The sequence below is a fragment of the Takifugu flavidus genome, chromosome 4 (assembly GCF_003711565.1).
Source record: "Takifugu flavidus isolate HTHZ2018 chromosome 4, ASM371156v2, whole genome shotgun sequence".
Lineage (NCBI taxonomy): Eukaryota > Metazoa > Chordata > Actinopteri > Tetraodontiformes > Tetraodontidae > Takifugu > Takifugu flavidus.
The window spans coordinates 11,692,345-11,827,406 of record NC_079523.1 but is presented as its reverse complement, the minus strand read 5'-3'; the positions used below and the strand labels follow the sequence as shown (position 1 = coordinate 11,827,406).

At 43.0% G+C, this 135,062-nt stretch overlaps 18 protein-coding genes and 1 long non-coding RNA gene across 33 annotated transcripts; 12 read left to right on the top strand and 7 right to left on the bottom strand.

Moving 5' to 3' along the window:
• The first annotated feature begins 1,234 nt into the window (after positions 1-1,234).
• On the top strand, positions 1,235-2,989 carry LOC130524967 (elastase-1-like). The gene is made up of 8 exons (XM_057031573.1): positions 1,235-1,351; positions 1,449-1,546; positions 1,656-1,756; positions 1,875-2,000; positions 2,087-2,223; positions 2,312-2,454; positions 2,586-2,735; positions 2,896-2,989. Exons 1-8 carry the CDS (start codon positions 1,312-1,314, stop codon positions 2,905-2,907), a joined length of 807 nt encoding a protein of 268 aa, XP_056887553.1. The 5' UTR covers positions 1,235-1,311; the 3' UTR covers positions 2,908-2,989.
• Positions 2,990-6,454: 3,465 nt separating this feature from the next.
• On the top strand, positions 6,455-8,176 carry LOC130524963 (elastase-1-like). The gene is made up of 8 exons (XM_057031569.1): positions 6,455-6,591; positions 6,689-6,786; positions 6,896-6,996; positions 7,115-7,240; positions 7,326-7,462; positions 7,551-7,693; positions 7,830-7,979; positions 8,092-8,176. Exons 1-8 carry the CDS (start codon positions 6,552-6,554, stop codon positions 8,104-8,106), a joined length of 810 nt encoding a protein of 269 aa, XP_056887549.1. The 5' UTR covers positions 6,455-6,551; the 3' UTR covers positions 8,107-8,176.
• A 506-nt stretch (positions 8,177-8,682) lies between these two features.
• Positions 8,683-11,204, top strand: LOC130524962 (elastase-1-like). Its single transcript, XM_057031568.1, has 8 exons — positions 8,683-8,789; positions 8,905-9,008; positions 9,832-9,932; positions 10,009-10,134; positions 10,259-10,395; positions 10,483-10,625; positions 10,913-11,062; positions 11,141-11,204. Exons 1-8 carry the CDS (start codon positions 8,750-8,752, stop codon positions 11,156-11,158), a joined length of 819 nt encoding a protein of 272 aa, XP_056887548.1. The 5' UTR covers positions 8,683-8,749; the 3' UTR covers positions 11,159-11,204.
• Positions 11,205-18,635: 7,431 nt separating this feature from the next.
• On the bottom strand, positions 18,636-21,594 carry rdh5 (retinol dehydrogenase 5 (11-cis/9-cis)). The gene is made up of 6 exons (XM_057031565.1): positions 21,261-21,594; positions 20,640-20,710; positions 20,235-20,557; positions 19,894-20,152; positions 19,427-19,590; positions 18,636-19,341 (listed from the first exon to the last, which is right to left on the bottom strand). Exons 2-6 carry the CDS (start codon positions 20,669-20,671, stop codon positions 19,121-19,123), a joined length of 999 nt encoding a protein of 332 aa, XP_056887545.1. The 5' UTR covers positions 20,672-20,710; positions 21,261-21,594; the 3' UTR covers positions 18,636-19,120.
• A 197-nt stretch (positions 21,595-21,791) lies between these two features.
• Positions 21,792-23,582, bottom strand: bloc1s1 (biogenesis of lysosomal organelles complex-1, subunit 1). Its single transcript, XM_057031572.1, has 4 exons — positions 23,362-23,582; positions 23,208-23,280; positions 22,419-22,551; positions 21,792-22,147 (listed from the first exon to the last, which is right to left on the bottom strand). Exons 1-4 carry the CDS (start codon positions 23,420-23,422, stop codon positions 22,037-22,039), a joined length of 378 nt encoding a protein of 125 aa, XP_056887552.1. The 5' UTR covers positions 23,423-23,582; the 3' UTR covers positions 21,792-22,036.
• A 358-nt stretch (positions 23,583-23,940) lies between these two features.
• LOC130524956 (E3 ubiquitin-protein ligase Itchy-like) lies at positions 23,941-34,895 on the top strand. The gene is made up of 24 exons (XM_057031560.1): positions 23,941-24,135; positions 24,823-24,892; positions 24,984-25,125; positions 26,547-26,671; positions 27,271-27,399; positions 27,607-27,655; positions 27,749-27,924; positions 28,033-28,267; positions 28,336-28,431; positions 28,700-28,874; positions 29,038-29,107; positions 29,257-29,341; positions 30,250-30,378; positions 30,458-30,530; positions 30,629-30,700; positions 30,800-30,888; positions 30,998-31,157; positions 31,265-31,398; positions 31,672-31,812; positions 31,936-32,056; positions 32,175-32,279; positions 32,421-32,517; positions 32,599-32,671; positions 32,989-34,895. Exons 2-24 carry the CDS (start codon positions 24,868-24,870, stop codon positions 33,086-33,088), a joined length of 2,601 nt encoding a protein of 866 aa, XP_056887540.1. The 5' UTR covers positions 23,941-24,135; positions 24,823-24,867; the 3' UTR covers positions 33,089-34,895.
• A 418-nt stretch (positions 34,896-35,313) lies between these two features.
• On the top strand, positions 35,314-36,899 carry pxmp4 (peroxisomal membrane protein 4). Its single transcript, XM_057031570.1, has 4 exons — positions 35,314-35,481; positions 35,579-35,641; positions 35,718-35,916; positions 36,147-36,899. The coding sequence occupies exons 1-4, from the start codon at positions 35,324-35,326 to the stop codon at positions 36,405-36,407; spliced, it is 681 nt and encodes a 226-aa protein (XP_056887550.1). The 5' UTR covers positions 35,314-35,323; the 3' UTR covers positions 36,408-36,899.
• A 14,322-nt stretch (positions 36,900-51,221) lies between these two features.
• On the bottom strand, positions 51,222-66,984 carry gdf11 (growth differentiation factor 11). Of its 2 annotated transcripts, none has more exons than XM_057031563.1 (3): positions 66,493-66,984; positions 56,782-57,155; positions 51,222-54,308 (listed from the first exon to the last, which is right to left on the bottom strand). In XM_057031563.1, the coding sequence occupies exons 1-3, from the start codon at positions 66,905-66,907 to the stop codon at positions 53,928-53,930; spliced, it is 1,170 nt and encodes a 389-aa protein (XP_056887543.1). In that variant the 5' UTR covers positions 66,908-66,984; the 3' UTR covers positions 51,222-53,927. The 2 variants fall into 2 exon arrangements, with proteins under 2 accessions (XP_056887543.1, XP_056887544.1); XM_057031564.1 differs by having other exon boundaries at positions 51,222-54,305.
• On the top strand, positions 66,748-69,041 carry LOC130524966 (uncharacterized). The gene is made up of 2 exons (XR_008950296.1): positions 66,748-66,885; positions 66,978-69,041. It is a non-coding gene; the product is annotated as an uncharacterized LOC130524966 (long non-coding RNA).
• A 94-nt stretch (positions 69,042-69,135) lies between these two features.
• On the top strand, positions 69,136-73,538 carry si:ch1073-456m8.1 (uncharacterized). 2 transcript variants are annotated; one of them, XM_057031567.1, is made up of 6 exons: positions 69,136-69,346; positions 69,577-69,651; positions 70,715-70,750; positions 70,995-71,156; positions 71,286-71,369; positions 71,675-73,538. In XM_057031567.1, the coding sequence occupies exons 1-6, from the start codon at positions 69,248-69,250 to the stop codon at positions 72,092-72,094; spliced, it is 876 nt and encodes a 291-aa protein (XP_056887547.1). In that variant the 5' UTR covers positions 69,136-69,247; the 3' UTR covers positions 72,095-73,538. The 2 variants fall into 2 exon arrangements, with proteins under 2 accessions (XP_056887547.1, XP_056887546.1); XM_057031566.1 differs by having other exon boundaries at positions 70,712-70,750.
• A 330-nt stretch (positions 73,539-73,868) lies between these two features.
• Positions 73,869-78,873, bottom strand: avil (advillin). Of its 2 annotated transcripts, none has more exons than XM_057031561.1 (19): positions 78,683-78,873; positions 78,490-78,564; positions 78,207-78,403; positions 78,035-78,143; positions 77,851-77,961; positions 77,328-77,533; positions 77,164-77,242; positions 76,973-77,071; positions 76,664-76,817; positions 76,473-76,573; positions 76,163-76,300; positions 75,924-76,082; positions 75,649-75,831; positions 75,435-75,583; positions 75,214-75,358; positions 74,854-75,042; positions 74,716-74,784; positions 74,532-74,642; positions 73,869-74,355 (listed from the first exon to the last, which is right to left on the bottom strand). In XM_057031561.1, the coding sequence occupies exons 1-19, from the start codon at positions 78,776-78,778 to the stop codon at positions 74,242-74,244; spliced, it is 2,484 nt and encodes an 827-aa protein (XP_056887541.1). In that variant the 5' UTR covers positions 78,779-78,873; the 3' UTR covers positions 73,869-74,241. The 2 variants fall into 2 exon arrangements, with proteins under 2 accessions (XP_056887541.1, XP_056887542.1); XM_057031562.1 differs by having other exon boundaries at positions 74,532-74,639.
• A 458-nt stretch (positions 78,874-79,331) lies between these two features.
• olfml3b (olfactomedin-like 3b) lies at positions 79,332-81,685 on the top strand. Its single transcript, XM_057030587.1, has 3 exons — positions 79,332-79,520; positions 80,171-80,456; positions 80,545-81,685. The coding sequence occupies exons 1-3, from the start codon at positions 79,422-79,424 to the stop codon at positions 81,327-81,329; spliced, it is 1,170 nt and encodes a 389-aa protein (XP_056886567.1). The 5' UTR covers positions 79,332-79,421; the 3' UTR covers positions 81,330-81,685.
• Positions 81,686-82,366: 681 nt separating this feature from the next.
• On the bottom strand, positions 82,367-85,154 carry cdk2 (cyclin dependent kinase 2). Its single transcript, XM_057030588.1, has 7 exons — positions 84,698-85,154; positions 84,248-84,325; positions 84,047-84,167; positions 83,777-83,947; positions 83,556-83,657; positions 83,275-83,478; positions 82,367-83,173 (listed from the first exon to the last, which is right to left on the bottom strand). Exons 1-7 carry the CDS (start codon positions 84,811-84,813, stop codon positions 83,069-83,071), a joined length of 897 nt encoding a protein of 298 aa, XP_056886568.1. The 5' UTR covers positions 84,814-85,154; the 3' UTR covers positions 82,367-83,068.
• Positions 85,155-87,672: 2,518 nt separating this feature from the next.
• Positions 87,673-92,739, top strand: pmela (premelanosome protein a). Of its 7 annotated transcripts, none has more exons than XM_057030585.1 (14): positions 87,673-87,862; positions 88,615-88,710; positions 88,834-88,980; positions 89,157-89,291; positions 89,407-89,568; positions 89,652-89,936; positions 90,017-90,292; positions 90,329-90,559; positions 90,674-90,919; positions 91,007-91,180; positions 91,268-91,370; positions 91,534-91,739; positions 91,829-91,919; positions 92,173-92,739. In XM_057030585.1, exons 1-14 carry the CDS (start codon positions 87,805-87,807, stop codon positions 92,324-92,326), a joined length of 2,364 nt encoding a protein of 787 aa, XP_056886565.1. In that variant the 5' UTR covers positions 87,673-87,804; the 3' UTR covers positions 92,327-92,739. The 7 variants fall into 7 exon arrangements, with proteins under 7 accessions (XP_056886565.1, XP_056886564.1, XP_056886566.1 ...); XM_057030584.1 differs by having other exon boundaries at positions 90,650-90,919; XM_057030586.1 differs by lacking the exon at positions 90,329-90,559 and having other exon boundaries at positions 90,812-90,919.
• A 3,719-nt stretch (positions 92,740-96,458) lies between these two features.
• On the top strand, positions 96,459-101,107 carry prph (peripherin). The gene is made up of 9 exons (XM_057030753.1): positions 96,459-97,093; positions 98,413-98,473; positions 98,789-98,884; positions 99,174-99,338; positions 99,431-99,556; positions 99,640-99,860; positions 100,117-100,169; positions 100,351-100,424; positions 100,503-101,107. Exons 1-9 carry the CDS (start codon positions 96,555-96,557, stop codon positions 100,572-100,574), a joined length of 1,407 nt encoding a protein of 468 aa, XP_056886733.1. The 5' UTR covers positions 96,459-96,554; the 3' UTR covers positions 100,575-101,107.
• Positions 101,108-101,766: 659 nt separating this feature from the next.
• On the top strand, positions 101,767-111,161 carry timeless (timeless circadian clock). The gene is made up of 30 exons (XM_057030752.1): positions 101,767-101,827; positions 102,185-102,315; positions 102,433-102,586; positions 102,753-102,867; positions 102,973-103,035; positions 103,134-103,235; positions 103,416-103,571; positions 103,658-103,791; positions 103,868-103,955; positions 104,046-104,222; positions 104,292-104,509; positions 104,601-104,704; positions 104,829-104,998; positions 105,220-105,345; positions 105,475-105,626; positions 105,707-105,804; positions 105,884-105,998; positions 106,085-106,286; positions 106,419-106,558; positions 106,639-106,718; positions 106,805-106,928; positions 107,008-107,090; positions 107,195-107,349; positions 109,178-109,406; positions 109,541-109,609; positions 109,728-109,846; positions 109,957-110,197; positions 110,345-110,390; positions 110,476-110,549; positions 110,675-111,161. Exons 2-30 carry the CDS (start codon positions 102,234-102,236, stop codon positions 110,800-110,802), a joined length of 3,744 nt encoding a protein of 1,247 aa, XP_056886732.1. The 5' UTR covers positions 101,767-101,827; positions 102,185-102,233; the 3' UTR covers positions 110,803-111,161.
• A 1,642-nt stretch (positions 111,162-112,803) lies between these two features.
• LOC130524425 (transmembrane protein 198-like) lies at positions 112,804-121,458 on the top strand. 6 transcript variants are annotated; one of them, XM_057030547.1, is made up of 5 exons: positions 112,804-113,088; positions 119,355-119,595; positions 119,676-120,251; positions 120,333-120,481; positions 120,607-121,458. In XM_057030547.1, the coding sequence occupies exons 2-5, from the start codon at positions 119,442-119,444 to the stop codon at positions 120,754-120,756; spliced, it is 1,029 nt and encodes a 342-aa protein (XP_056886527.1). In that variant the 5' UTR covers positions 112,804-113,088; positions 119,355-119,441; the 3' UTR covers positions 120,757-121,458. The 6 variants fall into 6 exon arrangements, with proteins under 6 accessions (XP_056886527.1, XP_056886530.1, XP_056886531.1 ...); XM_057030550.1 differs by having other exon boundaries at positions 112,805-113,425; positions 120,333-120,422; XM_057030551.1 differs by having other exon boundaries at positions 112,806-113,425; positions 120,333-120,410.
• Positions 121,459-122,287: 829 nt separating this feature from the next.
• On the bottom strand, positions 122,288-125,550 carry mmp19 (matrix metallopeptidase 19). Its single transcript, XM_057030882.1, has 9 exons — positions 125,044-125,550; positions 124,886-124,971; positions 124,648-124,778; positions 124,348-124,560; positions 124,014-124,259; positions 123,745-123,867; positions 123,465-123,629; positions 123,173-123,300; positions 122,288-123,101 (listed from the first exon to the last, which is right to left on the bottom strand). The coding sequence occupies exons 1-9, from the start codon at positions 125,131-125,133 to the stop codon at positions 122,871-122,873; spliced, it is 1,413 nt and encodes a 470-aa protein (XP_056886862.1). The 5' UTR covers positions 125,134-125,550; the 3' UTR covers positions 122,288-122,870.
• Positions 125,551-126,521: 971 nt separating this feature from the next.
• Positions 126,522-134,721, bottom strand: suox (sulfite oxidase). The gene is made up of 5 exons (XM_057030880.1): positions 134,565-134,721; positions 131,891-131,961; positions 131,547-131,718; positions 130,707-130,967; positions 126,522-128,716 (listed from the first exon to the last, which is right to left on the bottom strand). Exons 2-5 carry the CDS (start codon positions 131,947-131,949, stop codon positions 127,505-127,507), a joined length of 1,704 nt encoding a protein of 567 aa, XP_056886860.1. The 5' UTR covers positions 131,950-131,961; positions 134,565-134,721; the 3' UTR covers positions 126,522-127,504.
• Positions 134,722-135,062: the final 341 nt, after the last annotated feature.

Sequence of the window (135,062 nt, the reverse complement as noted above, 5' to 3'; positions counted from 1 at the left end):
GGGGCCAGATCACTTTCCAGCCCGGTTATCTCCTTAATAGCCTGATAAGGAAAAGAAACAAAACTCCACAGTTATAATTACTCTGTCTCATTACTGTTTAATAAAAGCAAGCCTGATCAGAGGACTTCTCATTGTTGGGAAAACCTATTGTCGACGTTTAAGTGTGTTAAGTGTTTGGAATATTAAAAAAAGGAGAAAAATCATCAAATAATCCATTTGTGATTGTGCTCAAGGACTTAAAAAAAAGGGAGAGAACTCATCACGAACTCAGTTCTCACGCTTAAATCTTGGAAAGAATGAGAGCAATTAGAGTTCAAATCCAGTGTAACAGTATTTAAACATCTCCCTAAACCATAGATGTATTCTATATTTTTTTATGTATAGGACAGTGTTTGTGTATTTTAGTCTTTAGCACCATCTAGTGTTACACTGTAATCCCAGCGAAATGCTGCAGATATTGCATTGATGGCCACAAAAAGAAAAGAAAGGAGAGGCAAAGAAAAAAGAACAATCCTCTGGTGTGAGCAAGCAAACTATAGACACTTTCGCAAGCACAAAGCATATCATCAATTGTGTTGTTTTAATTAAAACCAATCATCATAAACAGCGACGAAATCAAAAGATCCATTTTAAGGCACTATTAATTTACCCTCATTGAACTTGAGACTTCAGGCAGTGCACCTTTTCTTTAAACTGTGCTGATTTAGACTGGTTTATTGACTGTATTCCTTAACACACACATCACACACACGTGTCCTTCTGCGAGAGCAACCAGTCCACATGCTACTGGTTTAAACTGGATCTGTGCCTTATCTCCAGTGGACTGGTTGTATCAATTGGTAGCCATTTCTTTGGTATGTATTTATTTCCATTTGTTAGAGAGACAAAACAAGCAAAAATCTCTCAAGACTTAAAGGTGGAGAATTTTGGCAAGGAAAAAAAACATGTTTACTCAAAGAAAAAATTCACAGTATTTGTATGAAAAGAAACTACCTGTACATCTTACCCAGGCTTTCTTCAACATATCCACCTAAATTACCAGAAAAGAAGATGTTTTCATCCACAAATACAAAGCAAGGAAAACTGTGACAGATTTTATCAAATATGTTATAATTGTTTTGCTCCTTGTGCAGCATTTTTAAACATTGAAAGTAGGAGGTGCGTGCTGACCAACTGATAACACATTGTGAGACGGATCACAGGTGTGTTTCCCATGCTTGACACAACAGCCTCAATTTTCCACTGTAGAGAGGTATAAAAGCAGGGGGAAAGGTCTGATTCCTCGCAGACACATTCTGACATTGTGCAGACATGCTGAGGTTTCTGGTGTTGACAAGCCTTGCAGCCCTGGGTAAGAAAACCACACTGTACACACTGCTGTGTAACACCACAGGAGATGCAGGAACATAAAACTCATGCAGCTTTGTTTTCCTTTCTTTTTTAACAAGTTCTGGCTGACCTGGGACCACAGCCCAGGTACATCGAGGATAGCCTTGAGAGGGTTGTCGGAGGTGAAGTGGCCTCTCCCAACTCTTGGCCCTGGCAGGTAATAACAGCTTAACTATGACACATCTAGTTAGCACTGCAATCATTATAACAAGAACCACAATAATAGTGGCAGTAACACAACTGCGATTTAACTGCTCCCTTCTTAGATCTCTCTTCAGTACAGATCTGGCAGCAACTATTATCACACATGCGGAGGAACCCTGATTAAGAGAGGCTGGGTTATGACAGCTGCTCACTGTGTGGACAGGTGAAATAAGGAAAAATTAAACCCTATAATGGCCAGGAGTCATTCCGTAATTGGTCTGGAAGAGGTCAATTTGTCATTTCAGTTAAGAAAGTCTTTTTTTCAATGTTAAATACTGCAGACCCATGACCTACCGTGTTGTCCTTGGGGAGCATGACCTCTACAAAAACGGAGGCACAGAGCAGATCATTGCCGTCAGCAAAGTGCACATCCACCCCGGATGGAACTCCAACAGTGTTGCTGCTGGGTAACAAGTGCTTGTCTTGTTCTTAGACATTTAGTGTGTGAGGTGCTGTGAACAGTGTTTTACAGTAAGCTTTCTCACCAACTCAGGTATGACATTGCCCTGCTGCGTCTGTCCACCGAGGCCACTCTGAACTCTTACGTCCAGCTGGGTTCCCTCCCTCCCTCCGGCCAGCTCCTGCCCCACAACAACCTTTGCTACATCACCGGATGGGGACGCACATCCAGTGGGTTCATTGCACCATCCCCTCACATCCTCAAAAATCTTTCCTCAGTGAAGCTTAATCTTCCCTTTACATTGTTTGCTGTTTCTAGCTGGTGGTAGCCTGTCCGCCCAGCTGAAGCAGGCCTACCTCCCTCTGGTCGACCACAACAACTGCTCCAGAAGCGACTGGTGGGGCAGCACTGTCAAGAACACCATGGTGTGTGGTGGTGGCGGCGCTGACTCTGGATGCAATGTGAGTCAAATGAGGAAAAAGAATAAAGGACATGCAAAATTTTTACACATAATAACTTCCTAAGTTCTAGATTATGCTTTTGTTACATCTGTCCTCTTGATACTGAAGATACTGTTTTAATTTCCTCTCAGGGTGACTCAGGTGGCCCTCTGAACTGCTCCGTTAATGGAAAATACTACGTCCATGGCGTTACCAGCTTTGTGTCTAGCTGGGGATGCAACTACCCCAAGAAGCCCACCGTCTTCACCCGTGTGTCTGCCTACATCGAATGGATGGACTCTGTTAGTATTAATGCTCAGTCACAATATCGTCAGTCATACCTGATCTACCTCACACAACGTTCCATGTTTATATATGTTAGTTAATTGAAGCACAGCTTTGCTGCAGTTAAATCGATTTTAATATGTGATGTCTGAATAATGTTCACTTCTTTATTTCCAGATCATGATGTAAAGAAGAGACTCATTTGAAGCAGCAAGAGAAGAGAAAGTCACTGTGAAAAAATAAAAAAAACTTCAATGAAAAATTGATCAAACTCTAAGTCCCTCATTTCTTTATTAGCTTATTAGATTTAATGTACATAGATATGTTACTGCTAAACTCCAACCCAGCAACAATTTATAAAGGGTAAAAAATAGGGAATAAATATCAATAATACCCTCATTGATGTGACCTCAATGATTGTGGAATTAATTTGAGCTGACTGATATAAAAGTTTTTTTTTAAAAATCCAAGGCGCTGACCGGTTTCCTGTAGATGTCTTGGAAGTCACGTGGATAAGAGGACAGCTCAGAGAGCAAACACATCAGTGCGTCAATGGTTCGGAGCGTTGACACACAGTTAAAAACACAGTATATTCTTACAGTTAAGCAGCAACATGAATTGGTTAGCGGTTCTTGTTGTGAGTCCGAGAGGGGAAAGGGTTGTTGCAAGTAACACACAGCATCCTGCAGCTTTTTCTGGGGGAAGGGAGATGTGAGATGCACAGGGGGTAGGACTACAGGTATACAGCGGCTGTGTGATGTTCCTTTATCGTGCTGAAGTGAATATGCAGTGGAGAAGAGCTGCTGTGGAACAGCTTGAGCCTCAAGGCTCTAGGAAGTCATTTGTGCGTTTATTTATTGAAAGACGTCCCTCAGGAGTTCTGAGAGTGTGAGCATTGCTCAACCACTGATGGACAGCGCATTGCTGAAAATCATCTTATTATGTAGAAATACAGAATAAAGAGCTGTTGCATCCCAGATAGAGAACTCCTGTAGCCACAATAAATGTCTTTACTGAATGAACAAACCAGGGGTGAGCAGGTCTCCTGTGCTTTGGGTCCATCTAGAAGTCCTTTTCTATCGCCATCGAAGCTAATGCTGAAAGTCGAGTCGACAGGCTAGCTAGCTTCGGATTAGTCCAACTTTTCTTAACAACATTCAGCTTTTCTTGAAAAATCTATCTTGGAAATGACCTTGACAGTAAAGCTGCCACCAAATCTATTTCTTCTCCTCCTTCAGCCATTGTGGGAGTGTCAAAATAGCTATTACACAAACAAAACAATATTGCGATCCAGACGCAGTTCGCGAGCTTTGTTTGCTCTCTGACTATCCAATCAACACCTGTGTCTTGTTTTCCTGTGTATTTTAACTGGCCCCACAGTGTAGTCCATGTCAGATTGTCTTTGTGTCCCTGCATCTAAGTGTTCTTCTATTACTTCTTGTGTGTGGCTCATTATTTCATTCTTTGTTTTTGGATATTTGCCTACTCTTTGCCTGTTTGTTTACCTGATTGTGTTGGTTATTTTTGTGTATGACTTCCTGCTTCCTATTTGATTAAAGATTTTGCGTGTTGGACTTTGTTTTTCCGCTTTACTCCGTATTTTGCACCAGGGCCCACACTCACCAGCCTTCATTGTTGCCCATGTCTATATTTATTATGCGTCTTTCCTTGTCTGGTTCTAGAGTTTCATCCTATCGTGCACCCCACCCTTTCTACCAAGTACTTGCTTCAGCTTCAGCTAAGTCTGTTGCTGTTGCTATTGGCTGGTTCCTTTTTCTGCCTTCCTGAGTTAATTTTGTTTGTAAGTTTTGTAATTTAGTTTTCAAATCATAGCTATCTTAAATTTTATAGTCATTTTTGATTGCCTCCTTTGGGAGTGATTATTATATCAAGAGAGTTCTACAGAATTTTGTCAATCCTGTCAAGTGCCTTTTATTTTGGTTCATTTTTGGTAATCACTTTGGTTATCCTCCAGTCAGGAGCGTTTTGGTTTGTAGTTTTGTTTCTTTCCTCCCAAGGAGAGATTTGGATTTATGTAATATTCTAGGTTTTTATTTTTATTTTTTTTTTGCTCCATCAGGTGATTTAAAAAAAAAAAAAAGTTTTTTAGCCTGTTTATTTCCTCACTTTGTCAAGAGGCTTATTGGTTCTATTAAATAAAGTAGGCCTAGACTAATGGGTGGACACTTTGGAAGTCACGGAGCTAAGATGGTGGCTCAGAGTGCCGGCAGGCCACAGTGCTTTGATGGAGTGTTGACCATAGTCGAATTACAGACTTAAATGTGTTTATGTACTATGTGCATGCAGAGATAGAGTTAATAACATTGGCAGCTTTGCGATTATTTCTGCTGGAAGGGAAAACGAGTCATGTGGATGGAAGACAAAGGTGTGGAACTTTGGGAATACTGGAATGGATTCAGGATCTTCATTTTAGCAGTGTGGACAGGCCTCTTCCACATTTGGATTCTGTAGTGAAGAGGAGGAAGAGTTATCTAAGCAGATGTTTTATCCCACGATTATTTCGCGCCTCGATATGAAATAAAGATGACTCGCCATGATATGCCTCTGATTGGGTCTTTCACCTCACCTTTTTGTGGAGGTGTAGTTGATTTGTCACCATGGATTAAATCAAGAAAGATGATGAAGGTCGCTTGTGTGATGTCCTCACATGGGCTGGTGAACAAATGGCGAGGCTACATTATGATAGAGGCTGGCATCAGTAGCAGTAGCGGGCTCTTGTTCGAGCAAATGTCCCCTGAAGCAATATTTTCTGTCCATATCTGGGGTGGAGGTTCTAAAGTGGGAAGGTAATGGCCACTTGTTGATTAGCTGATATGAGCTGAGTTTGTGAAGTCAGTTTGTGAAAAGAGGGGTTTCTTTATGGAGTTTCATGGTTTTGGCCTGTGTTGTCTTTTTTTGTTCCCCAACATAATCTCAGAAGGTTTGCAGATGCCTTTCTAACCAGGCTCAGAACTGAGCCATATCCAACGAAGGTCACCTCACTGTATAACAGAATGAGAAACACTTCCAGACATCTTGGAATGCTCCACACACTCATCCTTCTGCTGTTCACTGCACTTACAGCCACAGGGGAGAAACATAACAATTTCCTTCAATAAATCTGCTAATGTGGGTATATTCAACAGTGTGTTTTCTGTATTTTTTTTCTCCTGTGATGATAAAGGGTTTTGCAGTGATACCTCACTGTTGTCTCCTTTGTCTGGGTTGAGAACCAGAACCAATTGTGGTTCTGCAGGCCCTGGGACATCCACGCAGGAAGTCTGAAGTGCTTGAGTCAACAGCTGGTCTAGAGATATTTGCTTTTTGTCTCTCTTAACTAGAAATAGATTCATACTAAAGGAATGTTTTTTGAAGTCAAACTTATCAAGTCATTTGGATGGGAGACAAAATATCTTCAAGAACCGATAAAAGTCTTTCAAGGGGTTTTGATGGTGGGTAAAAAGTGTAACATTTCCTCAGATAAAAATGTATCGGTATTTGTCCGTATAAAAAAACTACTACTACTTTCTTCAACATATCTACCTAAAGTAACGGGAAAATTATGTTTTCCTTCACAAATGCCAAACACGAATGAAAGTGGTCGACTTTATCGAACATGTTATAATTTTTTTGCTCCTTGTGCAGCATTTTTGAACAGGGAAAGCAGGTGGTGCGTGCTGACCAACTGATAACATTTGTGAGACAGGTCACAGGTGCGTCTCTCGGGCTTATGTCACCGGAGAAACAACAGCCTCAATTTTCCACTGTAGAGAGGTATAAAAGCAGGGGGAAAGGTCTGATTCCTCGCAGACACATTCTGACATCGTGCAGACATGCTGAGGTTTCTGGTGTTGACAAGCCTTGCAGCCCTGGGTAAGAAAACCACACTGTACACACTGCTGTGTAACACCACAGGAGATGCAGGAACGTAAAACTCATGCAGCTTTGTTTTCCTTTCTTTTTTAACAAGTTCTGGCTGACCTGGGACCACAGCCCAGGTACATCGAGGACAGCCTTGAGAGGGTTGTCGGAGGTGAAGTGGCCACTCCCAACTCTTGGCCCTGGCAGGTAATAACAGCTTAACTATGACACATCTAGTTAGCACTGCAATCATTATAACAAGAACCACAATAATAGTGGCAGTAACACAACTGCGATTTAATTCCTCCCTTCTTAGATCTCTCTTCAGTACAGATCTGGCAGCAGCTTCTATCACACATGCGGAGGAACCCTGATTGAGAGAGGCTGGGTTATGACAGCTGCTCACTGTGTGGACAGGTGAAATAAGGAAGAATTAAACCCTATAATGGCCAGGAGTCATTCCGTAATTGGTCTGGAAGAGGTCAATTTGTCATTTCAGTTGAGAAAGTCTTTTTTTCAATGTTAAATACTGCAGACCCATGACCTACCGTGTTGTCCTTGGGGAGCATGACCTCTACAAAAACGGAGGCACAGAGCAGATCATTGCCGTCAGCAAAGTGCACATCCACCCCGGATGGAACTCCAACAATGTTGCTGCTGGGTAACGAGTGCTTGTCTTGTTCTTAGACATTTAGTGTGTGAGGTGCTGTGAACAGTGTTTTACAGTAAGCTTCTCACCAACTCAGGTATGACATTGCCCTGCTGCGTCTGTCCACCGAGGCCACTCTGAACTCTTACGTCCAGCTGGGTTACCTCCCTCCCTCCGGCCAGCTCCTGCCCCACAACAACCTTTGCTACATCACCGGATGGGGACTCACATCCAGTGGGTTCATTGCACCATCCCCTCACATCCTCAAAAGTCTTTCCTCAGTGAAGCTCAATCTTCCCTTTACATTGTTTGCTGTTTCTAGCTGGTGGTAGCCTGTCCGCCCAGCTGAAGCAGGCCTACCTCCCTCTGGTCGACCACAACAACTGCTCCAGAAGCGACTGGTGGGGCAGCACTGTCAAGAACACCATGGTGTGTGGTGGTGGCGGCGCTGACTCTGGATGCAATGTGAGTCAAATGAGGAAAAAGAATAAAGGACATGCAAAATTTTTACACATAATAACTTTATCTCCTAAGTTCTAGATTATGTTTTTGTTACATCTGTCCTCTTGATACTGAAGATACTGTTTTAATTTCCTCTCAGGGTGACTCAGGTGGCCCTCTGAACTGCCTCGTTAATGGAAAATACTACGTCCATGGTATTGCCAGCTTTGTGTCTGGTTGGGGATGCAACTACCCCAAGAAGCCCACCGTCTTCACCCGTGTGTCTGCCTACATCGAATGGATGGACTCTGTTAGTATTAATGCTCAGTCACAATATCGTCAGTCATACCTGATCTACCTCACACAACATTTCATATTTATTTATTTTCTGCAGAGTATAATGTCTGTTTCTGTTTTTCCAGATCATGATGATGTAAAGTGAAGACTCATCTGAAGCAGCAGACAATAAGAGAGGCCAATTTGAAAATAAACTTTCAATTGATCAAACTACAAGTCCTTCATTTCCTTAGCTTTAAAGCAAATAGCGATATCACTGTTTTGCTTTGTCTCTCTCTCTCTCTCTCTGTCTATTTATCTATCTATCTACCTACCTATCAACCTATCTTTCTAACTATCTATATAGATATATATCTCTAAATATATTAATATAGATATAGTTACAGATATGTTGTGCTAATCTCCAAACCCCACAACAAAATAGGTGATGTGAATGTAATAAGAATATAAATAGAATACACACATAGATAGATAGATAGATAGATAGATAGATAGATAGATAGATAGATAGATAGATAGATAGATAGATAGATATAGATAGATAGATAGATAGATAGATAGATCGTTTTATAAGATAAAAAATGAATGAATTAGTGATAGAAAATACGTTTTTTTGTTCATTTATCATGATGTGGCAGCATGTTTGCACATGTCATAATAAACTATGATAAAGCCTGAGAAAATCCACAGGTGCCTTTCTAACCAGGACCAGGCTCTTTCACTGGTCACCTCACAGCATAAAAGAATGAAGCACACTTTCAGGTTTGTTAGAACGCTCCAAACATGCTCGTCTTTCTGATGTTCGCTGCACTCACAGCCACAGGTGAGAAACATAAAAGGTTTTTTTTCTCTAAAGCTGCTGTGCGCCCATTTCACACTCTAGCCAAACCTGCCCTGAAATGGTGTTTTTGTGTTTTTTCCCTCCTCTATGACTTTAGTGCTGGCGGAGTCGGAGCTTCACAATGGTGATATGCAGAGTACTGTTATGGAAAGAGTTGTTGGGGGTGTCGAGGTACCTTATCACTCCTCCTGGCCTTGGCAGGTACAGCAAAATACCTCAAAAAAGCAAACATGATTTTAAAAAAATTCTGCATTGCTGAAAAAATGGTTTCAAAAGATGTGATGGTGATTTCTACAATACTTGTACTTTAATTTGAACGAAATTGAAAAGAAACCTTTTTTTTCAGAGCCTGAAGATTTTATTTACACACCAGTGAGACATTAACTACTATGGATAGAGATACACAGAATACTATATAACACAATCCGAATTGTTTTCCAGCTGTCATCTAAGCTAGTCTACCTCAATGTTGTCTACCTTGTCTGAGTTGAGATCCAGTACCAATTATGCCTGCGGGGGCCCTCAGTAACCATCCAGATAGTCTGAATTGCCTGAGTCAAACGCAGCTGGTCTTTTAGAGGTTCTTTTTGTCTCCTATCTGATCTGTTTGATAGGTTCTAGCTCTAATGTGTGTGAAATATTGGCTGCAACTCCAAATGTTAGACATACCTTACAGTGGGTGTTTATCCCCCAGCCAATAAGAGCAGGAAGGGTGTGACGGCCACAGATGGCACCATGTGTAAACTGGCTGATGTCACACACTGCTTTGTGGAAGTCCCTGAGAAACTATTGAGGTTTTATTCCACAGAATGCATTTTTAGAGAAATAGATGAAAATGTAGCTCACATTTGCTGCTTATTTAAATGAGAAAACCTCTGAAAAGACTTTGTGTTGATCTCACAGGCCCACTTTTTACATGTTAATCTTACAGCAGTGCGAGTGTGAAATCACCTTTCCGTTTATTCTTGTCCTTATAAGTCCAAAGAAAATATGCAATGACAACACTGGGTTACCTTGTCCTCAGGTGTCTCTCCAGTACTACTCCGAGGGCTCCTATCGCCATTTCTGTGGTGGTACGTTGATTAGGACACAATGGGTCATGACCGCCGCCCACTGTGTTTACAGGTAACAGGTGCAACTGTACTTCTTCAGGATGGTATGATTTAAAAATGGTGCAGAGCACTAACCCAAGCTAAAACAGCCCCAGGTCTATTTCTGTGGTCCTCGGTGATCTCATACTGTACCACAACGACAAAACTGAACAATCCAGGCATGTCAGCAATGTTTATGTCCATCCAGAATGGAAGAGTGACAGCATCTCCTCTGGGTGGGTGTATCTGTTGTCCATCACTGCATTCCTTTAACATCCCTGTTGTCAACAATGCACACAAACAATTGTGTAATATGTATTTCTCTTCCTCGTTTGTTAAAAATTGTTTTTGTACATTTAGTAATGACATTGCCTTGCTGAAGCTGTCCTCTCCAGTTTCAATCACTTCTTACGTGAGAACGGCCTATCTGCCTTCATTTGGTGAGATCTTACCCCACAACAACATCTGTTACCTGACCGGATATGGACGCACCTCCAGTGAGCCTCTCTCGCGCTTCTGTTTGTAAAATTCGATGAGATCTCGGTGTTGCTCTACATTTCTGTCCCTCCTCTCTTTCCCCACAGCTGGTGGAGGTATGCCCAGCAGAATGAGGCAGGTCCTTCTTCATAGTGTTGACCACCAGACCTGCACTAGCTCAGGCTGGTGGGGGAGCACGGTCAAGCCCAGTATGATCTGTGCAGGCGGGGGGTCGCAGTCAGGTTGTAACGTGAGTCCAATATCCGCTAATTGGAGAGAATGGAAAAAATGGGAGAGTATGCAGAATAATGCAAATCTGGAAAATTTCAAAGCTTAAAACGTGCGTTACAATTCATGACAAAAGTTAAAGAAACACGTCATTTTCTAGTTTAAAACGAATTTGGAGATAATAGGTTAAATAGGTCAACAGATCGGACAATAAGTCAGATCAGAGCTTTTCTCTAACAAAAAAAATAGAAAAACAACAACGTTAATGTATTGATGTTTCTGTAAACATCTGTTTTCGTTTCATTCCAGGGTGATTTTGGAGGCCCTCTCAACTGCCTAGTCAACAACCATTACTACGTCCATGGCATAGCTAGCTTTGTGTCTGGTATGGGGTGCAATACGCACCAGAAGCCCACCGTCTTCACCCGCGTCTCTGCATACACCACATGGATGAACAAGGCCAGTTGTTTTCACTTTTTCAGAACAGGTCTCCACCGAGTCACTGAATATGCTGATTATATCATTTTCTCTTTCCAGGTCATGAACTCTTCTTGAATTGCCTTCGTTCTAATTTCTCATAAAAATAAAGGTTCTCAAAGTCTTGGGTGTGTTTTTCTCTGTGACATTAACATGTGGAACATAAATATAATCAAAATGCTTACAGCTGTTGATCTTGAGCAATTGCAGGGCTTTTCACAGTCTTCGGGGTAAGTTTATGGGGCCGTTGGTGTGTGTCTCCGCTGTAGGAACCTCCCCAAAATGGCCATTTACAGAAACTTTTATTAACCGAGCCCTTGCTCCAGAGTATGTTCGTTGATCAGCCCTGAAAAACTCCTGGGTTGGGCTTAAGGTTCAGTCAGCACCAATTAGCTAAACCAAGACCTTGATGTGACGCGGAACACAGCAGAAGTGGAGTATAAGCCTAGCTGACCCCACTCAGCCTCTCGTTCATAGCATCCACCACCATGTACACAAACTCACAATCCAGAGTTACGACAACTCCCTCTCCTGTTTAGTCATTTTAAATGTCACATGTGTTGTTTATTTAATGTTTGTGGACACGTTCATATGACAAAAATTGCAGCAATAAATGGGAACCCTCTCCTCTCCTCTCCTCTCCTCTCCTCTCCTCTCCTCTCCTCTCCTCTCCTCTCCTCTCCTCCTCTCCTCTCCTCTCCTCTCCTTTATTCACTGGCTGTATAAATACTACAAATACTTTGTCTACTAAAAATTTCACACTAGTGTTATCACTCATATGATTCAAACCTGTGGTAATCTTTGTTGTAGCATCGTCACAGCAGACAATGCTGAAGGTCACCTTTAAATTGACTCTCTAGATAGCAGGAGCAGGAAGGGGACCATTTATTGATCTCTTGATGGTGCAATTTGATATCTGCTTTTAATCCATCCGAAAGGGATCCTTGGGGGATCAGAAGCAGATTCTGAGTAAGTTCCCTGGTCAAGGCTGACTGGAAACCACACCAGCTTACATGTCTTTAATGGTGGGGGAGCAGACAGAGGAAACCCACTGAGTGAGCAAGATGAGAGGATGGATTTCAATTACAAGGTGTGTGTGTGTGTGTGTGTGTGTGTGTGTGTGTGTGTGTGTGTGGTGTGTGTGGTGGTGTGTGTGTGTGTGTGTGTGTGTGTTTTGTAATTTAATGTCAGCTAATGACAGTGATTAATCAAATATATAATTACACAGTCATGCTTGTTAACCTGAGACCTGGGGATGCACCCGGCCTCTCGCCCCAACGGCAGCAGAGGGAGGTTCTGTGATATAGATGGTAGATGATGGACAGATTACTTGCAGACACATACTGTATACCCATGAGACGGACCCAGGTGGACGGACATACACACAGACAAACCAGCTGCTCACTTGCAAACTGATAGTGGGCAGTAATCTTCACTTTTGATGCATTCCGGGAGATTGCAGACATGTTCCTGTTTCTTGTGTTGACCTCACTCTCAGCCCTTGGTTAAGAACTGTCTGATTCCCCTCCGCTTTCACACACACACGCACATGCACACACACAAATAAATATAAACACATGCCCCCTATCACAGCTGAACCCTTGATGTCTAATTCTAATGTTCTGATACTTTCTGCCCCTGATGAGGGGCACTGGCTGAGTCCCAACCCATGTATATTGAGGAGCAAATTGGCCTGGAAAGAGTGGATGGTGGTAAGGTACTCCTGGCCTTGGTAGGTCCAGCAGGATTTGATACATTGGACAACAATCCTTTTCCGCAGCAAGGATAGAACTGCATGGGTTCAACTTTTTGATCACAGTACATCATCTTTCTCTGTCTGTCCACCAAAGCTACGCTCAATGACTATGTCCAACGGAGCACTCTTACTCCATGCTGGCAATGTTGCATAGCATCTTTCTAGTCAATAGAAAGACTTATTTTGCCCCTAATAAAACCTGGTGCCTACACTTCCCAGATTGCATCTGAACCTGTCCATTATTCAGATGTGTCATGTTCGGCTAATGTACCCCTGAGATGCTAGCCTCGAGCTAGAGCACGCTAGAGAAGCCTGGCAGTCTTGTTGCTCTCGCTCACACATAGGAAAAAAAAAAAGATCACATCTTAGTAGTTGTCAGTCCCACCAATGCTGACTTAAGTGCTTTGCTATGGGCAACTCATCAGACTTTCCCACATTTCCCTCTAGACCTTCTAAAAGCTTTCCGAAACTTTTGTCTCCACGCATGCAGCATCTATGCTCTTTGCAACCAGACTTGTCATGTTATTACAGTCATGACAGAACAAGCTGACAGTTTGAAGATTACAGTTTGTACACGCTGTGTGACTCAAGACGCTGCATTTGACATTAGGTAATTGTCCTGATATGCTGCTCCTAGCGTAAATGTGTATGGGTACAAGCAAACTGGAGAAAAGTATACGAAGATCTTGTCAAACCCAAGTCCCAGTGCGTCGTTAAAAAGGGAAATCGAATGTCTCAAACTTAGCCGTGGGCTGACCCCTTCCTGTCAAGACGGATATTTTGGAAGACATGTGGGACCGCCTGCTGCCTCAGCAGGGGCATAAGTCACTTACAACGATCCACGCTTGTGCTTAAGCTGCACAAAGTTGTCAAAGTTAAGTTCGAGCTACGCACAAACGTGCTCGGGGCTGTCTGAGCGCAGCAAGGCGCGAGAACCGAGTGGGAACAGGTTAACTGCGTTGAGAAGTGGGACGTTTTATCAGCTGCGAGCTACTGCACGAGGGTGCATGCACTCTCCAAATGTTGATGGTCAGCCAGTTGGTCAAGGTGAGCGTAGCTTCGTGCATGGGCCATGGCTGCAAGACCTTCAAGAAGCTTCACTCGCATTTCTGACTACATCAGCTCAACAGTGTAACGGAGTTTTACCTGAAAAAGAAAGGGGAAAAAGTATGTTTTCAGCAATGCCGCCTCAGAGCATCCTCTCATGTCAGGATAATCACACAGTGACTCATTTGTCCTCGCACTGCCATAGAGCATGGATGAATAAAAAATGGATCTCCATGGAGACGAGGAAACAAGCAACATTTATCTCATTCTTTGCTGAGATGCATTCCTAAAATGTCCTCCAAGCATTCCTTCATTTTGTCCTTATTGTAAATGAGAATGTCAACATATTTGGTCATCAACAGAAGGGTTAAGTTTGGTCCATACAAAGGCAACGACGTGTTGCTGATGTTAGTGATATATTTTAGCGTGAGTCATTTAAATAAAACACAAGGTTTTTAACTGAATAAATACAATTTCTTTAGTCCAATTTAAATAACAATACTGTAAATAACTTTCTTACATGGTCAATAAGCTCAGACACACATGGGAGGGGTGAAAAACCTGTCATCGTCATGAGCATCATCACACATGGACATGTCAAACATGACAGATATGTGACCTATAAATGTGTGAAGCTGTGTGTCATATCATTTCTGCCCAAAATGCAGACGTTCCCCAAGGCTGCAGAATGATTTTGAGGCGATCTGAAGTTTTCAAATATTTTAATCTGCTGTGATCAGAGGGCAGAAATAACTGTCACAAAAGATGAAGTGAAAGTCTGATCACAAAAAGGTGAAGAAATGCAGTTTGTTCCAGAATATTGGAGGACAGAAAGAAAGGAATATTTGGGGGGGAAATGAAGCGTGGCAGAGCAGATAGAGTGTATTGTTTATATGATATTCTCACAGATCATCTAAAGTGACATGTTGATTTCATACTGCTGATTATTTGGTGCTTTGATTCATATATTTACCTGACTTGTGTAAACTGATCGTTATTAAGGACCCTTCCTGCTAAATTGCAAATGTTTTGTGGCGCATCGGTTTCCGACAAAGTCTTTATACGTGCATTAATCACATCGTGCCACCGCGAACCACTCGGACAATACAGCAGAACTAATGGCTGACGAGATTTAATCATCGAAATGAACGGCTAGCGATATTTTTGTGAACGGTTGAGCTGTTGGAAAAGAAATTAAAATGTTAATGTATCCGTGAAACCATCGTTTGCATTTAATGAGAAAGTGTTCACCTTGTAAAAGTAATTACAGCCCATGCATCAAGTCTTGCTTGATAAGTCTTGTTCTTGCGATGAAAATGACTTTATTGAACATGTTGTCAGGGGTAAGGGAGACTTTATAGTGTGAGCTCTGAGCTCTCAGAGATGATAGTGCCTCTGTGCAATTAACATTGGTATTTACTGTTTGAATGTGTCACTTAGTTTATAACAAATTCACCTGAGTCGGATGATTCCCGCCTGCAAAGTGATGGAGACTGACACATCCTCCTAATCTGAGGCTGAGCCCTGAGCCCTGTTGATGCATGTTTAGGGAACATTGTCCTGCTGCACACAACTCATATGGTCTTCAAACCAACTTCTAGTGATAACAGGAAAGAAAACCTGTTGATATGATGTCCTATTACAAACCATTTGTTGACAAAATAATAACAGCAGATTTGCTGTCTTGCATCTCTTTGCAGGCCTAATGAAATAAATGTCTCTTCTTGAGTTTTGTATTTAGAATGTGAGAGGGTTCATCACTTTAAATGTGTGTCATTAAATCCAAATCCCAGTGGCTGCAGGATTGTGATTCAGAATTGTCATTGATAGCAATGAGCTGCCCTCTAGAGGATAGATAAAGAACTGCAGATTAGTTGTATCAAGAGACAGATGGGGAGATTAACTTAAAAGAGAAAAGATATTTATAAATAGCATGGATATTATGAGCAGACATAAAGAATCCAGCCTAACGAGAAGAAACTTAACCCAAACCCTTAAGCACTATACTTCAGCCTAAACGTAGAGACTGAGCCCTGGACGCACCGGGACCTAGATTCGTACCCCTTTCGTCTCTCCTTTTTTTTAAACCAAAATAATGAATGATGTTTTGAAAAAATCTGCTCTTAAAAACAAGTGGCTACTGTAGTGTAGGTTAACGTGAGACACACCTCGGAGACAGCGCATCTCTCAGTACCATCCTTGGGTGGGAGTGTCTGGTGGTAAGTGGTCGAAACATTCTAAGACCTCAGGGCACACAACTGATGATGTGTCTCACAAGGGAGCAGGGAGCCTGGGCATTGCAATGTTTCATTCCAGACTGACGCTCAATCTGGGACTAGAACCGGCTCCCCGCAGCTTCGCGGGCTAACACAAAGCCCTTGAAACCTCAAATACAGACAACAGTGTGCCCATCACACCGGTGGGTTAACAAGCCTCACATGATGCCGGGAGAAGTACCCAATCCCTTCACCTATCAATCGACTCTCCCATTTGACCCATGTTTCTGCACGCCAGGCACATATAATGTGTGACCTTGGTGTCTCTGCTTATATAACAAGAATAAACCGGCAGGGTTTATATACATATAAGAGACATATAGTATAAACTTTATACAATATCTACCTGTAAATGTATCCTTCTTTTATTTTGCAGTGCTTTTTTGTAGCCCAGTAACATAACAATGGAAGATCAATCTCAGCTCTTAACTTTGTAAACAAACAACAAAGACAGGCAGAGGGACATGTTCAGGTGCCCAGAGAACAAAACCAATTCTTCAAAGTAACCATGCTTTGATTTCCAGAATTCCCTGTGACTGCAGAGAACTTTGAAAACATCGTTATGTAGATCTAACCGCATCTATGATAAATTTGTTAATGTTAATCTGGATGTTTATGACTTCCTTTGAGCTGGTTTCCTTTAAAGGCAGCCAAAGTAGAGTGCCTCAGTTATTCACTAAAATAAATGAGCAAACACAATAAAAAGTGTATATATATCCAAGTCATAAAAGACTTGGGTCAGCTCCAGGGGTCTCTTTTAGGGAGGAAACATTTTTGTCAATGAGGCAACAAGACAGCTAGTTGTTGGTTCAGACCAACATTGACATCTTAACCTACATAAAATTATTAAACGTGTAAAAATACTACTGGATAATCAAATTATCTGTAAAGAAAAATATACTACAGTATACTGATGAACTTGTGCAGCCTCAATGGCCCTTGATGCCATATCCTGATAAAATGTGATATTCCATTATTACTGTACTGTACGCATCCTTAAAGTCACCATTTAGTTTAGTTTCAGACAAGCCCAGCAAGGAACTGAGTATTGCTGCAGTTGATGGTTTGGAAATTAAATACTTAATTCATTTTGTAGTTCAAACATTAATTTATCAAATTGACTTGGAATCATATGTGAGACCAAACAGGAATAGATTAGATTTAACAGTTTTATCAGAATAATTTATATAAGTTTTTATCTGTGGAGTATCAAAATTAAAATGGCGGAGAGTGGTGTACCTCTAAGACAGGGGTTTAATGATGTCATAAAAAAATAGAACCCTCAGAAATGTTCCTCCTGAAGTTCCAGTTCCTTATAAGGGGCACATACGATCTTCACCGTCACTGTGCAGTTAGTTTTGTTTTGTTTTTATTTTGAATCAGTCAGCTATTATCTCCAGCACTTTTTTGTTCCTGGAGAGACAGCTTTTAGGCTAAAGGTTGGTTGGCTTTGCTTTGGTTCACCTCCCCACATTTATCAGCAGGAACATGACATAAAATCCTGTTGTACTGAATCCAAGTTTGGCACAGTCCAATTCAGTTCGTATTCCACTGTGCCACTGTGAGGGGACACTAAAAATTGGCTTGTGTCCGGCTAATTTGTCAATTTCTCCCATTTGTTTTTGGCTTTTATTTCTCTGTTTTATTTTTTAGGCTTTCCATAAATCCAATATCCAATAAATCCAATCCAATAAATCCAAAGAACAGTACAGATAATATTTTAATAATACAACAAAATATTCAAGATTTTTATTTTCTCTTGCTGATTTAAAGAACAAAAATGATCAGCAAACAGGCTCTTTCTGTCACTGCATATGAATCAACTTCCTAGAAAAGAACAGTAATATTTTACCTGTATATATTTGCCATTCAACTAACAATGCTAACTGATTTATTTGCATTTATGATGTATGTGTTTGTTCTTCCTTGTCAATGTTGCTTGCATGGTGGTCAAGCTGTGTGTTTTTGTAAGATGCCTGGAGACAATCTTGACTGTTGGGTTTGATAATAAATAAATAAATAATGAATTAAATGCACAGTGCCATCTTATTAGTTAAAAACAACAACACAAATTCTACAAATTCCAGGCCTAAAAATGACAAGTCTGTCATGTCAGGGGTCTGTTGTTAAATAGAATATTATTGTTGATTAAAATTAAATAAGCTGACAGTAATGAAGCACATAAATACCTTTATGTTTTAGAATAATTGGCCTTAAAAAGGTAAGGTAAAGGAACTGTTGCATGTCCAACAAAATATAGTGGACTAGAAGGCATACACGAAAGCAAGGCACTCTTCTGTGGTCGGTGATGCATTTCGATTGAAACAGCTTCTGGTTTCTAGTTAAAATAATGTAAATAGCTTTATATCATTATAAGGTTATAATACAATTACATTTGGCTGACTCCCACAAATAGTGTGTAACCCAAATTCTCTCCATGGCCCTATTTATCGCAAAATAACTAAAACACTGGATGTTGCTGACATGTGATTGTTTAATAGCTTCTCGCATGTTTACATTTGAATAACCATGGCACACAGAGATTTGTGATGTCCTTTGATTGTGATGTAAAGCAATTACTTTGCAATTACTTTTCAGACACCGTCTGTAAGTTTAATTTAAAACGTTTTTGTTATGGTAAAACTTTTTTGTTCTTGTTAGAAAAGTCTTTCTGTGCAGCAGCAACCGCCATGGGTATATATGTCACATGAAAAATAATATTAAAGAGTAAAGTTTCTAACATTGTTATATATTTTGCATTTTAATAAATTGTGCAAACTTTGAAACCACGTAAACATCTCTCCCAGATGAATACTGGGAATATTAGGTTGCTGCACTGCTGATGAGATAAGGATTATAGTTATTTTGAAAGGCTAACAATTTCTTTGAGGCATTTCAGAGCAACACAGAAAGGCCGATGAAAAACAACAATAACAAGGCTTCCTTCAGAGTTGGCATGAGTTACGCGCACTTTGAGGGACGGGGCAGCACCAGTTTCAGCCCGATGTCAACCACACAGGCGGGCATGTAAGACAGGGGGATCCAGAGGAGCTTTGCATCCCAGCCGGCGCTGTACCTGGAGCGCGGGTGGGCGGCGGTCAGAGCATGCTCCATGCAGTTGGTCACCTTGCTCAGGTCCGAGTCACACACAGCATTCATGATCAAGCGCTGCACCTTGATGTCTGGAAATAAGACATTCAAACGGGGGTTTTAAATGAGCCCATGGGTCATGTGTCTCTCTTTACCAACTGTGGGAGCTTCACTGACATTTATCAAGGTACTTGTCCCCATATGTGGCCTTTACTTCAGGGCTGAGCTGGTTCCAGAGGCGATGCAGCTCCCTCTCCAGGGGATCCAGGCTCGTCACTGCTGTCTTGAAGAAGCCTGGCTCGATGATGCAGACGTTGATTCCAAAGTAGTGTAAATCTCTCCTGTAAAAAAAAAAGAATTATGATCATAAATTAATGCAATATATATATATATATATATTTACTTTTATGTGACAATGGTTTCTTGACTATCATCAAATAAGTAATATTAAATAAAGATTCAAAGCTGATAAATGTACGGAATGTGGAAGATCACCAGGTCATGATGAAACTGGAAATATAAAGGAGAGGTGGCCAAAAATCACCACATAACATAACCTTAAATCTCTGCATATAGATTCTGCATATTCTGACTGTTCTGTTGGAGGAAGTGGAACCGCATCCTGGTTTCAGTAGCGGTCATACCTGAGGCAGTCAGAGAAACCCTCCACTGCAAATTTGGAGATGCAGTATCCTCCTCCATTTGCAGCGACCCTGCCCAGCACTGATGCCACATTAACAATACGCCCGCGGGCCTTTTTGATGAGGGGCAGGAAGGCCATGGTCATGGCAATCACTCCATTCATGTTGACCTTGAGTGTGCGCTGGAAATCCTCCACTTTCATCCACTCTGAGGGACCCATGGGCAAAGAGCTTCCAGCATTGTTCACAATTCCCCAAAGTCCTGAGGAAAAAAAATCATATGTTTTAAATGAGAAATCAAAAATGTTCATAGTCTTTTTTACCTACTTTCAAAATCATCTCACCCTTTTCCCCGACCTCCTTCTTGGCCCACTCCATGGCTTTCTGGATGCTCTCCTCGTTCGTCACGTTCAGCAGGACTGTTTTTAAATTAGGTCCCACCGCCCTCTTCAGGTCATCGGCTCCCTTCTCGGTGAAGCAGCCAGCCAACACATGGAAACCTCTACGATCCAGCTTCCTACACAGAAGGTTTCCAAATCCTGAGTCACAGCCAGTCACAAACACGTACTTGTCGGGGATGCCCTCGATCTCCAGGCTGTCTCTGTACAGCCAGACGAGGATCCACAGGACCACCAAGGTACCGCAGGTGTACAAGCAAGCATTTTCCCTGTCAGAGACATTAAATCTCAGTAAGAACTGAATTATAACAGTCTAGATTATTGTACTTGTTACTGCAGGACTTTTCTTACCCTAAAAGGTCGTAGAAAAACTGTGTATCCATGATGATTCCGAGGAGGGTGTACTCACCACTTTTTGCTTCCTAAAAATCAAGTTAAGCAAATTTTATGTTGTCTGTTTTCACTCAGACGTACATTGAGACTTATTTTCCAATGACGGCCTTAGCAGGGGTGATATTTGTTTTAGGCACATGAGAGCTATTTCCATAATGCTCTTACAATTGAAAGAATGGAATTTGTACGGGTGGTGGGGGGCTGCCTGAACTGAGAAGTGTATTGTTGTGGAGCACAAATTTAATGCCTGTGACCAAGCTGCTTATGCTTTTTAATTAGAGTGGAAGAGAAAAAAGGAAAAGATACAAAATTAAGCTGCTATCCATCAGTACCCACATTTGGAAAGAAAAAAAAAGAAGCAAAATCCACCAATATGTTCAAAACCAACACAAAATTGCCTAAATTTTAAACCAATTCCAATAAATGTGAGTTGGACATTTTAAATAACACAGAAATCCCAATGAATGCATTTGATAGAATCTTTTTGTCGAAATGTCAGGTTTATTCATAAATAGGAACATGCTAAATGAATATGTCATGGATGGATGGAGAAAAGAAACCATGTATATGTTCACTTACCTTTGCCTTTCCGAAGAGATGTTAAAAGTGATGGACCTCCACCAGTCCGAGCTCTTCCCTTTCTGGTTATTCTTCGGTATTAACTGAGAAAGGCTGGTCAGAGAGACTTTATCCTTCAGGCTGGTTTATCCCTTATGTAATCCCTGCTCTGTAACAACTTACATTTGTGGCTGTTGTAGAGTGCACAATGAATTTTCTGTACCCATGTGAAAACTACGATTTCAAATTAGTCATTTTTTAGATGTTTTTAGTGAGGAAAATCAGGTCCATTTCCTTTTGAAGAACTTGGTTCACTAGGCCGACGGGCACTAACTTAGCAACATGGTATCACTGCGTTTTAAGTTAACTGTCACATAAATCCACCTGATACTCCACCTGCTAAACTGTCCATGTGAAGATTTGAAAATTATTATAGGATTATTATGGTTTCTGCACCCCTGGGTTCCTGCCCTGTGTACAATTACTTCCATGTGCTTCATGCCAGGAAAGCTCGTTTAATCTTGTGGTTTATCAGTTTGACGAAGAAACATATTTGCGGGTTTATGTGCTTTCATTTTATTTATGATTCCAGTTTTTAAAAAAGGGCAAAGTTGGATTTATTTACAATTTATTTTTTTAAAAATCAGACAAACACAATAAAGCCATCAATGTAAGTTGACAAAGAGAATTCAAACACAATAAGACAGATGATCCTTTTCAAAATGCAGCCCCTTCACCAACAGACGTCAGCCAAACTGCCCTTCCAGTGCGGGCTCGCAGCTCTAACCTGATGACATTCATGAGGAAGCAGACTGAAGAGGACCCTTATGCACATACTCCAGTGCTGTGGTGATGGTCCTCATGTCCATCTCAATGCTGCGGGCCCAGTTTTCAACGTCCCCAATTTCCTTTTCAGAGCGAGAATGAAAACCAATTAGCATCACCTGTTCATACGTCAGGGAATCCACAATGATCTACCGGTACTATGAGGAAGTAAAATCATGGGCTGTGGAAACAATTTTGATATCTCATTTTTGATGTGAGTCACACGGTGCTTGGGTTTTTGCCATCCACTGACTATCACACGTTCAAAGTCTTTAAAAAAGACGGCTTTGGATGATATAAAATTAAAGCATCAATGGGAAAAGGTATCATCTGCAAATGTTAAGAGTGTCATACCTTGAGGGCCTGATTGAAACCCTCCACCATGCTGATCCATTGTGCAGTTTGTTTGGAAAACTGGCTTGCTTGAACTTGGAGAATCTTCACCTCATGATCAAGTTTACGCTGGTTTACATATGCCTGGGCAACTCTGAAGAAGACATGGGAAACAACAATAACATGAGGAGTATGTGGAGACAGCATTTTAAGATCAGTATGCTATAACATGAATGAGAAGTCTCCAGTATAGTCATTTGTTTCTCAATTCATAAATGAATTTTAATTCAAACCGGAGTCAATTTCACCAAGTCACTGAAGGATCGCAGCCATAATCCTTTCTATAAAAAGCAATTGTACAACTGTGAGCAATGCCTGTAAGCCGATTGTCTTGGTTTCACCACCACTTTCACAATGCTAAAAATCTTATTGTATTAATTGTGGCTATGTCACATTGGACCAATTCTGCTGTTAAGAATAGAATGATTTTGTGAAAACCTAATTAAGAGGGAGGAAACCACACAAAGAAGTTTGTGTCTTCCACTATCCAGAGTAATGTTAACACCTCTGACAGGAAGTTATTATCTATGTATGTTGCGGTACTACCTAATCCCTTGTCATTTATACATTTGATACATACTTTCCCTGCCAATACTGCAGAGAAAATACAACACGTCCTGCCACATCTACTAAAGATTGGACTGAGTTTCCCAGAGTTTCCCTGTTAATAGGCTACAAAAAGCCGCAACCCACAAGTAAGGCTGCTAAGAATGTTGGAAAAACAGCATGCAGTAAACAGATATTTCATACCCGACATTAAGATGGTCTACCAGGGCTTCTGTTAGAGAGGTCGCTGCAGAAATCGCCTCACGTCTGCGTCTCTCTGCAAGTAAAACGCCAACACAAATAGTAAATGCACCATTGTTTGCCTACAGCTAAATTAGTTAGCAATCGAGCATCTCACCCTGCAGCTCCTTTCGTTCATTTTGTTTCGCTTGGTGCTCTTTCAGTAGACGCGACAGCATCTCAAATGGCCGTTGATATTTGTTTAATATCAAACCAAACTCGTTATTGAGCTATAAAACATTGCTTTATTAAAATAGCAACTGGATCTGCTAACAGCTGATCAGTTTGACCGTTATCACGAGACCGGAAAAGCGTCTGACAGAGGTGGGCGTGTCCACAGTGATCACTTTTACGTCGATGTCCTGCCTTTAAGATATTATTAACTAATACAAAATAAATCTACTTGTACCGGAATAAATATTGTATTTGTAGACACAGAGGTCCTGTTATTTCTGGGGAAAAGTCATGTTGATATCAGTCAGCGTCACCTCCTTTTATAGCTGTCTAAATAAAAGCATAGAAGATTTATTTTTTTAATTATCCACGAATAATAATTTTACGATACTTTTAGAGTTTTAGATTATCGAAAATAGTAAAAATTATGCAACATGTATTTCATTCACAGCCACGACACTACGCCCGTATTTAGCAAGTGCGGTTTTATTGTTGTTTTATTACGAAAAATTCAAACGGAACAACATCTATAGCTTTCTTTTAAGTAAACGCAGCAACACGGACTCTGTACTGGTAGCAGGTAGCTATCTGTCAACAGTTTGGTGCTATTTTATCTCTTTCTGAAGCCAGGTATAGGCATTTAATCTTTCGCTGAATGACATGTAAACAGTTCCTTCAACTCGGCGATCAAAACGAGGTGTAAGCGTTGGTGACATAGGTAAGGCTAAGCATGATTAGCTACAGTTAGCGGTGCTCAGGACGCCGATATGGCGCTGAGACTTCCTATTTTGTGTGAATACAAATACACTTTAGTGAGGATAATACACTATAGTTAGGTTACAATGAAAATATTTATTCTAGAGGGGCTAAGTTTAAAATTGTTTTGACAAAACATCTTTTAGCTAACCCCTTGCTAATCTGTGATGTAAGCCTTAAACCTACAATTGCAGTGTCTTAAACTACTGTAAGGGCAGCAACTCTTGGTGACGATTTCTCTTCTCAACTCAACGTCTTTCTGTAATATCCTTTTAATAGTAACAATATGATCAATAATGTCAAAAACTCCTCATGTCCTGTCAAATGGACGTCAACGATGAGCAAGGTATAGATTGGCTGAGACTATTAAGACAAGTTGTTCATAATATAAGGAGGACGCTGGGTCCTTGACGTAACACTGATTATCTTAATGAACGAACAAAGGCTTATAAGAAGCCTTAATCATCACATTTAAAAACTGTATAAACTGGTTCCTACTAATAATACTGCTGTATTACTGTCATTATTTTGTGAGGCTGCACTTTAGTTGTGGCATCATTATAACATCGTCAGTTTTTAAAACACAGTCTTGTACCTTGCAAATGAGTCCCCTGTTTACATATGATTTATTATTTTCCTTTTTTTGCAGGTCCTATTGGTGTGGCAACAAAGCCTGCACTGTTATGGATGAGCCATGAAGGCCCAATTGCAAGTCACAGGTATCCATTTTCAAAAATGTCAGACACAATAAAGGCTGCTTTAATGTATATGTAATGAGTAATTTGATTGCGGTATATTTTTGTCTTGTAGTTCTTTCCGCAAAACTGAGAGAAAACAAAAGGAACTGGTTTGGGCCAAGTCCATATGTGGAGGTCGCTGTGGATGGACAGTCAAAGAGAACTGACAAATGCAATAATACACACACTCCCAAATGGAAGCAGCCTCTTACAGTGTGAGTATGGTCACGCAGCAGGTCTGCAAGTACTTCGTTTATTGTCAGATGTTTAAGGGAGAGGGACATTTTTGGGTTGGACTGTGTGCAACTTAAAATTAGATAAAATCCAATGCAGATAATTAATAAGCAATTAAGTCAAATGGACAGAACTTTCAGGTTATATTCCCACTGTAGGTCCTAATGATTATTTTTTATTTATTTATTGTTTTTGCTCAAATCCAACTAGAGAGTTAATGATATATTTTCCAATGTATACATTTTTGCAATGTAAAGGGAAAACTACTACATGGCTGTTCTTCAATTTGTCACCCAAATGATATTTATTTACACTGATGCATTGTGATATTTAGGCAGTGGGGTGCAAATATCTTCAAATTTACCCCCCCCCCCCCCCTTCCCCAAAGTATTCTCCATGCACCGAAACTTACCTACACATAAAACAACGAAGAGAAAACGAAGTCTAACCTCCCTGCCTTAGAAAAATTGATTTTCAACAGATAAGACGGCTCATTCCCAGCAAATATCACTACTGTAGAAGTTCAGGGAGGTTACTCTGGAATATCACAATTAGTTTTACTCTTAAAAAGTGCTCAAGACCACCTCACACGTCTCGCTCTCCGACCCTCTGAGCTGCCGACGTCGTCTTCTTTTTATATACGCAACGGTGTCCTCCATCCAAGGTGGCACCTGCACTGGCTGAGGACAGAAATGCACAAACACACAGAAAACAGCCAGAGTCCTCAGATGTATCACTTCAGAGACCCTGAAGTGACCTGCTCAAGCGGAAGAACAGTGACACGACATCACATGCAGCACCATGTGAACAGAAGCAAAAACGGACCATAGTCAGGATTTCTGGTCTGCTGTGCAGAGCATTATGTGCAGATGTTTATTGAGAAAAGGGATGAGTAAAAACAGGGTCAGGTTTGGCCTCGTAAAGCACTGCTGAAGCGGCAGGACATAAAACACGGTTGAAATGAGACATGACATTTAAGTGAATGTGGCCCAGCTCTGATATAAAAAAATGCATAAATAAAACTGATGTGCTTTAGTCAAAAAGAATCCTGAGAGGGATTTTTTTTTTTTTTTGCACACACACCTTGAACCTGAGCTAGCTGATATAACAACAACACTTTCTTCTTTTTTTTTTTTACATAAAATTGCATTGTTGTTACCTGTAATGTCTGGGTTCAAAAGTACAATATGGGCATGGACCTCAGTCCATTCATATAGCCCATAGATGATAATTGGACTTCCATAGTATGTTAACTATCCTAACAGACCCCTGAAGATGGCCATATTCAGGTCACAGCTTGGTTGACTTTGCATTCCCTAAACATTAGTTCAAAACGTCCTGTATTGCTCTGCTTTGGCTTGCAATTAATGTGTGGGGGGTTTCTTTTGTTTTGTTTTCCCAGAATCGTGACCCCAGTCAGCAAGCTGGTATTCCGTGTTTGGAGTCACCAGACCCTGAAAGCTGACATCTTGTTGGGATTAGCCACACTAGAGATCAATGAGACACTGAAGGCCAACAACTTGAAATGTGCGTTCACGCAGAGTTTTCCTCGCACTGTTACAGCACAGTTTATTTTATTGAAGAACACAGCAATTGAGTCACGCTGTTTATCATTTTTTTGCCTTTCAACTTTAAATACTGAAAGAGTTATTCACCATCTTGTTCGGTAAAATGTTGGAGGTTTTTTGCCTTACAAGGATATTATCCAGGTTTTCAAAGTCTTAATAGAAAAATTGATTCAATCCTCCATTGGAGGTGTTTTTTAGGATGCATAAAGTTGTAGATGTTGTTGTCTTTGGTGGCATAATGTGAAAATGGTGACAGACATCCTCTATTTTTTAGATTGTACAATTGCCGAAACATCCTTAATCCCAGAAGCTCCCACTCATTTCTTGTTTTCCCCACCCAGCACTTTAATGAAACGACCCCAACAAATGAACAAACGAAACTACCATATGGTCTTTGTAGGCTATTTGTAAGCAATTTTTTCAGCTCTATTTAAATTATTCGGTTTCCCTGTGCAGATTTGTTACATTTGGACACATAAATCTGATTTATCAATTGGTGATAATTATGCAAAGTCCAGATCATTAACAAAAATTCTTTCCGCCACTTTGTGTCACCAGTGTGTGAGGTCGTGCAGACGCTGCAGCTGAGCTCGGACAGAGACCCTCGGGATGTCGTGGGTGACCTATCAGTCTGTCTGGATGGCATGCAAGTAGACCCAGAAACCTTTGCTTCTGCGGAGAAAACAGGTGAGGAGCTCAAACCTGCTACAGGTAGTCCAGGTTGAATACAGCAAAGCTAATGGAGCATAAATGATGTCCAAAAATGTAGTTCTTTTTACTTATACATGAGCTTGTTGCATAATTCATACACGCTGTTCTTTTAAAATGTGTTTCCTGAAATTGCATTGTTGCAATATCATCTCCAATTATTTTCTCTCTTCTGGTTTCTTCCAGCTAATGTTCCAAATGGGAATGCAAGGCAAAATGGAGACACCGGCAACAGGTGGAGTTCAATTTCACAGAACTATACATAGAAGACCCATTGAGAAGTAATTGCACAGCTCTTTAACGGCCTATTGAAATATTACATCCTCAGGCTAAGCAGAGATACGTCTCCCTCCAGTGACTCTGAGGAGTGGGTTATTGTGCAAAATGGCGAGGCCGTCAGTACGGACTCTCCTTCCCGATCTCCAGGGGACTCTGACGCCTCGCACCATCTCAGACCTGCCAGGCCTCTCAATCCTACGTCTCATAGGCAAACTGCCTCACCGAGTAAGGCCAGCGGTTATTTTATTTCCAGCCGTTTGTTAACCGATTTTCACATCAAGAATATATTTAGGATCAGCAAATTCATCCTGTTGTTTGCAATCCCATTTTTAGCCTCCTCCAGCAGTTCCTCCCCCAGTGAGCTGAGTGAGGGTCAAGCTTCTGATGGGTCCTCTCAGGCATTAGCAACTAGAGGTTCTAATCAGCAGGACAACTCGGGTGTTGCAGCTGCAGGTGCAGCAGGTTCCTCACAGGCAGCAGGTCCTAAATCTGGACCAACTTCCTCGGTATCCGTGGCAACACCAGCTCCCAGAATCACACCCGTAAACAATGGCCCCTTACCACCAGGGTACATAATCAGTGCTGCAAAGTCTCTGCTGTTAAAAATGTGACTCTAAAACATATTTGTTGCTGCAGATGGGAGCAAAGGGTGGACCAGAATGGGAGGGTCTACTACGTGGATCACATTGAGAAACGGACAACCTGGGACAGACCTGAGGCTCTGCCTGCAGGGTACACAAACCCTTGAATTAATTTTTAGATCGTCAGTGCATGGTTATTCGTTTTTTGCTTGTTTCTTTTTTAATTGTGTGCATGATATTTCTTTAACTGTTACTCATGCAGACTTCTTTCTTAACAATATTTTGCTGTTGCTGCAAAATAAGTCCAAGTACTTGTCATTTTACACTAGAGCAAGTTATAACAACTCATATCTGCATATATTGGTTGCAGCCCTTAGCTAATTTTGGTGGCTCAGTTCTTTTTTCTTTCATATGTGTAGGTGGGAACGCAGGGTGGATCCAATGGGTAGGGTGTATTATGTGGACCACATAACCAGAACTACCACTTGGCAGCGTCCCACTCAGGAATCGGTGCGAAACTATGAGGAGTGGCAGCATCAGCGCAGCCAGCTGCAGGGAGCCATGCAGCAGTTTAACCAGAGATTCATTTATGGGGTGAGAGCAGTCACAGTCATGGTGATGATATCAGTTGCTAATGGATTGGGATCACTTACTACCATTAAGTCGTGCTTTTGAAGTGTCTTGCATGGTCTTATTTGAAAGGTTTGAGTGTATTCTCTCTTTTTATATAACTGAAATGTGACCCAATCTCTCTCAGCTGCAAGACCAGTTGGCGGCAACAGCTAATAAAGAGTTCGACCCACTGGGACCTCTGCCGCATGGTTGGGGTAAATATTGCAAATCATTAACTTCATATTGAGTTGGAAAAAAAATTGAGAATTGAATTCTTTTCTAGGATAGTAATAAATGTACCAATATAACAGTACATCAGCGAACTAATACATCTATGTGATGGGTTTTTTGTTTTTTTTTTCAGAGAAAAGAACTGACACAAATGGAAGAGTGTATTTTGTACACCATCCAACAAGAACAACGCAATGGGAGGACCCAAGGAATCAAGGGTAAGTCCCAGCCTTGTGTTTACCCCTCTTTTTCATTCTCACTCTACTTACTGAAGTAAAGTTTACTTCTAATATCTGCATTAATGTGAGAAAAATTTGGGAGAAAAACAAAATCCCTCACTTTAAATTGCTCGTCTTCTGAATTGAGGTGCTGTATTGCAGGCTACCACCAGGTGGCAGTCAAGCTGTTTTGGCTTTAATAGTTCAGGTCATTTGTCTTTGGTGTAATTGAAATAATGTATCTGAGGGCAGAACATAAAATGTGGGAGATGTACTAAGATGGGAGGTTCAACAATATTGTTCTTTTTACTGAGGAAGTTAGAGAGGAAATTGTGCTTACATCTAACTGATTCAGTATTTTGTCACAAGTTAAGTAGTTGTAAGCTGTGTGTAGTTTTTCGATTTTATATATGGTGGGGATTGTTTTATGACATATTTCAAATAATAAGGAATCTCAATAATAGTATAACTTCATATATCCACTTACTGTAATGAACTGTAATCGCTCAGAACATCATCTGTGACTAAAGTAAGACAAAAACAATGATGCTCATCTACCGGTATCTTAAGAGAATCTCACCAGTGCACACCAAAGCTATGAACCATGAGACCCATGTTCTTAGATGTTTTAGACCTTTTCCCTCTTATCACACAAGACTAATGTGTGTTCTGTTATGCATACATCACATGTTGTTTCACACACATTCTGCATTAATGCCCTGGTTTTATCAAACACTAGTAACCTCTGATACTGGTACCAGTACTCGTAAATCTAGTTACTAACATATAAATCATCAAGTTAATGGACTGGTTATTAGTTTACATTTTATCTTCTTACAGTACAAACGTATATCTGTTTATTGTGTTATGATTATTAATTTTTTATTAAATGTATCTGCTTTGTTCAGGCTGTTGAATGACAAGCCTCTGCCAGAAGGATGGGAGATGAGGTTCACTGTGGATGGAATTCCTTACTTTGTAGATCACAACAGGAGGACCACCACCTACATCGACCCTCGTACAGGAAAATCTTCACTGTAAGGCCACAAAGGATTAGCGCAACCCACGGATGTACATTCTGTATGGACACTGAAAATGAGTCTGTTGTTCTTACAGTGAAAATGGTCCACAGATAACTTATGTAAGGGACTTTAAGGCCAAAGTGCAATACTTCAGGTTCTGGTGTCAGGTTCGTGCTCCACAGCAAGGCTGTCAACCACAATACAACCATTACTGCCATTGCTTTTTAAACAAGGAGTGAATAGAGATAATTGTTTTTGATTACAGCAACTGTCAATGCCTCAGCACATTAAAATTACCGTCTCACGGAAGACCCTGTTCGAGGACTCTTTCCAACAGGTGATCATCCGGCCTCATACTTTTTAGTTTTAGTGAAAAAGAATATTCCCTGTCTGTTTGTGAGGTCCGCATATCTTTATATTCTTTCTCCGTTCAAAGATTATGAGTTTTCACCCCCAAGATCTGAGGCGGAGACTGTGGGTCATCTTCCCCGGAGAGGAAGGTTTGGACTACGGAGGGGTGGCCAGGTAAATCCAGCTAGGCCCAGTACTGCTGATTCTTTGTGTGTGACAGTGTCCATGTCCACTGGAGCACTCCCTCTTAACTAAATTGTCCTCACGCTGCTTGTTTTTCCAGAGAGTGGTTCTTCCTGCTCTCCCATGAGGTGCTCAACCCCATGTACTGTTTGTTCGAATATGCTGGCAAAGACAACTACTGTCTACAGATCAATCCTGCTTCTTACATCAACCCCGATCACCTTAAGTACTTCAAGTTTATCGGACGCTTCATTGCCATGGTAACTACATCATTTCTCAGGACATCCGTATTTGATTATTTCTCACTTGTTTTAATGATCAGTTTTTAGTGAAGTCTTAATGAGCTCCCCACGTCGCTCCTCTTTAGGCATTGTTCCATGGCAAGTTCATCGACACCGGTTTCTCCCTCCCTTTCTACAAACGGATTTTGAACAAACCCCTGGCTCTCAAAGATCTGGAGTCCATTGACCCAGAGTTTTACAACTCTCTCATCTGGATCAAGTAAGTCTGAGGCTAATATCACTTAAATTCTGGCGATGGTCCTTCTCACGTTGCAACTTAAAACTGATATCTGGGACCTTTGAAGATTTATTTAAAAGCTGGTTTCTGGTATATCAGTGGGATAATTAGGTCTTCACAGTTTATTCATCCTCCATCTGGATTGTGACATAAAGTATTTGAAAAGTAATGTCCATTTTTGTGTGGGTTTGTTCTGGATCAAATCTGTGCTGTGTGTTTGAAGCATTTTGCTGATAATGACTGTGTGGACTGCAGGGACAATAACATAGAGGAGTGTGGTCTGGAGATGTTCTTCTCAGTTGACAAGGAGATCCTGGGAGAAGTCACCACTCACGAGCTGAAGCCCGACGGAGGGAACGTCCAAGTAACTGAGGAAAATAAGGAGGAATACATCAGGTCTTCAAACGCCACAATCCTTTTCTCTAATGGGTTTAATCCCCACTGGTTTATAGAGGCAGCAAAATATTGCATTTCCCTCAGGAATGTTTAATTTTCTTCTTCCGCTTTGACCCTGGGCAGGTTGGTGGCTGAGTGGAGGCTGTCCCGAGGTGTTGAGGAGCAGACTCAAGCATTCTTTGAGGGTTTCAATGAAGTTTTACCACAGCAGTACCTTCAGTACTTTGATGCTAAAGAACTAGAGGTGCAGTTTTCACTGTCATGTCAAGATATTGGTCATTTTCCATGCTACACGGAACAAAATTAAAGCGTGCCCGAGTGTGCCAAGTGCACTTTTAAAGACCTTTCTGGCTTCCGTGTAGGTGATGCTGTGTGGGATGCAAGAGATCGACCTGGTAGACTGGCAGAGAAACGCCATTTACAGACATTATGCACGAAGCAGCAAACAGATCCTCTGGTTCTGGCAGGTAAAGTCTGTTTACTGTATCATTTTCATTCAGAAATTACACTTTGCTCCAGATGGTAATAGTGCTTAGTAGAAGTGCAGGATGACATATTTTTCTTTGAGCTCACATCAGATTAGTGTTTTTACACAAATGTTTGGTCAGTTTGTTAAGGAGATGGACAATGAGAAGAGGATGAGATTGCTGCAGTTTGTCACAGGAACCTGTCGCCTTCCTGTTGGGGGCTTCGCCGATCTGATGGGTACGCAGGCACAGACGCCTACAATTCTTGCCCATGTTTACAGAATTTAATGTCCAGCCTTCTTGCTGTTCATTTTTATAGGGAGCAACGGCCCTCAAAAGTTCTGCATTGAGAAAGTGGGCAAAGAGAACTGGCTTCCACGAAGTCACACATGGTAGGAGCAGTTTGTCTTTTTTTGATTTTCAAAGTCTTTTAGTATTTGATGAAATATGTCAGGCCGATGTAAGGCCAAACCCTCTTAGTTTCAGACGCCCCTTCATTATTCTTTTGAGTTACACAGTTGGAGGAAATAAAATAAAAAAATATAATCAAAAAAAGATTTTGCTTCAGCAGATTCTCATGGTTAATTATTCTATACAAATATTAATTTGAATCACTTTGTGGGGGTTAATAAATACAACTGCATCAAAAGCATCTCCTTTCAGTGCACTTTATTGAATTTGTAATATCCACTATTATGTTTCCCTGCAGCTTTAATCGTCTGGACCTCCCTCCATATAAGAGCTACGAGCAGCTGAAGGAGAAGCTCATGTTTGCTATAGAAGAGACAGAAGGTTTTGGGCAGGAGTAACGTGATTCAGCAGCTGCAAGTGAAGATTCAGATGCCTGATCCATCTCAAACAAAAGCTTTGTAGCTATGAGATGCTTCTAAAGAGAGGAACGGATGTGCACATCTTTAGTTTTTCACACGATCATATGCAGTAGCCTCAGTTTCTAAGCCTTGAAGGTGGAAACTCAGTCATTCCAATATCGACCTTTGACACCCTGTTTCATTTTCTGTGGATGTGTTGTTTCCTGCCCTAAGGTTACCAGTCTCACTCAGACGACATGGAGGCACAAAGATACCATTCTCAGGTGGGCAAAACCTGCACTCTTGTGTTGCACCAGTGCAGTTTCAGTATGTGTGTCTGTGTAGTAAAGGCCCTGCAGTGTGTCTGCGCACCAGAATGAATCACTTTAGAGGGAAGCACTGTATTTGTGCTTATTGTCCTTAAAAATCAGCAACACAAAGATTTAGCTCGCAAGTTTCTTTTTAAACATGGGAGGAGGGACAGCCGTGCTTAAAACACATGAGTACAGTAGCAGATTTGAAGTTTCTTAAAATAATACCTTTGATTAATGTGATCGCTCTAATTTAAGCAATTATTTCTTAACTATTTGAACTAGTTTGCACAGTTGCAGATGTGGTCATTTTTAAGAGGTTATATTTTTTTGTATGTGCAATAGGTAGAAGAAAAGACATTTGCTAATAGCACACCCAGAGATTCCACTGATCATTTTTGTACCACTGAATTTGAGCCTTTATTAATGATTTAAATTTACAGTAATAAGTCAAAAAGTGCTTTTGTATTTTAAAGTGACAGCCAGTGACGTGTGTCCTCGATTCTGCTGTATTAACAGCATTTTTTGATCATAGAGGGTCAATGCTAAAACTATGAAAGGGGGTTAAACTATCTTATTTTGTTTCATGAGATATTACTAATGATGTTGGGGTATGATAAAATCAGGTATGACTTTTTTTTGTTTGTTTAGGCTATAATATAAATATAGTTAAAAGTCTTTCATCTGTGATCGAGTGACTAATGCAGTTTATGTAAAAAAAATTAAAAAAAAATCTAACATAATGAGTAGTTCACACAAGCAGTGGGTTCATTTAGAGGCAGATTATGGAAATGTGGCCCTAGTTTTATAGGGTGTGTACTGTTCTTGATATCTACAGTGCACTGGGCTTCATGCATGTTCCCCCATAGCTCAGCTAACGTCTGACACTAGTGCAATCTCTGTAGGACCACCGAACCAGTTTACCAAAGCATTTATTGGATTGTAAATGTGTACAAGGCGCCAATGAAATTAGTTCGTAACATCGTTCGAGTGATGGGGCATTTCATCATGTTAGCTGATCTATACTCTGTAGAATCATTAGAGGTCATTTTAGAGAATCTTCATGCTTCAGATTTCTAGAACTGATGAATTCACCAATTCAAAGTGCTTCAGCAGCATTTCTACCGTATTTAATCTTTTAAGTGTTCTCAACATGTAACATTAGTAAATTGTTGAAGTACATATTCCCAATAAGATAATATGTATATCTGTAAATCCTTGCAATACATTTGTAACTATTTTTGGAATTTCGGCAAGTTCCCTTTAATTTCCCGTAGAATATTACAGGATTTCTCATGAAACGAACTACGTGGATCTATGTCATTAACACTGTCCATCATTTATCTATGTGCTTGCTGGGTGTTGCTGGCCCTGTGTAAAACCTCTGGCGCTCTCATTTTCACCAGACTGGAAAAAAACTGTGGTGTGCAGATGTATAAAGAAATTATTGTAAATTACAAATGAAGAAAAACACTGATTAAAAACTTTTCTGATTAGCCGTTGAGCATTGCTTATTCTAACAGATTGTAGGTTTATATAGGTAAATACGATTTATTTAACTTTGATAATCTAGCTTTATTTGCTTCGTGCCTTCTGTTGGGCATTTAAATATATGACTTGAATTTTACTTTTTTTTATTCAATTGATTTCTTATTGAAGTTATTTTTCGGTAGACGTGTCAAGCCGTTGGATATTTATACATGTTTATTAATCTTTTATTTTAAGGATAAGAAATTAATGCCTATACTCCCCTTTTACTTATTCTTTTGCTCCCACATAATTAACTTTAGCTCTCATTTTCTTCTTCGTTTCAAAGATCGATTTGCGCCCGTATTTACCAAGGAAATAAAATAGCATTTGCACAGGAACCCTTTTGCATTACGGTCGTTTTTAAGTGTGACACAACTGTGACAGCAGGGTCTGTATGGGTGCAACCGCATTTTGTGTCGTACCAGAAATACTGAAAGTCATGGCCGGTCTCGAATTGACAAAAACTATTTTATATACATTAAATCATTTACTCCAACAAGAAAAGTACAAGGCCGCGCTTGCAGTTGTGAAAGGATTCCGGAATGGCGCCGTGTGAGTCAAAACGCTCAATAAATTAGCTAGCATCTTAGCAACTAACTGGGTTCTTACACAGCCAGGCAGTCTAAATGGTTTATTATTATTCCCTCAGATATGGTGCTAAAATCAGAGCTCCTCATGCACTTGTAATGACATTTCTCTTCCGAGGTGGCAGGTAAAAATTGAAGTTTATATTCATTCTTTGAGCACGTTGCTTTTGCAGCTTCCTCACGGTATATTTCCTCGCGCAGTTTGAAGGACAAACTCCGAGCCATTGTAAAGGCCACCTACACCCATTCCCGTAACCTGGCCTGCTTCGTATTCACCTACAAAGGACTACAAGCTCTGCAGCACAGTGTGCAAGGAAAGACTTTACAGTCTCACTCCTTTTTGGCCGCCTGTGTAGGAGGATGGTTGGTTTTTGGCGATAACAACAACATCAATAGTCAGGTACGATCAGCCTGACATCCACTCATGCCCTGTTGTCGGGGAATAAACTTTATTTCCAGGTGTCTTTGCTAACCATATAGCAGTTTTTCCACACTTGTACACTGTACACTTTTGCAAGTTGTTAGCAATCAAACTACATCAAAGAGATCTGTTTGTAATACACAATGTTTCCCCTATTCTAACCATGGAAAATATTTCTATTATATACATTAATACCTATTTTTCCTTAGATCAACATGTACCTGCTGTCCCGAATCCTGTTTGGGCTCTCACGGTTGGCTGTAGAGAAGGGATTTATCCCCCAACCCAAGCATGACCCTTTCCCACTGTTTGCCACGCTGGTGTGGGGTATCGTCTTGTGGCTATTTGAGTATTACCCTCACACCCTGCAGCCGTCTCTGCAGTCCTCCATGAACTACCTCTACCATGACAGCAACACATGGCACGATATCACGGACTTCCTTATTTTCAATAAACCAAGGACTCGGTAATGAAACTTTTAGGTGTTTTTAACCTGGTGAAGTTTCACGTTAATGCTTCTTATTTTTGATAATGATTATTCTAATTACCTCAATTGTAATTATCGATCGATTGAAAGTTGGATGTTTTAATGTAATGATTGATTCATTTCCGTATCTGCCCTTGTTAATAACGGTGAGAACTTTAGGTTTCATTTATGAAAATATGGGAAAAACACGGGAGCAAGAGTTTTATGTCCATCTGTTGTGAATATACTGCGATATAAGAGAAAGACATACTCTTGGGCTATAAAGAGCCATCAAACTGTCTTCTGCATTGAGTATCCAGGCCTTTTTAACAAATATACAGCTGAAACTACCTGAAAACTTTCAGCGTTGTAATGATGCACTGTGACTTTCATTTTGTGCGTACAATGCTTATAAAATCTTTAGACATGTTATTAACATTCTCCTAATTCTGAACGCAATGTTCAAAATGAATATGCTAATAAACACTTAACCAAATGCAAAGGATTTACATTGATTTGGAGATCGCTGTAGTTTTTGGAATTTAGGATGCAAACAGAAGCTGAGCCAATGTTTTGGCGGGGGTGTTTTGAAACCAGACTACTTTTTAAATATCGAACAACATCCCTTTCATTTTGAACTTTAATAAATTGGGACTTATTTCATCTCTCATTATTGAAATATTAAAAACATGACAGAGATTTAAAAAAGGGTTTATTTTACGGATTTCCGAAAATACCCAAGGCAGAACATTAACTACGATTTTGTTGTATTTTTTTTAAATGTGATGTGCTTTGATTTAGTTATTTTATCGTTATTTACATTGTTTATATATGATGCATATGTGATTTCACCTTGCACAACCACCAAAGCTGTCATGCCTTGATTGAACTTCCCCACTTGTTCTCTATATCACGCTTTCATTTTACAAATATCAGAGCAGATATGAGATTGTTTCCTCTAAATGAGTCGAAGTTCAGGGGCCTCTGTGTCTGCACATTAGAACCGTGAGTCTTCAACCTCATGAGAAGACTTCTGCATATCTGTCGTTCAACAGTTCAAATAGCTGTTTTCTGTCTGTGTTCTGTTACACCAACTCATTCAGAATGATCAGATATTGCTCTTTCTCTTTTGAACTATTTGAAAACGGTGGCATTAAAATCTAATAGTTAATTGTCCCAAAACAATTATTGTTTTGGACAGGCAAGAATTTTAGCTGTGACTGATCACAGCGTGAATGATGCACAAACGGGTCGATCCACTTAAAAATAAAACCAAGTGCTTAAATAATCCTACTTTGAGGTTAAATTTACTCACATAGGCAGGGATTGATGTGATATAGGAAGAAAATCTATTTCAGCAGAGACGGCCCACAAAGGCAACGTTAGGACAAAGACCAGGTCTGCCAGAGCCAGATTGATGACAACCGTGTCCACCAGGCAACTGCCTCCGTTACCCACAACTTGATCACCAAGAAGTTGCCCATAATTCCAACGACAAAGATGACAGAATATATTATAGGCAGGAAGACGTTGGCACCTTGAAGGTGGGGACTGGGACAGTCCAAGATGATGTTCAAGTCAAGGGATTTGTTTTCAGTGGTGCTGTCGTTGTAAAAATAATAAAATGGCTCATCAGTCAGGGCCTCCATCGTGAGCGTCGGAGGCCTGCAGTGTAGCTGCTGGTTCCACAGCTAGTCTGGTAACTTCACACGGTGTGAAAACCGCAAAAACTGCAGGTAGCGACAACATATTGGTCTAAACTTCCTCTCACTCTCCTCTTTTGCTTTATATACTGTATATGCATATATTTGTGAGGACAAAAAAATATATATAGATTGTTTGGTTTTTGAATCTTTAGAGGAACTAAAACAAATTGTTCCGATATATTTCAAGGGTTAAGACGGTGTGGGGGATACACATAGATTGTTGTTGATGACTTCATAAAAAGAATAATAATAGTAACTTTTACAGGAAGTATTCATTTTGACAGAAGAGGAAAAATAATCACATAACACTATATTGTGGCAACTGCTCTCCAGTACGAGCATCACATTTCATTGAAACAGATGAAGTAGAAGTAAAATAGGATCAGGGTAAATATAAGCAACCCATTTGAAATGTTTAAATGAGCGCAGTTATGTTTGCATGTCACTAACGTGTTAAGATGCAGCTACAATTACTCATTACACATGAATAACAATGATATTTTAGCCTATTTATAATAACCACAAACAAGTGTGCGTGCGTGTGTGTGTGTGTGTGTGTGTGTGTGTGTGTGTGTGTGTGCGTGTGTGCAGTTTGTCATTGGCACTTTTTGTCATCGTGCACTACCCCAGTTTGACCAGTAGGGGGCAGTTAAACCTCACCTGGATTTTCATGTGACGCTGCAGGAAACAGACAACATCCAGTTTCTGGTACACGAGGAGCTGAACAGCGTTGACGTAGCTGATGTGTTTATTTCTCTCCGTGATGCCTTTCATGACCTTTACTTAAACTTTGCATTTAATGGAACACTGTACTTTATGTGTGTTGACCGTTTAATTTCCTTTTTCTTCTTCTTTTTACAATTTCTTTAACATTATGTTGGGTGAACATACTACATTTATTCTGCATCATTTTATTGAGCAACTTTAGTTTGAATTTTTAATAGAGAATTCCCATAGTATGATTCTGATTTTAATCCCTAAAGAGAGGCTGGCCTCAAACAATTAACTAGATTCAATTGGAAACATGATTTTAAATTAAAATTTAAAAATTTAAAAACTTAATTTATTTAAGTTAAATGTTTTATTACTTTGTCCAGCATTTATTTGATTTAGAAAATAACGATAATATATAATAATCGAAAATAAAAACAGTTGATAGAACAATACTGAAAGTTACATTTGACAGTTGTCAATACAAATGAACAATACAAATAAATATCCAAGGTGTGCATGCAAAAATAAAGATAAAGATTTCTTACATACATGTACATTGCACACATATGTAAACAACCCGCTGAGAGTAAATGCATTGTAAGCTAATGTAAAATTGGACACTTCACCAAAGTTGCAATAATTCTTCAGCCAGTTGTGCAGCAGTGTTTGATTCAACATATTTAGCATCGCTCACTCCAGCTAGGTGCCCTCACTCACTCACTCACTCACTCACTCACTCACTCACTCACTCACTGTGGCGAAAGAGTGACAGATGAGGTACAGAACCACATCAGAACCAAGACCCCATCCACAGAGGAATGAACTCTGTGGTCCCGCTGGCAGCCATTGTGCTGATGCTAGGAGGGCTGAGGTTGGAGCACAGGCCACATCTTAGTGGAACTCACCATTGTTCTGCAGGGACTTTCAGTTAAGAATGAATGACCTCCTTATAGGATCCCTGCTCCACTTTCTAGCATTGTGCCTCATTCAGGCGCTCCTCCACTCTGTTATGTCAAGGTGATGTGTGGACATACTCATCAACAAGGTAGAAAAATCCTGCCAGTGCCTGTGGCCATTGTTCTCCTTTGACGTCATTCCCCATCGTGCTCAGCTGTACCTTTTCCTTTTAAAAGATTTAATTATTTCTTCTGCATTCTTGCTGCTCTGTCAGTGGAACGCTACATTCCTCTCCTAGAATAAGTGCTGTCTCACTCCAATTGAGCAGAGTAAATGTGAGAGCCAGTGAATGGAGCAGCCTCAATAGGAGAAAATAAACAATTGCATTGGTCCAAGGGTGCAGCGGGGGAGAGCGGATGAGAGGAAGGGAGAAAGGCCTCCCTAACGTGCTAAGATTCCCATGGATACTTAGTCCTTTTTTCTGTTTGGAGGAGGATCTCGTAAAGTACTTGAGCAGTGGATGATTTCTCTCTTCCTTTTACTCTGTATTTATTTGAGGAGGAAAAAGGGTGGTATGCGTCATGGTGATGTTAGACACTGGTCACACATGCAAACTGGCATGCACGTGGACACACACCAACAAATTTGCATCTTACCGTTTCTGTTTGGGTCTTTAAACAACTAAAGTTTCTCTTTACAATGTTACCTACACACAATGTTTCTCCCATATCTGACTGGGTTTTCTCTGGGAACGGTCCAAAACTGTCCTCATTAGGTTGATTGGAGACTCACACATTAACCTCTAGGTGTGACGGTGTGAGTGAATGGCGTGTGTGTGTCCTGTGACGGACTGGTGACCTGTCCTGGGTGTGCTCCAGCCTCTCACTATGACTGCTGGATCAGCCTCCCGGGAAGGGGGGGGGTGACAACAGAATTTCCACACTACATTCTGTTTTGACAATCTAAACAATAAAAAAGAAAGAAAGATTTGCAATCATCTTTTTAAATTCCTTGTATTCTACATCTTTTGACAATGACATTATTCCTTTAAACATCCTGCAGAACTTTAATAACCCCAAACTGTTATTTCTGGAGCTCTTGGGTGTCCATTTGTGGTCTTGTGAGGCTTATTAAGGTAAAATAAAACACCCTACTGATTCAGCACCAAGGACAGGGCCAGCAGTCGTCTGGACTACCAAACACAGACCAGATGTCAATCTTCAGATAAAGAACATGAGTTGTGGCAATATTGCAGTTTAGAAAGCGTAAAAAAAAACTCAAAATCAGCTGTAAACAGGAGGCGACAGCATCCTTGCCAATATGGATGAGTTGCCATGACGACTGCTGATGTCGGACATCACTGATGAGAGCGGTGGTCAGTTTGTGGTGTGGATGTTGATTTTCAAAGTGTTTTTTTCGGGTTTTTTTCCTCAGAAGCGCATTGAAGGTATGTTATAAACTTATCGTGCACCCAGCGAACAAGTTTGGCTGAAGTATAAAACGGTGAGATTTTATTTAAGAAAATAAAATGCAGAGGCGGCAATGGTATCCCCACCGTCCAATGTTTAACGTCTACTCTTTCGGGAGGCTGCTGAAACAACTCTGACCGGTCTGACATCCTGAAACGCTTCAAAAACTGGTGGGAGTTACTCCTCGAACAGCCGCTTTTGCATCAATCGGGACTGGGCATGAAGAAAGAGGAACAAAGAAATCGAGTCATTTTGAGGAGAGGAAGATGGCGACTATAAATGTTGACCCCTGAAGGTGACCCCCACCCCCAAAAAAAGTGCTTGCTTGTTCCTAATCCCGTCTGTTTTATCACATTCTTCTCTTGTTCCTCTCTTGGCACCACTGTCAGCCAAAACGTGACTTTCTGAGGGCGGGTTATCTCCTCATCTCGCAGCATTTAGTAAACACGTGGCTTAACTGCTCAGAGAGGAGTCGTGTTTCATTTGTCGGCGGCTCCATGAGAACTTAATGAGGCACTTTGACAGAAGGCAGGAGATGCCTGTTGCCCCGCGGCTGGATCAGGTTTGTGTCAGCAGGGAGACTGTGATGGCTAAATTATTCAGCGAGAGAATCATTATCGCCAAAGCACTGCTCGTAGCTGGTGGTAGCGGGCCGAGCAACCGGGAAACAGGCGCCTATACATAGAGACAGTCGATTTTTGCATTTTGTGAATTTAATTTGTGGTCTGCAGAGCAGCAGATCTACCCCCCGTAGCCGATAACGTTCATTTATAGATACGGGAAGTCCAGGTCTCAGCTTTATTGTTTGTTTTTCCTACCTGTGCAGACATTTACAAATTCGCGCAACAGGTATTTTTACACATAAAAAACACATTGTGGAAATGTATTTAACCCAGATTTGATACTCTAACATTGCAAAACTGAAGAAGTGATTTCCATTCAACGAGGTTGGGTTATGGAGTAATCAATCTGATATAAATCCGGAGACTAACGAGGCATGTTAGACCTTTTTAGGATGTTTCCTTTTAGGATGTTTTATTAGTCTAGTTAATGGCCTGTTTATCAACAAGTATCATTAAAGACAGCAATTAATCCACAAGCAGTAGTTTTGTTTTTCTTTTTTCTTCTTTTTTTAATGCTTTAACAAAGAAACCAGTGTTTTCTTTGTTATTGCTGCTGTGTGTATGTGTGTGTGTGTGTGTGTGTGTGTGTGTGTGTGTGTGTGTGTGTGTGTGTGTGTGTGTGTGTGTGTGTGTGTGTGTGTTGGGGAGGGGGGTCTTGCATTTTACTGGCAAAGTGGGGCCTCAAAAATGTTTACCGTAGAGACTTTAAAGATTTTACCAGATTTTTCTAAACAATACCAGAGGGTTAGGGTTCTTGTACTGAGTACCACAACACACAGCCTAGTAGTAGAGTGAGGTCTTCACAATTTTAAAGGTCTGGTTGAGGTTAGAATTGGATTTAGGTTAGGGTCAGGGGTTAGTTGGGGTGGTTAGGTTAGGGTAAGGCTCTGGGTAAGGCAATATGCCTTGGAAAGTCCTCATAAAGATAGAAGTAAAAGGGTTTGTGTGTATAGGAGTGTGTGTGCAAGTCCGCGTGTGTACATATCTCATGACTTATTGAATCTCAACTCATTCTTTTTGGACAGCCATGGAATTCTGCCTAATTCCAGAAAATGAAACAAGTTTATAAGTAATGAGCTCAGATAATTCTCATGTCATTATAATAATCACCAGGAAGTTTTGAGGGACCAAGAGGAGACGATCAACCAGACGACCCCACAGTGAGGAGCCGAGGCAGAACTCCTCTGAAGTCCTCTCGGTTGCTTAATTGTGGAGGGCTACAAAACGTAATGCATGACTAACGTGCACTTTAAGACATCACAGATAGATACCACAGCCGACTGAGCTTCCCTCTTAGATATAGAAATAAGGTGCTACATCTCCAGTTATCGCTGGAGACTTTCTATCTCTGGGTCTGTTTTGACTCAGCAGGACAGGCCCCACAGATTTGGTTCCCAGGTTTGTTATTAGCAGCCGGGACCTGTTCACATTAAGAGTGTTTTAGGTCAGTAGGTCAACGGTCAGGCTCACCAACACCTAGGGGACTCCTGGATCCATTAGGGGCAGGAGGCTGGACGCCGGCCATTGACAGACAGGAGTATCACCACTGAGAAAACCCGCCTCCATTCTGACAGATGGAAACTGTGACAACGAAGGATGTAGATGTGAAAAACAAACAAGGAAGATGTTATTTTTGACTGTAGAGACCTCAAAAATACGAGGGCACGCTCAGAGGTGGGGGTGATCAATGCGTCGGTGGCAGCGCTTTGATAGGGGTAATTTTGACCTGACAGGGCCCAGGCTTTCTCATGAATCAAAATGTGTCAGCCAGGCGCTGGAGATGGAGGGTCGCTCATTGTGGCTCTGACACCCATGTGAGGGTCTGAGGCTGCTGGGGGTCAAGTGTGACACCTCATTAGGACGATGTTGATTTAGTGCGGCCACAGCGCAACAGACCTCCTCCCAAGGGGTACCAAGAGGCGTTTGAGCGAGGGGGGTAGGGAGCGCCGCGCACCGACCAGAGAATGGAGGCCTAATGCTGTTCATCCACAAGGCAATCATCTGACAGAATGCAAATCACGTACCTTCGTCCAACTCCCTACCCTGCCCCCCTCTTTGATTGTCACTATATCTTTACTTTAAGCATGCCTTTTGTCAATCACGCAGGAGACATTCGCCATTGTTTCAGTTTTGTCTAAATCATTTTGTTTTAGCCAATGCACCCCCACCCCCTCGCCCCAGTGGACCTAATGCCCCTGACAACATAAATCTGACCTTTCACCTTTGATCCTTCGATTTGATATTGTTTTCGATAAACTCCAGATTATTTCTGACAAGCTGCGCTCCTGCTCTCACATAACATGGAAATAGAAATGAGGCCACTTTGAAAGCAAATGAAAAAATTCTGTCTCAGGTGGCGTTATTTTTAATCCCTGTTGAATGGTTTTTATGTACGAATAAATAGGGTAAATATATGCATTTCCTTTCTGATAAGAGTTTATTCCACGAATATTATTAATGAACAAAGTGAGTGTTTCAATATTAAAACTTTGACCTTTGGCTTTTGTCATAGACGCTGCATTCAAAGGTGTGCGGGTACATGGCTATTTTACCATAATGAATCATGATTATTCATCTTTATTTTTCATTATCAGTTTTGATTCAATCACTCACCACCACCCCACCACCCCCACGCCTATTATTACATCTCACTTTTACGCCACAGAGCCACCGATTGCTGGACTCGCCGCATCTCACTGACGGGGACCTCGAATGAGAAAATTAACGTTGGCAACCACTTAAATCTGATTATGGCGACTTAAAACAGAAGTGTCCACCAAATGTCGTAGTTTTGGCCCCACACAAAGGACATTAAATCATCGTTTTTGCATGGACTCATCATGCATACGTAAATTTGAAATGATGGACGGAGCTAAATGAAGAGAAAGTGCATGAATAATGAATGAATCAACAAAGAAATGTCATTATTCAGTAATATTAAATATTGAATAATGTTTTATTTATGCTGTGAATGATTATTTTACGTGAACCAATACTATCTCTCTCTCTTTCTCTCTCTCTCTCTCACATACACACTCATGCACACAACAGAAGTGCAGGGGACCATCTGTCTTTTCTGACAGGTGCAGGTCAGGAAAAACAATGAAGGCGTCTTGATATTTCACAGATTTATTTCCTATTAGCGATTTCCTGTTTCTTCTTTTTCGTCGCAGCTGTGGCGTTTGACGCTCTCCAAATCCCAGGTTTTCTGCTTTGTCACCCACATATTAATAAATCCCTTCCTTTGGAGACCAAATGATTTATGAATGCTGCTCTAGGAGATGTCACAGTCCACTTTTGTTGCCTTTTGAGATTTTACTCATTAGTCTGAATAATAACTGTCACTAATTCACGCTGTTCTGGGATGGCTTTTTGAATAGAAAGAGAGGGAGAGAGTGTGAGCGAGAGAGAGGCAGCAATAGAGAGAAGAGGCCTGAGAGATTAACTCCAGTGAGCTCACTCTGAGAGGCCCATGGAACGGCTGAATATTGTTCTAGTGCTGTGGAGAAGGGGAGAAGGGGGCAATTGAGGGAGGGAGGGCGGGTGAGAAGAAAAAAAAATCCCTATGCAGCCACAGAAATGAACTTGATGATCTCAGAGGTGGGGGGGAGAGTCACCATTCCTTGCTCCTGACAATCAAAATTAGATTGGCCAGCACTGTGTCAACACTAGCCCCAGCTAAGGCATGGCAGGGAAGGGAGGGTGGCCACCCCTGTTTGAGAGTTTGCCATGTGAACTATGGAGACCCCACAGTGCCTTTCAGTGACTGCTCAGGCCTCGGATACATCCAAACAACCCTTTTTTGGCCCACAATTTAACCAACAATGTATTTTCCTCCATTTTGGGATATTCGATTTGTAAAAATCCAGTGTGAGATCAGAATACATTTATGTTTAACCTTCACTTGACCTTTATAAGTCAAAGAGGACAGGCTGACAACTCTAATTATTAGAGATATTAGAGAAAATATTAGAGATATAAATGAAAAAGGAATATATTGTGGTGGTCATTGTCATTGTCAGTCTATGTTACACTGAATAAGTTGTAAATATATACAATCATCCAACAATCTGCTGTTTTTAACATAGCAAGCTGGAAAATGTGACCATGCCTCTCTATATTTGTAGGTGTGCATAAAACACGAGAGGTTGTGACATGGATTTAAATGAAGGGGAAGGCAGATTCACTAATTTCCTTGTACGTCAGATTTTGGACGTGTGTAAAGAAGACTGATCTGATTGCGGGTTGTGTTTTTGGAGGTTTGATCACTGACCCAGATCTTTCATTGAGGGAGTGCAGCTGTGTCCTCATATAACTCTCCTCTTTTTTTAAAAAATTGATTACATAATCCAGACGACAGCTCTCAAAGGACTCGGGACAGAGAAGGAGGAGGATTTCTTTTAATGCTTTAAGGTTTAATTAATCAACATGCTTTTATGAGCAGCAGGTCACATGTGTTACAATAAGTTTAAGGTTATTAATAGGCATACGTGAATGTTTAGTGGATTCTTATTAATAAAAGTCAGTCCCTCTGGAAATGATCTGATCTAGATTCTGCAAATCAATTAATAAACTAATAGTTTGCCAGGTATTGGCTCATGTATCAAGGTTATCTGTTATTTTGCTGGATTTTGAGATCTCAAATGTTGCTAGACAGGAAACAAACATCAGAATAGTGGGGTTTAGAGCTTCCTCTTTAAGGTCCAAAAAGTAAATCTTTTTCCATCACTTGTGTTCTGAGCTGCAGCAAAGCTGAGCTTCAAGTCACAAAGCCAAGAAAGGAATGAACTCACTCACTCTTAAAGCAGCGTATTTGTTGTTTATGAAACGAAAAGTTCAGTGACACTAAATTCATCAGGCAGAAACAGTTACAAATCTTTTAAATCAACAAATAAAGCACCTTAGGAAGAGGATTTAATAGCATTTTTGCTAGACAGCTTGGAAATACTAAGTGACATAATACAAATAATGTCTCCCTGCCTGATTTTTGATTCTGTCTCCAGTTTTGTTTTTCTTTTTTTATCGTCATGTGAGATTCTTTTTCCAATAACAATGTTTGTGATCTTCAGTGAACCGCTCCAAATCACTAAGCCAGACATAAAGGTGTTACTGATTACTGTGTCTAGCAATTGAGAGCTGCCCCCAATTCACCTTCTTTCTTAACTTTATGGCCATAATTGTCATAAAGCTCCTCCTAAAACCTCCCAGCCCCCCTCCGGAACTTTTCTTCAAGGCTCTGAATGTCTAATATTCTCATAGTACTGTACTTTTATCCGCAGCAACCTTTCGTTTAGCATTCATATATAATGAAGCTGGGCCTTAAGGATCTGGAAGCAGCATTCAACTTCTAACACTTTAGTCCAACTTGTACAACTCACCCTTATGTGCCAAAACAATAAAAACATCCATCAATGTCCTCCCTTGTCTATGTAGGGCGGGTATGACTGATGATGCCTCTGGCACATTGATGCACTCGAGGGGCAAGGGACTGTGTGAATGTTTGTTTATGTCAAGTGAGGATTTGTCAAAAGGTTTATGTCATTGTTGGCATCACTCTTCACAAGCTTGTACTGGGTGGTCTTTGTCTGGTTGTGTCCGTGAAGAGCTCTGTTCTCATTCTCATTTGTCCCCTATTGATTCTCCAAATTAGGTTGATGAGAGGCTCTCCTATCCAGTGGCATATTAATTGGGTCAGACTGAATCTTATATGACATCCAAATAATGGCAAGCCAATCGGCAACACTGAACCGTTGTCCTCGGATTGCTCTCTTGAACCAATGAGCTTCGTGGTGAATGTGCTTCTTACCACCTTTGCTGTCTTTCAATGTTTTCTAATAATCCGGCTGTCAATGATGGATTATCAAACTGTGTTTGTGCCCAAATAACAGAACTTTATCTAACCTAACTTAAATAATGGAGCAACCTGCAGCGTGCAAGCAATGCTGATGTTTTCATGTTGTTTTGGAGTGTGGCGCTGCCCTCCAACTATCTCCTAATCAATCGGAAGCGTTTCGCCATCCATGTTGCCAGTTGCCATTGTTTGTAGCTAAGAACATTTTGGACATTTCGTAAATGTCAAAAATTATTATAGTTTTTATTTATCTTCCTGCCATCTCCTTGTTATTTAAGACAACACAGTAGCTGCCCAGTTAATGGTGTATACAGTTTAAACGCATGAGCCTACTATGTGCTTCCACAACAGTGGGGGGCAGTATGAGACAGCAGCATAGCTTCAGCGTTATCTGTATATGTGAAGTTGCCATCTTACTCTCATTATATTACATTGTATAACTGAAAAGCAACAAATGTCATGTCTCTGCCTCTCTTTTTATTTAGACTGTTTTACAGTTTTACAGTGTTGCCCAGAGTTGGACACAGGATTCCAAATTCTTATTCACTGTATACATTGCCGTAGCTTCCAGGATTGACGTTATTAGTACGCCATGAACCTGTGGACCATCTGCAAAGATGTCAGAGCAAAGTGGTCATGCTGGTCCCGGACGCCTGTTTGCTGTTAGCGTGAGAGACTCAGTGTCCAGCAGTCCAGTACATCTGGCTACTAAAGTCAACATCGGCTTGTCCAGCAGTGCAATATCAGCATGTCCAACCATCTCAAATTTGTCTACAGCCACAGCGAGAGGCTCAATGACATCAGCGCACCACGACATCAGGATGGCATCCTGTGACACAACGCTCATATGCAGTCACTTAAGAAAGAGGTCAACACATACATTCTAGACCTGCTGGCCAAAACATGGGTCATAAAGGCAAATTCACCTTGTGCTGTTCCAGTGGTGTGTGTACAAAATGGATGGAACATTCAGGCACTGCATGAACCATCATTTCTTCAATTGCAAAACAATCCCCTACAGACACCCCCTCCTATGATTCAAAGACCTGATAAACACACTGAGGGAATACTGGTTCTCTATCATGAACCAGGAGAATGCACATCACCATGGGTACACCCCAGAGGGATCCAAACACCTGACAGTGTTTATCACTCCCTCTATAATGGATCTATCTTCCATTTGGCCTCTCAAGTGGCCATGTTCCAGAGGTGTATGGAGGACCCCTTGAATGCACGATCCCTTATTTGGAGAATGTACTGCGTTATGCAAAATCCTTCCAGGAAAAAGTGGATGGATAAAGTCTGATCCTGATGGCTCACCAATGACATGGCATCAAACCCCAGCTCAGCAAGTGTAAACTATTCAAGAGAGAGGTGCAATATGTTGGGAGACTTCTTTGGGTGAGGATTGATCCCAAGGATCTTGCAGCTGTTCAAGAATTAAGAGAGAGAAATCTAAGCACTGCAGGCAATGTCCGTAAACTTGTGGTCTCATCCTGTTACAGGAGATTTGTGCAAGACTTTGCTAGAATTGAAAAGCTATTACATGACCTCTTACAAGTGAAGTAAAGCCATGCCACATGACTACCACTCAAGACTAGGAAGGGAAGAAGGGGGCCAGTTGTCCTCTAGAGCTTCCATACAGTAGGAACCAGAACACCAAGGGGTCCTTGGTCATCTAAAAAAGAGCTTATTGAGCTCACCTGTGCTAGCCTATTTGAAATTTGACCTGCCATTTGTGTTACACACTGATGTATCAGCAACAGGCCTTATTATAATTATATTCCAGTGTCAGGATAGAAAATTGAGGGCTGTTGCCTATGGGTCAAGAGTTGCTGGAGGGAAGACCTAATATGTTGTTCATAGTTTCTAGACGACCACTTGACAGAATAGGTAGTTGCCTGCACAGAACTATCAAAGGAGACGGTCCCAAAACATGGGATGGTAATTATGTAGCAAAGGAAAAGAATGTGAGATATGTCATGACGTTAAACCTGTTCCAAGGAATAGGGCTGCACAAACCTGGTCCCCGGTCAACCATCAGTCATGAAGACTTCATGAAGGCACAGAGGACATAATCAATGAAGATGTCAGACCTAGGGATTAGTACACCAAACTAACACATCCATTTCAGAAAGGAGCCAGTGGTGCAGTAAAGAGACTGCTTCAAAGAAGGCAATTGGTCTTAACTGAAAAGAACAGGGCCATGGCCCTTAAACATCATGATGAAATGGGCCATGAAGGAATTGAGAGGGTTGATAGCTAGAGACTGATCTACTGGCCCTACATGAAGAAAGAAATTGAAGGATATGGAACCAGGAAGCGTCCACGAACACTACCTGAACAAAAAAGTCACCGCCAAAAAGTCATCAATCTAATATTTTCAACAGTTACCTTTAGCTTTGATTATGATACGCACTCTCCGTGGCGTTGTTTCGATAGGCTTATTAAATGTCAAATTTATCTTGGAATATGCCCATGTCAAGAAAAAAAACATTGATAAAATAACCCAACCTCATTCTTTGGGCATATAAAGATGCTGAACCTGGAGCAGCGCAACAACAGCAACCCAGATCAGAGCACTTAATTTGCACTCATCAATCTGCAACAGGGTAAATTTGGGCTCATCAGACCACCTGACCTTCTTCTATTGCTCCAGAATCCAACTTTTATGCTCCCCAGCAAATTGCAGCCTTTTTTTGATTAGCCTCGCTGATTTGTGTTTTTCTTAAGGCTACTTCTTAACCTAATTTTAGTAGTTTCTGCAGTCTCCTTAGATGTTACCTCTGCTTGATGCATGCCCATGATTTGACCCCTCTCAAACAGACTTGACTATTTTTTTCCTGGAGGGGAGAATTCAGCTCAGTTTATCTAACAATTCTTCTTAATGTTGGCACGGATCATCATGCATGTAGCATAAACATAATAAAAAGACATTAAACTTACACTTTATGACTTGTCTCTTGCCATGGTAGCTCCTTTTTGTAGTAGTTACTGTTTCCAGCACCCTAACTGGCAACTTCTATTCTTGGGAGGAGGGAGGGGATACCACAATCTGCAGTGTTTTGAATGTATGGGAGAACTAATAAATAAGGGCACTTTGAAATGGCAGTTAAAAAATTTTGGTAAATGAACACAAAGCACACATGCAAGTTTTCGTCGGGTTCCATTTGAGGTTGTCATGACCCGTTTTCATCAACGGAGAAAGGAAAGTTTTAAGAATCCCATTTACCTCCTTTTTTTAACCTGTGTTATTGTCTTTCTTTTCTCAGCACCTCTGGTTTCTTATTCCCTCCTTTCATCTGTGTTTATCTAAGTGTGTTTAGACCTTGGATCCACTTTGTGACCTGACCTTCTGCATGCCCGCTGGCCTGATTGCTAATGACCTTCAGCTCGAATAAACCCTGGACTTTCACAACAGCTCAAGTCTACTTTTTGTACATCACTGAAATCACGAGATTTAAATAGATGCATATATTTAAATTTAATGGAAGTTAAAATGTTTCCTGAGGAAATTATATGATTTCTAATCTGTAAAGAGACATTAAATAAACAACATTTTTTATAAGCTAAATAAATGATTTATTGTACAAAAGAAAAATGACAGTAAATAACAAAAGAAAGCAAAAATAACAATCGAACAGTAATTCATATGCACATCCATTAAACTACAAACTTGGGGTGATTTTGTTGGAACTACACAAAGGTTGGAGGAATGAAGGGGTAGCAGGAGGGGAGTGTGAAAACAAATATTAGAAGCGGTGAACCTGTCCAAAACATCATTAATGTCAGCATTTGGGTTGATATTTACATAGATATTTCTTCCTCTCATATATTTATATGAAAACACTCTCACGCATACAGTCACAAAATTCAAGATGCAATTCCTCACCGAGCCGTAGATGTGGGCGCAACTAACCGTTTCTTCTGAGCGCACATTATTAGAGCTGCTACCATCAGTCACTCTGAACCTGAGAGCAAGGGGACCCTGTGGTTTTCATGGACATTTTATCACGTAGGGCGGGTGGGGGTTTCGAGATAAATGTTGCCACAGACTAATTGATGACAAATTTTTTTAAAAAAAAGCAAGGGATTTTAGGAGACTAACGTGAGGTAGACATACTTTAAAATACATTGTAATTAATATTAATAAATAGAAAACTGACCAGTTGAATTACTTCCAACCACTTCCCCCGGGCAAGCTTTTTTCCCTCCCTTTGAAATGTTCTAGCATAATTCCTGCGGTCACAAAGGTTACAGCACATAACATGTGGTCCTCTACTTTGGCTAACGATCCCTGGATACTCCTCCCATACTTACATGGGTGCTTTCACTTAAAATACACACATAGGTACAGTAAAAACATGTCTACGCAAGACAGTCAACACATCGCTTACATCAAAATGGATGCAGTCTCTCTAACGTGGTTCAACGGATCGAAGATGGTGGGCGGGCCTTTTTCCAGTTAAAGCATTCTATAGTCATTGATCCAGACACTTTTATGCACTGATCAGCCAAAGTGGGCAAGGAGGCCTTTCAGGCTGCTGGTAGAGTACGCCCAGTTTCCAAATGTGGATGGGAGTGTGTGAGTGTATGGACAGGCCCCCGCTTCAGACAGAAGTCAGGAATGATGGTGTCAAACAAAAGTGATAACCTCTCTAGTTTATGGTTGATCACCAGAAGCTTTAAGATTTTTTTCTCCTATACTGTACAAACTCTCTTGTGCTCTGTAACGCACAAACAACACTTTACCTCCTCACGCCGTGGACGTCTCATAGTGCAAAATTTATTGTTGGTAAGGTAGAGTGCCCCACAACAGGTCTTTTTTGTACCCCTTTTCTTTAATATATACATATATATCCTTTATATATAATGTAAGAAGGCTCTTCCTTTATCCAACAGCATAGTGCTTTCGTTTACAAAAAAAAAGGAAAAAATGATATCTTTGCTTTGACATCCAGGAGTCAAAGACAGACTTCATCAGACTAATACTACTCAAGCACTAACAATAGTTTCTCCATGGCGATGATGATGTGGTGGGGGGTAGATGCGGGCATTTAGTAACACAAGTATGTTACTAAACTCGTCAGCGCTTGAGTTATATTCTTAGCATTTATATGTTCTGTGGTTGATATTATTGCATCTGTAGCAATATTTATTAGAATTATTGGTTTATGTGTGTTTTTAGCACAGCTGTGAGTAAGTGCGAATTTCTACTCCCGTTTCTAGATTTTTTTTTTCCTTTTATTTCAGGATTCTGGTTATTTTCATGCTCGAGCCTCTTAAGTTACTGTCTGTCTACATGTTTATACATTTAATACAGATCTGGAATGCATTAAGTTGTATTTTTCTAGTTTTTCAGTTAGCAGGGTGTATTCTGCTCCTCCGTCCTTGTCCTGACAGTGCTGAATGACTAAATCTACAGTACATCATGGTTCTCCTCAAGACCTTCATCTGGATTTTAGCGGGACAGCAGAACACTATAGGCTGACCGGCACGAAATCTGCCACAGCTGAGTCAAAATGAGTAACCTCTTGTCTCCCTTTTTCTTTCTTCACTTTTACAAGACTGCAAATAAAAAAGATCAAAGTAGCTTTGAAAGGTTTTGCAGATACTCAAGAATGTCACACCGAGGTGTTATACATTAATAGAGGGTTCAGGTTTGGTTTTGGAGCTCCTCGGCACATCTTCAGAGCACAATTCTGAGACAATTGCAAACAATTTTGGGGAAATTCCCCCGAAACATGTCTTTTCTTGTTGTTGATGGATTGCAAAACACTTGTGTTCATGGCCCCCATGCAAACATTTTGTAGTTTAAAGCTACTGTATTTGAATGTATTCATGATTGGTTCCAAATTGAGGCCTGAAATGGCTTACAATATTGTTATGTGTCCCATATTCGCAATCCACCAATTTCACAAAAGCCATTAAAAAAAGGAAAAAAAAAGTTTAAACACCCCCCACCCCACCCCCCATTCCACATGGACAGCCTCTCAGCGTTATTCATAAAGTACTCTAGTCATATCATTCAGTCCTTATAGATTCAGGTTTCATTTGAAATGCTTTTTTTTTCTTTTGCTCTTTACAGTAAGAATCAAATGAATTACTGGAAAAAAAAAACCCATAGAAATGATTTTGTGGCTGAGCAAGAGAAAAATCTGGTGCCTAGGAGTGGGTTCTGGTACCAAAGGAGAGCTCCATAGGGGGGTTTGGGGTGGTTTGATGCGATGATGGCTGTACATAAGTGTGCGTCTCCCCTGCAGCCTAAGAGCAGCCGCATCGATCTACAACCATCCCCGGGATTTTGCCGTGAATGATCTGTTGCTTGTCATTGAAGTACAGCATGTTAATGGGGGACATCTTTGTCGGGGTACAGCAGGGCCCCGCAGAGCCTCTGGGGTTGGCGTGCTGCACCAGGTGTGTGTGCGGGTATTTCTGCATGAACATGTACTCGCACTGGCCTGAACAGTAGTTGGCTTTGTAGCGTTTGGGCGCAATGATCCAGTCCCAGCCGAAGGCCTCGAAATCCACGGTCAGGGGGTAGCGGCAGCAGCGGGACTCGGTGGAGTGCTCGTCGCAGTCCAGACCGAGGTTCCTCCGTGAACGTTTGGTTGTCTCTAGAACCTTCACCTCCAGGAACGGCTGCTGGAATCAGGGGGGGCAGGAAAAAGAGAAAGAGGTGGTTATAAGAGAACGACAGAAGCAACTAGGCAAGCAACCAAGGTAGAAGCTAAACTGATTAACAAATTTGCATGTAGCCATTTTTGATTTGGACTTTTGGCATATTTATAATTTAATCCAATCCTGGATTATTTCATGACTTATTTTCATGATTTATTTGTTATTGCAGCCTACCACCAGGGGGCAATTGGTTTGTTTCCTGCAGATACAGGTAAGCACATCATTTTTAGGCAAAAGAGGAAGCAGACATTACCTATTAAAGCAAACCTTCAGATTACTGTAATACCCAAGACTAACTGAAGTGTTGTGGTCTAATTTTGCAAGACTAAAACAACAAATGTAGGATTAAGGCTGTCAACAGCATGTGCAGGTGAATAAATGTATGTACCGCTATGTAAATAAAACCATTGGAAGGGTTGAGCCTCTTGACTCTATAGCTCGATACTCTTATGCTGCTACTTCCGAATGGTTTACATTATAATCAACCAATGGTTGTCAGTGAAAACAAAAAGAAATCCTGATAGAACTTGTTAAAATAATACTACAATCGATCATTTCAGCACCAATGTGCAGCTCATGGGACAGAACCTAGGCTCCCTCTTTATGCGTGGCTTAATCCTTGACCCTTAAGGTCATCTGCAGGCTACCATAACCTTGACCTCTGGGCAAAGCAAGCACATCAAATATTTTACCCCATCATGTTTGTTTTACAAAGCCTTTCTCTCTCCGCAGTGATTCCAGCTGGGCCCAGGAACAGGGTTCCCTTTTTTTGTTTGGTTTTGGTTTATTTTTGTGACGCGTTTAAAAGAGGAAATACGCCAAAAGGCTGTTTTGGTGAGGCAGAGAGCAGCACGGGTGAAGCAGAGTTTGACGCTCTCTTCGCTGGTGTTTTGTTTTATTTTGCCACACCGGGCCTGTGTTCTGATCTTTTCTCTTTTTTTGACTTAGAATAATACTGCGCACTGCTGCGTGCTCAGAGGGCAGCGATTTATTGGCCAAGACACCAGAGCTGACCTCCGACTTGTGTTGTGAAAATCTGACCCAAATGACCACTTGGTAAATATTTGGTGTTGCTTCACCGGCCCCACAGAATTCAACGTAGATGTTATACCTAACCATTAGCCGCAGTTACTCTGGGATTATCATCCAGATTCATAACCATCAAAATGTCATCTGCCTAAATTCAACTGTATGAACATTATATTAATTCCTATTTCTGAGAGGACCAGCAGTGGACGTTGCAGTGAGAATTTTGGTTTTGGCAAAGGCTAAACCGAACATTCATGTTTTCTCTGCTCTGTGCTAAATTTAGTGTAGATAAACGCTGTGAATTCACTGATGTGTTGATGAAGGTCAGGAGTACATGAAACACCATCTGGAAAAACTATTCTATATCATTTTGATGTAGCTGCATGTTTAAATATGGATAAAGCCCCTGCAGCAGATATTCCAGCATATAAATGGTGCATGTGCGCTGCACAAGGCTGCATTCATATCTGGAATGCCTAAATCTGACTGATGGTTGTTTTCAAGCCTGCAGCCTTCAAGCGTCAAGATTTACAGCCGATGTCTTTAATCTAACAGGGTGATTATATGTTTGTGTTTGGGGTGAACTCCTGACATGAGCGAGGGGGGGAGCTGATCTTTCTACAGAGTGCCATGCAGTGTCAATGCAGCTCTAAGTAAATATTTATGTTTTACACACGAGTAGCTGCGAGCTGCTTTTGACAAAGTTCACGTCAGCGCTTACTGTTTATACTATTTAATTTATGTTGGTGTTCCGATGTGGTTTTTGCCACTTAGGAGTTAAAGTGTAAATCGTCTCTCTGTGGTGGTTTTTCTGTAGGGTTCCACAGACGGTTTGCTTCACATTCGGCAAACCTCCCGTGAAACGTAACTGGCGGTTGCTAAATTTGAAGTGGAAAACTTTTGTGTTCCAGCAGTTCCAGGTGTGATTGTTGTTGACACAGCTGTCAGAGGCACTACAGATCACCTTCCTTTCTGCTCAGGGTAGGAACCACCAACAACAGGGGACAAAAGAGTCTGTCTACATGCCGATTTAGTTTATGACCGAGACATGGACGCCACAGAATAAGGTTTGTGAACTTGAGGGCATTGTAAACAATACCAGCGTTGTAATATTCAGTTCACTGTCTCATTAACCCTCAGAGAAATGATCTTATTTCAAGGAAGACTGTAAATTGTTGCTTTGGCAAAATCAAGCTGTGATAATATTATAATTAAGCTTTTATGCAATGTTCCTCAAAGGTATTTCAACTTTGAAACAAATGTGACAGAAACATTGAATTTGCAGGACTTGTTTGTAAAATAAAATAATAAAAGTGCCTGTTTGCATTCTCAATGCATTGGAACTAAACCTGCAAGTCTCTGTCAGGGACTACACCCCTGCTGCTGTGACAGGTCTGAGGGTCCTTACCAGTCCCTCCTCCCCAGGTCGCAGCGAGGTAACTGCCAGGTCATTGCCGCTCTCGTCAAAGGCGTTGATGTCGATGCCCCAGTTGGTGTGGGGGTGCTTGAACCAGTTCTGCAAGACGTGCTTAAAGTCAATGCTTTGCCAGTGGCCAACCCTGGAGTTGAGCTCGATCTTGAGGGAGCGGATGCGGATGTGCCTGCTGCCCTGCTCCGTGACTGGCTTCAGCCGCAAGATCTGCAGGTAGACGGTGGAGGTCTGCTGCAGAGGGCGCAGGTACACCCACAGCTGGGCCTTCAGAACCTTGGTGAACATCAGTTTGGGGCTGAACTTGAAGAAGCAGCAGCTGGGCTTGCCATTCACCTGCACCAGAGGCTCCGCTGTGGACAGGAAGACAATTTTACTTAGAGATATTTGTTGTTTTTGAAGTAATCATAGAAAGCAAGAGTAATCAAAGCAGGTTTCATTAAGAATATAGCAAAACAAGTCACTTCCAGCTATATGAAAATTACTTTTGGGTAAATTGTAATACTGTTAGTGAGATTAAAAACTGAATAAATAAAAACCTTAATTGTATTGATGTTTGAACAGATACAGCCTCATCAATGTTTGGCCTTTTAACGATCCGATTACAGTGATCAGATTAAGGGTTAAGGTTTAGGGTTAACCCTAACCCTAACCCTAACCCTAACCCAGGAAAAACTGGAAGAAAACATCTCTTCAAGTGAGTGAAAGCTTTTTCAAAGATATTTCTTCATGCTGGGCGGTGGGGGGGGGGTTGGATGGGGGTGGGGGGGGGGACTATACTTCTGATCTCATAAATTCTCCTTTAGTGCAGAGCTGATTTGGTAATATTAAAGCAATGACTTTTCCCTTTTTTGAGAACCAAGGAGAGTATTTTAGAATGTACCACTGTGACCTGTATCTGATGATTCAGTCATTGCTTTGTTATTTAATCTATCACCACTCATATTTGGACCTTACAGAACAATTCCTGCGTGACTTCCTGAGTTTAGTTTGGTGTTGTCTTCAGGAAAGACATTCAAAAGGATGCAGTTGATTCACTGGCATGAAGAAACCATTTGGAAGATGGACCCAGCAAAAGAGACGACCGCATAAATATGAACCAGCTGTGTTTCAAAAAGAAAAAAAAAGATTGAAAAGCACCCAACTCTCAACGGCATGAAGCCCGTCCGGTGTTGTACGAGCACATTTGTTGGCTTCATCTAGTCAGGTCGCGTTTGTGATTACATTAAGGTTGGACAAACAGATACATTTGCATATTAAAACAAGGATCAGTAAAGGTGGCCAGTGGCCAGATGGTAACCTTAGATTCCCCTGGGTCAGTCATAATAAAACGCTGTGTCCCCACATCACAACCAGCACAATTAAAACATCTCTCTTTTTTTTTTATAGAGGCCGAACTTATTTTCAGCATGTGGATTAAAGGTTATGTCAAGGAACATAAGGCACCTCCTAAAATAGGCAGATTTATTCCTGTCATGATCCCTTCAGCTCTGGTCTTTCTGTGATTTGCACCACATGTCAAATCTGCACACGCTTCATTTACATAGACCCCAATCTGATATAATGACATCCATCCTTTGCATTCACACGTTCATTTCCATGTAAAGGCTTCATTTATTTACGGAAATTTATTCCGCATCTATCTGGCATAATAATGTGCCAACTGGCTACAATAGAATATCCAATCTGCCAATTCTCTGGGAATGTTAAGCAAACAGACATGCTTTTCTCTAGCGCGAATTTAGCAGAGGTGTACTGTTGCAGCTCCATTAAAAAAATAAAAAAATAAATAAAAAACAGCTTAAAAAACTGTATGGAGCTGCCAATCATTGCTAAATCTGAGGTTGCTCAGGCGACCTGAAAATGCTTCCTGGGTCAAAAGGTTATTTGGCACCTCAGTCTAGTTAAGAAATGGGATCAGGGGTCAAAACTGTCAGCCTCTTTACATCTCAGGGGTGCTGGGGAGGGGCTGCCCTAATAGCCAGATTGAGTTTGAAGGTCAAGGTCAACCCTTTGGCGATGGTAATATGTCTTTCTTCACAACATGCCTTTTTTTTAAGTCGCTGAATCTTTGAAAATCTGTGAGACACAACAGCCTCCCATCAGCCATGGCTCATTTTTGTTTTGATTAGGGTGGAGATTGGACAGCCAATACTGAGAGGACACTGTTGTTGTGTTTAACAGTAAAAGTGGGCTGTAATCGAATTACCAGCATGCATTAGGGGGGTTATGATGTACAGATGGACTCTCCGTTGGATGAGTACAGAGCGAAAGTTGAATAAGGGCCAAGTGAGAGACAGACGTGGGCCTTCAGCCTGTGTTTCCATGGACAGTCATTAGTGAGTGTAAATTATACAGTGTCTCACGCTGGACAAACAATATGTCAATGTTCCTGGTTTCTGGGGTCACAGCAATTACCGTGGGTGGTGTTGTGTTTGCTCATCAGCACAAAGTGGCACTGAATGATGCTGCGGTTTGCTTAGGGTTTACTTTTGATTACTCATTTTCCATGTTTGGAATTCTCGAGGAAGGGCCGAGACGCAATCGTTTTTCCTAAATCTCTGTGTTTCAGCCACAAGAAGGAAAAAACACGCCGCAGTGACCGTGCAGGCGTAATGGCGGGGCGAGTTACCCCAGTTACATCCAGTTAAAACCCTGGTTATTAAACACACATGGACAACATATGAGCCACATCATGAGAAACAATGGCTGCATTGATAGGCGCAATCAATTTGCGCCTTTATAGATCCTATAAGTGCAGGAGCGGAGAGCGTCAAACCCTGCTCGCTTAATTACACCTAACGTCTTGACATGGCTTTCCCCAAATGGGCAACGCTGGCTTGTAAAGATCAGACAGGTAGGGGGACTTTTAATCCGGAGCTAACTTTGGTTCTGCTGGTGTAACTCATTATTGATGGGTGACCTTTATTACAGCCACAGCCGGCGTTCTCTTTTTAACGGCTAACTCTCCCGTTAAAAAAGGTCATTGCTTTAACAGTCTTACAGTGAGTTGATGCATTCAGCACCACCTGCTGGGCCTTCACGCGGCCATGCAGAAGAGGGAAATACAGATTAGTCCGTTAATTTCGCTCAGCGTGTCCCGCGTTAAAGTTTTGTAAGTGGGTATTGGACAGAGGCTGGATTATATCAAAGAGGCTTTTGCTTTTCATCCTTATGTTTGAAGCCCACATCATTATTACAGCAGCTTATTTCCCTGCGGTATAATTGCAACATATGCAGTGCATGAGTTTTACTGCCAGCACGTAGCAAGCCTGCAGGTGGGCCCATCAAACATCTGGTGGACTCCTGGGGTACCTGTGTCCCACAGTTAGCCCACAGCTTCCTATAGGGAGACATATAGAATATAAGGGTTTATTCACCATGCCATCTGTCCATTTTAATAACAGCAGCCTGTTTCAAAGTTAAATGCTTTTAATAATACCTGTAATCTTACTGAGGAGGGTGGGAGCACGAGGCTGTTTAACTGTAGAAAACAGATGGAGATTAAAGGTGTAGTTATACAACGAATGGTTAGCACATGTGAGTCTGCTCATAGGTCGGTACAGTGAAATGGCACAATGACCTGTTAAAATCGGCCTTATGATTTTCACATGGAAAGAAACTATAAAGCTGTTCCTGTTTAGATATATATTTTATAGCTGCATTGAAGAATAAAGGTTAAGCATGATGAATCATTCAAAACAGGAGCAAATTTAAGTTCTTTCTCAAAAATGAGCGTCGTAAACATCTGATGCTACAATGGCGTAAAACGGTGGTCACTTATTGTTAATGTACAAATGGATAATGCATGATGGTGTAAACGCAGATAGGGGTTTCATTTGCATATATATCTATATTTTCTTTTTGTAATGGGAAATGCAAATGTGCCATTTTGTGGTGAGTGTGTGTTTGGGAGCCTTCATGTTGAATAAATGTGACTTTGGGGTATCCCCACGCACCTCGGCATATTAATCATCATGACACGTTCACGACCCTTCTAATAAGACAGGGGCCACAGTGCACCCCCTCAAACATCCCATCCCACCCCAGCCGCACTCCCTCTTTGTCTCTTGGGCAGTCCCAAGGGATTGGAGAGGGTGTTGGGGGAGGCCAGGCTCGAGCTGGGGATGGAGAGGGGGGAGCGTGTGTGTGAAGTTGGACCCCCTCATTCAGAAGCCCTCCCTGGGGACCACGGCAGGCACAAGACTCCTATTAGGACTGAGCACAGTAGCCCCCCATGAGCAACAAAAGGCAACCCCTAATGCTGCCTGTTCTAGCCCACTGAACACACACGCACACACGGAGATGGAACTGAACATAAACACACAGCACACACAGCTCCAAACTGCAACCTGCTCATTGTGGGGATGTTTTTTCTTTCTTTCTTTTTTAAACTGTTGACCACGTAAGCAAGAGGGTCGTCCACACGAGAGTTCCCCCAGAACACGGGATGAAAGGAGCCAATGTGCAGCCGACTGCAATAAGGTGGACAGCTGGACAGCAGGAACCATGTTGGGGTGTGTGTATACATGTGTACACGCGCGCGCGCGTGTGTGTGTGTGTGTGCGCATTAGATTCAGAATACAATGCTCTGTTTCTGAAAAGTTTGTGAATGAAGAAAAAGCCGAGGCTTTTTTCCCCTGTATTCATTTACCGGTAATCCAACTCGAGTATCACCCACCCATTGAATCCTACCTAGCAGATGAAAGAGAATGTTGCTTATTTATGCCAAATGGTCAACGCCGGGATGAGCTGTGCTGTAGCGATCAGCGTTACCCTTTCTGAATTTGATCCGAAACGCTCTTGCCTTCTTTTTTTAACTTCCCTTGATCATCTCCTTGGAGGTGCGAATCAGAGTGCTTTGGTTTGTTTACTTCTAATTTGAAGATGAAATCAGTGAAATAGCAAATGTATTTCAGAGTACCATTATGTTTAAAAAAAAGAAGAAAAAAGTCTTTTCATTCATCAAAACATCTATTATTTCTCCATGTGGGGACTTTCAATTCCAGTCCTCAGCTTCCCAACTGATGCAATGCCACCAAACTCTGTGAGGAGTCTCACCCAAGTTCCCCCTTTTGACTCAGGTGTAGTTGCTGTACATCAAGCGTGGCTGCTGCTCCACTGGAGAGCGCTCTGCAGTAGCTTCCACGATGAACATCCTGGCAGGCAGAACTGCAACCACAGGTGATAAATACACTGCGAACTGCTTTCCTCCTGGCAGAAAAGAGCCTAATTAAATTTTCATGCGGATAATTGTGAGGTAATCTGCGGTTAATTGTGCTTCTCTCTCTCTCTCTCTCTCTCTCTCTCTCTCTCTCTCTCTCTCTCTCTCTCTCTCTCTCTCTCTCAACACGGCTCTCTTGTAGGATGGTGCTTTACGCCCATGCAGCAGTTTCACTGCTTAAATGCCTCTTGCGTTTAATGAACTCTGCTATAAATTGAGCAGCTCCTCACACATGACCACACAGAGCCCAAACACATCCACCTACAATAATCCCCTCAATGATCTCCATTTTATCTTCCTGCCCCATCCTCCTCCTCCTCCTCCTCCTCCTCCTCCTCCTCCTCCTCCTCCTCCTCCTCACTTATGTTCCTACACACAGCTTAATTACTGGTGCGAAGTAATTATTTCCTTTATTAGTGGAACGAAACATCTGTTCCAGGTCTTTTTAATTGTACCTATAAAATCCTTCCATGATTTCTGTCCCTTTAGGATAGGCCTGGGCTGCTTAGGTTGCTCCCTGCGGGCTCACTCTTCTCTTCCCTCCGCCCCTTCTTCACACCCGAAGCATGTGCTGAGATGCTAACTCTGTTACATGCAAGAAGACACCTCCGAGCAGGGATCGCTTTCATACAAAGAGGCAATTTTATTCTCATGCAGCCGTGCCTTTTTCGCTTAAAACAATCCAGACTCGCCACTCTTCTTGCAGCATGGAATATTTGGTAGCGCATACATTAAATTCCAAAGCAAGCTATTCCCAAATGCAAAGAGACAAGACCGGCTGCAGGGATGGTACACGGGAGCGTGGGAATAGGGGAAGGAGGCTGGAAGGAGTGAGATTCCCGAGGCCCTGGGGAAATTTTGTCCCAGTATTAATAGACTTCAGACCCTTTGAAATTTTATTACCCATAAAGTTGACAGTGCGTTGAGCAATTTCTGCAGTCCCGCAGACCTTCTTTCTTAAGTTTTTACTTCTTTATAAACAAAGCAGCCGTGGCCCCAGCATCCAAACAATTCCAACCGCAAAGTTTATTTTCTGGACTCAACTGATGCTAGCAAGTACACAGAGGGAACAGGTGTCATCGTCAAACTGAGACCTCCGTGAAATAAATAAATCTATAAAAACCTCACATAGTCATCAACTTCCAGCAAACACTAGTCAGTAAGTTGCAGTCCGACTGCTGCTGCTCTGTCCTTTTAGCGCTCTCCCTCTTAATTTTTATGGTTCCTGCACCTTCAGGAAATGACCCTTTTATAGGGTCAACACTATAAAAGACTTGTTTTTTTGTGGGAGTGGTTAGTAGATGAGTGTGTGAGCGGGTGTGTGTGTGTGTGTGTGTGTGTGTGTGGTGGGGGATAAGTGTTCAAGTTACTACCGGTTCGTCTTCTCCGCCGAAGAAAGAGACCCGATGAGGTTAATAGTCTCCTTTTCCAATATATCACATAGCTGTGAACTCTGTGACCCTTTTTGTCAACAGGAGAACTTTTCTCTGGAGTGTGTGTGTGACTGTGTGAGTGTGTGTATGTGTGCGTAGGTGTGTGAGCATCCTCAAAAGTGTCTACGCAAGCGCGCACATGCAGGAATATCTATAGGTTTGTGTGCATCTGCGTAGTTGTTCGGATTTTATGTGCCCGGGAGTTGTGTAAGCGTGTACTTGAACTGAATGTGCCTCGTCTTAACGAGATTACGTAATAATACCAGTATAGCACTTTTTGGCCTACACACAATCATGACAGCAGGAAACACGAGGAGAAAAATGGTTCAACCAGCAATAGTAGCTGAGTTGCTGCTAGTGTTTGAATTTGATCATCGTGTCAGGTTTCTCTCTGTTCTCTGCTGGTAAACACCATTTTCGTGGCCATGCTTACAGGGCAGGTGCCAAAATGCCCTTTATTAGATGCACAGTACAACAGGTGATGTAGGTGATTGGTTTGAGGTTTACCACAGCCAGAACAGCACAAAAAAGGGAGGAGTAGGCTGGTGACAAGCCGTGCCCTAAATGTCTTAAAAATAGGTGACAAATAGGGAAAATAGTGAGGTCAAATCCTCACCGGCCCGCGGCTAAAACAAACTGAATTCCAAACTGCACTTTGCACGAAAGCTAATGCACCACCACGACGCATAAATCAATCAGTGCACATGCAGTTTAGCTGATATGCTAATGCAAACAGATTGGGTAACAGTCAAGTGTTTCTGGCTCATTCTGGAAAATGACCCTGATAACCTGCTAAACTGTGTCATGTTCTATGCATGAACAGCCTGCAGAGCGCAGATCTGCACACCCTACTGTACAGAGGGAGATGTTTCAGTGCCGCATTATGATATAAATAGCTGTACTTTGCCATGAAATTTCATAGTAATTAGAAGCCAGGAAGCATGGACCCTCTCAACCCCCACTGCGGCACCCACGTACCTTGAGCGAATACTAAGAAGCAACCCTGGCACGGGTCCAGTTCAGTATGTACTGTGTGAACCCACATGGCCCATCAAAGGCAGCGTGCACAACCATGAATGGATGATTGGGATCGAGGTGAGCAGGGAATAGTGTTTGAAGTCCTCCTTCTATCAGAGAGACAGAAAAAGGCACTTTTAATCCTGTGGGATCACTAAGGTGCCAAAGGCAAAAAGAGATGCACTCATTCTCCTTCTTCTCTCACCTCTTCCATAAGGACTGAAAGAAAAGGAGGGGGAAAATGAGGAGAGAGGAGTCTAATGGGGAGGAAAATGGGGGTGGATGAAGAAAGAACTACAACTGATGTAAAAAAGTGGATAACACGACAGACTCATCACCGGGGCCGTTCCTCAGCTCCCAGAGCCACTGGGAGCATGCGGCTATGCAGCACTGCGAATGTTGACATCGTGCTGTTTTGTGCATGTGAGAGTGTGACAATGCAAATGAGGCGGAAGCAAATCTTCATGACTACCTTCTGAGGACCGCGCGTGTGTGTGTTTAATCACCGACAGTATTTACAGATGGCGATGACTAATCTACGCAGAGAACCACAAGCAAGTCACTATAGAAACCTTTGTGTGCGCATGCGCGTGAGTGAGTGTGTGTGTGTGTGGTGTGTGTGTGTGTGTGTGTGTGTGTGTGTGTGTGAGTGAGTGAGTGATAAAGTAAAACCCGAGAAAGCTGCTGCGTGCTACAATCAGTGAAAGGCATTACAATGCTGTTGACTGTCACATAAAGTTAAATGGTTTACAATTACATATGAAATTCTTTATGACTCGTCCTTATGCCACTAGTGAGAGAGATAGATAGATAGATAGATAGATAGATAGATAGATAGATAGATAGATAGATAGATAGATAGATAGATAGATAGATAGATAGATAGATAGATAGATAGATAGATAGATAGATAGATAGATAGATAGATAGATAGATAGATAGATAGACAGATAGTTGGGTGTAACACTAAGCACAAAAGCAGTCAAAAGGAAACATTATTTGCAGTGTTCTGCCCGCCTTGTGCAGAATATATTACATGTGTAAATGTTGTTGAACCCCTCGATTCGCCAGGAAAAGGTCACACACTCCCCTCGACCCTGAGTGATTCTCTGTCTTTGTGTACTCGTGGTGAAGGGGAGGAAAAAAAAAAAAAAAAAAAACGAGCTGCACCCATAAACTTCGCATTTAAAAGGCAAGTGTGGCCAAGGGGGGGGGTGCTCGGCATGAGGGGAACAATAGCAGCTTTTTGGACACACTTTTTCTCACTGCGATGAACAGCAGGGAAACCGGTAGAGGCTCCTATAAAAGACCGATAGAGCACAGCTGCCAGGGTTCAGCAGTAATTTTATAAAATGTCTCCGAGGGGCCTGCCTGCACTTTATCTGGATTTATGGGAAAGTATGAGATGGAGAGAAAATTGTTAGGGGGCCATCATTAAGGGGGCGCTTGTAACACAAGTATTTGGGCCTTTTTATTGAAAAATAAACACGGCCTAAAGGATTGCGATGCGACTCCCGATCAAGTGGAGCAGTTTCAGGGAATAGCAGACTTAACATTATGAGGCCGTCTTGCATTTGTAATCCGAAGCAAACACACGAATAAAAGAAGAAAATGTAAATATCAACGGCAGGTGGACAGAGGAGTCCAGCCGCTTGATACCATGTCACCCCCCTCCTCATCATCACCATCATGAAAACAAGTTCAAGGGACCATATTGGATCTGTCCCTTTCAGGGTTCAGGAGCCATTATGCTGATTATTATTGATCTGGCTCATGTGATTTCTTGTCTATATGACATCTGTGGCCAACAGTTGACAGACACTGGGGTAAACATGTCAGCCCCCTGTAGCTACCAAGAGTAGACCCCCTGCATCTTAACAGAATAAGTTGAGACAGTGATTTTAATGAGCCCCACTCATCGCACCGATCAAGCATGACGCCGGAGCCATTTCCCCCCGCAATGAGGCGCACGGCGCATCTGGAGAGAGTTTGGTTAGGTTGTAAACTATAACTCACGCTCCGAGGCCATGGTGATCACAGACTCCGTGGTGGCGTGGTACTCATCCTCCTCCATAAACTCATCTTGGGACCACGCGTCTCCTTGGAAGTCGTGATGATCCAGGAGCTGCTGCAGAGGAGGCGCTTTGGGCAGCAGTTGATTGACCACTTCCCGGCTGATATTGGGCGCCTGCTTCAGGCGCAGCTTGCTCAGGATCTGGGACTTGATAGTCTCCAGTCTTAGCACTTTGCTCTGCTCCCTCCAAACACAGGCGGAGCACTCGTGGGAACCAGCATCCTCGTCCAGCAGGGACAACCCGGAATCCGTGGGCGTCTCGCTGGCAGAGGGCAGCAGCACATTGGGCTCATCGCTCCCCGACTGACCCAGGGAAATGAGCACCGTCAAGCACAGTAAGAAGTTGTAACTCGGCATAATGATGCGTAAACACCAGAGAATGCAACTTTTTTGTTTCTTTTTCCCCTTCTTGTCTTTTCCTGTTAAGCTCGTTATATTCCTCGGATGTGCGTCGCTCCTTGCTTTATCCCACGAACGGCAGGAATCAGCGCGTCTAATCCAACACGGTCACCTCCCGAAGTTGCGTTAGTGGCTCAATTTTCAGGGAAAAACAAACAAAAAAAAGGTCCAGTGATTCACGTACGGATTCTGTTGTTTGAAAGTTGAGTTACTTGTCTGCTGGATGCATTGTTCGCCCACTTGTAGTAATAATGACAGATCGGGGTGTCTTCTGTGCAATTTAGTCCATGGAGGTGTGCGGATGTTCAGAAGTGTTACTGAAAAATGTGCAAGAGCGGTCAAAAAGGGGGCTCTTTATATATCTCAGCTGCCCGGTGTCGTAATCCATCTCCATTGGCTAGGATTGCAACAAAAGGCTTTTAGGTCTGTCACCAAGTCAAGAGAGACAGCGCAAAGGGAGGGTGCGCGCACTGTCATAAGGGTAGAAGCGTTTTTACAGTGCACGATTCTCATTAATAATGACGATTACGTAAACTGACTTAGACGTTTGTTACAAATGCCTTTGTAATGTGGTCATTGAAAACGGCTTCATGGCGTTTCCCCTGGTCCCTTCACGAGATAATCTCCACAAATGGACATCATAAACAAGAAATTGACAAGGCTCACGTGTACGCCAGAAAGCTTAAAGTTACATAAGCTTCAACGTAAAATAAAGAAATAAATATTTTTTTATGGTTTTTTTTTTTTTTTTAGAAATCAGGGGCAAATTGAGCAACAAAGTCATTTGGGGAAAAGGTTAATTATGTCTCATATTCAGTCTTAATCCTCGACAGGATTAGAGTTGCATGGCGAATTGTGGATTTATAGGTAATAAAGCTCTTTAATTGTGGTTTGTTTATTTGTTTTACCACGCATAAATCATTACATTTGTAGAATGCTACATATTTACGCACGCATATTAGGTCAGTAATTATGCGTGTACTTTTGTGTCACATCTGAAAGTAAAAAAAACAAACAAACACACAAATGCAACTACTTACAGACATATGAGCTTAGAAAAGTTGAGATATTTCTTAGAGAGACTTCGACTCGAAGAAACAATGAGTTACCTGCAGTCGGTCACCGGCTCTATAGCGTCATCTCCTGGACCGAAACACATTTGCGGCTGCAAAGGAGCCCCGCTTGCTGCGTAATTGCGCACAGGGCGCGCAGTGGAGTCCGCGCTCTATGGTTTTAATGACGAAAAGATTAAAATGAAACGTTTTGGGGGTTGATTAAAATCACTTTGTGGCTTGAAATTAAAGTTAATTTTTATGGGAACGTGAAACTTGTAAATTTCCCATTGATAATAGACATATATTTGTGGAGATTATCCTGTGAGGGATTACTCAAACACCATCTGCTGTATTCTTTGATCTGTAAAATGTGATTTATTTATTTTTTTAAATCGACAATGGAGTCAATCAACAGGGTTTTTAACTTGATGGATTCAACTACATACAGTATATTACTTTTTTGCAGAAAAGAATGGTAAACATGTAAGTCTTAACCACTGAACTGACGCTTGACCTTTAATGATGAGCTTTATGAACCCTTTAGTTTATTTTTAGTTTTATGTAATGTGTTTCCACGTTGATATATTAATCCCAATAAAAAATTACAATGCGGACTAATTTAAAACACACTATTTTACATCTTACATGTTACAAACAGCTGAAAGGATATTATAATATATATGTAATGCGTTTAAACTCGGCTTGTGTTTCTACAACTAACCTCACGTTCCATCTCTATCTGTAGCACCCATTTTATACGTATTTATAGAAAGACTATAATGGAAAGTCAATTTAGTTTCCATCTTAATGAACATTGAATTTAAGAGGTCAATCACACCTGTTGTATGAAGTCATTACTGTCATAGCTGTTGATTATAATAATTCTGGGAGTGTTGAAGGCTGCGTCATTCCACCTGTTAAGTTGTCGCAATTCGTTATTTATTTCTTATTTCCATCCGCTGCTAAATCGCAACATTCTCCGGGAAACAACATGAGAAGTGTTAAATAGAATAAAAACGCCCGAATGTTAAATTAAACCCTGGTGTGCTTTTCAATTTAGAATCGTCAGATTTTATTTTTCTGTGTATGTGGGCGTGTGAGAGCTAATCTGGGCCCTCTAGCTTTCCGTAGATCCGGTCTGGGCGTCGACAGTGCCGCTGCGCTGCGTAGGAAACAAACGCTCCGCTCTGAAGCCTCGGAGGTGGCTCCTACACAAACGAGAAGTAAATAAAAAACATTAATCATGCATTCGATCACTGTGGATAACAGTGGTTCGCCAAGAAAACGGACGTTGTCTCGGGGAATAAGCGAAGACGAATCTCTCCGCAGCATTATAACAGAGGTGAGCCAGTAAGTTCGCTTTATTGGTCCGTGCGTCTCAGAGGCTAAAGCTAACTTTATCTTCTGGATGCGTTCAAAGAATTTTAGTTAAACAATATATGCTTAAAACTGTCGCGTCTGACGTTCAAGCCCAACAGTTATTTTAACGCAGGCAGACAATAGGGCTTTGGATACTTCCCGTTTTTAATGTAGTTAGCTGTGTCCACTGACGCGCGGTTGTTGTGCCATCAGACGGAGAGCTCGTCCAGGCGGCTGACCCGGAGCGAGAGCCGAACAGGTACCCTGAAGAGGATCAGTGACACTCAGGTATTAGCCACATCACGGGAGCAGGACCATCCGAACACAGCGCATCTGGCACATCCATCCAGTTGATTTATCACAGCGATCCAGAAAAACATCACTAGGATTTAATAGTAATCTACCGATTCGGGACGGTTTGTTTGTTGTTTGTACTGTTTACTAGCAACAGTTCGCAGGATTTCACAATAAACCACACCAGTTATTACGTGCAACTTATTGCTACATCCTAGATGACTAGATCCTAATATCAGGCTTTGGTTATTGTGTGTTTACCAGGTTTCCAGACAGTGTTGGTGCAATGGGAAGTAGACTGATGTGTGCTTTTTAGTAGTATTACCGGTAATGTCTGTTAAAAAGACGTTCCACACCCATAGAAAATTAACATTTTTACATGTTAGATGGCTGCATTTTTGGTGATAAATAGCTTAGATATTTCCTGATTTAAAAACTTAGTTTCATCTCGCATCATCTTTTTTTTTAAGTCATGGGTAAAATAACAAGGAAATCATATTTGATAGACTCCTGTTACATTTCATGCAAAATTATGGTGTCCTGGTTATTTAATGACCAGATGTGTTCAAGTACCAATGTGATGTAACTAGTATTTGAATTTTAATCTGATATTTTGTATGTTTAGAAGCGAACATGACGTTCCATTGCGCAGATTGTACAAAAGGTTGAACACTTGGATCTTTGTGTATCCAAGTGTGTGACTCAGTGCGTTTTGTAAAGATTAACTTGGGGGAAAAAAAGTATGTTGACAGGTTAAATACCATGTCACCTTCAGTTTTACAGAGCCCAACAGTCACTTGGTGAGAGACAAGAATACACCCTGGACAGGTCACCAGTCCATCACACACTATCCACACACACTCACAATAGGGGTAAAGTGGGGTATCAACCTAATATGTCTGTTTGTGGGAGGAAAGTGGAGAAACCACAGACACAGTTAGCTGTAAATTCTACACAGAAATAGGATTAATCAGGAATCTGCCTTCTGTGATGCAACTGTCCTGCTCCTATCTGCTTTTTAAAACACATTAAAAGTTTTTTTTTCTTCTTTTAGCAGTCTGACCAGGAGCTCTTCATGGGACTCCCAGAAATGGTGAGTGTTTCCCATTGTTATTATTATCCCAAATTATTGAAAGCCCCCAAAATCACAGATCATTAAATCATAGAGAGGGTACTTTAGGGACAGATATATTCCCTCACATACGGAGAGCTTGTCAAGCTTCAAGATGAAGCCTCCCACTGTTGCCTCTGAGAGCCTGCTAAAGATGGGGCCACCCACTGACGGGCACGCTGCGTTTGGCTGCCCACGTTACATTAAGCTTCTGTTTGTGGTGTAGCTGGAGCTGCAGGCCAGCTATGACGAGGTGGTGCAGGAGCTTCGTGGGCTGGAGGTGGAGCGAGAGACTCTTTTGTTCCAGGTGGACGTCCTTCAGGACACTCTGGAGAGCGTGGAGGAGCTGCTGGCCGAAGCTCAGAGGGACGTAGGACAGGCCAACCTGGTGCGCTTTAAACAAATTTACTTTGAAAAAAATAATCCATATTATTACTAGTTGGAACAACAGTTCTGAATTTTTTTTGGGCGATGAGTGAGGACACAGTTGAGCGTGACACCGTTTCTGCGTTTGTAGGCGCTGGATCAGGAGAGGGAGGCCAAGAGGAAACTGGAGAGCATGGTCTGCTCTCTGATGCAAGAGGTGGAGAGATTAAAGGAGGTAACTCAAAGGAGAATCGTTACGCAACACCAGAGAGGCACCCAGATTTTGAATTAATATAGAAAGATGGGAAAAAATCTTATGAAACATGTTATGTAACAGAATTGTCCTCAGTTCCTGAGTGTAAAGAACAGAGTTAATGCAGCTGTGCTAATACCAATATGATCATTTTCATATACTGTTGTATTACACTAATTTCTTTAATGCTTCCGCGTCAGAAATTCAGTGATGTGCCACTAAATATGCATCAAATTGAGGCCAAACCAGGTTTAGTTCTCAGTTGCATCTTAAACTTTCTTCATCAGGAAAGGAACAATGAGCCTGCAGCTCCGGTGAAGACGGGTGGAGCTGATGAACCCGGCAGCCGTGCAGTGTTGGGATCCAGCCCAGAGGAGGACGAGGGAAACGTCTTTGCCAAGCTGCGGAGGATGGTCAGTAAACCCCTGAACCACGTCCCCTCTCTCGCGCTGGACAACCCGCTTGCCGTGGACGGCATCCTGCGCAGGCCTTACGAGAACGAGGTGGAGGAGCGAGAAGACGATTTGGCGGACCAGAATGACACAGACAGTGCCTACGAAGACGCGTCTGCAGAGACTCCGGAGCAGGACAGACTGTTTCCAGGTACAGCAGACACTCAGGAGCTGCAGCGCGACCCAGAGAGTTCAACCCAGATCAGTGAGGACAAGAACCAGGACCCAAAGGTTGAACAGTGTGTCGTGTCTTAAATATGGTTGCCTGAGTCTGATATTGTGTCTTTTATGAGGGGAAAAATAATAATCTTGGCTTATAGTTCAGTCCATCATTCAAATGACTAAGCAGCTGTAGTTGTTCAACACTGTAGTCATGACTACTCATGTTAAATGCCAACAAATCCTTTTTTTATACCTCCTCTTTTTTAAATACGGTACTTAAAATAGATTTAAAGAAAACAGTCCACGCCTCTTCGCCATTAATGGCTGCCAGACTGAAGGATTTTAACATTGACAAAACACAGGGAGCTCTCCGTGTTTGGGCTTCTGGCGCCAGTCTTAAGACTTTATCTGTTGATGCTCTGCCCTGCTGTCCTTTCTCCTCCGAGGTTACAGGAAGTTCCAAACCGTCAGGAAGATTACGAGATGCTGGGTTTCTAAATGGTCAAAGCGATTACTTGCCTTGCTGATCTTCACAGCTCTATTTTTAAAATCTTATGTACGACCCTTTATTCCTGTTTCACTCTGAATTTAGAGGCATTCGTCTGGCTGCATTTGCACTTTAAAGGTGTAACTCGGATTCACAAGAATTTCTCTTTAGAACCAAAAAAAAGAGGTGGAGGCTGAGAAGAAACGGGCTGTTTTCTGCCTGCTAATGTGGCGATGCTGTATGTTTGCACATCTGCACTGAGTCTTACAGATGCTCTTACAGATGTCTCTCGTTGTTGTACAAAGTTCATAGGGAGTCATTTTTTTATCTTCTTTTTTAATGTTATTTGGGGGAAAAGTTGGCCCTCTCACCTCTTTTGCATGAGCAGCTGAGAATGTTTATTATTATTACCCAAGGTTGTCTGAAATTTACATATATTTGCACGCAATATTTTGGAGCTCATATGAAATACAACGTTGAACTATTTTCTGCAGCATATTAATAGTTTAGAAGGGATATTCAAATCTAGGCTTATCTGGAATGATTTGCACTGTCCTGCTGTGGTTGTTCTTGAGCATAATCACATTCTTTTTAAGGGAACATAAAGGCATTGTTACATGCTGCTGGGTGACCCACGCTGCGTTGCCTGGCCACACCGCACAAGCAGCTAAGAAGACGTGTGTGGGGGGTGTTTTTCCTCTTAAATGATTCGTTACTGCTACTGTATTGATGGGTTTTTTTAGTCATTTGCTGCAGAGCTGTGAGTCTTTTCTACCTGGTACGTTTTTTAAAGGTTCATTTTAGGTTTCTGTCAGGTCAAAATGTTGATATTACTTCTCTTTTGTCAAATATCTGTAAAGTTATTTTACTGTTTGCACATTGCGATGCTCCAGCAGCTTAGCAAAGCCTACAAAATGTTGATCAGACTGTTTTCTTGGTGAGTCTTAATGTGTCTCAATGTCATTGGCTTGTTCTGATAGAAAGGAAATTAAACCACTTTACACTTATAAAAACATTCCAAGCATATCAGAATAAAAGAAAAGAATACTACCTGATGTTTCTTTTCATTCATTTTTTTTAATTTGTAAAAATAATCAAGTTAAATCTAGATACATTTTGTTGAGATAATTAAATGTAAATCATGACCATTAATATAATTTTTTGCTCAGAAAATGGGGGGAAACAATTTGTTGCACTTTTGCATGTTGCTTTGTTTCTCCAGGAGATGACAGCAAACTCTGGAACTGACCACTGTTATATAACGCAAATTCCCTATTATCTCTAATTTGTTTGATTTAAACAATATATCATATGATTTTAAAAGAACAGTTGTTCTGCTGTCTCAGATTATGTAGTGGAACTGTGGAAATACTGAAATCATGCGGTTAAATCATTTGTTTTATCGTATTTCATAACAAATATTCCAGTAATGGGAAAATATCACAAAGTATCAAGAAGAAACGAGTTCCAAGGAGGGAATAGCAATACTCTGTATGAAAATATAGGTGCCTGAACTTCATTCCATCTATAATTTTTTCCAAAGTGTGCCGCTATTCCCTCTTTGCCACTCTTTACTTTTCATTTGTTATTTTATTATTTTAATTTGTAGCTGAGCACTTCTAAAGGCCGGAGGACACGCAGCTGCTCCACATCTTGATATCTGCACCCAATATTTGTACCAAAGTGGTTTCAAACAGGAAAGTCAATCAAAATGATAAAACAAGCACTACTGACAGAGGTACAGTGGTAAATATTAAAACATGCCCTTCTCTTTCTTCATGTTCAGCTGTTTCCACCTCGGCAGGCCCGCAAACTCTTCATTGGTGATCCCAAAAATGCTGCTGAAGTCCGAGTCGGAGAGATGTTTCTGAAAATAAACTTGAATATTTTGGTTTTGGTCCATTGTTTCAAAATTAGAAAAACTTTTCTCAAAAATGCGATTTAGAGAATTTTATAGGGTTTAACCAGTGCAGTGTTGTATTACAAATTTTTAACATGCGCCACTTTTATTTCTATGTTTATTAATAAAGTTGAAAAACGAACCTCTTTTTGGGTCGGGTCAACACCTTCGGGCAGCTCACTGGCCAGTTTGTGGACCAGCTCATCGGGTCGGAAGAGCTGGTGCGTTTTCTCGCCGTTGCCGCATTCCTGCTGCTGTGGCGTCACAATGGCGTTAGTGGACGCAGCTCATGGTCTCTGAAATGTTTGAAACACCTCACATACGTACAGGTGTGACACGGACTGGGCAGGCTACGTCTCCCAGCTCTTGCTTCAGCTCCTCGTAGCTCTTCCCATCCTTAAAGAAAGACACATTTGCTCTTTGGTGTTTCCGGACATTCTTTAACCTGAACATTGTATCGCTCACGCTCCACTTGGTGGCGTCCCAGGCTGTGAACCACCCAGTAAAGGTGGGGGGCTCGAACCCCTGCTTGATCAGGACGATGGGGGTGTCCGGGTCTCTGGCCCCTGGGTGAGTGCGCAGATACTCTTGGCAAGTAATCAGGGATTCCTTGCGTTCTACCTCATTGGCTTCTTTACCGATCCAGATAAAGACCTGGAAGCAACAAGAAGAAGTAGGATCCCAAAAGAGAGGCGGGTTTTTTGTTTTTTGTACGACACATTCTGACTCTCCCCTCTAACCCAGTGGGATATTATGGACTGTAAGTGTAATTTCTGTTACCAGGCTGGCGATGTGTATATTGTAAGCGTCCAGTTAGTTTCCTACCTGATCCCACGTGTCGAGCAACATGACGTCGTCCTCGCTGAGGTCATCCTGCGTGAACCGAGTCACCTCCGTGACAATGAAGCGGCCCGTCTGATTGGAGCATTCAAACAGGCGAGGCTGGTGGTCTAAAACACTCTGCTGCAATCTGGGATTTGACAAGCCCATCACAATCGATGTACCACCATTTTTCAATGTCACCAGGCTATTTGTGTCGCCGTCACCTCCTGGAAGTGGCGTAGGCGGCTTTCCCTCCGAGTAGCTCCCAGAATTCAAAAGGTTCCTGCCCCTCCGCGACAATCTCCTCGGAGCCTTTCCGGCCAATCACGGAGCTGACCTCCTTCGCCATGGCCCTCTCGTCTCCACTGGAGCCCTGCAAACGACAACAGTCGCACTTGAATTCTGACACCTTTTGATCATCCACGTCTGTTTTCTTACCTTGCCACACCACAGGTAAACTCCACTTTGGCTCTTTAGCAAAAACACGTCACTGGAGTTTAGAGAGGTGGCCAGGGCCGGAACCTCAATGGTTTTTGTGTTAAATGGGTCAGAACCATGGATCTGAAACAACCGGATTGGCGGTTCCGGATCAGTTGCTGACTCCTTTCTAGAGGTGCCCCCCTAACAGAACAAACCAGGAAGAAAGGAATTCAATTTTCTGAAATGAGGTTTATTGATGAGTCCGTAAAACTATTTAGTAATAAATGTCTTACCTCAAAGATGACCATTTTACCCTTAAAGATTGCCATGAAGTGCCGCGGTTCTTTCCCCATTGTAACTCTGACTTGGACTGGCTTGCCGTCATGTTTCTGATCCAAGGTCACCGCCTGGAACGCGGAAGCTGCCACTTCATCTTGCGTCGCATGTCGCCCCTGAAAAAAAGAGTTAATTTCTCCCAGAGCTAATTTCTTTGAAAAAAGAAACAAAAAAATGTGCCACCTTTTTAGCTCACCTGCCAAATGTAGAGCAGGTAAGACTTTTTATTGTTAGCCAGGTAAGTGTAGAGAATGAGGTAGCAGTCTCCTCCGTAGAAGTAGCCATACCATTCAGGATCCACCGGGACCAGCTCCAGATTCTCAATCCTCCACATCTGAAATGTTCACAGTGTTGACAATGTTCACAAACATGCATGTCTGAAGCTCAGAGGTGTATAATGTGAGTTTTAGGGCTTCCAGCTCTGAATATGAAGCTTTTTGATACGATCAAATGTAAAACCAATGGATACATCGCCCCCTGTCGGTAGGTCTGGTTATGACAGATACCTCCACTTGGCCTGTGCCATCGTCCACCATTCGCTCCTGGGCAGCGACCTCGGGCATCACGTGCATCAGAGAGGCATCAAACTTCTCCTGCGTGACGTGAGCTAAATTTGTCAAACAAATGATAGAAATCTTTTTTTTAGTTCATGACTCTCTGTCAATTTATTTCTTTGTAACGGTCCAAGCCCACGTACCCACTTTCCCTCTCGTGTGCACCTTGCCCAGCCCCTGCGTCTGGTCCTTTACAGACCAGGTCTGGAACAGCTGTTTGAAGAGAGCCGACTCGGCCCCGTCGTTCACCGTCTCCACGTTTGTCGTAACCGGGTAGCGTTTCACGTTGATGTACTCCTGCATTGGCCAGGCGGAAGACTTCAGTTACAATGCCTAAATTGTCATTTAGTTAAACAACTTTGGGATGGCTCTGACTTGTGGCGTGACGCTGTGTAAATACAGCACACAAGAGCAGGTTAATTCATGCAAATGTGTGTGAAGGAAACACTCACCAACGCTCTGGCCATAGCAGCCTGCCTTTCCACTTTGCTCGCCTTCTTCCCTTTCCATACAAAGATCTTTGTCCCTCCCTGATCCAAGAGGTAGCACTCCTACATAGAACATTAGATTTAATCAACATCCCAAAAGAAAAGCTTAATTAGCACCAATTGAATGAAGCCTCCTTCCTTTTAATATTTGTTACATTGTGATCAAGGAGATCCTGCGTCAGAGGTCTGGCGGCCACTTCGGCCACTTTAATCTGTCCGTCAGCATCTGACACGCTGTTAAAAGAAGGTACAAGTGAGACAAAATGCCCGCCCGCCATGTAAATGTGAGTGAATCCTGAGGACAGACGTGGAGGCTCACTGGTAGAGCGTCAGGTTTGATTTCTGCTCCTGGTCAAAGGCTTCATCTGGAGGACCGTCCATAAGCTCAAAGTTTCTCTGTCCAAGAACACCGCTCAGCATCTCCATGCTCTCGGGGGAGCCGCTCTCGGCTTCACCCTCGATCACTCTGACCTGCGCCCGCCCTCCCCTCTCTCTGTCTCGGATGTCTTTGGCCAAGAGCATGCCCTGCGAATCAGGCAATGAAGAATACAAATGCAACAAATCGGATTCTAAGCTTTGCTCAGCATTTTCTAAAACAGATAAAAGAGATCTGATGGTCAGAGAACAAAATGCTTCCATAAACAGGTTTACATTGAAGCGCCACAGAAAAAATGAAGCATCTTATGATTCCTTTTCATTCCAATGATATTTGTAGCAGGGATTTATTTGTGTGCCTCGTGTGTGTTTGTGTGTGTGTGTGTGTGCATGCGTCCGTGCGTGTGTGTGTGTGTGAGAGAGAGAGAGAGAGTTCTTTGGCCAATGCTGGTTCGGGACAGTCTTACTTTGAGCCTTTCCTGTCTGTTACTCTTTGGTCCGTTCCACTGGAAGATGGTTTTGCCGATATCCAGCAAGAAGACGTCGCCCAGGTTGAAGCTCATCCAGCTCATCTCCACCTGAAGCACAACAGAAGGTGACACCCTTCCTCTGCCCACCGACACCCCGTGACCTTCGAGCCATGTGTCCAACCTCTGCTGCGATCACTCGTTTCTTCCCTTTGACATGGAGCAGCCTCCTGACGTCGTAGGCGTTGGTCTCGGTGTGCCTCATGCCCGAAGCCACTCCGCCCTTCTTGTAGCTGAAAACAACAGGCGGGTGAGCTTTAGGGTGGCCTTAATGGAGGGAGGGTCTCCGCACTCACATGATGCCCTGTTTAAAATAGCCTCTGAAGGTATCAGACTCATGGTTCTGGACCTCACGGTGCTGCACCGGAGCACATCCTAAGAACTCGTCCAGCTGGATGGCGTAAACGGCCGCGGCGCCCTGTTCGTCCTGAGTGGACCTGGAGCCGATCCAGTAGTGGATGTCGTAGCTCTGGGAGCTGCTCACCTTCTGCGTCTGGGAAAATAAAACACACACACGGGAGTGGAAAAACATGGCCGACCAGAACCACAACGATCCAGTGTTCATCTTCTCAGACGTACAGACAGAAGTATGTAGCAGTCACCCTCGTAAAAGTTTCCGTACCACTTCTCGGGCACTTGCACCAGATCCATTTTCTGTTGCACAGCAGAGGGTGTTTATTACATTTCCACCAAAAACCACAGGTTTTACCATTTATGGAGCCGACTTTTCATTTTAGCATTAAAGCAAATACGGTGTTTGTAATCAGATTACCTCAATTCTCCAGATTAGAATCCCAGGGCTGTGAGTTACGGCTCTGAACGTGTACTCCATCGCCCCTTTTTCTTTAACAACAAGGGATGAGAACATCAACACACAGCTTTAGCCTTTGATCTTTTGCTTCTGGAGTAGTCCATCATCAGAGACGTCGTACCTGTCTTCCTTCGTTTCGTGATTTGTCCAATTTTCCGTCTGGCAGCAGGAAATCTTCAATCCCCGTCCCCTGCGGGTTGGACGGATTTGCCTCCGTTTTGCATGTTTCAGGGGCATTCATGCTCTTCTGCCCAATGACGGAGGAAGACACATTGCTGTCCTGTCCTGCAGGCAAATGTGTTTTTAAAAAAAAGAAAATAATTGATTCCTATTCAAATGTACTCATACACAAATATCCTCACCACCACAGTGTGTGTTAATTTTCAAAAATAGATTAAAATATGTGGGAAATTAACTTTAGAATTTTCTAGCTTTTTTCTGCACACCACCTCTTTAAAATGTGCTCACGTGCTCTCGGACAACAGACTTTATGTGATTTTACACGTTTTGGAGGCATCAGGTGAAAGGTTAGGTGGAAATTTCAAACCCCGTTTGCCTCCATGTGCAGCAGTTGTGTTTGGCCCCTCCCAGACCGCTTAGTAAAACATTCCAGCCCACCTCTGGGGATCCGCTGGCTGCACCACACACTCCCTCGCCGAACTCCAGTCCAACATTTCTGCAGGAGCCGAAAAGGCTGAAAATGAGGCGACTCATCATCTTGGCTGCGTTGGCCTGCTTCGCCGCTGCGCAGCACCAGGCGCTCATCGACTACCTGGAGCAGCGGCTGCTCGCCATTGAGGTAAGACTGGCTTTCTGCTTCCTGCCGGGCCCACAAGTTCTAGAATCCAAGAGAGAGAAAAGGGGAAAACTTCTCAGGGAGTCGGCATGGGCCTTGGAATGTAGATGTGGAGAAATGCTGGAAAAATTCAACTGAGATCTAAAAATAAACTTCTTGTCTCTTTTAAAACAGCAGATCTGCAATGAGTGGATTTAATTTAAGTCGTAAATTTGCTGGTTTGCTCTGAGGAGGCCTACAAAGTGCCGATGATCTGCTGGATCCAGTATGCTTTAAAACGTATTAGGTAGTTCTGAGTCTGGACCTCAGGGTCGTTACCTGGACAGAAAATGTCTTTTCCTGTTGCTCCTCTGCCTGGGGGGGAGCAGGGGTCGCGGTCTGGGACGGACTGAGCCGGCAGGACTCAGTGTTTGGCTTCAGGACATTTGGGAATGCTTGCCATGTGTGGGCTGAACACGGTCATTTGTCACAGATGTTTCCCAGTGATTATACTGTCCCGTCCCAGCCCGTATTTACACAGAGGACATAGAATTAAATCCTTTTCTGGCCCTTTTTTATGACGACAGTTTGAGCAAAATAACTGGTGGCATCACTGAAGCTAAAACAGGTGAACAGACGAGTGCAAACCTGGGTTTGACTGGGCTTTTTCCCAGGGACGCATCACCCAGTGGCACGAACAGACGGCCCGCTACGCGTCGGAGCTGCGGGAACTGAAGCAACAGATGCTTTCCCAGCTGGAGAACCTGGACAAGGAGAAGGAGGTGCTGAGGACGAGTCTGGACAGCGTGGGGACCAGGGTGGACCGGGTGGAGCGCGAGCTGGACTACCTGGAGACTCAGAATGGCGTTCAGCCCTGTGTGGACGTGGACGACAAGCTGATCGAGCAGCAGGTGACGCTGGTGCAGGAGAAGCAGAAGGCCAAGTATCTCCGACTGTCAGGTGAGACGCGACCAGGCCTGGCGGTCGAAAGGTTTCTTCCCAAAGCAAGTTGGTGTTTATGTTATTCCCGAACTTTTCCGGTCTGCAGACTGCAGCGACATGATCTCCAGCATCAAAGCCATGAAGATCCTGAAGCGGGTCGGCGGGCCGAAGGGCATGTGGACCAAAGACACGGGCCGGGGCTCCGGGAAGGTCTACGTCTTTAACGGGACGGACGAAGACACCGTCTATGAGTTCTCCTCTGCGCAGGACTTCACCCGTTCGGCGGGGACATCTCTGTCCACGAGCGTGAAGCTGCCATCGGCCTGGAGGGGGGCAGGCCACGTCGTCTACAACAACCACCTCTATTACATCGATCAACAGGAGGAGATTCGGGTGCTCAAATATGACGTGAAGAACAGCTCTGTGACCGACAGCGCGGTCTTCCCGGCGCAGGACCACGTCCCGGTGTACAGCCTGAACCCCGAGACCATGATGGACCTGGCTGTGGATGAGGAAGGCCTGTGGGTCATTTACGCCACACGGCAGAACGAGAGGCACATCTCTTTGGCTAAATTGGACGCCAGGTCGCTGGACATGGAGCAGATGTGGGACACAAACTGCCCGAGGGAGAACGCCGAGGCGGCGTTTGTCATCTGCGGCACGCTGTATGTGGCTTACAACACCCCGCAGCCCGGCCGCTCCCGCGTCCAGTGTGTGTTTGACGTCAACGGCATGGTGAGCAACGAGGAGGCGCCGCTGATTTACTTCCCGAAGCGCTACGGAGCCCATTCCAGCCTGAAGTACAACCCCCAGGAGAAGCTTCTCTACGCCTGGGACGATGGCTACCAGATCCTATACAAGCTTGTCCTGAAGAAGAAACTAGAGATCTGAGGCAAACATGTTTGCTGAAGAAGTTGCATTTTATATCTCTAGCCACCAGTTTCCCTGCATAAGTTAGTGTCCTGTATCTTTGGAGTTCTTTTCTGAACGTGCACATGTCCAATGTGGTACAAATCCATTTAGCAAAGTCCCAAAAACTGGAGCAACATTGATTCAACCGGCTATGTAATCGAAAGAGGATTTTAAGAGGCTGGCCAGCTATTTAGATATTCAGTTACAGTAAAAGCATTTGAGTGCTTCAGCCACAGATGGATTGGAGTCGTGGACACAGACCAGGCTAAAACCTCCGCTCGTCCTCTGCACTACAAATCAGATTTGGTGACTTGAACTTGGACTCAGCGTGGGTGGCTGTATAGTTTGATTTCATCTCCAACCGGAACAAAAGTCTTATTTGAATGTATCAGGATGTAGCAATGTGTCATTTGACTTAGATGTAATCTTATGGACACAATCTTTAATGGATTTAACATTTAGAAGTTGTGCTGACAATCCTTAAAAATAAATGTGTTGCTTTTGTGATCTTGGCATCACATATTAAAAGAACTTGCCATATTAAAAGAAATAACAGCAAATTTGACAAGAAAAAGTACGTTCCTTTATTTTTTAATAAATACTTGCATGCTTTTTGTCCACCGCCATCAAAATCTGTATTTCTAAGCTTATTACAGTGTAATAAATCACAGGTATGAATGTTTGTCACCTTTTAATTTTATTTTAACCCTCCTGGTTAAGTTGAAGTCGACACAGATTTCCTCTAGCGAAATCTAAGACCGAGAGGTCAAAGGTTAACAGCCTTATTTTCTAATACTCCAGTGTGATCAGGTGATGCTGGACAAAACTGTCACTATTGGTTGAAATAAACTTCAATAACACAAACCATTTCTCCTTTTTCATTTAAATAAACTACACCTTGTGGTTTATGGAGATAAAAAGGCAAATAATAAAGCCGTGGAAGGATAATTTAACAAAGTATAAGGTATTTATTTCCTGTTGTCCATTCAAATTGTCGCCAACAAACAACCCACGCGCACAGAAACACTGACAAATTTATTTTCTCAAACTGTAAATTAACAACATGCGTAAAAACAGTGAGTCTGGAATAAAATCAGGAAGAGAAATGCCAACAGCACATTCAATTCAGTAAAAACATGCAACATTTGTAGAACTTTCTGTACAAAACTTCGGTTTGCTGAGGATGAACGAGCCCTGCGTTATATTCACACATGAAGATCAAAAAGAACCAGAATTTTCAACCTGTGAATCAAACCAAAAGAACATTTCCTGATCGGTCAATCGTGTTCTTTAAGAAATAATCATCACGGCATGTGTTTTTTTTGATTTGCACTATCCCCAAAAAAGCGCATTTAACCATTTTCAACTATTTAAACCTGGTCTCCCCCCTAAGCCAACATAACTACCCCACTACAACTTCTCAATTTCTCACACTCAAACAAGAATTAACACTGACACCAAAAATGACAACAGCTCAAAAATATATGCACTACAATGCTATTATTAAAATATTACAGTTAATTAGTGAAAAACCCTCTCTGGACAGCTGTCGCCTTGATAGCTGCTTTTAAGGTATGAACAAATATATAAAATAATCAAAAATACTCTGTAGTTTTCTGTCCATTCCCCTCATGGACATAAGGCGGGCGAAGCGAGGCGATCCTCATTGCTAACCAAGTAGACAATTTTTTTTATTGAAATGGGAGGTTTTGCTTGACTCAGAGTCTCAGGTTAGGAATTGCCAGGGTGACGTCGCGGAAGAACCGATGCACGAGGGCGTTTTTTGCTGACAGCCTTTTGTTTGGGTCATATTTCAACATTTCCTATCAGAGCACAAAAGAAATGCAGCCAGTCAGTTATGACACTAAACTTTAAACAGGAAACAAAAGACAAAAACAGGACGTTTTTAAGAAAGCGTTCTCACCCCGAGCAGCTCTCTCCCGTCTTCATCTAGAAGAGGAGCCACTTTGGATAACTCTTGCCGAGCCCACTTGGGAAAAGATGGCTTGTAGTCGGGAAGAGAGGTGACTCCTGGCCAGACTGTCTCATCCGGTGTTCCCAGAGTGCGGAAGATTCGGAATAACTGATCAATCTCCGAGTCTCCAGGGAAAAGCGCCCTCCTGGTGACCTTTGTGGCAAAGGACAGCAAGGCAATTAAGAATCCTCACCAGAACATTTCCAAACCACACACGCTTAAGGTGTTACCATTTCTGCAAAGATACATCCTAGACTCCAGATGTCGACAGCTGTGGAGTAGTATTTACAGCCCAGGAGAATTTCTGGTGCTCTATACCAAAGCGTAACAACCTAAGAAACACAACAAAAGCATTAAGATTCAGGCTTAATAAATAGACAAAGCTATAACCATCATGCATGTGTATTTTGAAGGTGCCTTTTGAGGCAAAGAGGCCGTTTAGATGTGTTACCTCATGTGTGTACGTGCGGACAGGTACACCAAAAGCTCGCGCCAGGCCAAAATCAGCCAGCTTGATCTCTCCCTGAGCATTGATGAGGAGATTCTGAGGTTTCAGGTCACGATGAAGAACCCTGTGAGAGTGGCAGAAGGCCAGGCCTTGCAGCAGCTGGAACAGATAACTCTAAAAACACAAGATATATATAAGCTAGCCCCTCAGGCTTGCACCTATTTTACATTTATAAATGATAAGACATTGTTTGCTGCACTAGTTATAGTGTACCTTGACAAGAGGTAGCGGGATACCAGTAACTGTGGAGGAGTCCATGAACTTCTTTAGGTCCTGATGGAGGAACTCAAACACCAGGTAGAGCTTATTCTCGGTGTGAATGACATCCCGCAACCTGAAACACGTGAACATGCATGCTGGGATCAGAAGGAAAGCAGAAAAACAGACAACGCCGTTGTAAAATGAGACACTTACTTGACAATATTCGGATGACTGAGTTCTTTGAGAAGGGAAATCTCTCGGATGGCAGTGCTGGGCACACCTTCTGTTTCTCTGTAACAAACAGTAACTTATTAGCAACTGTTTAAATCAGTGACACTTCATATTTGGATCTGAGATTTAGGCCTCTCTCTTTTGTAGTGATTAGCAGTCAGTAACTATCCAGAACACTGTAAAAAAGAAATAAAGACTGATGCTAATTATTGAAACAGAAGTAGTCTGGCAGCAAATCTTGTGACTTATGCATGTTTACAGAAACTGATAGTTGAAAAGGGCCGATTGTTTCAGTTTTTAACTCTCTGACGTTTGACTCTTAAACACACATACAACCAATTAATCAAATGTAGCAGTACTTTAGTAAAAGTTAGCCACATTTACATTAGCATCCTCTACCATAGTGCCCAGTAGCCTGAACCGGCAACTTACGTCTCCAGTCTAATTTTCTTGAGAGCAACTGTTTCGCCGGTGACTTTGTGCTTGGCTTTATAAACCACTCCGTACGTCCCTTCCCCTATCTTTTCCACCTTCTGAAAGGCATCCATGTTCTTAGTATTATTGATTGCTTGGCTAGCGACGTTAGGCTAGCAAAGCTCCCCTCTTTGTGTGAGCTAACAGCTGCTCCGCGGGTACAGGCGAACGTTAACAGGCAGCGCGGGCAAACATGCAATTATCTTCTCTTCTGGGCTGCGTTAAATGTTCCGGACAAGCCAAAGCCTTGGAACAATTGGTGCTCCAGGGTTAACTTTACCAGGTCAGAACAAAATAACATTTGTCGTTCTTGCTGATAATAAAACTAGTTTATATGGATATAGTCGTGGCAGAAGCTCCACTGTGGGGAAACCAACACAGCGTCGTTTCCCGCGCCTGGCCGGGAGGCGTTTGTTTTGGATTTTAGGCGCACCGACCACTCTAGTCGCCGGGCGGTGTGCAACGCGTTTTGTTTTTTAAGACGTTTTGTGGAAAAACGTTCTGTTAGGTTTAGGATTTTTTTTGTCAGAATGCTGTTTTCGTTCAAAAGAAAAGTTAAATGCCCTACTCGTTTGATCGAATGTATGTGTTGATGTAAATTAATTGTGCTACGCTGGTGTCACAATCAAACTATGCATCACACGCATCAGTGACGTCTTGAGACGCCGATGGCGTTTTACGTCAAAGCGTACAGCCGGAAGCCAGATTTGAATGTTTTATAAACTTTGGGTAATTATAAAAATTAGTCTATTATTATATTGTGTTATTTCTATCATTTCAATTGTACAGATTTTAAGTACTTTTTGTAGCTCTATCAAGTGATACAACCCATGCCATCGTTATTCTGAGGATAAATATAACACGATATTTTAGGGCGTCAAACTCTGTGGTTTAAGATATATAACGGAACTTCATGATAGCGGGTAAAATCAGTGATTCCCTCTAGCGGCGACATGTGTAACAGCAGGCAGTTCTTTTAGACCTGAGCATGTGTCAGGTTAGTAGGAATTATTCTGGATATTACAGGTTGATCAAAGAATTGTAATCCACTATGAACCACATACTAATGGGGATGCCTTAAGTGCATGTGTGTAAACAAAATATATCGATGATATTAATCTGCATTTGTTAGGGGTAATGGACGCCAGTTGCTATAAATGAAATAAACAGATATTAAATCTATTGATGAATTTTATTGGACAAGCCCTCCAAACAAGAAAATGCCCTGTTTTCTCTTTCCATATTCTGTGTTATCTTTAAGTCTCTCATTTATCGGTCGTATCATTATACCAAACTCTATACTAACATTACCTTTGGTGACTTTCTCATCAGAAACCTGGCATTACTTCACATTGAAATTCAAAATATGAAACCAGAGCACACTCAGTGAAGAAAGAGCATTACGCTCTTTTTGTGTCTGTTTGTGGTATGTTGAGTCAGGTGCTCCGCTGGCAGGATTTATTTCCCCCTGGATTCTGCCGATAACACACACGAGGGGGGTCACATGCAGAGCAGACAGAGCATTCTCAGAGGCATGGGACATCACCAATCACCATCGTAACAGTGCTGATAATGACTCTAGAATTATGATGGATTCAATGATTTATCAGATCCTCTCTGACATTGCTTTGTTTTCCCCCTCATATTCTTTGATTTTATTTATGTGTGGAATAAAAGACAACAAAGCAAATTAATTTCTGAGACTAACATAAAGTGAGTGAAAAACAAAAGTAATAAATACTGAAAATCAACAATGGCCTCTATGGCATCTAGTCTTAATTAATGTTGTATTACAACATAAATAAGTCCATTTCTGATGACTCTTTATGTGAGGATTTTTACTATAGGATTTTTTTAAAGCTTAATAGAAATAGTGCAATGAGGAGTTCATAAATAATTAACTGGAGTAGATCTTGTTACAAGAGTTATTGACGTTTTAGCTTGAGCTACTTAAATATTCTTCATTTGAATAAAAGTAAGTCATTTTTTGAAACTGTCTGGAGGTTTGCAAGGATTTTACTGAGAAAATCTATGTATGTATGAATAACATTAGATTCAAGGTAATCCCTTTAAATGTGCAGATGTTTATTCAGATAGATATCATAGTGCTTTTTAAGTGTGTGCGTGTGTGTGTGCACTCAGGCCACTGTGAACACAAATTCTCAGAGATGCAGCAGCCTGAGGTGGACAGCAGGATACAAAAGAATGACCCAGGGACTAAAAGGATGCTATTGATCAGCCTCCCACACACGGTGGTGTCTTGTGATGCCCACACACACATACACACACACATAGCTGTGAGGTCAAGTCATCAAAAGTAGAGTATGCATGACTTTGCTCACGCAGCTCCCTCCACAGCCTCTTCCTTCTGCGTACGTTGTGAATAGAGTACGAAGTATCTTCGTGACCACTTGATCCCTTTCAGGCTCACGGGGGCCCTGGAGGCTGAAGTCTACCCCAGCTGCATAAGGCCAGCGCATTTGGGGGCTTTGGTACCTTGCTCAAGGGTACATCAGCAGTGCTCTGAAGGCATGCTAGCACCTCCCTTGCCACCAGAAACACCTCCCAAGTTACATCGCCACCAGGGCTTGAACCAAGAACCCTCTGGGTTTCGGCCCAGTCCCCTACAGACCACCACGTGAACTATCATTCATTACTTTTTTATAATTAATTTTAATTTTCCATCTCATCTTTTGTATGAAACCATTTTATTTACATTGTTTCCTGATCTCTTTATTGGGTTAATTTATTGACAATGTAAAGATTTATGACAACTTTATTAAAGTTAAAAAGAAACATTAAATAAAATGAGATTATAAAATGATCACAGAAATAAATACAATAATGCGACGGGTTTAACATTTTTCAAAGTTCAGAGGGGGCGTGGTCAGATTCCAGACTCCCAGTGATGTCAGAGGTGAGAATAGATTTTATGGTAATTCAGGTCTGTGGACTTCTTAAAAAGAGCCAGGAGGGCGTACGCCAAGTCTCTTGAAGTTGTGTCAGGGTCCAGGACGCCTGGCTGAGGATCGGGACCTTGAGAAAGGAGACAAAAACCATTAAAGATGGGGGCTCTGACACTGGCACTGCTGGTTCTAGCCGTTTCATTCGCCACTGCAATGAGTGAGTATATCAAAATTCTCATTTAAAATTTATACTTTTAATATTTGTTGTCTTCTTCCTTCTTCAATCAATAATTGAAGGGTGTAGTACAATTTATTTACAGTTATGAGAGTCTGAGTGTTTGCTGAAGAAAATCCAAGTTTGAAAGTCTGAATTATATCAGATGGAGGTTTCGCACTTGGTGATGCGACAAGAATGTATTTTAATTTCTGCGACAAATATAAATGAGCATTTTCCCATGTCTAAAGTGGAGTCAAGTGTGAATTTCATGCTCAGAACCAGACAGAAAAGGTTTTTTTATTCGATGCCGTTCAGCTGTTACAAATGTTTTTACGGGATTCGATGGAATTACAGGGTCTGTCAAACCCACATCCAAAAGTTTTCTTAAAGTAATATGCCATGATATTAAGAGGAGAATAACACCCTTCTTCCTACACACCTCCCTTTCTCACACACATACACTGAGAGAAAACCCAGTGATCCATTCGTCTGGATTCCTCTCACTGGGATTACCGATGCTGCTCAGCTGAGAGTCACATGAAAGAGATTGGGGGGGATTGTGGGTCGTGTGACTCCCACGGACAAGAACCCCCGACACTCTTCATCCCTGCTCAGCATCTGCACTCATTTACCTAAACTTCTATGCTCAGTTTTTATATAAAACTCCTCCACAACTCTTCAGGAAAAATCGTCTGCTTGTATGAAGATCAATCATTTAGCTCAACTTGACTCGACTTTTGAACTTTTTCCAGAGCCTAAAAGTCAGTTTACGCGTTATCGCTCATGGAACACGCGGATGTATCCCGTGTGGAAAGATGGAGACCCAAGATTCCAGAACTGTTGGAATGGTGAGGTTCCTTTTCTGTTCTGCTGTTTCTGAAACCAACCAGAAGTGTCCTAAAAACTCCCTTTGCCAGCCAATTTCAACCTAATATATTCCAATTTCAACATAACCTCTTCTTCGTTTCCAGGGGGCGAAGTGACTTTTGACCTGAAAAACGATGGGCCCACCCTGACGGGAGCAAAAACAACATTTAATATTAACCTGAATTTCCCACCAAACCAGACGGCACTGTCTGATGGGCAGGTGGTCTGGGCACAAAACTGCACCATCAATGGTAAGAAGACCTTTGCAGTTGTTTCCAAGTTGCTATACAGCCAAATTTGGTGCTAAAAACCCAAAGCAAATGGGCAAAATGAGAAGTCTGGTTATATAAATACGATTAAATGTCCAATTAAAAGTCATGTGTGTAAAAAAAGTAAGAAACAATCACCAGTGTAATTAATGTTTCAGGACAACAGTATCAGGCAGGACAGGCTGTGTATCCAGACCAGGACCTTGACCAAAGTGCTGTTTTTCCTGACGGTACTCCGCTCAACCGGGGCCAGAAGAAGAAATCCCGCTACGTTTTTGTGTGGAAGACATGGGGTAAACAGTGGCCCGGTCACATTGTGCTTAATCTCAGAATACATTTTAAAAAACGCAGGATCTCAAAAAGAATGAAGATAAAGTTCAATTACTCGAGAAACGTCTTTTGCTTCAGGTCGATACTGGCAGGTAGCAGACGGGCCTTCTTCCTCCCTCTCCATCGGTACTGACAACATCCCTCTGGGCTCCTACAGCATGGAGGTTGTCATCTATCACTGCCGAGGCAAAAACAAGTTCATCCCTCTTGGTTACGCCTCCACAGCCTTCAGCATCACAGGTGGTTGAACGGCGGCACTCTGCCCTATTGCTGTTTTCATAGCAACCTTCTTCATCACTCTTCACCCTCTCCTTTGCCACCAGACCAGATTCCCTTCACCATATCTCTCGCCCAAGTCAACGACGTCAACCAGAACGACCAAAACTTCATCCAGAATCAGGCCATTGCTTTTACCGTCAAGCTCCACGATCCCAGCCAATATCTCAGCGGTGCAGATGTTAGCTTCAGCTGGGACTTTGGAGACAGCACAGGAACTCTGATCTCCAGAGCGCTGACTGTTACGCACACCTACCTCACAGTTGGCACCTTCAGGCCTCAGGTGGTCCTCATGGCAGGCATTCCCAGTGGCTGCGGAACCCCCACTGCTGGTAAAACTTGAACTTGTGCGTTGGAAAATCTCTTCTTCTATCATTTTTCCTTAGAATAGATGTTTTTCTTTGTCCTCCAGCTGTTCCTGTTGTTGTGATAGACCCAACAGCTGCAGCTGCCCCAGCTGAAGGCGGGGAGGCTATCGCTCTGGATGTTCCTGCCTCAGACGGCACTCCACTTGCTGCATCTGTGCAGCCCGCCGAAGCAGGCGTGGACATCGTCGATGGAGACGCCGTTGTAGCCGCAGAAGCGGGAGTGGCTTCAGTGGCGCCTGCAGTGGACGCAGCCGTTCTTCCCGAGGCAGATGTTGCAACCGCTGCAGAGGGAACAGAGGCGGAAGCGGCAGCTGCCGAAGGTGAGGTCGCCGCTGCCACCTCCGCGGCACCGGCAGCTGAAGCAACTGTAGATGCAGATGCAGCTGCTGCCACCGAGACCGCAGTGGTTACAGAAACGGCTGAAGAAAATGTGCCCGTCGTCGATGCTGCCGCTGCTGCTGCTTCAGTTGCACCTGTTGCAGAGGCAGATGAAGCTGCAGCTGAGGCCAATGATGTAGCTGCCGATGCCACTGAAGCTACCACTGCTGCTGACATCGAAGCTGCTGCTGCCGCTGCTGACGTTGAAGGTACTGCTGCTGACGTTGAAGCTGCTGCTGCTGCTGCTGATGTTGAAGCTGCTGCTGCTGACGTTGAAGCTGCTGCTGCTGATGTTGAAGATGCGGCTGCTGCTGATGTTGAAGATGCGGCTGCTGACGTTGTGGCTGATGATAATGTTGAAGCTGCCACTGATGCTGCTGAGGCTACCGCTGCTGCCGCTGTCGATCTTGCCGCCGAAGTTGTCCAAACTGTAACAGAAGTACCTGCTGATAATATCGTAGCCCCTGCTGCTACTGAGGCAGCAGCTACAGATGAAGTGGCAGCTGCTGATGCCGAGGCTGAAGTACAGGCCGCTGAGGATAACGTTGCAGCAACAGCAGCTCCTACTGGTGAGTTCACCTCTAATGATGCTATTGAACTACTGTGATGTCCTTGTTTCTGTTTAAATGTAAAATAAAACAAATCAATTTCTTTAGAGCAAGCTGCAGCTAACGAAGAGGCTGTCCCAGATGAAAATGAAGTTCAAGCTGAGGCAGAAACAGATCCTGCACAAGTTCCCCTTGTTGTAGCCAAGAGACAAGCACCAGAGCTGACCGCTGACTGCATTGTCTACCGATACGGCACGCTCGCCACCTCTGTGGAAGTTGTCCGTACGTCAAAGCAGCTTTTTCCGTTATGCTAGTTTGGGCCTTCGTGCCATATTTCGTGATGCTAATATCTGTGTTTCTGTCCTTTAGAGGGTATTGAAAGTGCAGAGATTACACAGATGTTGAATGTGGTGTCACTGGAGACTGAGTTGGATCAGAATGCAGTAGATGTCACCATTACCTGTCAGGGGAGGTGAGCAGCAATGTGATGGGGTTATAATTTTGCATCTTAAAAGCACAACAATGAAATGAAGTTGTTCCAACTGACTGTTCTCTATAGCACCAGCAACACTCTTTAACAACAACCTTCTTCTAGTAAACACTGGCCAAAATAAAAACCTCTGTTTTGGTTTCAGCTTGCCAAATGAGGTGTGCACGGTTATTTCGGACGCTGACTGTATCACACCGATGGAAACCGTCTGTAATGCGGCCGCGCCTTCTCCAGATTGTCAACTGATCCTCCGCCAGTTCTTCAATGACTCCGGAGTGTTTTGCATCAACGTCTCCCTCACCAATGACGTCAGTCTCGCCGTGGCGAGCGCTAGAGTCAGTGTGACAGTAGGTGGGTGGAAGCTAAATGAACTAAACACCGGTAAAGTATCTCAGTCTTCTGCAGAGACCTTTCTTACCACTAATATGCTTCTCATTCAGCCTCCACCGGTACGCCTGCTGGAACTGCAGCCACAGTTCTGGGTGTTATGGTCCTTGCATGCGTGGTCTGCTTGGTTGGTTTGATGTACAGGTAAGAACCTGGTATCACCAACTGACTTCATTCAGAATTTCAGTATTGACTAAATGTCAGTTGGCAGGACCACATGCATGCTCCTTTGTCCCTTTCCTCCCCTCTTAGCAATTATTTAGCATATCCAGGGCAATCTGACTGTTCTATTGAAGTCTAACATATATTTAAAAAGGCCCCACACCTACAACACTCTAAAATTATCTTTGTCACATCAAAATTAGCAGCCTCATTCATGCCAGTTGTCTCCGAACAGGCGATTCAAGCAGTACCAGCCTCTGAGAGACGACAGCGCTGACAGTAACGGGGGCAGGTCAGCAGTAACGTCGGTGCCATTGTTGCTGTGGAACCTGCTGAGTCGGCAGTCACCAGGAGAGAGCCGCCCGCTCCTTCAGGGGAGGACTGTGTGAACAGAACCATCAGCTCAGGCACATGACATCCACAACAGCTGCCAGTTACCAGCTGTGACCATCTAATGCTTCAGTGTCCATAAAACCGTAAACCCCTGTTAATAACCACAGGCAGTTTAATGTAAATTAAGATGATCCTTCTCAAGAACACCCACGGAGGACCGAATCATGTGAGAAAGGATTACATCGATGTTCAAGTAGTATTCATTTTGACCTATATTATTTTATATTAATTTCCATTGACCGATAATAGAGAACGTCAAATATTCTCCTATTTGTAGGCTTATTATTAAAAAAAATTACATTTATTTTCTGTTCATGATCTGTAAAAAATGTAATCAAATCACTGACAACTCTAAGCTATATTATGTTTGCTGTCCTGCAATGAATAAAACAACAGAAAAATAACCAAAGCTTGTTTTTATTTCCCCTTTTTACATAAACTTATCTACCAGACAAATTCATTCATGTCAGCCTGTTTGTTTAGTGTTAAAATGGCAAACTTTTGAATCAAGAATCATTTGAAAATATATAAATTATGAAAGAAATTTTGCTGAAAACATGAAGTGAAAGTGACAAATGCAGCTACAGACAAAGTTACACTCTGAACACTGCTCATGTTAGGAGTTTTCCCTCTCCCCCTCCCCTTCTGTTCCTTGTACGTTTGTGTTTCCCTTCTCTTTTTCCAGGCTGGGTGGGGCTGCTTCCTGGTTCACACCCGCCGTGCGCCTCATCTCCAGATAATCATCTACACCTTCCTCCTGTTTAAAAGGCTCGTCCACGCGTCCATCTTTGCCAATTCGTTGTTCAACTCTCCGTGATTGCTCATTCACATGTCTGTTTGTGCCACCCAGCCTGCTGCGACGAAGAGCTGTGGTTCTTTGTGGAATTCTACTGCCACATTTTCAGTAAAGTCTAGTCTGGTCAACTCTAATTAGTCCTGTGTGTGTCTGCCTCTTGGGGTTCAGTTCGTGTCCTCTGCTCCTAACATATCATGAAACCATCTAAATAAACCTTTTGTAATTTAAGAACTATAACATCCAAATGATTCATTATGACTCAGAGGTAGAGAGCGATACACAGTTTATACTGTAAATGGGAAATTTTGTAAATTCTCTTCTCTAATTGAAATTGTGGTCATGGCAGCTGCACCATCCATCCCTCTTTGTGACATTACAGGTTCCATTAATGCTCTGAGCTCACACACAGATGCTGATGCTAACATGTTCATCGCATGATGGGCTGCAGGGCTGGATGATGTCACTGCAGCAGCCTGCCCCACACAAAGGGAACAAAAGCCATATCAATAAATATATGCATGCGTTACAGTCCGGTTCTGATACGTACATGCAATAATGTAACAAACTGCGTTTCTTAATGTCTCATTTTGAAATGATTTTTTCTTTTGACATTATTCCTTCATCATCTGCAAAACATGCAGTGGAATTAATCTCAGTTGCACAGCTTTCCTAGTGTTTTAATTTGTGTTTATACTACTCCCCAGTGTCCATCCACTCCGTCTTAATATGTTTACATTCATAAATATTCCAAATCTGCAGTCTTTCAACAGAATAGTGTATCACTGCAGGCTTCCATTTAATTAAGGGCCAAACGTGGCCATTCATCATTCTGACTGTAAAGGTGTCGTTCTGGTCATGCGCTGCAGCCGGAACCCAGATCTTCAGGAAGGTCCTGACTGTTTCAGATGAGCATCTCTTCTTTACGTCCGACAACCTTCCTGACTCTTACCGGATCTGCTTTTACGAGGACACATCATCCTCTCCAGGACTACCGCCTCTCCGCAACAACAAGGAAGTCTTTTTTCCTCTTCACAGCCTGCCTGTGTTAGTCGATTAAAATACATTTTTAAAAATCATTCCTGTACGACATCACGCGCTCCATGAAAAAGTGGATTTGTTGTAGTGCCAGGAAGGGGAGGTGTCAGCTTACAACAGAGAACCTATTGCAGTGCAAAAAAATTCTTGATTTATTGTTATTAGGGGATTTGCCAGGAGAATACAGGGCAAAGCCGATGTATATCCTATAAAAATTAATGAAGGAATGACTTAGAACTCTTTGGCATTTGAGAATTATTTTTTTACTATAAGCCACATGTTTTTTAGGCAAAACTGACCCATTTGCACCTAAACAAAAGCACATGTTACACATCAAGGTCTCAAATATGGCCTTAAAAAAGGACCCACTGACACTGTGACTTCAACAGGAAGGGATATTCTACCCTGATACTGCTGAGCAGGCATTATTGAATCCATGCTACCTTTGGGAATTCTTGGAAAAACAGATGGAACAATCATTAATGGCAACATCTGGCTGGTGATTGTGCGACTGACACAGTCCAGTTAATGACCAGTGAAATACATGCCGTTATCAGTATTCGTTCATATGGCATATGTGGAAATACACACCTTTAAATCCAGTTTGTGCTATTTATACAGTGGAAAAAGTAGAAGATGAGATGAGTGGAGGGAGAAACAAAGGATGAGATGTGGGGGAAGGGAGGCAATGGAGAGACTTACTGACCATGAAGCAGGTTGATTAGATTACAGAGCTACGACTAACATTCAGCATTCACACAGAAAGCAAGTGTGCATGCAGACAGATGAAGTGTGTAAGAGCCTGATTGGAAATGACAAAGAGGTTTATTTTTTGTTACAACACTGCATCAGATTTACATTGAACAATTCAAAGAGAACTGATTACAATAAACCCCACTGGTTACTGTGCAGTAGTATGAATGTTGCTCTGGATTATATTTAGTACTTTTCTTTTAGTTTTTAGTACTATATCACTTATTGGAGAGTAAAGATGGGCAGAAAAAGATGAGGAAGAGCCAGCACAGGGGACATGGAGAGAGCATCGCACCACCACACCTAGTCTTCACAGAGCATGCTCAGAATGACATCAACTCTATGAGATTTACAGCCTATCTGCACACCTCAATTAAAATGACTGCAGGACACACACACACACACACATGCACACACATGCACACACATGCACACACATGCACACACATGCACACACACACACACATATGCACGCATGCACACACACATGTGGTCAGCAGGACAGGACGGAATATTGCCACCAGTGATACTTTATTCGGAGCTGTTTAATGGATACAGAATCTTAAAAATCAATGAAAAGTGCAAATTGTTTTAATCGATCTTGGCCAAGCTCTCACTCAACAGATACATGCAGAACTAGACAAAGAAATGTTATTTTGTGGGAATTTTCTAGTTGTTGCACATGGATCTTTATCAGATTCACCACAAAACACACACATAGATCATGAAGGTTGTTTTGTGCTAGGTCCTCATTGGTGGTTGAGCAGATTGCTAAATTACTACAACATATGCAACCAGATCTGGAAAATAATGGAGTGAGAGACTCGAGGTGAAAATTATAATACATCCGGTATTTATAAACCGGTGAAGAAATTTGAAATGAACTCTTTGACCTTCGCACAACTTTGATGAAATGACACAAGACATTTCATCAGAAGTGCAAAGTTATTCAGAAAGAATTGCCCAAATGATTGGAAATGGAATATTTAAAATGGATGTGGAAAAAAATGCACGGTCATGGTGTCCAGACGCCCAGAATATCAATAAAGTATTCCATTACCGTAAAAGCAGAGAGAGACAAAGAGGAGCGGCCAGACAGATGGAAGCGGAAAAAGAGTCAAATATATATTTATATTTATAGATATGAATCAATGAAAGCCACAATTTTACAATAACTCAATGAGAAGTAAATAAGAGGGCCTGTGGCAGATTTGGGACCGGTCATTTAGAGGAACAGCACCAGTACTGATTGCGACCCAATGCCGAGGGCCAAAACTGACATAAATCACAGTGAGGCTGAGGAAGAAGAGACGTCAACAGTAATGGAAGCATTCATGAGCTCTGGAGAGAAGGGTGGAACTGCGGAGACAGAAAGGAAGACAGAGTGCAGGGGAAAGTCACACGCCGGGATGCAGGGTCCTTCTCCGAAGGCCGGGGAGTGGCCAGAGCTCGTATTCCAGTGATTGATTGAGGTTTTGTGTGGGTGGGGTAAAGATAAACGAGGGAGGGGGCAGTGTGAGGATGGTGGGACAGCCAGCCTGCGTCTATAAAACCTCGCAGCTCTCCTCAGTCTGCTGCCTCCTGAGCATCTCCAAACCGCCAGCCCCGCAGCCTTCGACAAGATCAGAACAAGACCAAACATGAGCAACTCAGCGTACTCCTCCACCTCCTACCGCCGCACCTTTGGAAGCCCCCATCTCATCTCCATGTCCTCTTACTCCCCCGTGTCCTCCCGCATGTCTGCTTCCGGAGGACGCTACATGCGTTCGGCATCACCTGCGGTGGCATCACGCTCAAGTTACCAACAGCGTTCCCGCTCCAGCAGCCAGGCTCCCCGCCTCTCCTATGAAAAGGTGGACTTCACTCTGGCTGAGGCCGTCAACCAGGAGTTCTTGACCACCCGCAGCAACGAGAAGGCCGAGCTGCAGGAGCTCAATGACCGCTTCGCCAGCTTCATCGAGAAGGTGCGCTACCTGGAGCAGCAGAACGGCATGCTGCAGCAGGAGCTCACCCAGTATAAAGGTCAGCAGCAGCAGGGTCAGCCCACCCGCGCCACGGACCTCTTTCAGGAGGAGCTGAGGGAGTTACGGCGCCAAATGGAAGCCATAGGAAAGGAGAGGGACCAGTACCTGCTGGAGAGGGACAACCTGGCTGAAGATCTGGTCCTGGTCAAGCAGAGGTGGGTACCAACAGTGCGTCTATGCATAATGTGACAATCAGAGATGCTAGAAGCGCACATTTAACAAAGACAAATGTAAAATTCTGTCTTAAAATATTAGTACACTAAAATTTCCATTATAACGCCTGTGATTTCCCTGCTGTGCAGTAAATATTAAGCAGTACATTTGAGCTGCTCCTCAGTCGGTTCACAGATGTTGGACCCTCCACATCCGCTACTTAGTTCAAGTCGTGACGGGGGACGAAGGGCGTGGCACACAGAGCAGGGTGCAGCACGCATCTCCTCTGAACATGAAAGACGGAGGCCAATCCAGCGACATTTGATTTTCCAAGCTGATAAATATACTGAATTTGTGCAATGAAGTCATTTTAAGTACGCTTCAATATTGCGAGCATTTAATTTTAAGATAATCTAGTTATATTGTTTTTTTATCCAAGAGAATTACCTGACTAACTATTTAAGGTAGCTTTTGTCCAGTAAACCTTGGTTTGTTTGGTTTTTTAAATAAACCACGGGCCAAACTCGGCTGACCATGATTGATTCTCTTCCAGACTTATTGACATTTTGAAACATTATGTACATTCTCATTCAGATGAATCAGGGGTTGATGGATCAGAAAAAAGGGTGGGGTCCTCTGAGGGGCAGGAATGGAGGTGGGGCGGGTAGGTAGTGAGAAAAAAATCAATCTGGTTCAATGGCTCCATTAGGTGTGTTTTTAGTGTCCCTCTGTACTGATGGGATGGTGCCAGAGTCCCCATTAGGACAATAGGACCCCTGCAACCTGACATGAATTAAAGATGAGTAAGCAGGGGCGCACTGGGCGGTGCATTCTGCGCTAATCAACTTTGTGTCCAGCCTGGACATGAGTCTGCTCTCAAAGGACATTGACCATCAGTCAAAGACAGCAAAGAAATGAGCAAACTGAAATAGACTCTAGCATAACTGTTGAGCTTTAATTGCTCCTGTCATTGCATATTAGCTAACATTGGTACAACACACAAAAAGATTTTTAAAAACACATTGTTAAGAAAGCTGAGTCCCTGTTGACCTTATTGAACTGAAGAGAAGGCACATTAATGCAATTGTTGATCCCAAAGGACCCTGTTTCAAACTCCATTTTTACAGGACTGAATTAGCAAATTGATCTTGAGAGCTTTTTGCCAGCTGGTGCAACCTCAGCCTGGATCAGACTTGGATCAAATAACCATGTTTTTCATCATCTTATCGTGGGTCAAATGGTCATTCTTGCACCCCTGATGGATTTAACGTTTTAGACCAATTAAATATTTTGTCCCTATTTTTCCTTTTCTGTCCCCCAGGATGGAGGATGAAGCTCAGAAGAGGGCGGATGCTGAAAATAACCTGATTGCCTTCCGCAAGGTAAATACTCACCAGACCAAAATGGCCATATTGGAATGACAAAGCAGATTTTTACTACACTTGTGGGACAGATATATCATTATTATTATTTTATTTTTTATTTTATTTTCAAAATGTAACTAAATGCTGTTTTGTGCAGCTTACATTCATAATCACAATATCACCGTGTTAATCACTAAAACATAATTGAATATGGTCTCAGGCACACTGTAATGTAATTTTGAAAAGTACTTTCATAATGATGACCCCTTTTTTGCAGTTAATGAAATTGTGTAACTATGGCAACAAACAGTATTTGTTTCCTATCCAAATCAGGATGTGGATGATGCCACGTTGGCTCGCCTGGAGCTTGAGCGGAAGATCGAGTCTTTGATGGATGAGATTGAATTCCTCAAGAAGATCCATGATGAAGTGAGTAATGTTGTGGCTTCTGTCTCGCAGACTGAACAGGCTGTTGCACAAACCTGCATCCATTTTTGTGAGGAGAGGACAATATTTGAGACCTAATTAGTTTTTCAAAATGAAAATCAGAATTTTTTGTCCCATAGCAAAAGCAGTGCTTCAGTGAGCTTAGGGTTATTTCCTAAAAATGAACAATGTTGGTATCTTGGTCTTAACTCTGATGAAAACAAAAAGGGGGAGGGGAAAAAAGCATTTAGAAATTGTTTTTGACTGCTTGTCCATATGTTATTGCTTCCAGGAAATCCAGGATGTCCAAGTGACTGTCCAGACGCAGCAGCTGAAGATGGAGGTGGACGGTGGATCCAGACCAGACCTCACTGGTGCTCTGAGGGACATCAGGGCTCAATATGAGACCATCGCCCTGAAGAACATGCAGGAATCTGAGGAGTGGTACAAGTCCAAGGTGCACCCATCAACACAACCACACATCAACGCACTTTGAAAAAAAATAAAATAAAAGACATCACTTCATGTTGTCTTCTTTTGTCCCTCCAGTTTGCTGACCTGACTGAGTCGGCAAAGCGCAATAATGATTCTCTGAGGCAGGCCAAGCAGGAGGCCAATGAGTCCAGGAGGCAGATTCAGTCTCTCAACTGTGAGATTGATGCCCTGAAGAACACCGTGAGCCAAAAACCCCACTGTTGTTTTTCCAGTATCAACCGTTATCTTCTTGCATTTTGCTCTAAGTGCTTTTGTCTCATTAGAACGAAGCTCTGCTGAGGCAGATGCGTGACATGGAGGACCAGTTTGCCAATGAAATTGGCAGCTATCAGGACAACGTAGGCAGGCTGGAGGACGAGATCCGCCACCTGAAGGAGGAGATGGCTCGCCACCTTCGGGAGTACCAGGACCTCCTGAATGTCAAAATGGCCCTGGATATTGAGATTGCTACTTACCGTAAACTGCTGGAAGGAGAGGAGAGCAGGTGGGTAGTGATGTGGTTAATGATTAGATTTTAAACTTGAAGCTTTCTCAAGAAATAAAAGAAGCACATGCAGGTACCCAGACCTGTAGAAGGTGTGTGTGCTACATTGGTGATGCTGATGTTTTCATACTAACTCACACAGATGGATGATAGAACATGACATATAAAAACATGACATCTGCCAATTGAACAAATGAAAGCATTTACTTTGAGACAAAAAGCTACAAAGCACACTAACTTTATGTTTCTTCTTCAGGATTGCTGTTCCAATGATCAGCCTTGGAATGAGTAACCACTTTGGTGTTAGTGGTAAGTTATTGATCGTTTCACCATAGAGTTTCAGGTAGAATGTAGTTGTGGATGGAGGGGGAAAAAGTAAAAACTGCACGTGACTGAAAAATAAATGTCGAAAAGATCTTCAGAAATTAAATGCAGAATAATGTTCTTTCAATTCCTCATCAGTTATGGTTAATTAAAGTTTCTTTTCCAGATTATGAACAAACTCCTAGCAGCCACTCGAAGAAGACTGTGGTGATAAAGACAGTAGAGACTAGAGATGGAGAGGTTAAAATGTTTCTATTAAAACACACTGATCATAATTGTCTTTCAACATTAAAAGTAAACATGAATCTTTTCCATCAGGTGGTGAAGGAGACCAAGCGGGAGAAGGACTCTGACAGAACCGACAAGGATGACAAAGATGACAAAAACTAACTGGAGAATGTCAAGGCCAGAACAATGAGGGCAACAAAAGAAAAATGGGAGAGTTTGACTGAATTAAGTAGTTCACCATTCCTTCTAGGTCTGTGTTTTGGAAAAGAATCTCTCAGTAGAATGAATCCCTTTAGAAAGTGTCACTTTGGTGCTATTTAAGCCACCCAGTTTTTGCTAAATGTTTGTGTCAGCAACAGCCGTTCAACACAACCTTATTAACAGACCATCGAGGCCTTAATTTACAGTGCAATCACACTAAAAATATTGGACTACAGGCTGGTACAGAGTTTTGGTTCTCCGTGCAATTGCTATCGCTTACAAAATCATCTCCAATGATGTTTAAACAAACCAATCTTGTGAGAAATAACAGATGTTTAGAAGAATTGAAATGTTTCTATTGTGAAAACAAGTGTTCTCGTTCACTGATCATTAGCAACACATTAATACTAAAAATGCGACAGTCCCAAACGGAAATTAATGATTTGTTGAATGTGCTTTGTGATGAATACGTTCAAATAAAATTATAGAGCAACCATCTGCATTGTCATTGACCACTTAAGATCATAACATTAAAAAAAGTTGGAATTAAATGTTTTGAAATGCATCACACACACACACACACACAACCAGAATAAAAAAATAGAATTGACATCTACCAAAAAAGCAATATCTAGAAAAATATAGATAAATATAATATTGACAATATGTATTGAATGTGCAGATTTGTTAAAAGAAAAAAAAAAGTACAGCAGTGAATAAATATTTTTGTACAGATTTGTTGGATTAACTGTTTTCAGCAGCACTTTGCCAGTTCACTAGCGCATCAGGTCTGTCTAAAGAAAATTTTTAAAGATTTTTTAAAATTATTATATTATATGTAGCTAACTCTGGTAAGCACAGGGGTGCATAATGGTGCACGAGCAGAACAAAAATATGTAGTCGCACCATAACTACATTGGCTTGTGTGCCCGTAACAATTTCTGCCAGGCTAGACACATTTTAGCTAATCCTGAAAGTAGTAGTATATACCTCAACGAAGTTACTCATGAATCTCCATGTTGTTGCTCCTGTTGTAGCTTCACAGATTTGTGCCACGAAATTGTCATTTTGTTTGAGTAAATTTGCGAAATTATTTCCTGAAAGACAAATTAGAGGGTTTGGGAAATACACCATATACGTCACAGTACATCCGGTTTTCGAATTTCCGCTTTATAGTCTTGGCGCGAGCGAGATTTGTAGTAGAGCACAGGCAGGTAACTGATGTGATCTTATTAAAAACTTGGTGGAGAGGACTCAGAATCGCTTATTCTTAGTGTAAAACGGTCGGCGTGTATGCTTACTTTACCTACTTTTAAAGAAAAATGAATGGCTAAGTTATGTCTATTTTGCAGACAAATTCATTGAACGGTCCGGCAGCTAACTGCCCAGGGTACATAATAACAATAATACCTTTCACAGAGAAAGAGCATCGTCAATGGATCTGTTAAGTTTTTTACATAATAATTTGACAGTTTATAACCCTAGATTATTTTTTTTAAGTGTTGCTATAGTGCTTGGAATCTAAACACACCACCTAGATAACTTGTGTTTCTTTCTGAATGAACTTTTAGATTTCCCCTCCACTTTTAGACTGTCTTGATGTGTTAAGACCAAATCAAGATGGATTGCGAGCTTTTGGCAACTTGCAGCGCACTGGGCTATCTGGAAGGAGACACCTACCACAAAGAACATGATTGTTTGGGTAAGTTCTCCTTAAGTGTCTGTAATAAAGTAATTCCAACATGGTCAGGGGTGAGAGGCGATATAGGGGACAGAAAAGGTTGCACAACTCTTGACTTTCCCTGTCTTTGGATTTCAGAGAGTGTCAAAGATTTAATCAGGTTTTTACGCCATGAAGATGATTCCAGGGATGTCCGGCAGCAGCTGGGAGCAGCTCAGATTGTACAGAATGACCTTCTGCCCATCATCATTCAGCATGGGCAAGACAAGACCTTATTTGACGCCTGCATAAGGTATATAGAATATTATACAGTGTAGAATATTATTACATTTCCATAGATTGAACCCTAAGGATCATTTTCCTTCTAGAAATGGAATTACTGAGTCATTTCCTGTTCCCTACTACTGTTTTATCTATTCATGTAATTAAAAAAATGCAAATAACTGGACTGTTGTCAGGCTGATGGTCAACCTTACCCAGCCTGCCATGCTTTGCTTCGGTAAAGTGCCCGATGATCCTGTGTTCAGACATCACTTTTTGGAAGTGACATCTCATTTACAAGCCTATAAAGAGGTAGCGTGGGGGTTTTTTTCTCTTTATTTTTTTTAACTTTCAACAGTTACTGTTATAGAACTTGCATACATCTTTAAAACTGGTTTGTATTGTGTTGATTTTCAGGCATTTGCCAGCGAGAAAGTGTTTGGGATTTTAAGCGAAACATTATACAATCTTCTTCAATTGGTGAGTTCTTTACTGGGGGAGTTCCCCTAATCTTGATCGTATTCTCTATTCGTAATTCATCTGGGATTTTCTTCCTTTTGTAATCTTCTAATGTATAGGACTGGGAGCAGAGACAAGAGGAAGATAACCTGCTGATAGAGAGGATCCTTCTTCTGGTTAGGAATGTGCTACATGTGCCTGCAGACCCCTGTGAAGAAAAGGTCTGATTCTCACATGAACGTTAATGTCATGATGTAAAAAGCAGATGCAGTTTAGTTTTCTTGCACAAATCCAATTCAGCATCAACATGGCCATAATCAATTTACACATTTTCCTGAGAAACAATATCTTGACAAAGCTTTTAATTGGAAAAATCTGTTTGTTGTCTTTCTGTCCCATAGAAAGTGGATGATGACGCCAGCATCCACGACAGAGTGCTGTGGGCCCTTCACATTAGCGGCTTCGATGACCTGGTCACGTTCTTGGCCTCAGCCCAGAGTGAGAAGCAGTGGAGTCTGCATGTTTTGGAAATAATCACACTCATGTTCAGAGACCAGGTTAGACAAAAGAACCCACGAAAGCACCATATGTGTTTAGATCTCTGGCTCTCCTATACGATTGAGCTCTTCAAATTTCTTCACAGACACCTGATGCGCTAGTGAGTGCCGGACAGGCTCGCTCAGCACAACAGAAGCTGAGGGATTCTCAGGAACTGGAGTCACTGAGGCAGAAGGAGCATGCGGCCAAACGTTCCCGCACATTTCAAAGAGGAACCAGGTACGTTTTTGTAATGCCACAGAGTTCAGCTTGTTAAAAGCTTGTTTGAACAATGTCTGTTGGTGTTCCCTTTAAGACATTCCCGCTTTGGAGGCTCGTTTGTTGTCCAAGGCCTCAAGTCAATTGGAGAAAATGATCTGATTTATCACAGAAACCTTAATAATGTGAGTTGTGACCTCCCGCAATTCAACAAGCAGCTTTATAGACTTTGCATAAAAAAACTGTTGGTAACATCGCTGTTTTCCTTTTCAAAGTTTAAACATTACAGTCACGACACAGGAAAGACAGTAAGACGCGTTCCTAAAAAGAATCGACAGGCTCATGAATGTAAAGACCAGCGCCGCTCTGCCTTGAACGTTCGGCTGTTCCTGCGAGAGTTCTGCGTCGATTTTCTGGAGAACTGCTACAATCATCTCATGTACCTGGTCAAGGTGAGCCGCGAAGCATTTGTCACATGATGGAAATGCATTTAGATCTAAAACTCTGTGACTCTTCTACAGGAAAGACTTATTCGTGAGCAGACTGAGGAGCATGACGAGACATACTACCTCTGGGCGCTCAGCTTTTTCATGGCCTTTAACCGTGGCAACGATTTCCACACTGACTTAGTTTCCGAGACCATGTCGATCCGCACGTTTCATTTCATTGAGCGCAACATCACAAAATACTATGAAATGATCCTCACGGACCGTAAAGAAGCCACGTCCTGGTCACGCAGGTAAGACCATTCAGAGGGATGTATAGTCAAAGCTCATAAGGAATAAAATGTATGCATTTTCCCCAGAATCTTTATGGTTTATTCTTTCTAGGATGCACCTGGCACTGAAGGCCTATCAGGAACTGCTGCTAAATCTGAACGAGATGGATCACTCCCAGGATGAAAGTATCCGTCAGAGTGCTAACATTATTAAAAGTAAGATGCTAACAGTGCATGTTTTGGACAGTTGTGCACCAGTTAAACCTAAAGTATGATAGTTTTTAAAAAAAGAAAATACAGGTATGTGTTTATGCCTCATGATTTTAACTTCACTTCCTAGGTAACATATTTTACATGATGGAATACCGGGAAATCTTTCTGACCCTGTTAAGAAAGTATGATGAAACCAAACAGCCTCAATCTTACCTCCAAGACTTGGTGGAGTCTACTCACCTGTTCTTGCGCATGTTGGAACGCTTCTGCACTGGTCGTAAAAACCTGATAGTTCAGGTAGGTTGCTTTGCTGAACGTGTAAAGAATTATATTTGTTATATTTCGACCTTGATTATTACTGAAAAATATTAATAATTTGCTAACTATTTAGTTTTTACTCTATTTTACACCTGTTCAAATATTTGTTATTACATAAAAAAGTCACTTTTCTTCAGTTAAGCTGGTAATTTCCCCAGAGGAGGCCTCATTATGCCGACTTAAGCTTTGTGTTGCTCCAGAGAAAGAGGGTGAAACGGAAAAAGCCCCGAGCTCAGAAAAAGCCCACCGTTTTAGAAATGAGTCCAGAGGTCTTGGCAGAGACGTGGAAGATCGTGGAGGAGGAGCTGAGGGCTACAGGCTTCCAGGTATGTGTGTGAGCTCACCTGGGGAACAGTAAAGGGCAGGAAAACACAGGCTGAGTCACGAGTTACGCAACACTAACGCTCCAGATCAGGCGTACCAACTCGGACTGTTTTGTTGCATCCTGTACTCAGCTGTCTGCCTCCGTAACGGAAATCGCGGTGCCATTCGACGCCACATCCGAAACTCCGCTTGAGGAGCAGCGGACTGAGGCCATGGTGCGGGTGCAGGACGCTGTTCTTGCTCGACTGGGACCAGAAGCGCTGGGATTGTTGCGTGCAGCCAGGTCAATAAAATTACGTGTATCCGATTGATGAGGACTGTTTTTTATTTATTGTGTACTTACCATCCTTTTGTTACACTCAGAGAGGTGTGGCCCGAGGGGGATGTGTTTGGTTCAGCTGATGTGGAACCTGAAGAGGAGCTAGAACTCCTCAAGCAGATCCTCCATGCTAATCTACCAAGTGAGTGGTTTAAAATTCAAATTCTCTCATTCTTTGTTGCCCTAATATTTGTTAACTCTTCAAACATTGTTACTTTAAGGGACTACTGAGCCTGTACCTGAGGAGGAGGAAGATGCAGCAGAGCTGGAAGAGGAAGAACTGGAGTCTGTCCAGGTTTCTGAGAGCGAATTTAACTTTCTGGACTTCATCAAGCGGTGAGAAAACGTTTCCTGTTCGGTTTTTAAATCCCTTTTCTTGTCCAAGAAATGCTAGAAAAACCCCTTTTCCCACGCTCTTGCAGGTTTGCCAACCCCGCCATTGTCCGTCCATACATCCTCTTATTAAAGTCATACTCAAAAAACACGCCTCATACCAACCACTGCATTGCTCGAATGCTGCACCGCCTGGCCGTCAACCTGAAAATGGATGCTCTGCTCTTCCAGCTGTCGGTGTTCAGCGTCTTCAACAAGATCCTGAGTGACCCGGCTGCAGCTGCTTACACGGTACAGAAGTGATGTGTGAAAAGAAACATCTGGCACGTTACAGTGCTGCAGAAATCAAACCTATTTGCACAGTAGACACACCATCCTTGATTTGATATGAAGCCAGTTGGAGATTTGAGCTTTCTCTCCCAGGAACTGGTCACCTTTGCCAAGTATCTGCTGAACCGTTTCTTTGCACTGACGGCACAGAACAACAAGGCGTACATTGAACTGTTGTTCTGGAAAAATGTGGGGGCCGTACGCGAGATGACCGAAGGCTACAGCAACGACAGGTCGGTAGTTTTCCGTTTTCACATTGGAAAATGTTCTTTCAAAAACGGAAATTGGTAGCTCGTTACCGTTCACGCATCAGGGAGGAAGCGGGGCCAGCGTGGACCGAAGAGGACGAAGAGGAGTTGCGTAAGCTGTACGAGGAGCACCGTCATTCTGAAGGTTTGTTCTTGTTGCTGTCTTTGATATAGTTACACACCACTTTTGCATTCTGATTGGATCGGTGTTGTGTGCGTTCTCTCTTTCAGTGCCGGACATTGTGGAGACTCTGCTGCCATTGCTGAGCAACTGTAACCGCACTCGACGGCAGGTCGTGATCCAGTTGGTGCACATGGGGCTGGTAGATAATGCGAAGGAACTGAAAAAACCAAAGTGTGTGATTGTCTATGGATACCATTAATGTATCCACAGCAGTGCTTCTGTAAGAGTCTTCTGGTTTCTTTTACATAAGGAAAGGCACTCGGATCGTTCTATGGACTGAGGAACAGGAGCAGGAGCTGGAGATGCTCTACGAAGAGTTCAAAGACTCCGATGGTAACGGAGGCCATGCAATTGTTGCTTCCTACAAGAGAGGAAAATGGAGCGGTTCAGTCCTCGTTTAACAGGCGATTTAATGATCCAGCGGTTTTGTTTCACAGATATCCTGGGGAACATTCTGAAGAAGATCACGGCCAAGAGGTCCCGAGCGCGTGTGGTGGACAAGCTGCTCAGCATGGGTTTGGTGTCTGAGAGGCGAGAGCTTTACAAGAAGAAGAGTCGTGGGCCTCGTGGGAAGAGCACAGGGGAGGGAATGGTGAGATTCTGTAGAATAGAGGGGAACGGGGGAGGAGAGGGTGTTGCTAATTAGGTCAAAGGTCTTCATTTTTCTAAGATGTCTTCACTTACGTTACCTAAATGCTTTCTAATCATTGCCCTAAAAATTTGAATAAGGATCATAGAATTGTTAATTCAGAAATGATAATCTGAAAGGATTTTAAGCTTAATTGGCTGTCGAATGCTTCTCAATACCTGAAGGAATTACGCACTAATTTGAACATCTCACAACTGATTACTGATCCTTCCAGGTCAAATCCAAAAATATCACAACAGGTCCACATTGATCAACCTTAACCCAACCAATAGAAGTCATAAAATTATTGGCTGTGGTGTTTTTACTCTCGACCTAAGTGATCAGTATCAGGTCACTTGTTGCGTTGGAGGGGCATACTTGGGGAAAAAAAATACAACCTTTTAACAGAATATCTTTAATCAGAAAACACATTCATATGATTTTTATCCTAGTGAGATGGTTATTTTACCTGTCAAATCCCATTCGACTATTTTTCAAAAACCTTCCTTGCAATGAAAAAGCTCACAATTAGAGATGGGTCGAGTCCTCTTAGCATCAGTTGTCCCTTTACAAATAACACACATATTTAATCTTTCTTAAGCAACTGGTATAATTCCTTCTAACTGGAGGCCAGCTCATGTAATTCCTTTGTTCAAAAGGGGGAGAAACAAGCAATCTCAGCAATTAGTGATCAACATCCAAACTTTCTTGTCTGGAATCACTGAATGACCAACTCAAATGATTTCCAGCAAGATATTCTGTTCTGAGCCCTGACCAGTCTGTTTTAGACCCAAATACACTACAGTCTCTGCTGCCACATTGGTTGTGTATGATATTCTTTCCATTTTGGAAACAATGTGCTGCCATTTTTATTGATTTGTCAAGAGTTTTTGACACGGTGGAAAACGACGTGATTATGGGTTCAATTCATCTGCTGGTGGACAGCTTCAGAACTACCTTTGGTTTGTGAAAGCCAGAAACATCCGATCAGAATTGTTATCTGTACCAAAAAGCGTTCCACAGGGACCAGTTCTGGAACTGGTTTTATTGCTATTTTATATCAATGATATTGTCTCTGCACGAGACAACTGTAATGCTCCTCTTTATGCAGATGACACTGTTTTGTGTCCTGCTGACACTCTATGACTTAAGTCTCTTAAGACTTAAGGTTAAAAACCTGCAGCTCTCTTTTACTGCCCTTCGAAATGCACTTATTGATCATAAACTGATAATCAGTGTTTTTCAACAGCGTGCCTCTAGCGACACTGAATGGTTGCTATAGTGAGAGTCACAGAGTATAAATACCTTGGCTCGTTTAGTCATGTTTGATTTTGTAACTTCATGCTGTGCATTGACATCTTTGAGGGAAACCTTGAAGATTTTCCAGGCTTAAAGAAATGAAAAAACTGGAAAAAGGAATTAAAATGAGGTACTTTACACTAGTTTATTGGGTGTATTTCTCTGGTTGGTGAGGACGACTGGAGAGTTTGGCTGACTCCTAAAAAGTTTGGAAAGAGGAAAATACTTGGCAGTCAAGGACCATTTTGCTTATTAGTGTCTGACTGGCTTAATTTTTTTACCCTTTGTGTCTTTATTGGTTCAGCAATGGGGGCCATATTGTACCGCTTCAACAAATACTGTTTTGTAGGAGCTACAATTTTTCAATTTTAAAAATCTAAAGTTTACTAGAAAAGCAGACCAGCTAACCACATTTGGCTAAACTTCACTGTTTTCTTCCACAGACAAACATTGTGTAACATTTAAATCAAAAAACACTCCCTTTCTGCTACAGACTGAAGAAGAGTTCCTTGATGCGCTGACTCAAGGCTTCCCAGACGATTCGGTGCACGGGGACGAGGAAGAGGAAGAGGAAGAGGATGAGTCTGATGAAAGCGAGGAGGAGGGAGAAGAAAAGCAAGGAGGAAACTCAGAGAATGGTGGAAGAAGAAGCCAAAGTCTGCACCTGCCAGTGGAGAGGAGAGTGGATGTGGCCTCCGTAGTGTCTGATTTACAACTGGAGGGTGAGATATATCTTCAAAATACTTATTGAATAATAAAGGAAAGCTCGTAAGTTAATGTATAAAATCAGTTTAGATGTATTTATATTCCAAACCATTGCAAGTGTCTTTTAATTGGTAATTCATAATCTTTCCAGGGTTGTCTGGACCCATGTTGTGGCTGCAGAACTGCCTGAACAAAACAGCTGAGGACCGAGAGGAAGATGGTGAGAACGTCATTGTCCTACAAATATGTCTTATATAAATGCTTACTGAAGGTGGTGGAAGGGATTTTAATGTATTACCCCTCTATTTTTTTGCCCCCCTTCCCTCCCAATCCTGCAGGGTTCTCACAGGCCGTCCCACTTGTTCCTCTCTCGGAGGCAAATGAAGAAGCCATGGAGAACAAGAATTTCAGGAAGCTTTTACGGAAACTTGGAATTCGATCTCCTGCAAATGAGCAGGTGTGTGTGTGTGTATTGTTCACTCCTCTTCACTTTATTCAAATGAATCCATTCACTCTGAAGCCGGTTTAAACATTGTACTTCAGACTGTAAATAATTTATTTTCCTAGGAGATCTTTTGGAGAATCCCAGCAAAGATCAACGCGTCACAGCTCCGGAGTGCAGCTGCTGCTCTGACTCCAACTCCAGAAGGTCCTGATGGTGATGAGAAGCCAAACGACCCTCCGACTGGTGAATCCCAGGCAGAGGAAGGGGAGGAAGAGGAGGAGGCTGCAGGTGAACAAAGAACCCAGGCACTGCGTGCTATGCTGCTGGCACGAAAAAGGAAGAACCACACCTCTGATCACACAGGTGGGCTGAAGTGGTTCATATTCTCTGCGGTTTCTCAAATGACAGCGGTTAATTACAGCTTTGTCAGTCTGTAAGCATTAAGTTACAGAACATGTTGAAAATGGAGGAGCGTATTTATTTTAATCAACTTTTTCTTATATTTTCTAGCTCCTGTGTCAGATTTACCTCCCGTGAGCAACAGCACAGTCGAGAGGTAAATATATATATGTGTGTACATATATATTATTATATGTAATACTTATTTATCGATCATCTTAACCCCCAAACTGTTTTTACAGTAGTCCACAGGAGAAGACCTCAAAAAAGAGAAGCAGAGTGTTGGAGGACGATGAGTACAGTGATGAGGAAGAGGGTATTTCTCTTTTGGAAATTTGCTGACTGTTTTTATTGTTTAACTGTGTTTGATCAGTTTAGCAGCTGTTAGTCTGCAACCTTTGATAAAGGAGGCTTTTAAGTGTAACTGAACTCTCTTTACAGAAAAGGATCAAGTTTCTGCAGAAGAAACGGAAACAAACGGCATTGCAGATTCAGACGGGGAGGATATCTCCGTTCCTCTGAAGCGCAGACGGAAAATACTCTTAATTGATGAAGATGATGAGGATTAGGCTCTTTAACGTAATGTAAAAAAAAAAAAAAAAAACTTGGCCAGCATGATAATGGAACTTCTTTTATGTCCCTGTGGGTATATTAGAGAATATTCTAAGGAAATGTTTCTTTGTCTCATCTTTGATATCCATTTGTTCTATTATGTTGTTATGGTTTAAAAAACTTCTAGTCAGCTTGTGTTAACTGTTAAATCTTTCCACATTTCCTGCAAACTAACTTAAAATGACTTCATATTTGACTTGATTCACTTTTAAAGCATATATATTGTTAATATTCAGTTAATTTCACTGTTTCAATTTAAAAGTGAATGTAGTCTTCTAATTCATGCAATTCATTAAAAACATTAAGGAAAGTGTTATTCACTTGTGTTGTTGCGTTCCTTGGCCAGTAGGGGGCGTGTGCGACGCTTTTGTCAACAACCTTAATGGTTTGCAAAACGGGAACATATCATTTGACATCTTGAGTATTAGGTAATGTTGTGCTCCTTGCAAATTGAAGTATTGGATTTATTAATCTTAGAGTTCAATTTTCCTTTAAAGGAACAAGGAGGGTCAGAGCAACCTTCACAATGCTCCTGATTGCGCCTGCAGTTGTTGCTGGTTATCCACGTTCTACAGCTGTGTGGGAGGTGGTCTTTTGTCCTTACATCTGGACCATGTTAGTAGTTTCCTGTCACGGCATCTGCACTGCCCCCACCAGATAGACCTCGAGCTGGAAATCCACAGATAAAACTTAAGCTTGACAGCACAATGGTGTCCGGTTGAAGACGAGCAATATCTCCTGCCCAAAAACACATCCAGCAGATACCAGTAAAGGCCGTGACTACACACACACACAAACAGCTGACTCACTGCTTTGTGACTAAAGCTGTCACACAAAATATTACTAACATTAATTTCACTGTGAATCAAACAGAATGTGATTGAACTTACATGTTAAACCCACAAATAAGCAGTTTTAAAGGGTGGGCAGCATAAAACATATGGGTTTTTGGGCCATAGTTCAACAGAAAAAAAACCAAGTTACACCCACAAAATCTGGTTAATATTTAAAACTTGAAGGCTGCACAGGGTTCATGTAATCCCTGTCTTGCTGCAGGGCTACGCTATTCAGTGGTTTGATGAATTATTTCATAAGTGTTCTCGTCTGATCTGCTGGTCAGGAGATGTGAGGGAAACCAACTCGATTTGTCATCATTTTCCCAGCGCTCACAAGGCTTCACATTGGAACACAAGGTCATTTTAGTTTCAGCAAGAAGCTGCAAGAAAAATGCAGAGAACGGGATCTTTGGCATAACCCGACTTGGTGCTTTTACTTTGAAATGCAAGATTATTTGAGATTTAACACAAAAACAATGAATAAGTTCCATTGCCAGTGTAAGGGCAATGGCGTCTGTGGCTGTGGTGATGAACAGATCAGTCTGGGTCTGGTAAACAGTCACATCCCCCTCCTGGAGGAGATCCTGGGCTGCTCCTGCAGGCCCAACGCTCCCAGCTGTACCTCATTTCCCCCGCAAGTCGAAACTCACTCCACAAGCTCCTGTGTCACCAGTTGTTCCTCTGTGCACACCACAAATTCTCAGTCCCTCCTCACTTTGGCAAGAGGTCGTGTCCAGACTCTTTACATTTTGTTGTGTGTTTTACAAATGCATAAATATTGTCTTCACAAGGTCGGAATCCTATAACTGTGTGATGTGATGAACGGACTGGGAGAGGTGAGGATGCATGAAGTTAGTTTAGAGTCCAATGGGACCTTTCCGTGTGGCTCAGATTGATCTGCAGGAGCACTGGAACTGGTTCAACCTTCCCAGTCCGCCAGGAAAGGCTCCAGAAGCGTCCCTTCAGGATTCCTCGGCACCACCCAAATCCCATTATTTTTACTGCAATCTGATGATATGGGCGGAGTCAGAGTCTCACCTGGGCCGTGAAAGGTTTAATCCGACGTTTGAAATATTGTAATTGGGTTTGTGTGAGTCCAGTCGGACGTGATCAGGAGGGTGAGTCTGATCCGTTTACCGTTGACTAAAACGTAAAACCGAACACCCTGGTCCCATCCTGCTCATCCAGGCTCATGTGTTGCCCCTGACCCCGCTCCTCCTCCTCCTCCTCTTCCTCCTCCTCTTCCTCCCCCCTCCAACGGACCGACGCTGGATGGAGACAGACGGGATCGCCTGCAAGGCAGAGAGGGGAAACTTTCCTCTCCTTTGTTTTTTCTTTTCTTTTCTTTCTTAAGGACCTTTTACTGCTGAAACCCGGGGTTTGGGCCTCCGGACTCTTCCAGAGAAGGTTGGACCGCGTCGGCCAACATTAGCGAGGAGAGTTTAAATGTGGTGCGAGAGATTTGGGAATGGAAACTAGCTAAAGTCGCCTCCATCCGCGCTCTCAGCTAGCTCCGTGCGCGCTTCGGAACGTTTGCGCATTTGCATTTGGGGCTGCCAGCGAAGAAGGAGACATGGCGACGTTGTTGGTTTAGTTCAGCTTGACTTTTAAAAGAGCCCGGGGAGAAAGAGTCGGAGGGGAAACCGGTTTTTCCTGCTCAATTTGGTGCCGGTGTGTGTGTGTGTTTTTTTTCTTTTTGCTTCCCTCCCGTGTGAAGTTGTTCAACCATCTGTACAGACTTGTGGTAAGTTTTATATGCATTCTTTTTAAAACTGGTGTGTGTGTGTGTGTGTGTGTGTGTGAGTGAGAGAGAGAGCGAGAAAGAGAGTTCATCACTAGGCTACTAATTGACACAGTTTGGTTGCCTGTTTTGTTCTCATTAGTATTCCGTTGGCTTTTGGGCCATTGTATCCATGGCAACAGTGTATTGTTGCCAATGATTGATTACAGTTCCACCTCAGATCTTTATCTGGTCCAAACTCAACAGCTGGAAGTGTTTGTAGCAACATGTAGGCTGCCTCCATCACTGCCCCCCTTTAGTTTACACTTCCAGCTCATCTTGGTGTGTGTGTGTGTGTGGTGTGTGTGTGTGTGGCGTGTGTGTGTGTGTGTGAGTAAGATGATTTATTTTTAGTTGAAATCACACGTGTGGATTCATTTACTGCACCCCTCCATCTGTCCGGTGACGGTGCACATGGAAACATTCTTCATCCCTTATTCATTTCATGCAGATCTGCGGGTCACGTCTCAGGAACAGACAGGGCCCGGCCCTGTGGTTCTGATCCAGGCTCTGACTGTGCTGGATCCTCTACTTGGGGACAGCAGTTTGTAGTCAGGCCCCCTCTGAGGGCCCCCCTCCCCATCTACTTGACCTACTCTATCAGCCTGCACCAGATGGTTTTGCCCCCTTTTGAAAGTGAAGAGGAGGAAGCTTTTCTGCACTTTTTTTTGGGGGGGTGGAGAGCAGGAAAGTTAGCCTGTACGTGTTATGTTCCGCTCTACCTTCTAATTAGCATCCGACTGTGTCATCAGCTCACGGGTGTCATTTACTTTTAATCTCATAACAGCGAGAACTGGTCTAAACGCCGTGCTGAGCGTGACTGTAAGTAGGGCAGAGTTGTTATTGAAAGAGCAGCATAAAACGGGAATTCCCTTTTGTGACGGGTGTCCGAAGTGTCCGGAGGCGCTTGTCTGTTTGTTGGAAACGCGCCGCAGGCTAACGTTTGTTCTTTCAGCCGCTTCCCACCACCGACACAAACCTCGAATTGTGGGTGAACATCATGTTCTTCCGTTTTTGTTGAGCCAAGTGTAATCCGGCGTTCACCAGAGCCGCGTCGTCGGCACCCCTGCTCTTCGTCGTCGAAGAGTCGTTGCCAGGTGTTCCTCTGATCCTGAAGAAGATCCGAGGAGGTGCTGTAGGACACATTGTATGCAACGCTTATCCCCTGTTAATAAGCCTCCTGTTTGTCCTGGGAGTGGTGTGAGATGTTATTTTAAAGACCCCCGGGAAGGGGGGGTGGCGGGAGGGCAGCACGAGGAGACGTCTCGGCTGAAAGACGATGAGAAAAGCATCCTTCAAACTATTCTTTCCAAATTCTACTTATAGAACTTTAAACATTGGCTACAGTTAAAGCGTAAGCTGGAAGTATGAAGGACTCGGGATATTTTAGGCTCACGAGCTGTGGGAGGTGCAATTATTGCCGAGTGGAATTTGACAGAAGGCTGAAAGTCTGGATTAAATGACAGAGCAGGAGTGGAAGTTCTGCAGACGTATATAGGCACCGCATGGAGGTCTAAACCGCTGCCGCAAGGCCAACTCCCTCGCCTCCCGCTGTAGCGTCCCAGTCGGGGAATAATCGCAAAGTCATCCTGTCGGCGTCTCGCCAAAGGTCTCCCGTCTGATGAGGGGGCTTACTTCAGGTGTCCCTCCGGTTTAAGATATATCGAGCCTACATGTGGGCGTCGGCTTCAGCTGCTGAATGTTGCTCCTCGCCACGAACCCCAACAGCCCGCCGAGGAGCTACCCCCAGGAAGATTCCAACGCACTACCGCTGGGAGTTAATCAAAAAATGTCCTTTTTAGTGTCGGCGACTGGACACGGTTCTGATGTGCATTTGGGCACACATAAACGACACGTGACTGCTGTCATTGTGTCTGCTTCATGCCGGCGTAAGTAGCTCATTCAGGCTTATCTTGAAAGGACTCTATTGTTTGGACCTAAGTCGGGCAGATTGAGAGATTATGAAGGAATAGAGTTGGACACAAGTGGTCACTGTTGGGGACTTTGATCAGAGGACTGCTGATTATGACGGTTGCTTCCCAGATCTCCCAATTCCTCCTAATTGGTGTTAGATGGTGGATGTCGCAAGGACGAACGGCGGTGGAGGAGACAGAGGGAGATGGGAGATTCTTTCCTCCAAAAATGTATTTTAATTTACCAAAAATAAAGCGGCGTCAGAAGATGCCAGGCTAAATCCATACAATACATACAGACCCTGCACACTCTTACACCCCACCACTTTAACTTTTTTCCAACAATTTTCTTTTTCCTCCAAAACAATGACCAACCAACTCAATAACCAACAAGAAGCCCCGTCTTGGGCCTACTACAGGGCTTTTATACCTGTAGCCCCTCCCACAGGTGAAACCAATTATCAAAATTATTACGCTCACTAATACATTTACAAACACAAAATTACAACCGAAAAGAAAATACAAAAAGATGCGTAAAACTTCCAAAACAAATTTCCACCACCAACAACCACCCAGTGCACAGTAAAATACATGTTCAATTTACCCCAATAAAACACCCCCGCTAAAATAGATTGTGCCGCAGCACCCCGCGAAACCCCTCCATATATACAATCATGGACCAGTCCTTCGGTTTCCCCAAACGAGGAAGTATGTCCTGCTGGTGAGCTATGGTAAAAAGTGGTGTGTATGAAATGCTTAAACCGAGTAACCCCAGACAGAACAGAATGGAAATGAAATGTTTGTGTGTGCGTATGAAGTGTGTGTATGAAGTGCGTGCGTAAGTGGCACGGCTCACTCCGTGACAGTGGATTTGAGGGTCTTTGGGCTGAACAGAGCTTCACAATAGTCAATTCAGACAATTTGAGATTGGTGTCACCAAAGTTCACATAGATTTTCAATATTCTACGTTTTCGAAACAGTTGAGACTAAAGTGGAGGTCAAATGATGTCTCAGCGTTGATTAGCTGTTTTTTTGTGACCCTCTGCGTGTCACGAAGGCAACGTGATGCTCTACTTCCTCATCTGGACCTCAGCTTCCTGCAGCGTCGGGGGGGGCAGGAAAGGCAGCAGTGGCCCATATGATGTGTTACTCAATGCATGCTGGAAGCAGATGGTGTCGCGGAGATGGCCACCATCTTCGCTTGAATATTCTGCTGGTGCCTGTTGGCTGGTCACCTGGTCGGGCGGGTCGGCTGAAGACGGCGTGATTTACGCCTGCGGCTGTAGGAATGCTTCCACATTCTTAGCTGGGTCTGTGTGAGCTGTCAGGTGGCCGAAGGTTTTCAGCCTCCCAGCTGGACCTGACTGTCAAGTGCCTGCAGTGCAATCGGTGGTGATCTCACACACACACACACACCCAAATTAGCTATGTGGGGAACTCAAAGTTAGCCCCCTCTGTTCCTCAGCAGCTGAAGCTGCATTGCCCCCCCCCAACACAACAGAGTTTGTTGAAGGCTGAAAGCTCTTATAGCTCATTTCCAGTTTAGTGTGAGTTCCTACCTGTTGCCTGTTGGATAACTACTGGGATAACCTGGGAAAGACTTTGGTTAGTTTGGCAATGCTGGGAAAGAAGACATTTTTCCCCAATTATGGTTTAATTGAAGCAGAAACTGGCTCTTGATGCACACGTTTGCGCAGCGGCCGTGTCCAGCGGCTGATGTGGCTGTTAACTTCAGCCCTTGTTGGTTTTGATTAGTTGCCAGGCAACTGGAACGTGTAGAAAATCTGAAACTCGGCTAGTAAAGCAAGTATTTGCCCCCTCTAAAAGCAAACTAACCAAGCTCTACCCATTTCCTCGGTGCTGTCAGGCATCTTTCTGTTGATGGCGCCTTTTTTCTGTCCGCATGATTTCCTCCGAGTGCCACTAGAGGTCACAGCATGGGCCTCAGATTCTTTGTTTTGCCTCATAATGGTCCTATTCTGCCACAGCAGTAAGGATTTCCAAGCCTGCTAGACATTGGACACCATTGTGACTCACAGACGGGTAACATGAGGCAAACGCAGCAAAGATGTGGGAGCGCTGGGAGACTTCAGTAAATGACTTCATAGCAGTTAGCACTCGCGATGCTAATCTTCCTGATGAGACTCAAGTGATGTATCACCAATTTGAAGGCACAATAACCAATCAAGTCCTAGAATGAAAGACGAAATACCTTTTGTTAGCCTCTATTAGCGATGATGAGTTTTCCTCATGACTGTGTTACTAATCAAATTGAACCCAATCCAATAAGCTATTGACAAAGTGCTTATTCAGCCTGAGAACACACACAAACCAGTATCCGATTACAGTTGATACCACTATCTGAGGTGATGTCACAGTTTTCTATATATATATAGTCTTTTCATCTGCATAAACTAATGGTTAGTTCTGAATCCGAGTAGCATAAAGTAAGTTAATAAGTGGAAATGTGCTGTTGCTGGTCAGAGAGGGGAAAAAACCTGATGTAATTGCTGTCATTTTTCAATTAGAATCATGTATCATTCTAAAAAGTGAGCCGTCATGGAGCAGATAACGGGAAGAACGGTTTCGTACAGCGGAGCACATCGGGGTTTTTCATATCCAAACCATCCAGGAGGCTTTATCTGGTATTAAAATGAAGCAAAGGCTTGCGTAGCAGACCGGTAAATGGGAAGAAATATCCTCATTATACCTAGTCTGCATCAACACGGAGAAGCAGATCAGAGTAACGAGACCAAAGGGCGAGAAAAAAAACAAAAAGGCCGCAACAATACGGTTCCTGTCTCTGACAAATAACCGGTCATCCTGTTCACGGCTCGCACCGTTACTAGCAAAGGGGAAGCGAGCCCGTCACAGAAAACACACTTAACAGCAGGAAAGTTTCAGCCAGTTGAAATCCACAAGTGTAGAGATATTTATCTTTGTATGCAGGACACAACAGCGAGCCGTGAAAAGGCCCCACAATTCTCAGTCCTTTACGCCGTTTAATTAAGCTCATATCAGCAGAGGCTGTTTGGTCCAAGGTCTTCCACAAACAGGACGCTGATGTTGCTAATAAGCAGATAAACACTTGTGCACGAGTGCTCTCGCGAAAAGAGACCCCGCGGTTGCTGCTGATGGAAAGCAGAACAGAGACGGGACGACTGCAGAGTGACTGAAGAACAAAAACTTTCCAGCGCTCTCATTCTTTCCATGTAAAGTCAGTCGCAGGCGCGTACGGATCGCACATCCTGGTGTGCGAGGGGAAAGGGGCGAAACAGATGGGGCCCGTCTCGGCCGGAGCGAGGACGCGAGCTGAGGAAGGTTCCAGGTAACGGAGGGGATGGCGAGGAGAGGCGGCAGGAAGAGAAACATCTGGCACTGGAATCGGGGCAGAACCGGCTGTTTCTGTTTGTCTAAAGAAGAAAACGTGAATTGGCTGTAATCGGATCTCGGCGCTGGTGAGATCATACAGGAGGCCTGGGAGCAGCCTCCCAGTCCACCCATAAGCTTTTCAGCTCAACCCCAGTCCTGCGTACAGCCAAGCAAGGCGAGAGAAGAGCTCTTCCAGAATTATAACTCATTTAATAAACAGAGATTTATTTAACTTCTAACCACTAAATCAGCAGTAATAAGTGTTTCTTAAGAACTGTTCCATCACAAACGAGGCCAGCGCTTCCTCCCAGTGTCCCCAGTCTAATAAAGAACGTTGTAATGCTGGTTGACCAAACCGGTGACTCTGGGACCATCCAACGGACCCCAGCCTGGGACCCGCTTTCGCGATCAGTGACCTAGATCACTTTGCTCGGTTGTTCGTGTGGAACTCCTCTGACCAGCGCTGCAGCAGTGTGAATTCGACCCTTCTTAGCCGGGCTCTGGGAGGCTAATGTTGCTTTGGGGGGGGTTGGTTGTGTCGGGGGTGGGTGCTGGAGGTGTCGCAGCCGCCTCTCGGTTTTTTGATTACGTGGTCTCGCCTCTTTCAGTCGTCACCCCGGCTCAGATGGACTTGAGATAACACCGTCGGAGCGCGTTGCCTTGCCCTGAACATCAGCTGCCCACCCTCACCCAGAATGGCGGATCTCACCGGGCTGAGCACCGAAAGGGCCGCGACAGGAACGGCCGAGGTGGATGCCTGCAGCTTGGAGATAGAGAGGAAGTACGACATCATCCCGGCCGTCATCTGCTCCATGTGCTGCCTGTTTGGAATCATCTACTGCTTCTTTGGTGAGAATCAGCGCGGCCTCTCGAACCGCCACATCGAAGAAATCTTCCAAAACGACCAAGTATTGGTCTTTGTCTCTTAGGCTACCGCTGCTTCAAGGCCGTCATGTTCCTGTCGGGTCTGATGTTTGGCTCCGTCATCATCTTCCTGCTGTGCCACAAGGAGCACGTGCTGGACACGCAGCTGAGCGTGGAGGCCAGCGCAGGCATCGGCCTGGGCATCGGCCTGCTGTGCGGCCTGGTCACCATGCTGGTGCGGAGCGTGGGCCTCTTCATGACGGGCCTGCTGCTGGGCCTCCTCCTGGCGCTGGCCGCTCTGCTGCTCACTCAGCAGTTCTACACTCCGACCACCGTCTGGGTCCCGCTGGGCACGCTCCTGGGAGCGGGCATGCTCTTCGCCGTGCTGACGCTGCAGTGGCAGAAGCTCTTCACCGTCCTCTCCACGGCCGTGTTCGGGGCCGCCATCATGACGGTGTGCGCCGACTACTTCGTGGAAATGCTGGTTTTGGCCACGCACGTGTATGAATGTTTGCGCCTCACCCCAGGACCGCCTCTCTGCTGGTACAGCTGGGTCATTCTGGGAATCTGGCCCACGCTCACCCTCATCGGGGTTCTGGTCCAGTGGAAGCTGACCGACGGCAGCTTCTCCCACACTGAGGGTAACAACTAATAACTTCGGGATTAATCCTAACGCCATCGCACAGCCCGCTAATTTGTGATTCCGTCCTGTCCGCTTGCAGTCGTCATCAGTCGAAGACAGAAAAGAGTCCAGCTGATGCGGATTCGAGAGAAGGACGCCAAGAAGCGTCAGCAGGCAGGTGGGCAGGAAGGCACGTACCGCCGTAAACCCACCCCAGTGAAACGTTACGCTGGGGATCTACTGGCACCGGTCAGTGTCACCCAGAAAAGGCGTGTGCGGCACGTACTGATGCCACGATCTCCCGTCTCTCCGCCCGGCCGGCCGTTGGCGCGAGTCTCACCCGCGTCTCTCTCTCTCTGCCTTCTTCCCCTCAGAGTTACCTGCAAAGCCTGCGAGACAGACAGATGGGCACAGGCACTTCCCTTAGCAGCATGGGAACCACCAACCACACCATGATCGACCTGGACTACGACAGCGGCTCCACCGCGCCCCTCACGGCCACCACCCCGGTCGTCCGGGTCTGAGATGCTCGGGCCGTCCGCGATGTGCGCGCCCCGCCCCAGGTCCAGCCTCGGACCGATCGGTTTGGAATCATGCCGTCACTCCTTGACGTGAAAAAAAAAAATGCTGCTTTTTAGGGGGGGAACAGCTAGAGGAGTGACAACTATAACCACTGCAAACACTGAGTTAAGAAAACCCAGTACTAACAAAGTAAGGTCTTCTATTTCTTCTTATCGTTTATTAAATATGTAGAATATGAGCCTCAAATAACGGTTTTATCTCTGTTACGTAGTGAAGATGACGGAGCAGATTGACATTACATGTACTGTACTTTTAAAGGTAGTTAACGTATGAAGTGTTTTTTATCCTTTCCTCTGTCAAATTTGGAACCCTTGTCATAAGGAAAGTTTGTTTTCTTACGTGAACGTGACAAGAAGGTAAGATTAGTGGAACCACGGCGTAGGACTTCCTGTCCTGTGACTTTTCCACGCAGCCACGGGTGACTGATGCGTCCTGCTGCGTACGCTTGAGGAGTAAATAATGTGTAATTTAATTTATGTACGGATTCATGGTAGCATTGGGGGGAAAAATAGAAAAAAAAACTTGCATGTTTTTTTTGTTAGTGTGTAGATTTGATGTTTTTCCTGTTTGTACGATGCACTTCTTATCTAAATCTGTACATACCTGTTAATAGGAACAGATGAATAAATGTGTTTGATATAAAACCTCCAGTTTGCAGATTGAGTTTGATAAAGACGTCTCTCATTTGATGTGTTGGTATGTTATCCACGCTATGGGAGAAGGTCATGGGGATTTTCCAGCTGCAAGGCTTCTGTTGCCACGACGCCGGCAAAGTTTATGTCATGCTGGAGTGTGTGTGTCCTCAGACTCAGGACGCAGATTTATCACAGGCGAGTTGTGGGTTAGAAGAGGCATTACTGGATTTTGGAGCGCTGGGAATACACAGAGACGGCTAAACAAAATGTCTGAACACAGTCTACACACCACCGTCATCACATGACATCACACAGAAAGAATTAAGATGCATAATCCAACGCACATGAGGGGGAACGACTAACTTCCCTAAGAAGTTGTAAGTGTTGCTTTTCATCCAGCTACAGTCAGACGCTTGGACTTTTGATGCTTTCCTGGTGCTTTTTCCATATCTGCTGCCAGATGCTGAGCCAGGAAAGATCAAAAAGGAAGAACCGGAGGCGCCATCGAAAGTGACCTTTCAGAGGAAGCAGGAAGTATAAGCAGGCCAAAGCAGATGGCTTCACGTGGGCTGACGTGAGCCAGCTTTCCAAGCGGTCGGTTTAGCAGAATATCGGAGGGAGGCTTGATGCAGAGCGGCGCACGTTTCTTTGTTTTCAAACTGACTTTGTCCCAAACTGCAGAGAGATTCCAGCAGGGAAGTGTTTGAACTTTTGATAACACTTTTTCCTCAGCGGTGCTCGGAGCAGTAAAGGCAAATAAATATAAGAACATTTACATTTACATTCAGGCTCACTGCCTGTATTATCAGGGGAGGGGAGAGGAGGTCATGAGGAGGGCTTCTGACTTTGAAAGAGTTTTTATTTTATTTATTTATTGTAGCCTGCAGCGAACCTGATAAAATACAAAACATTCACATGTATCACAAACACAAAGGCAAGCTTTCTGTCAATTGTAAAAAAAATGCTGCAATATCATCTTAATTGAATCCAGAGTTTGGGGTTCATCACAGACCAGCGTGATTATATAGATGTGACATTTTAGCAGTATTTAAAGCCCAGCATGTAATGGTAAAAAAATAAGCAAAGATGAGTGAACAAAACAGGACACACTCCCATTATCATATTACAGCTTACCCAAGGCACTAAGACACATAATCCAACACATGTGTTGGAGAGAAAAGTGGACAGCTTCCTTTAATTTTGGACGCAGATCACACACACTCTTGCATAACTGCATCCGCAGTTAGTGTGTGGATGGACTAAACCTCACCCCACCCAGAGGGCCGGGAGTCATTTAGCTAAAATCTAATGAAGTAAATTCAATCACAGCCGATAATTCACTGCCATTGAGGTTGCGTGGTCATCAGCGCCGCTGGATCCCAGCAGAACGCTCTCCGCTGCTGCCCCCTGCCGGCCCGCGCCTAGCATCGCATCCAGCGCTCCTTCTTGCTCAGCGGGTAGCCCCTGTCCACGCTCAGCAGAGCGTTCACACGCCAGTAATCATCTCCCTTGAAGAAGAAGATCTTGCCGGTGGTCCAGGTGAAGGCGGCGTCCACGCTGGACGGCGCCCCGGTGAAGAGCGCTGACAGCGGTTTGGGGTACACACTCAAATCTGTGTACTTCAGTTCATCCCACTGCCAGTGCTCTGAACCCTGTACGAGGAGGAAAAATTAGACCCCCAAGTCAGAGATGTTGCCAAAACTTGCGTTGATACTACACAAACCTTGATGAACACCAACTTCTTGTTTTTTTCCAAGTACAAGGCTGCATCAATATTAGGTGGGATCCGTTTGACCACCTTTGGGTATCCATAGTCCTTCACAAACATTGTGTACCTCCACACTTTATTGCCTAAAGAAGTGAAGAACAGGTGACTATCGCCTATCAGTACTTTTGTACCACCACCGAAGATGCTGTGGTTTTGTGAAAGAACCGGCAAACTTTGCAGCAATGGTGTTTAAAGCCAGAATCTGGTTCCAGATCAGGCCCATACGTATCCAATGATGAGCTGGTACCTTTAAAAAAGTAGGTTTTGTTGGTTCTTTTAGAGTGCACAGCAGCGTTCATGCTTCCAGGAAGTCCTGGCCACAGTCTGTCGATCTTTATGGGCGTGTTGTGTCCCATGTCGGAGATGGTCCACACGTAATTGCCACTGAAGGCAAAGGTTTTCTTCCACGGTCCTGGGGGTCCAAAAGGAGAACCGTGAACACACAAAAACTCTCAAATCATGTGTTTTGAGGTCAAAAAGGATCAAAACAGAATTCAGTGGGCAAAATTGGGGGCCTTGCGATCTACCCAACATGATGGCGTCCAGTGTGGCGGTGCAGGGGTCTGGGATGATCTCAGTTTCCTGGCTGTTCTCTGTGGGAAACACACCGGCTGGTGTTGTGCTGTCTAAAGAGCTGGTCGCACGTTTCCCTTTGAAGAAAATGAGTTACAAATGTTAGCTGAGCATGCGGGATAACGCAAGAGGTTTTGTTTTTTTATACATCCGGGAATCAAACATGTCAGGATTAAATCATCAAGCCAAAACCAAACAGGTTGCGAGGCCTTCTCACACTCACCGTATAACGCCTGGATGCCTTTGACGTCGTCTGAGTGCAGCTTGAAGTTGACCTGGTAACCAGTGTAGACGGGGGCCATCAGGGCGCTCCTGAACTGAGAGTGACCCAGGCCGAGAGCGTGGCCGATTTCATGGGCGGCCACAATTCGCAGGTTAGAGCCATAATACGAGCCTTCGGTCCAGAACTCGTCGTCATCGAAGTGGACCACGCCGGATTCTGGTGACTCGGCGTGGGCCAGGATGCGACCTGCAAAACCAACCAAATTTGTTTTCCTTCAAACATTTATATATCCAAAAGCTGTTTAAACGGTTTATATATAAAAGCAAAACCGGACCGAGGCCGTCGAAGGGCTCCGAGCAGAATCCATCCCTCTTGTGGAAGGCCAGCCTGATGTCCGCCCTTCCGTAGTGGATCTCTCTGAAGGTCAAATCGGCCATGTCGCTCCAGTACCTGAAGGCGGCGCGGACGGCCGCGCTGACGTCCGTCTTCTTCATGTCAGGTGTGTAGTTGTAGATGCGGTAGGTCAAGCTCTTCTTTCTCCAGCGACCTGCAGAAGAAGAAGAAGCCCCTTCTTATAAAAAGACAGCTGCCTGAGAGCTTCTGAGCAGCCGCCTCCTCCGGTGGCTCCGCTCACCCATCACTCTGTATTTCAGGTACTTCTTGTTGAAAGGGTCCTTCAGGCCACAGCGTGGCTGCCTCATCACCTGTAGAGTTGCCTCGTCCGGCTCTCCGGTGGGCGGCAGATCATTCACCTTCTGAAAGACCCTGAGGAATCCAAGAGGAGCCAGCGTTGGAGCTTTAACAAGGGCACCTTTATTCACAGTGCCAGTCAGGCCTTGGCGCCAACCTGTAATTACCGAGACTGTGTTTACCTGAGAGCCTCCATCACCTCCTCCAGGTATTGGGGGTCTTCTTGGTCGGCTGCATCGTTCAGGTAGCCATATTTTGTCAAATAATTCTGCAAAGGTGAAGAGACCAAAGCTGTCGCAGGTTAATCTTTCACTGACGGGATTGTTAGTTTTACCCTCACCTTTGCTTCATCCAGCTCCGGCCACTGCACGGCTGCTCCGATCGCTCCACCCAGGCTGAGCACCAGCACCAAAAGTCCTTTGTAATCCATAATAGAGTTTCTGTGTCCCAAATATCCAATAATCCCAGCCTGGGATGAGCTTGCCGGAGTCTCACAGCAGACTGTTTGTTCTCGGAGCTCCGCGGCACCTTTTTTTAACCCTCCCTGACGGGTGAGTCAGCCCAATGATCCATCCCAGAGGAATGAGGATTACAAGAGCAGCCGGCTGACCTCGAGCAACCTAGAGTTTCTTTTCTTTTCTTTTTTAATGTTCAGGTTTAAAGCTACTGTTTAACGTGCCGCTCCAGTGTTCCAGTGGTCTCACTCTTTCCCCTTCAGTTTTTTCAAATTTCATGTTACTGGAACATTAGTAGCTTTGCAGCTGTTTGTGAAAGATGGGGGGGAGGGGGTTACACATCTGTAAACATGTGTCTCTGGCCCCAAAGTTCTTGGCATCCACTACCAGTTCTCTAGAGATACAGATGGAATAGGCTTTATAGAACACCACAGCAATCCACTGTAGGAATTTAGGATTTAATGTAGTTGTTAAAAAATGATTCATTTGAGAAGTTGAGTATTTGTGTATTATATGCAAGAAAACGTATATTTCTGACTCTAAATTAGCTACAATGGTCTTATTTGCAGCCACTCCCATGATTCCTGGTTTTAATTAATTTTAGAACAGAGCGTCGTCCTTTATTCCCGTCAACGGGATAGATCCGATATTAATCTGAAGTTCTGACTGCAGACTGTTGAAGCTGTTATAAAACCCCAGAAAGGGCAGGAACAGGCTGTGTTGAACCGGACTAATGTAAACGCTTATGTTGCATCGTCCGACACGACAGCTGGCCTCAAGATGTGAGCGCACGGTGGGTTTCTGTGGGCTCTACGGCTGCAGGTTCTCTGAAGGTGGCTCATGTGACACCAAGGTGTTCAATCTAGAATTATAACCCAGACGTGCAACTGGGTCAGCCTTTGTTCGGGGGTTTGTTGATTTTTCCCAATCAAAAGCTGAAAACTGGAGATTTCAGAGCTCTGCTTTGATTTATAAATAAAAAGAAACCTGTCACTGTCATTGCAACAGGATTATTGAAGATTAGGGAACAGAAAGGAGGAACAGACGAGGAGCCTGCAGGCTGTGTTGGCTTCTGCTGAATTGAGCCCAAAAAGTGTCACTTTTCTGGAAACGTGGGGCTTTTCAGATCAGTAACAACTCATCTTTGAGGAGTCGCCCAAAGCGCGCCGGAGACGCAGCTTTCAGGAGGCTTCTGGGTCAACCACACAAGCTGAGATGTGTTTACTGCTGTGACGCAGAGCTCAACGCAGCTTTTCTCTGGTCTGACTCAGACGGGCGACAGCGTTACCAAACAACCCGTGCGATGATGGCCAATAATTAATAGTTTTGTGGGGGAAAAACCCAAAATCAAAACACACGCGCGTTCTAATCTGAGAACTTTATTAAAATAATTTAAGTTGTCACAACCTGTCGTTACAGATGATGATGATGATGATGTACGTTTTAGTGAACAGTCACGCAATTTACATCATTTCCGGCTTTGTATTTTTATCATTTCCAGGATCATGTTCAAGCAATTCTTTCAAAACCTCATCCATGCTTCCTCTTGGTCATCTTCCTGTCAGCTGCAACAGGATGCTAACTGAGTCGCTTCATATCCTGCTGACTGTGTTAACCCCCCCCCACGGAGAAATAAATAGAAGCAGCAAGAAGAGACAGCTGCAGCTCCCTGGAGTCATTGTGCAGCATTAGTAAACACCTGTAGCTGAGCTAAAATCGCAAAAATCCCTTGTTTTTTCAGAGAGAGAATCCCGAATTTAAAGCTGCATCCTGACTGCTCACACACGGAACTAGTTTTGGCTTTCAAAAGAATAAAATACACCAGCAGTTGTTAATTATAGCTTTTGTTTGTCACCTCATTTAGGAGAAAACAACCACACTCCAACGCTAGAGTCTACCGATGGGGATTAAAACAACAGCTCTCATTGTTTTTCAAGTTCATTCACATCCCTAAAGCGTCTTCATAGTTAATTAAAGTAATACACATTAATATTATACACTATTATTGCCTGGTAAGTAAACACTGAGAAACATAAACGTCACGTAAATGCCAGTACAGAATTAGCTGGATGGCATCATTAAACTGTCAAAGTGTCATCGTGAGAAGATTCTGTTTGGTCTTTTCCAACCTTTAGCATCATTTAGCTGCGCAGCACTGGAAGAAATCTCAAAGGCAACGTGGATAAATACTTCAAGGGTCTTTGACAAATACTATGTTTGTTCATTTCCTAAAAAAAACCCCATTGTGCTAAATCTCCATCCACTGCTGCGTTGACGGATTCGTGTCCGGGTGTCTTTGTTTCAGCTGCTTTTTTTGGACACTGGATGTGGACCGAACGGCCTGGACTATTCTCCGCTCTCGTCCTCTGTGATTTTCACCTTGACTCTGTGCCAGGCGTTACTCAAAACCCCCCTCAGGTTCCAGATGGGCGGGACCGAGTCGGGCTGCATGTTGTAGCTGTCATCGACAGCCTTGCAGATTATCTCCAGCTCCTGAGCCTCGGGAGGAAGAGGAGCCTGCACCTCCCACAGCTTCCACGCCCAGGCCCGTCCCGGCGGGGGCGGGGCTTCATTCTCGCCGTCCTTCAGCTGAGCCACTTGCCAGGTCTTCCCTCCGTCCAGAGAGACGTCTACCCGGACCACCTCTCTACCTCCGCCGCTCCAGGCGTAACCCTTGACGGTGACCTCTCCGCTGCTTCGTTCGACCACGCCGCCATCTGCTGGCGCGGTGATCGCCGACTGAATGGGCAGTTCTTGGATGGCCGGGGCGGATTTGAAGTCCACAGTGTCCCAGTCGGTCCCAGGGGAGAAGCCCTTGTAGTCGTTCTGCTGCCAGTGGCTGCCGCTCTCCTCGGCGCTCACAGTGACCTTTCCCAGCCATTTGACATTACGCGCGCCCACGGTTCCCGGCACCACAACACGGACCGGGAAGCCGTGGTCAGCGGGGAGATCTTCGCCGTTCATTTCATAGGCCAGCAGGACATCCCCTTCTTCGCTGACGGCCTTATTTAGAGGGATGGAGGCCCCATAGGTGGTCCCACTCACATCTTTGTCCAACCCTTCAAACTGAACATGGCGAGCCCACTTTGCAACATCTGGTCCATACCCGGCGGCCAGCAGCACGTCCCTGAGCTTCGCCCCGCTCCATGTGGCGTTACTGATCGCAGCGATGCCCCAGTTCAGTCCTTTCACCTGCTTGACCTTATTCATCTCAGAGCGGCGGTTACCAGCGCACTGCAGCGTCGCCGTGACCGTGTGTTTGGGGAACTTCGTCTTCAGGTCTTCTAAGGACAGCGTGAGGACGCCTCCGGGCAGCCCCTCGATGTACAGCCGGTAAGATCCCGGGTCCACCTGAGGAACTGGCAGGTGGTTTCTTTTGAAGAAGATGGCAGACGGCGTGATGTAACTGTCGGACAGGATTTCGGGAGGCGGCTCGGCATTGAAAGGTTTGAGACTGTTGACACGCAGGGCGGGGTGACGGACAGGGTCGGAGGAGTAGGGGTCGGAGGTTGTAACGGACTGCTGCTTCTTCAGATCTTCAGCGCTCAGCTCGCCCACCTTGTGTTGGACACAAAGTCAAAGGTTTGATGAGATGTTGCCTTTTCAGCTCAACTTCTCTGATCATCTCCAACTGCATAAACAAAGCATTTAAAGCAACAATAAAAAAGATAAAGATGTGTTTCATAAGAAATGCGTCGAAGTTCTCAAAATAACCACACGGGGGCGTGGTGGTGCTTCTCAAAAACTGAATCAGCAGCAGTCTTAGTGCACGACTGAAACATTCCCTAAATACAAAGTTACCGAGAATAAATTCACACAAACAATCTGTTTTACAAAGCAGTTTGACAATATACAGTAAATCTTTTAAGCATTTCTTTGAAAAAAAAAGGACCCCCCCCCAAAAAACCCATCATGGTGTGTTGGAGGACTGGGCTGAGAAGCAGAGGGTTCCTGGTTAAAGCCCCAGTGCAGAGATAGAAGGTGTTCTGATAGTAGGGGAAGGTTCCAGTAAACCTTTAGAGCAGTGGTCCCCAACCACCGGTACCGGTCCGTGGATCAATTGGTACCGGGCCGCAAAACAAATAATTAAATATTTCTGTTTTATGCATTAGCTGAGTCTGAATGATCTTTTATTTTGAAAAACATTTTGGGAAATGACCGGATTCTCTTGGTTACGTCTTAAGCGCCAAAATTGAACCCACAAGCGAGCACAATGAGTAAGAAACAGACGTCTTTAAAAAAATAAAAAATTGCGAAAAAGAAAAGCCCCAATCAAGAGACGGGAGAAGAGCACTCTTCCAAAAAAAAGAAAGCTTTTAACAGACAATATTATGAGTTCTACTGAAAATATGGATTTAACCCGGTAGGTGATTCCTGCATACGAATCCCACTCTGCGTAATTTGCGGCGACCGGCTTGCTAATGAGGCAATGAAGCTTTCAAAACTACTTCGCCACTTGGAGACCCAGCACCCTAGTTTAAAAGACAAGTCCCTGGAGTATTTTGAAAGGAAAACAGGAAGTGCCATAACAGGAACACGATGGGCAGAAGAAGGGCCACCACATCAGTAAATGTGAACGCACTGAGAGCATCGTAACTGGTGCTCCAGTATTCTGGATTAAAGTCATGGGAGAATACCCCGAAACCACCACCACAGCACTGAAAACACGGTTGCCATTTCCGACATTCTATCTGTGTGAAGCGGGATTTTCTGCGGTGACGGCAACTAAAACAAAATAATGGAGTAGACTGGGCATAAGCAACACACTTCAGGTGTCATTGTCTCCCATCACTCCCCGATAGGACCGTCTCGTTGCAGAGAAACAAGCGCAGGACTTCCATTGATTTGTCGTTGTGGTGAGTTAAAATTTTCATGAAAATAAAATGTTCTTAAAATTTGTCTATGTAGCGTATCTGTAGCTTATTTTGAAGGGACGTTTAAACGTTATCGTAGCGAGTAGGAGAGAGTAGCGAGTCTTTGTGGGCACACTTATCTGGAAGTACAACCCCCCCAGGCCGCAGCAAAACTGTCAACCGCACCTGGTCCGCAGTGATAAAATGGTTGGGGACCACTGCTTTAGAGCACTGCCAAAGTGCCATTAGGCGAGGCACCAACCACATACATGGGATGAACAAGCAACCCTTCAACCACGTTTCCCCAAAAGGGAAAAAGCAGTTAAAAAGGCAGCAAAAAACCCTATCAGAGACGTCATGTAACATTTTGCTGTGTTTGACCTGTACTGAATTACTGAAGCGTGCTTAACTGGGGTTTTTTTGTAGTTCTGCTGAAACTGCAGCTCTAATTGGATCCAACTAGCAAATGTCCGTGTGCACAAAAATATAGGAGGCACGGCGGGTCAAAGTTAAACCATAAGCTGTAAAATAATATGAAGACAACAAACTGTTTATTGTTTCTTATCTCTCTTAACTATATTTTAGGGTTGTTGTCATCCACATAAAACCAAACTGACGCCATTTGGTTGTGACCAAAAACAGCATAATGATATTATTATTTCTCAATTGGTTTGGGGTGATAATTCTTCACCCACCTTATACTCAGAGAGGATTTCCAGGACATGTTCTTGATTGTGCACGGCATACAACGACCAAAAGGGTTCAAGCGCTCCACCTGCCGCCAACAAGATCTTATCTCCACCGGGATGCATGGCCACAAACTCTGTGATGTCATAGACGCCACCTTTGTAGGTGACCCAGACACCATCTTCGAGAGTGCGGTGACCGGTGACGTCTTCCTGGGTGAAGATGGGAAGAGCTGATCTTTTCTCTAAAGGCGTCTCAGTCTGCTCAGCCTGCGCACGAGACAACAGACGAGGGGTTAAATCTTGTGAGCTGTCAAACCTGCATTTCAGGCAGCAAAGATGGGTGTTTAAAAAAAAATCAATCTTACTTTTTTGGTCTGAAAACAAACAACTCGAGTCAGCCAATCTCAAAAGTGCACACACAGCTCTGAACTGTGTGTTCACTGTCAACACACTGTCCGACTTCCATAAACACACTTAGATTTACTTGTCTTTCAGTCTGAGGTGCCACAAATCATAGAGCTGATTTTTCAAGTGTACATTACAGTGCAAACACAGGTGATATTTGAGAGTTTTGCCACTTTTATCATCATCTTCCTGATTTCTGTTCCACTGCACGTCTTGGAAGGTACATGTATGGTGACACAAATTAATCTTAAGAATAAATGATAATATATTATTCAGAAAACAGGAAATGATAAAAACATACCAACATGTTAAAGTATGACCAAGCACAATTTTTGCTTTGTGCTGTCAAACTTCCTGTAAATCTTGTCACAATCATGTTTTCATGGCCCACAAAAAAGTTATTTAACCACTGACAACTGGAATGCTTTGTCATGCCCTGACCTTATGGTGATGGAGGCTGTAAGCCAGTACGGCCCCGGTGCCAGCCACTAGTCCCACCAGGGCATGTTTCCAGCTGGCACCTAGGTACGACCTTTGACCCTCACCGCCGCTGCTGCCGCTGCTGCTCCACAGGCGAAATGCGTACGATGCCAACGCAGGTGCCCCTCGGTGCCTGTGAACCAAAATAATATCCATAAGGCTTATTGGCACATTTAAGAATAGTTTGATAGAAATGATGAGAAGCAGCCATCCACAAAGGAAACCCTGTGAATTATCAACCCATGGATGATTTGCAACAAAAAAGTAACTGAACTATGTCAACCATGTGTGGAACAGAACCGTACCGTTGAGTGTTAAAAGGGCAAGCTCGAGTCAGCCTGTGGCAACATCTGAGGAGTAGCATTGCAGTGATGTTCTGAAAGAAAAGCAAAATAGTGCATACACTTGAGCCAATATACTTGAGCTAAAAAACCCAAACATTGAATAGTAACTGGAAAGAAATTGGTTAAACGGTCAGTCCTCAAACCCTTGGTTTAATGTAATTAGGACGTTCTTAGCAAGGGGCGATAGGGGGCGAAAACGAGCCAGGCGTTTGTAATTCTGACGCCAAAAAAGGAAAAACATGCAGAAGAAGAGTTTGCAAACTTTAAAATCCTCTTGCGCTTCGCAGAAAGATTTGTTGATTTGCTACACATAAAGTGTTTTTCGTCGCCACCGAACGCATATTTGACACATTTGCCGTGATTCTGGGTGCCTGAACCGCCGAGGAAGCAAGCCTGGGCTGGAGCTTTATTCAATCCCTTCTGAGAAGGAAGATCCACGCAGGGGAGGTTGTGGATCACCAGACTCTCCATCGTTTCTGATGATGAGGGAAACCCCCCCAAAACACAGATTTGTAGCGAGCATTGCGTCAAGGTAAGCGCAAATAGTGCGATGGAAGACTTCAGGAAACCTTTGTATTATGTATCAAGCGAATGCCATTAAAAAGTATTTAAACGTTGGTTGTTTCGTGAGTTTTATTCTTAAAGGTTGCTGTTGCATTCCCGACACTTCTGCAAACCTACTATACAATTACAGGTTTGTTCCCTCGCTTTCCTTAAAAAGAGGAAGGGTGATGACCAGTCTTCATCCGCTGAAAGGTTACTCAGACTCTAATTCTTGGTGACGTCATCAAAATTAGCATTGAACGAGTGTGACGCAAAAAGTACTCTGATGTCACACTTGTGCTGCCAACTCTTGTCTTGCTAAAAACAATCACCCCTCTTCCTGTATTTGGTTTTAATTGTATGGTTTAATTTTTTGTTTAATGAAACAGCCTTGAGACCAACGAGTAAACACAGATTTGTCAAATGCAAACATAACTTGGTGTTCCAGTTTAAGACCCTTTGAATAAACACGTGGGTCTGCTGTAAACCGAGTCGACCATCCATGCTGAGCTGTTAATGATCTTCAGTGGTTCCTTGAACAATGACTGCGCTGAAACAGTTTGGTTTATAATTTTACCATATTTCTGGGTTCTTTCCCCTCTAGATTTAACAATTATTTGCTGCAGACACTACTGTGATCACCATGACTGTCCAGAATGTTTAAAACTTTTTTTTAAATCAATGTAATTCTGTTTTTAATGTTAATGACTGTGGCAGCTATACAATGGATATCAGTTCAAGCTGCTTTTAAGCACCAAAAACTTGTTGGTGTCAAAATCAGGTGTTTTAGTCACAATGTCGCCTCTTCACTGTGGCTACAGACACCACGTGTTCTTGACAGAGTCAACATGATGAACTGACCAACCAGAGAGTGTTTCGATGTTCCCAAAGATCCAACCAGTTCAGGGGGCCTGAACACATAATACCTACTTCGTGTCATCGTTTTTTTTCGACCACATAAATGTCCAGCAAAGCTGACAATAACAGATCATTAACAAAAATGTGTTTAGTCCTGTGAAGAGCGAAAGTATATCTAAAAAAGGTTTTTAGTTAATTGTCTTGAGGATAGACATGTTTAACAAGGGCCAATAAAAACATTTGGACTAACCACAAGGTTAAAGGTTGTACTGTCTAAAGTGGCATTGACAAACTTCTTTGGAAAGTAAAATGTAGTAAATGTGTGTAATTGGTGTTGTAAAAAAAACACTGTTTTAAACATTACTTATGACAAGCTCTGTTATCAGCTGTGTTATCAGCTGTCACTGGGTTAACGCTAGGTTATCTTTGACCAGCTTTCACCGATAATTAAGCTCTCAGGGTTCAGAGAGTGATAACCTCACAGGCTTGTATGAGCCCCTGCCATGACAGGGAACTACTGTTCTTTTGGGAAAGAAAATAATGCACTTGTCTCAATAAAAATCTAGCCTGACCCTGATTTTTTTTTTTAAAAACACGATTTATGCAAACTGTGGTTCTCGACATGACAAGGGAAAATACTCTACACACTAAATCACCTCAATAACTGCACGTGTAATAAGGCTTTATACATATTTTACAACATTCAGTTCGATTCGGTCCCTGTAAATTGCAGCATTTGCGTTCGCGATTTTCCATCAGCTCTTAAATGTAGCTCAATCTATGATGTTTTCTCTTGGCTTCGTATGAACACGAGATCAGATGACTTAAAAAGAGGGAGCTAAGCATCAAGTATCGTTGATTTTGTCGTTGATTCAATGCTGCATGTATAAGGAACTCTTTCACAACTTTATGTTGGCAGTATGTGCAATTAGCCACCAGCCCAAGTGCAACCTCAAATAGATTTAACTCCACCGATTGAAATCGATTTATATTCAGTCAGAAAATACAGCATTATATATTCAGATAGTCTATTCGGATAGTGTGATGCTGTGCCAAATTTCGCAACAAGCTAGTCTGACAACGTAGCGCTTTAGCATCATCCATATGTCTCCCAGTCGTGCTAGCAACTAAACCAGTCGGCCCAGGCATTCAAGGATCCTTATTTCTAGAATAAAAGTCGAGATGGAATTATCTTTGATAGCCATTAAAGCAAAACAAAAAACCAAAAACTCACTTTTGTTGTGTCAGCCGCTTGTGCTCAAACGCTCCACACTGACGGGGTACAACCTAAAGATACGACGGCGAAACTTTGAACCTGAACGTAGCATGCGCAAACAAGCGCGTTCAAAGTTGTCCAATTACAAGCGAACGCACCTCCTGTTCAGGAGCGGGTCACGCAAAAATGACCCTCCAAAAGCCTCTTTTCTGTACGTTGAATCGATTCTCCTGCACATTTTGTCACGGTCGATAAAGACTGACTGACCGTACAACCGTTAGGGTAAAAAATAGAGGGATATATGGTGGTATATTTGGAAAAAAAAATGTTCCGATGTGACTGAATTCTTTGGGGAAACGCGCTAAATTAACATTTGTAGCGGTTCCCATCAGCAAATATCCACGTCAGAGCAGCAGTGGGAGCTATAGCAGATGTGTTAATGCTGTAAACCTTTTAAGGGGACGGGCAGAATTCTTAAACCCAGTATATGATTGTTTTTTTCTTTCACAACATCAT

Bases quoted from the DNA above. Each gene is read 5' to 3' on its own strand.
- LOC130524967 (XM_057031573.1), top strand. From the start codon at position 1,312: ATGCTGAGGTTTCTGGTGTTGACAAGCCTTGCAGCCCTGG. The intron at 1,352-1,448 runs GTAAGAAAACCA...TTTTTTAACAAG, and splicing joins GACAAGCCTTGCAGCCCTGG to TTCTGGCTGACCTGGGACCA. The intron at 1,757-1,874 runs GTGAAATAAGGA...TAAATACTGCAG, and splicing joins GCTGCTCACTGTGTGGACAG to ACCCATGACCTACCGTGTTG.
- LOC130524963 (XM_057031569.1), top strand. From the start codon at position 6,552: ATGCTGAGGTTTCTGGTGTTGACAAGCCTTGCAGCCCTGG. The intron at 6,787-6,895 runs GTAATAACAGCT...CTCCCTTCTTAG, and splicing joins CCAACTCTTGGCCCTGGCAG to ATCTCTCTTCAGTACAGATC. The intron at 6,997-7,114 runs GTGAAATAAGGA...TAAATACTGCAG, and splicing joins GCTGCTCACTGTGTGGACAG to ACCCATGACCTACCGTGTTG.
- LOC130524962 (XM_057031568.1), top strand. From the start codon at position 8,750: ATGCTCGTCTTTCTGATGTTCGCTGCACTCACAGCCACAG. The intron at 8,790-8,904 runs GTGAGAAACATA...CTATGACTTTAG, and splicing joins CGCTGCACTCACAGCCACAG to TGCTGGCGGAGTCGGAGCTT. The intron at 9,009-9,831 runs GTACAGCAAAAT...CCTTGTCCTCAG, and splicing joins ACTCCTCCTGGCCTTGGCAG to GTGTCTCTCCAGTACTACTC.
- rdh5 (XM_057031565.1), bottom strand. From the start codon at position 20,671: ATGGATACACAGTTTTTCTACGACCTTTTAGG. The intron at 20,558-20,639 runs GTAAGAAAAGTC...TGTCTCTGACAG, and splicing joins TTTTTCTACGACCTTTTAGG to GGAAAATGCTTGCTTGTACA. The intron at 20,153-20,234 runs GTGAGATGATTT...TTTTTTCCTCAG, and splicing joins GAAGGAGGTCGGGGAAAAGG to GACTTTGGGGAATTGTGAAC.
- bloc1s1 (XM_057031572.1), bottom strand. From the start codon at position 23,422: ATGCTGTCGCGTCTACTGAAAGAGCACCAAGCGAAACAAAATGAACGA. The intron at 22,552-23,207 runs GTATGAAATATC...TGTCTTCTTCAG, and splicing joins GTAGACCATCTTAATGTCGG to AGTTGCCCAGGCATATGTAA. The intron at 22,148-22,418 runs GTATGACACTCT...CGCTCTGAAAAG, and splicing joins GTTTCAATCAGGCCCTCAAG to GAAATTGGGGACGTTGAAAA.
- LOC130524956 (XM_057031560.1), top strand. From the start codon at position 24,868: ATGAAGGCCCAATTGCAAGTCACAG. The intron at 30,701-30,799 runs GTGATCATCCGG...CTCCGTTCAAAG, and splicing joins TCGAGGACTCTTTCCAACAG to ATTATGAGTTTTCACCCCCA. The intron at 32,057-32,174 runs GTGCAGTTTTCA...GCTTCCGTGTAG, and splicing joins TTGATGCTAAAGAACTAGAG to GTGATGCTGTGTGGGATGCA.
- pxmp4 (XM_057031570.1), top strand. From the start codon at position 35,324: ATGGGTGCAACCGCATTTTGTGTCGTACCAGAAATACTGAAAGTCATG. The intron at 35,482-35,578 runs GTGAGTCAAAAC...TTATTCCCTCAG, and splicing joins GGATTCCGGAATGGCGCCGT to ATATGGTGCTAAAATCAGAG. The intron at 35,642-35,717 runs GTAAAAATTGAA...TTCCTCGCGCAG, and splicing joins TTTCTCTTCCGAGGTGGCAG to TTTGAAGGACAAACTCCGAG.
- gdf11 (XM_057031563.1), bottom strand. From the start codon at position 66,907: ATGCCGAGTTACAACTTCTTACTGTGCTTGACGGTGCTCATTTCCCTG. The intron at 57,156-66,492 runs GTGAGTTATAGT...TCCTGTCCACAG, and splicing joins GATCACCATGGCCTCGGAGC to CGGAGCCTCTGGTGCAGGTG. The intron at 54,309-56,781 runs GTAAGGACCCTC...CCCTGATTCCAG, and splicing joins GACCTGGGGAGGAGGGACTG to CAGCCGTTCCTGGAGGTGAA.
- si:ch1073-456m8.1 (XM_057031566.1), top strand. From the start codon at position 69,248: ATGCATTCGATCACTGTGGATAACAGTGGTTCGCCAAGAAAACGGACG. The intron at 70,751-70,994 runs GTGAGTGTTTCC...TTTGTGGTGTAG, and splicing joins TCATGGGACTCCCAGAAATG to CTGGAGCTGCAGGCCAGCTA. The intron at 71,157-71,285 runs GTGCGCTTTAAA...CTGCGTTTGTAG, and splicing joins ACGTAGGACAGGCCAACCTG to GCGCTGGATCAGGAGAGGGA.
- avil (XM_057031561.1), bottom strand. From the start codon at position 78,778: ATGTTCTCATCCCTTGTTGTTAAAGAAAAAGGGGCGATGGAGTACACG. The intron at 78,404-78,489 runs GTACGTCTGAGA...TTATTTTCCCAG, and splicing joins ACTGCTACATACTTCTGTCT to ACGCAGAAGGTGAGCAGCTC. The intron at 76,301-76,472 runs GTATCTGTCATA...TGAACATTTCAG, and splicing joins ATGGCACAGGCCAAGTGGAG to ATGTGGAGGATTGAGAATCT.
- olfml3b (XM_057030587.1), top strand. From the start codon at position 79,422: ATGAGGCGACTCATCATCTTGGCTGCGTTGGCCTGCTTCGCCGCTGCG. The intron at 79,521-80,170 runs GTAAGACTGGCT...GCTTTTTCCCAG, and splicing joins AGCGGCTGCTCGCCATTGAG to GGACGCATCACCCAGTGGCA. The intron at 80,457-80,544 runs GTGAGACGCGAC...TCCGGTCTGCAG, and splicing joins CAAGTATCTCCGACTGTCAG to ACTGCAGCGACATGATCTCC.
- cdk2 (XM_057030588.1), bottom strand. From the start codon at position 84,813: ATGGATGCCTTTCAGAAGGTGGAAAAGATAGGGGAAGGGACGTACGGA. The intron at 83,658-83,776 runs GTAACACATCTA...TGTGTTTCTTAG, and splicing joins TCCGCACGTACACACATGAG to GTTGTTACGCTTTGGTATAG. The intron at 83,174-83,274 runs GTGAGAACGCTT...GTGCTCTGATAG, and splicing joins ACGGGAGAGAGCTGCTCGGG to GAAATGTTGAAATATGACCC.
- pmela (XM_057030579.1), top strand. From the start codon at position 87,805: ATGGGGGCTCTGACACTGGCACTGCTGGTTCTAGCCGTTTCATTCGCC. The intron at 89,569-89,651 runs GTGGTTGAACGG...CTTTGCCACCAG, and splicing joins CACAGCCTTCAGCATCACAG to ACCAGATTCCCTTCACCATA. The intron at 91,181-91,267 runs GTACGTCAAAGC...TCTGTCCTTTAG, and splicing joins CACCTCTGTGGAAGTTGTCC to AGGGTATTGAAAGTGCAGAG.
- prph (XM_057030753.1), top strand. From the start codon at position 96,555: ATGAGCAACTCAGCGTACTCCTCCACCTCCTACCGCCGCACCTTTGGA. The intron at 98,885-99,173 runs GTGAGTAATGTT...TATTGCTTCCAG, and splicing joins TCAAGAAGATCCATGATGAA to GAAATCCAGGATGTCCAAGT. The intron at 99,861-100,116 runs GTGGGTAGTGAT...TTTCTTCTTCAG, and splicing joins CTGGAAGGAGAGGAGAGCAG to GATTGCTGTTCCAATGATCA.
- timeless (XM_057030752.1), top strand. From the start codon at position 102,234: ATGGATTGCGAGCTTTTGGCAACTTGCAGCGCACTGGGCTATCTGGAA. The intron at 107,350-109,177 runs GTGAGATTCTGT...TTTCTGCTACAG, and splicing joins AGAGCACAGGGGAGGGAATG to ACTGAAGAAGAGTTCCTTGA. The intron at 110,391-110,475 runs GTAAATATATAT...CTGTTTTTACAG, and splicing joins AGCAACAGCACAGTCGAGAG to TAGTCCACAGGAGAAGACCT.
- LOC130524425 (XM_057030547.1), top strand. From the start codon at position 119,442: ATGGCGGATCTCACCGGGCTGAGCACCGAAAGGGCCGCGACAGGAACG. The intron at 119,596-119,675 runs GTGAGAATCAGC...TTTGTCTCTTAG, and splicing joins AATCATCTACTGCTTCTTTG to GCTACCGCTGCTTCAAGGCC. The intron at 120,482-120,606 runs GTCAGTGTCACC...TCTTCCCCTCAG, and splicing joins CTGGGGATCTACTGGCACCG to AGTTACCTGCAAAGCCTGCG.
- mmp19 (XM_057030882.1), bottom strand. From the start codon at position 125,133: ATGGATTACAAAGGACTTTTGGTGCTGGTGCTCAGCCTGGGTGGAGCG. The intron at 124,972-125,043 runs GTGAGGGTAAAA...TCACCTTTGCAG, and splicing joins CGGAGCTGGATGAAGCAAAG to AATTATTTGACAAAATATGG. The intron at 123,301-123,464 runs GTACCAGCTCAT...TCACTTCTTTAG, and splicing joins CAAAACCTACTTTTTTAAAG to GCAATAAAGTGTGGAGGTAC.
- suox (XM_057030880.1), bottom strand. From the start codon at position 131,949: ATGCTACTCCTCAGATGTTGCCACAGGCTGACTCGAGCTTGCCCTTTT. The intron at 131,719-131,890 runs GTACGGTTCTGT...TTTGGTTCACAG, and splicing joins TGCCCTTTTAACACTCAACG to GCACCGAGGGGCACCTGCGT. The intron at 128,717-130,706 runs GTGGGTGAAGAA...GTCCAACACAAG, and splicing joins AAATCCTCTCTGAGTATAAG to GTGGGCGAGCTGAGCGCTGA.